This window comes from Rattus rattus, chromosome X (assembly GCF_011064425.1).
Source record: "Rattus rattus isolate New Zealand chromosome X, Rrattus_CSIRO_v1, whole genome shotgun sequence".
In the NCBI taxonomy this organism is placed as follows: Eukaryota; Metazoa; Chordata; class Mammalia; order Rodentia; family Muridae; genus Rattus; species Rattus rattus.
In genome coordinates, this window is record NC_046172.1 from 43,829,814 (window position 1) to 43,973,992 (window position 144,179).

General features: G+C 38.3%; 1 protein-coding gene across 1 annotated transcript; it reads right to left on the reverse strand.

Annotated features, from left to right (window-relative positions):
• Positions 1 to 4,285: 4,285 nt before the first annotated feature.
• On the reverse strand, positions 4,286 to 101,986 carry LOC116888897 (dystrophin-like). Its single transcript, XM_032890158.1, is given in 11 exon segments — positions 4,286 to 4,426; positions 6,501 to 6,612; positions 8,852 to 9,018; positions 40,150 to 40,257; positions 40,260 to 40,285; positions 40,288 to 40,308; positions 42,673 to 42,758; positions 45,152 to 45,353; positions 61,143 to 61,217; positions 96,218 to 96,279; positions 101,816 to 101,986. Coding segments are annotated over 11 exon segments (1,020 nt in total). The 5' UTR covers positions 101,836 to 101,986.
• Positions 101,987 to 144,179: the final 42,193 nt, after the last annotated feature.

The window sequence follows — 144,179 nt, forward strand, 5'->3', positions numbered from 1 at the left end:
CATAAAGGAAGGTATGAACCCCAAATTCAGAAGTAAATAATATACTTGGTGAGAATTCTGGTTTAGTCTAATACCTAAACAGCATTCGACAACAACTCTGTTTGCATGAAGAGAAAATGTTTGATTTTCATATATATATATATATATATATATATATATATATATATATATATATATATATATCTCACACATACAAAGGCTTCCATAGAAAACGTGCTGGAAATTTTTATTTTTCTTTTTTTAACAAAGAAATATTGTAGTAAGATAATCACAACACACTACAACAAACAACCAGAGAACTGAAAGCCTTCCTTGAGCGATAAAGGTCTTACCAAATTGTCTAGGTCAAGTATAAACTATGAGAGCAATGTTGTCTAGGTCAAGTGTAAAATATGTTCACATTTCATGTGAAAACAAAAGAGATGACTATTCAACTCAACCGGCAGATCCAAAGATTCCCCTGTGAGTTTTTATTACATTTATTTTGGAGACTTAATCTGTTCTTTTTATAGAATCTTAGAATAATCAATTACTAGGAAGCTGTGAAGGTTTGTTTTGAAATCATAACTGTAAATAAAGATAATTTAATGCTTGGATTGTTTGGCTTGTAAGTATACTCTGAAATAGAGCAGGCTTTCAATTATAAGAGTCTATAAGCTAAAGCTGACCAGCGAGGAAAATATGTTAGTAATATTTTCCATGATAATAGTTGTTCCAGTGGTAGTGTACATAAAAAGAAAGCAAATACAAGACCCTGGAGCAAAATACACCAGGAAGAATAGGCATGTAAATCCAAAGTAGTTTACTGCAAGCTTACACAAAAGTCTGATTTAATTCTTAACCTCGAGGATAATTTCAAATTATATTTTCTATTAAAGTACATCACACCTAGTGCAGCATGCGTAAATACAAGAACTTGTAATAATTAGAATTCTGGAAAAGCACAAGAGGCACTTGCTACATCAGAAAACAAGCCAAAAGAAAGTGCTGGTTAGAGAAGAAATTCAAAACCAAGAATTAATAAAAATTACTCCAAAAATGAATCTAAGTATAAAGCCTTCAAAAACACTTCCAAATGAAGATAATAATATGACTCCCACTTCTTGCTTTGTAAATACAGAGCAATATACCAATTAGGATCATTTCCAATTATCCATAAGAATCCATTTGGCCAATGCCATCTTACGCACTACCACTTTGTCTCTCTTTTTTCCCCCATCTTTATTAAATTGGGTATTTCTTATTTACATTTCAAATGTTATTCCCTTTCCAGGTTTCCAGGCCAACATCCCTCTAACCCCTCCCCGTCCCCTAGTCTCTTATGGACATTCTGTGAGTAAGTTCTCATGTACTTAGGTTAGAAAGCAGAGGGGCTTCAAGAACACTGCTAGCCTGTCTCACTTGTGAATAAACAAAATGAAAGGCTGATGCTAGATTCAGTTTGAAATAATATGCCAGATAGGAGGAAACAAGGGTTTTGTTTAAGAAAAATACAAAAGATCTGTATCTCTGGAAGCTTTCCAATGCTGTGTTCCATATTAGATTAAATACCACTATTATCATAAGATTTGTTACTCTCAAATAAATCTTTACAAAATAAAGCATGTTAGTACCTAATTCTTCTGCTAGAATAGGACACCTTTATAATAGACTTTTCTGTTAGAAAATTATGAGTAAAAACTAATAAAATTACAGTATTAAAGTACAGACTAGCCTGCTGGGTTTGTTTTCTTCATCCAAATTAGAAGCTCCCACACTTTCTGAATAATCTAGCCAACTTTTCATAAAAAGGCAACCTAGGAGTATGTTGTGGTTGTTAGAAAAGATATTTTAATAAAGAATCACATTGACTTTTAAAGTGCTTCAAAGTTTTAAAGAGACAAACAGCCCCTGCTTAAAAGAAGATACTTTAACTTGACTCTGAAGATAATTTCTCTTTAATTTATATTGTATCTTCTCCATTCCTTTCAAAGTATGATTTACTGTTACTTTTAGTATTGAAAAAGTCTTCTGAGTCCTCGTCCTTCAGACTTTTTCCCTGTTTAAACTCCTTCTAACACAGAGCAATTTAGACACTTGGCCATAGCAGGACTGCAGGAGATCAAATCTCTGAGTTCATGAAGGCTCCCAACTTCTAGAAACAGACTACCCAGGTTGGAGGAAATAATCCCCACCATCATGCAAGAAACATAACTGAATCTAGTAGCTTTTCAAGCTGTTTAAGCCTTAGGAATAAAAAAAGAGGCAATGAACTACTTGTAGGTACAATCTCTCAAAATTAAATGACACAATAATGTGGGGCTAAAAGCAAAAAGATGTCTTCTATTTCCTTTGTATAATAAGGACCTAAAATGTATCTCAATTAATAGCTCATATTTCTCTCTATATCTTTTAAGTTGAATTATATGGAGAGATAAAACAAAACTGAAATAAATTAAATTCTTACATAAGCAACTCTTTCAAGTTATTCTCCACTTGATATAGGCTAGAGCTATCAAACTTTAAATAATTTGATAAGGTTACTGTGAAACATTGAAACTATTATACTAATACTATATAACTTTTATGCAGGCATTTTTTGCTAATGTATATATCAAAGATCTCTAAAAGATCTCATGGATCCTATTCTTGAAAGGTCTCATTATGGTACTCAAGTCTCAAACTCCCAGGCTCGCCCAACCGATCCTCTTGCCTCAGCCTCTTAAATAGCTAGCACTACTTGTGTTCACTACAATACCTAGCTCCAAATTAGTTCTTTACCAATATAAACTGAAACAAACCATTTGTGTACTATTATCTTATATTACTAGTATTAATAAACACTAGTATTGATATCAGACTATAGTATACTTCCGCCTTGCTTAAAATAATAACAGTTTATGAACTGAATGTTTTACAGAGGAGATAACAAGGAGTTTATTTCAAAAGTCAGAACCCTACATTTGGGAAAAGTCAAACAGCACAGTATAACCTAGTTTTTAAAAGCATCCACATTACAGAAATTAGTCTACCAAACTCAGTGTCATACTCTAAAATAGATCTTGTTGATTTTTAGTAGTCTGTGTACAACTGCTTCTGAGGAATACACCATCACCCTTCTGGAGGTCTGCGTGCATTATGTTTCAAGAAATAGGCCTTCAAATGCCATTATCCAATAGCCTCTTTCTTGCCTATATTTGAGGGAATATCTAAAATATAAAGATGTCTTCCAGGAAGACAGCTAAAAGTTGCAAACTTCTTTGCATTTTTATTAGAACTCATGCTAGGATGCTGCTGGCTAGACTTCAGCAATGAGATCTGCACTGTCCAGAGTCTCTGTAGCTCCTAGATGGCACTCTCAAGGCCTTACTGAGAAAGGAAAACACCAACAAAAAATAGGAAATCAAAATGTCTTTAAATAAAACCGAGCAGAATAAACAGTCAAACGAAAAAGATAAATCAAGCAAGTGTGGGCTGGCAGTTGCAGTACCCCTAGCAAAAGTACTCACGCAGAATCTACTGGCCAGAAGTTGATCAGAGTAACGGGACTGCAAAACAAAAGATGAAGTGGTGAAAAGACACACAAGCAAACTCAGTGGCAACAGAAATTATGGAAAGGTCAAAAGGAATAAATAAAATCCAATCAAATTAGGCATGAATCATGGAAAGCAACAGCCAATTAAAAGTAAAAAGTAAATGAAAAGCCAAACAGATAATTGTGAGATTGCCATCAAAGTAGAGGAAAGTATAAGGAGTATGTTTTAAGGAAGGAGTCAAAGATATCGTCCGATCGTCCAGAAGACTCATTTCTACTTACCGTGAAGTCATTTCCTGTGACTGGATATTTCTCTCAAGTGGAAAAGAGTGACTAGGTATGGCCACACAATTAGATACAAAAACACACATGTCCACTGATTTATGAAGGAAGAAAATCAAAATGAAATATTGTCATCACTCATCTGTAAACAGTTCCATAGCTCTTAAAATTCTTAGAAAGCAATTTGTGATGAAGTTCTGTTGTGGGTTTTTATTTTCTTCCTGTAAGGTCAAAATTTGACTTTGGAAACGATAAATTGTCAAGAGCAAATGTAATTGAACATAAATTGTGTGTGTGTGTGTGTGTGTGTGTGTGTGTGTGTGTGTGTGTGTGTGTGTGTGTGTGTGTGTGTGGCTAAAGTAAAAGCAACGAGGAGAGGAGAGGAGCTTAGGGAGACTGTTTGCATTTGAGGAAAGGACGGTTTTGGTTGGGAGGGGTCCAAGGATATAGCAAATGAAAGTTTAAAGTTTGCTTTGCTTCTGCCACTACTCACGTTTCCATGTTGTCCCCCTCTAACACAGTCTGCACTGGCAGGTAGCCCATTCGGGGATGCTTCGCAAAATACCTTTTGGTTCGAAATTTGTTTTTCAGTACCTTGGCAAAGTCACGGACATCTTCTCCAGATGTAGTCTACAATGGAAATGATGAAGAGAGCAGCTTTAGAGAGTGCTATTTCCAAAGGAATGGCTGCCTGATCTTCATCTTCTTCACCAGGAAGAATATGGGAACTATGAACCAAGGCTGTGGATTCAAACACGACTAACTTCAGTGTGTTACTTATGGCTCAGTATCAGTGGTAAAAGAGAGGCATTGAAGGCTGAAATAGCTCGGTTGGTAAAGTGCTTGCCACATAGGCATGAGTTTGGATTCCCTGCAGCTGGAGAAAAGCCAGGCATGATGGTACCTATTAATAACCCTAGCACTAGAGAAGGCAGAGACTGTAGATGTTGTAGATTTGGTTTAATGCTTGCAGTATGGGTTCCCAAATTTGCATGAGAATTTCGCATGAGCGACACTAAAGGTCCCTGTCCCCAGCTGATTCTGATTGGCAAATAAAGTTGCCAGCAGCCAGTGACTGGTGAGGGAGACAGAGGTGAAACTTTAGTTTTCCCAAGCAAGGGAATCCAAGGAAGAAAGATTTAGAACCACCATGCAGGGAAAGCAGAAAGATCAGGCCTGAGAAGGTCAGAACAGAGAGACAGCCAACACATAAGAGTTGGGCTACAGCCCAGGGCAGCCAAGATGGAATATAGGTTTAACATGTAATGATTCAGGAATATCAGAGGGAAAAGTGTGTTAACTATGTGGAGGTATGGGAGTGGTCCCACCATAGAGCTGCTTAGTACATGTTAAAAAATAAGGCTATGTCTGTGTGTGTCTTTCATTGGAGAATCCACAGCATTGGGGTGGTAGCCAGGAATTTCTGCTGCCACCACTGGCTGAGTAGAGCAAATTAACCTACTACAGCGACAGGTAGATCCCTAGATCTCATGTACCTGCCAATGAGGTCAACCTGTGACTTCTGGATTCTGCTAGAGATTGTGCCTCATAAAATAGGGTAGAGAAAAGTCTTTAACCACTGGCCATCACACATAACACTACAAACACATATAAACACACAAAATAAATGAAAAAGGAGAAGGGCAATAGATGAAGTATCAGGCTACTTGATGAATGATAGCTTATATCAGACGTAAGCCTAACTTTTACTTTTCCTCTTCAGAAGGTCTCAAACTACTTAGTTGACATTAATATCAGAGTTCACAAACTGAATATCATGTAATTCATAGCATGGCACACTCTTCAATTTTTATAACAGAAAAAATAGTGAGGAAAACAGTTAAATACTAGAGTGGATAACAATTGATGGATAAACCCATGTTCTAAAGGGGAGCAGAGCCTCTGTAAATCTTGTTAAAACATAGATTTGGGTTTAAAAAACCCAGGTTGAGGCCTGAGTGTATACATTCCGGATAAGCTTCCAGAAGCACACTCATGCAGTAGTTTTGTGTCTCAGTAGAATCTCTGAGTCTATGTTCGTACCATCTCACTATAGCTTTTCCCAAAGCCTAACACCTACTGGTTTTAGTCTGACATGTTTGAAGTTTCTCCATATCTTACTTATAGATCCTTGGACAAATATTTTAACCTCAGGACAACAGAGTCCTCATCTGTCAAAGGAGGAAACAAATAACAATATCTATTGATTACACTATAAGGCAATTGAAAAGGTAAGTGCTTACTGATCATGTAAATGAATTATTAAGTATGGCCGTGTAAAATGTACTTTTCATGTGTCAGTTGACACTATGTCACAGAGTTAAAAGGCAAACAATGGTGACAGAAGGTGGTAGGTTATGTGTTTTGAAGAATACGTATCGTACTCTCTTCCAAGTTCAACATGTCCTATGGTCATGCGCCTTCTTTATATAATTGCTAAGGTTGCAATAAGAGAACTTTAAGATATCCTCCCTAAAATATGGTAAAATGTTAAAATGCATGCAGTCATTCAGAGATATTTATTGAGTGCCTAATACTTCTCTTGTATATCAGGACCTGCCTTTTAGGGGCATTTGGGCGATAGAACTTAAAAAAAGAAAGGAAGGGAGGGAGGGAGGAAAAGAAAATGGGATTAAACACTGCATTTCCAAATCTAAAATTCAACTCGGGTGACAGAACTTATGCCAGGAGGACATTTACTTACCGGAGTGCAGTACTCTACCATGGGGTAGTGCATTTTATGGCCCTTTGCAACTCGGCCAGAAAAAAAGCAGCTTTGGCAGATGTCATAATTAAAGTGTTTCAGGCTTCTGTACCTAATAAAGAACAGAAACAAATGGTTATTTATTTCTTCGAATCATATTCCCAAAGAACGTTCTAGGCAACCCTCTCCCACACTGTTGATTGTGGAAATAGAAAGCAGTGCTCATGTGTTCTCACATAGGAAGCCATTAACTTCTTCCTCCAGACTTCTCAGTACCTCTCCTAGAGGAGCAACACATTTCAGTGGAAAGATTATCTCGTAAACATACATATGGAAGAAAAAGTTTTAAAAAATCAACTCTTATTTAAACTACACCGGAACTCTTAGATTAAATAGAGAGGTGTGGCCAAAATTCCTTGTCTTTTAAAGACAAAATCCTCAAACATGAAAGATATGAAAGACAGACATACTGCACACTGCCTATTTATCACAGGGACAAGAGTTTCTGAGATAATTATTCTCACAAAATTATAAAAAGTAAAGTTACTCATAAGTAATCAAAATTAAAACAGTTCCCCCTAACCCCAGCTTTGCAATTCCTATATTCCTTTAATTATAAATTCTAACAATGGCTGGCATGATTTACCTTCCTGTCAAATGGACAGTCTATTCTTTCTCTTCAGAAATCACTCACCATATTACCCAAAAATGATACCACCACCAGCACCACAAAGAACAACGGCAGCAGCAGCAACAACAACATTGGATTAAAGGGAAGATTTTCTAATTGTTAAATACTGGCTGATACATTTTCCAGCACTCTCAGCCTACTATATATACTTGCTTCATTCCTCCTGATTTTTGCCTTCTCAGATAAGAGCCTCAGCCAATTCAGATAAACATATTCCTGTTGTTACATATGGAAAAGTGGGAAGAAAAGATAGCTACCTTTTTTTTAAGGAGTTCACCCATCATTTGAGAGGGGATAAGGAAGAAAGAGAAGTACTGATTCTTAAAATAATCTAATTTGAAAAAGACAAAAGAATTGAAGGTTAAAGGGGGTAGGGGAGGCTCTCTTAGGTCCTCCGAAGCACTGTACTTTTTTTCCTTTTATAAAATGTTCCTGTGTTGTATACAAATCCCACTGGCTCAGGAAGCTGGCTCAGGAAGATAAGAAATAGAATGCAGTCACCTGCAGCTCCCCCAAACCCCAGCCTTGCAATTCCTATAGCACCCTTCTCATCTGCCCAAAATCACGAAGAAAAGAAGGTATATTTTGTAAGCATCTGTCTAACTAGGTTTTAGAAACATTTATAATGTTTTTTTTTTTTATAAAACCTCTTTGTAAGCTGCATGAAGTACCAAAGGAAACCATCAATAATAAAAGTACTGGAATTTTTAAAAGAAAGTAAATAAAGTAATAAAACAAACTTAAGCACCACTAGAAATGCATATTTACTAATGCTAAGTAAAGTCTGAAGGGGGATAAGTTATATAACCAGGGTATAATCCTGTTGCTTATACATGCTATGGAAAAGCTAATATCCAGGTGTTAAAATGCATCATTTCAAAATTAGGGCATGGGATTATTATTAGGTTAAGTCATTTAAAAATACCCCATTTCTCCAAATGAGTTCATTGTTTCCCACGTTGTTTTAAGGATGCCAAAACAATAGCATGCTGGCTCCTCTCTCACAGACCTCTACACACATGTGGCATACTTTATGGTTTCAGTTGCTTTGTGCGTCTCATTTGTTTACATTTCTTTTATTCCACTAAGATTTCAACAGAATACTATGGAAAGAAGAGAATCAGATTTAAAAAGAAAAGAAAGTTCTAGGATGCCTGGAACAATTCGTGTTCCTTAAGGAGTAAAAAGAAGTGCTGCCAAGTAAGAAAGAGACTGAGCTACCAGGATGCGTCTTCCCAGAATAGAATCAACTCTTCATTTTATAACTGATTCTAGGAGAATTTCTATAAACAGAAAGGCCAGAAAAAAATAAAACAGGGGTAAAAATGTTTTAGTTCCAGGAAGGAGGAGGGACAGTTCATCTGGATGCCCTTGAAAAACAAATATTTCTGTGGAGCTAGGTCCTTGCCCTGGCCTAACCAAAACTGTGATTGTGACGAGCTGAAGAGTGAAGGTGGAAAAAGACATCTGCCTAATGAGTCAGGTCCACGGAAATAACCCTGAGATCTGGGGAACTGACAGCCGTGATCGATGCTTTAGCTCCATCACTTTCTCTCCCACTTTAGAAAGGAACAAACTCACAGCAACTGCCATGGGAGACAGAAAAACCAAGTCACGACAAACGGAGGGACAATGAGGCGATTCTGTTGAAGCTTAATACCTGAATCCAATGATTGGACACTCCTTACAGATGTTACACTTGGCTTGATGCTTGGCTGTTTCAGCAGCAGCCACTCTGTGCAAGACCGGCAGCCACACCATAGACTGGGGTTCCAGACGCATCCAGTCAAGGAAGAGAGCGGCTTCAATCTCGGGTTTATTATTGGCCTGGGAAAACAGAAGGAGAAGAGAAGTGGGGTAAGAGTACGCAAAAAGAGAGGGTGAGAGAGTAAGACAGTAATAATTTAGGTAATAAATGAAAAAAGAAGAATAGCAAGAATCATTTTTTTTTTCTCAGCAAGGACCTCTTTTTGTAGCTTCCCCCTGCCCCGCCTGGTAATACCTCCTTATCTATAAGTTATCAATGAAAACAAAACCAAACCAAGAAATAATTTTAAAGGTAAAGCAAAAAATACACAGCTGAATGAGACTAGTTTTACCTCTCATTTTTAAAGTTAGGTGCAAAGTGTTTACTGATTAAAATTTAAAAGAAAGGGATAAACACCTCAAGGAAGTATTGATTCATTTTTCCCTTTGTAGGAATTCCATTTCCAATGTCTCGGATTTACAGATAAGAAAACAAACACAGATTGTGATAGTAGAGAAGTAGCTTTTCAACAACTATACTACTGACTGTGTCAGGGCTTATACTAGTCCCCAGCCATCTGAGGCTCCGTATTCCACCACAGTGCTCCACTGATGCACTACTTTTCTCTTCTAAAGTCCCAATTTCATATATGGGATTCAATTCAGATAGTACAATCATCTTAGCACACTCAAAACATATTAACCATTAACTGATGGTTAATTAACGTCAATGATGTTAGTACAGTCATTCATTTTAATCATGCCTTGTGTTTTTAACCTTACATAACTATACTATCTATATCATTAGCTAGATTGATAACACATACTGGCTTTTTTCTCTTCATGGCCTCATTAATCTCGCTCATCCAACTGAAGTCAGATCTATCTGAAGGATATCTTTTACAATTTGCTTTTGCAAGATGTCTGATAGTCATGGATTTCCTAGATTCTGTGTCAAAATATCTCCTATTACCTTCTGGTAGGAACCGTGCCCTGAGCAGACCTTGGACACTGGCACTGCACTCAGGGGGACCTGATTCCTAGGTGCTCTGAAATGTCCAGGATCCAGCAGAGGCCGCAACATCTGCCAAAACCCAGAGTAACTGGGTCCCCCAGGATCCAGGGACTCAAGAACCCCCGCCCAGCCAGTAGCATGGGTTCCTTCCAGTTTGAACCTGCACCCAGAGCAGACCTTGGGCACTGGGTCTGCACCTACTCCTACAACACTCAGAGGGAACCTGACTCCTAGGTGCTCTGAAATGCCCAGGATCACATGATCACAGAGAAAGCTCAAATCCCAGGAGATCTGACATAACCAGGAACATTGCAACTCTGACACTCAAGATCACAGTTGAGGACTCAACATCTTTCCCAACACTCATCTTAACTGGGACCCCCGACAGGAACCAGGGAAACACAAACACCCACCCAAATAGAGGGACTGGTTCCTTCCAACTTGCACCTGTGACAAAAAAAAAAAAACAAAAAAAAAAAAAAAACAAAACAAACAAAAAAAAAAAAAAAAAACAACAGGGCTCTGGCTCCCCAACCACTCCTGCAACACCCTGAGAAAGTTGGACTCCAAGGAGCTCTGAGACAACAGGATCTCAGGAGCTTGGTCACACCAGGATTTCAGGATCCCAGAGGCAGTTTGACTCCCAGGAGCTCTGACATACTCAGGATCACAGGATCCCAAATCATAGGATCACAAAGAAGGCTAGGCTCTCAGGAGTTCTGACACAACCAAGATCACAGGAGGGACAAGCTTCAGTCAGAGACAGCAAAGGCAAGTAGCATGAGAGATAACCAGATGGCATGAGGCAGGCACAGGAACATAACCAAGAGAAACGAAAGCTAGTTGGCATTATCAGAGCCCAGTTGCCCCATTAAAGCAAGTCCTGGATATTCCATCACACAGGAAAATCAAGATTTGGATTTAACATCATATCTCATGATAAAGATAGAGGACTTTAGGAAGGACATAAATAACTCAATTAAATAAATATAGGAGAAAACAGGTAAACAGGTAGCAGCCCTTAAAGAGGAAAACCCAAAAATCCCTTAAAGAATTACCAGAAAACAACCAAACAGGTGAAGGAATTATACAAAACCATACAGGATCTAAAAATGGAAAAAGAAACAATAAAGAAATCACAAAGGGAGACAACCCTGGAGATAGGGAACCTAGGAAAGAGATCAGGAGTCACAGTTGCAAGCATCACCAACAGAATGCAAGTGATTGAAGAGAGAATCTCAGGGGCAGAAGATACCATAGAAAACATTGAGACAACAGTCAAAGAAAATACAAAATGCAAAAAGATCCTAACCCAAAACATCCAGGAAATCCAGGACACAATGAGAAGGTCCAACCTAAGGATAATAAGTATAGAAGAGAATGAAGATTCCCAACCTAGAGGGGCAGCAAATATCTTCAAAAAATTATAGAAGAAAACTTCCCTCACCTAAAGAAAGAGATGTGCATGAACATACAAGAAGCCTACAGAACTCCAAATAGACTGGACCTGAAAATAAATTCCTTTGGTCACATAATAATCAAAACACCAGATGCCCAAAACAAAGAAAGAATATTAAAAGCAGTAAGGGAAAAAGGTCAAGTGATATATAAAGGCAGACCTATCAGAATTACACCAGACTTCTCACCAGAGACTATGAAAGCCAGAATATCCTGGACAGATGTCATAAAGGCCCTAAGAGAACACAGATGCCAGCACAAGCTACTATACCCAGCAAAACTCTCAACTAACATAGATGGAGAAGCCTAGATATTCCATAACAAAACCAAATTTACACAATATATTACCACAAATCCAGCCAGCATAAATGGACAGATCATGGAAACAAAAACTAAATAGAGACAGAGAAAAACTAACAGAAGCTATGAACCAAATGGATTTAACAGATATCTATAGAATATTTCATCCTAAAACAAAAGGATATACCTTCTTCTCAGCACCTCATGGTACCTTCTCCAAAACTGACCATATAATCTGTCACGAAACAGTTCTCAACAGATACAAAAAGACTGAAATAATCCCATGCATCCTATCAGATTACCATGCAGAAAGGCTGGTCTTCAATAACGGCAAAAACAACAGAAAGCCCACATACACATGGAAGCAGAACAATGTTCTACTAAATGATAACTTGGTCGGGAAAAAATTAAGAAAGAAATTAAAGACTTTTTAGAATTTAATGACCATGAAGGCACGACATAGTCCAAGTGGATCAAGGACCTCCACATAAAACCAGATACACTGAAACTAAAAGAAGAGAAAGTGGGGAAGAGCCTTGAACACATAGGCATGGGGGAAAATATCATGAACAGAAAGAACACCAATGGCTTATGTTCTATGATCAAGAATCGACAAATGGGACCTCATAAAACTGCAAAGTTTCTGTAAGGCAAAGGACACTGTCATTAGGACAAAACGGCAACCAACAGATTGGGAAAAGATCTTTACCAATCCTACAACTGATAGAGGGCTAATAACCAAAATATACAAAAACTCAAGAAGTTAGACTCCAGAGAGCCAAATCGCCCTATTAAAAATGGGGTACAGAGCTAAACAAAACATTCTCAGATGAGGAATATCGAATGGTCAAAAAGCACCTAAAGAAATGTTCAACATCTTTAGTCATTAGGGAAATGCAAATCAAAACAACCCTGAGATTCCACCTCATACCCATCAGAATTGCTAAGATCAAATACTCAGGTGACAATAGATGCTGGCAAGGATGTGGAGAAAGAGGAACACTCCCTCCGTTTTTGGTGGGATTGCAAACTGGTACAACCATTCTGGAAATCACTCTGGCAGTTTGGATTACCTGAAGACCCTCCTGGGCATATACACAAAAGATGTTCCAATACATAACAAGGACACTTGCTCTATGTTCATAGCAGCCTTATTTATAAGAGCCAGAAGCTGAAAAGAAACCAGATGTCACTGCAGAGGAATGTAAACAGAAAATGTGGTACATCTACACAGTGGTGTACTACTCAGCTATTAAAAACAATGATTTCATGAAATTCTTAGCCAAATGGATGGAACTAGATAGAAAATATCCTAAGTGAGGTGATCCAATCTCAAAAGAATGCACATGGTATGCACATGGTATGCACTCACTGATGTTCGCCCAAAAGCACGGAATACTCAAGATACAATTTACAGACCATATGAAGCTCAAGAAGAAAGAAGACCAAAGTGTGGATGCTTTATTTAGTCCTTCTTAGAAAGGGGAACAAAATACACACAGGGCGAAATACAGAGGCATAGTGTGGAGCAGAGACAGCCCCACCTGGCAATCCATCCCATATACAATCAACAAACCCAGAAACTATTGCATATGCCAAGAAGTGCATTCTGACAGGAGCTTGATATGGATGTTTCCTGAGAGGTTCTGCCAGAGCATGTCAAATACAGTGGCAGATGCTCACAGCTAACCATTGAACTGAGAATGGAGTCCCCAATGGAAGAGTTAGAGAAAGGATTGAAGGAGCTGAAGGGGTTTACAACTCCATAAGAAGAACAATATCAACCAACCAGACCTGTTGGAGCTCCCGGGGACTAAACCACCATCCCAAGAGAACACAGGGAACCTATGTCTTCATCAGCATGTATAGCAGAGGACACCCTTGTTGGGCACCAATGGGAGGAGAAGCCCTTGGTCTTGGCAAGGCCGGACACCCCCAGTGTAGGGAACTGTTAGTGTAGAGAGGAGATAAGGAGTAGGTGGGTAGGGCAGCACACTTATAGCAGCAGGATGGGGATGGGATGGGGATTTCCTAAGGGGTAATCGGGAAAGGGGCTAACATTCAAAATGTAAATAAGGAATATATCCTTAAAAGAAAAGAAAAAAGTATATCCCTTTAAAGCCATACTCTTGTTAGCGGTATTTAGTGGATAGAAAATTTTATATAGACAGTTTCAGGGGATTTTTTTCTCATTTCGTTTTAGCATTTGAAATGCTATTCCACTTTTGTCTCAGTTTCTGTGTTACTACTGAAAAGACTGCCATTCCTATGATGGTTATTGTCCTTTTCCAGCGGGTTCCTGAAACTGTGGCTGAGAGTCTTTAATCTGCTCTAGAATCTTTTCAGTCATGATTTCAACAAGTAACACCTCTTCTGCATTTATTCCTTATTTTGCCTATGGTTATGTCATAACCTAAGTATTAGAAGTCCACATCCTGCATTTTACTGGTCAGGTTGTTCCTGGAATCTCCCGCTTTATAACCCTTCCTTTGTAAACTTCCATGCCTAATAATTTCTTCTGCTCTATTATCAGGGGGAAATACTCATCTATTTCCTTATTAATCTAGCTTGCTATAAAGTTTGACATCTTTTAAAATATAGTTATTTATGAGTATGTCTGAATATCCTGGTATATGTATATTACACGTCATTCATGTAGAAGCCTCTCAGAAAAGTTGGATGTCCTGGAGCTAGATTTGTGGATGGTTGTTAGCCACCCTGTCAGTGTCACGAACTGAACCAATTTACTCTGGAAGCATAGCAAGTTTTCTTAATTGATGAGCCATAACAACCCCCATTTTTTTTTTTTTTTTTGGAGCTGAAGACCAAACCCAGAGCCTTGTGCTTGCTAGGCAAGCAGTCTACCACTGAGCTAAATCCCCAACCCCTAAAATTTCATTTTTAAAATCTTTAAAATTTTAATTATTGTGAATTTCTTTGCAGTACTGGAAATAGGACTTAACATCTTGAAAAGCATTGCTTATATATTTCTTGATATCTAGATACTCAATCTGGCCAGTTTCCCTGAAGATGTTTTCATTGTGGTCCATTATTTTCTAACAGCACAAACATCATTCAAAAAATAATAATCTGCCAACCTGAAGCAGCATGCACAGGACCCTTGTGGATCTACTCCAGATCCAGTGTAGTAATATTTATCGATTCATGAGTGTGTGTGATTCTTGTGCCTTCTCTTGGGCTCTTTTCCTTCTATTGGTTTGTCTTGTCCAACTTCAATGTGATACTTTTTGTTTTATCTGATAATATTTTAAAAGATAATCTATGTAATTTTTCCTTACTCTTGATTTCTGATGTGCTTAAGTGCCTGCTTTTTTCATAATTTCTGAGCGTACTTTGAACTACTGAACCATGTTCTCCACAGCTGGTTTCTTCATTTGGTATAGCTAAAAACAGATGGGCACTACTTACTGTAAGACCATTTTAAATTGAATATATGACATGGCATCCTTTGCCTAATAAGTGGAGCGCCATCCCATTCTGCAACTTTCAGCACAAACTTTGCTAATAAAGGATCTAGCCACATCATGACACAATGACAACTAAATTTGTTTGGAGACACCATTTCCCTGACCACTGCAATAGGACTCTAGTCTTTACTTACTCGTAATGGCAAATGTAACATTAAAACAATGAGCTATTTAGCCTCGCATTTCCTTGTTAAAAAACGATATCAATGCAATCCACTGATCAAAACCATCAGGAAATCCCTTTCTTCTGGGTGGGAGTCGTCACAAACTAGGATTTTTTTTTAAAAGAATCAATGAATGTAAAGATGAAAACAGATCATGCAAGCCAAGTCATTCTTTTCAAAGGACTGACATCATGGAGCTGTACCTCAGAGTCTGAAATCTTAGCCAATGCCAGTGTATTCACTCATATAGCCCTGTCTAAGTATCACCCAGGTGAGAAAAGTATCACCCAGGTGAGAAAGCATCCTGAACATCTGCGTAATGGACCAGTGCCAAATGTTTCATCATGCTGAGCTGAAATCACAAAGCAATCAAGCAAAGGACAGCAAAAGTTTTTTAAGGTTCTAAACTCATAGCCCTGGAATCCAAATCACAGCTTTGCTACTCACTGCCCATGCAACCCTGGGAAAATATTTTTATCTGTATGATTAACCATTCTCTGTTCTGAAACAGAAATTTTTTACATTACCTGCTTTGTTTCAAGATTACATGAGCTATCAAACTGAAAGGCATCCGTGTCAGGGTTTGGCATATAACATGAAGCATGTTTGCAAGAGTTATCCTTGCCAGCATCAGCCACCTGACTGGAAGCCTATATAGAACCCAGGGCTACATACATGCTACCATTAAACAGCCTTTTCAACGTTGATCAGAACTGCTCCCTGTTCCTTTTATTTCTTCTTTATTTGTCATGTCTCAGTTTACCAATGTCCTTCCAAAACACAATTTTCCAAATACGTTCTGCTGGGAATGATACCTCCATTGCTCTGTGTGGGGTAATGAATCACTTTTATTTGATCTAAACTACAATTTCGGCTCAACTCAACTCTGGGTCAGTGTTTCCCAGTCCATTCAGCAAAATGTTTTATGAAAAGAAGGTCAAAGTAATTAAGGATTCATCATCAGGATTTCACCAGAGAAAAACCATGTTAAGCTTCATTTGACCTCGAATTTTCCCAACTTATAGTTCAGCAACCCCCAAGAACTTTTTTCTGTTCGAGTTTACAATGTCTATGAGCACCCCAATCCATAAACTCTCAGCTGAGCATTGTGGTGAATGCCAGTCTCTTCTGTTACCTAGAGTTCTTTCACTGTAATAGGGATTTCTTCCTTTCACATCTGTCAAGAAATTTACTGTTGGTTTAAGCCCATTGTAAACATCTCATTGGTTTAAAATCCTGATAACAGTAAATTAACTATTGCTCCCAACTTTACATGGTTCAAAATATGTGCTCTCCACATTTAAAAGTTACTGGTGAAGCTCAGCACGATTGTTCATGCCTTTAATTCTATCATTCAGAAGGCAGAAGCAGATCACTGTGAGATTAAGGCCATAAGGTCAACATATGATTTCTAGAACAACCAGGGCTACACAGAAAGGTCATGTCACAAAGAGAGCAGCCATTGAGAGTAATAGGAGAAGGCAGGGAGAGAGATGAAGGCAGGAGGGGGGAGAGAGAGAGAGAGAGAGAGAGAGAGAGAGAGAGAGAGAGAGAATTGCTTAAAGCATTGAATAATAGACCACAGACCAAGAACCAACATTAAACACTTTGCAAAAGCCTACAAGTATACTAAAACCAGTGATTCTGTCCTCTCCGGTTGTTGAACTATGACTCTTCCCTATAATATCATCTAGTATCTGTTGTGCACATTTCTCCGTCACACAAAGCCATAGGAGTCTTTATCAAAAGAACTGCCAAATTATCAACTACACAATATGCTCTATAACGTTCTCTTGGCTCTGCTGATCTAGAAACCAACTTTAGCAAAATAACCCTTTCTAGCCAGAAAACAAAGCATTATAGAAAAGCAATACATTGAAAAGCATTACTAATTCCTTACTATTTACAGTATGAATTTACTCATGCTTAATCAGAACCTCTTTCCATAGCATTCCTTCTAGGCTCCATCTCACAGCCAGGTATGCCTGACTCATTATAAAAGGGGCTCCTTGGACCCTCCTCAACCTCTCACCATCTTTTGATCTTACCCTCTTACTCACTCTGTCCCTTCTCTCCCCATTCCCTACTCTCTCCATGTGTTCCTGGCTAGCCTCCCCCTCCTCCTCTCTCTGACTTTCTCTGCCTCAACTCCCCTCCCTGTGCCCTAATTAAACTTGATTCTATACTATATCTGTTATGTGGCTGGTACCTCAGGGGAAAGGATATCTCAGCATGGATCTGCAGAGCCACGCCGTTCCACCTCTCTTTACCATGCCTCTACCAAACATATCCTGGCTCTTTCTTTTTTATAAAACACAATATTCATGCAGAGTGACTTGGATTTAGGAACTCACAGGTTCACATCTCCTGCTGCTGCATGAACTTTGCAACCATTGGATTGCTCTCTGGGCCTATCTACACAAACACTGGTGAATTGGTAAGCCCCCCCCCCCAGTGGTCAGTGTAAATGTCCCCTGGTCCTAAGAGAGGGCTGTTAAGCTCACAGCCACCCTGTGGGGTCCTTGAGGACAGAGGCATTCACAGTCATGACTAGCCTTCTCACTGAACCTTCTTTCTAGGACCTCTACCCCTATGGACCCCTCCTTCTCCTTTCTGGAAGTGGTTTTCTCTGGCTGCCGACAAAATTCTAAGCTTAAGTAAACTATTCTCCCTCTGGCTCTGAGCCCCACAGCTGGCCCAGAGCTTAGCCTCCAGTTCACTGTATGACAACCTAGTGAACTGGCCTGGCTGCAGCCTTAGCTACCACATTTGTCCTCCAGACATGGGAACAAATACTAGCTCATCTCCCTACTCCCCCAGAAAGGAATGTCTTCAGCCACGTTGCTTCCCAGTCTAATTTACAAGCTAAATTTGGCCCCATTATCCACAAACCAATAACTCTGCATGGCCCCTTAAAGACGATTTATAATCCGCCAGCTATAGAGCTATACATAGGCTCTCCCTACACTTCTCTTTTGCCTCTGCTCCCCTCCCCTTCCCCATAAGTTCTCTCCATTGTTCTTGCACCCCCTTCCCTCACCCTCTCCCCCACCCCCTTCCCCACCCCATACCTCCTGCCCCTGCCCACAAACCCGCTGCTACCAGTGCTCCATTGGCTCTCTGGCTTTCCATGTCATTCCTGCAGTCATCACTGCCACCAAACCCACCTACTCCCTCCCTCGCTCAGTGAGCAGGCGCTTGAGCAACCACTGCCCCAGCACCTGGGTCACTGGCCTCTCTGCCTGAACAGAGTTGCTAAGAGAGATAGAACGCTGCTGCTTCAAGCACTGTTCTCTGTTCTGCCACTCTTGCCGATATTGAGCTGCAGGAGAGCTCCTGCAGCCACTGCCCACTGCCAAGCTGAGCCTCAAACCCCTCACACTGAGATGTTGAGATTTATCTGTATGTTTGTCTTTGCCATACTTCTGTTGTTCCATTCTAAGAAAGAGAGCCACATTTCTACAGCTCTATTCTAAGGTATAACACATGACTCTTAGCACCATCTAAACCAGAGGCAGTTTTATTACTATCTGCCATCCTTGTGGGCAGGTAAGGTTTTGCTATGCTATTGCTTCAGCGTCATCTTAGATAAGGGCAGTCACATGACTATGCTGTAGTTTCAATGCCATCTTTGTTATGGGCAGTCCCTAGTTCCCTTTACAGCTTGTCAAAGTCATTTAGCAATTAAGATAAGGTTTTGTTCTTCCTGTCTTCTTAAATAATTTATAAACTGTAAAAGATAAAGATCACTCTAAATATATGTTTAACCTTTTTTTGCTACTGTTATTAATAAAATGTGCTCTCTTCATTTTCTAGATACATTCTAGAATAATTAAAAAATACATGTTGAATAACTCAGATATGATTAACAGACTGGTTCTCAATCTTGTCAGAAATCTGCTAAATGTAATATTGGGTCTGTTGTGGTAAAAGGAGACTCCCAAATCCTAACAGTTTACTCTCCATGGTCTCCTAAGAAGATATGGATACAGCAACAAGATTCAACCTGGATTGTGGTACTGATAAATCCACTGAGCTAAATCACCCCCTGGTATAACTCAATGCTTCATTGCCTTGTCCATGCCTGGTTTTGGTCTACACTGTGGACAAAACAGCCCCAGAGAGTTAAATGACTCATATTGCCTAAATCAATGTGGGTTTTCTCTTTCCCAGTACTTCACAAGGAAAAAGGTTTCAACTTCTGGCCTCATGGCCAGACTGACTCTGCCCAGTTGTGTTGGAGACCACAGGGACCTGGAAACTGTTCAGGTAGAGGACTATAGACCAACCTCTGTCATTTTAATTAATACATGACTCCTTGATTATAATTTATTCTTCCAAGATTGCTGACTACATTGACAGCTAGAAAACAGAGTTCTAGCTCCTTACCCCAAGGTAATCCACCACCTTACTAGCTCATTAGTAAATTTGTTATTTAGTTAAGACTTCCAGATTTCTTATCAAATACAGACAGCTTTGCCTTGCTCACAGACTTGATGATAAAAAGATACACAAGTTCAGATACAACCTTCCACAGATATAACCTTCTGTTACTTCCTTATCTAAACTCAGTTTCCAGTTACTAAATGCTTCACATTTCCTCTCTTGCTATGTCATTGTCCTAACATTAACCAATATAGTTCTTATATTTTAGCCTAACCCTAATAAAACATTCCAATATATGATCCAACATTTATAATCACAAGTTCAAACATTAATTTTGCTTTTGTTGCCTTTTAGCTATGAACTTAAAGTATTTCTCATGCTAAACCTATACTACAGCTATCACAGTTACAAATAAATTTCCTTTGGTTATTTTTTTAACTATAGATTTAAGGTGTTTCCCATGCTAAACTATATGATCAACTATCATATTCACAAAGTCATCAAATATTTGAAGTTTTCTTTGTCTTTTAAATGTAATATATTCAGTCCTAGACAGAAGGAAGCCCTTCTTGCTCCTTCTGCTCCACAAAAAATGTTTTTGTCTTCTCTAAGCTCATCTTAAATACTGTTCATGTTATTAAAAAATGTATCTCTTTTGTAAACTTACAAGCTACAGGAAATCCACTCAGATCTACCTCTCATGGACCAAATAGATTCCATCTATATAAGTACACCTGTCCTGCTTATCAATAGCCTAAGTTCCCACTTGCTACCTATCCCAGACGGTGGGATTCCTCTCCTGTGCCCTAGGATTGGGACTCCCAACACCCACAACCACCAAGACCTAAGGGTTTCAAATATACTTTGAAATGTACACCTAAGAAAAGTATTTTTTCCAAACATAATTTTATGTATTCTCTGCCTCAATATATGTGTGTGTTTCAGCATTTTGCCAAGTCCAGGTATTTACTCAAAATCTACATCCAGGACAGCTCCAGAGGAGCAATCCACAGATGTTCCAATCTACTCTTTCAGACACAGACACTTCTACTGTATCTGCTCCTTCCTATCCACAGATGGTTCCACAGACCCTAGACAGCAAGAAAACAGCCAACTCTCCTAAGACTGGGCCAACATCTCCATACCCATTTTCTGAGGTTTCCCAGAGACATGTTGCCCCCAAATCAGTAGGAAGTGACTAAAGATCACATGATGATCCTATTCCTGCTTCACCATCACCACTTTTCTAGTTTTTCCTGTTTTGAAATTAAGCCGGAGGAATGCCCATTAAACAGTCAAAATGGATTCACTATCAAAGGAGCTGTTTGTCCCCCTCCCCTCTCTCCAACTTTCTTACTCTCTTATACTCTCTGTCCCTTCTCTCTCTATTCCCCTTCCCCCTCTCTCCACATGTTCCTGGTAGCCTCTATTCTCTCTGTCTTTCTCCCTCTATTCATATTCTCTCTCTCTCTCTCTCTCTCTCTCTCTCTCTCTCTCTCTCTCTCTCTCTCTGCCTTTTTCTGCCCCAACTCCTCTCCCCATGCTCTAAATAAACTCTATTCTATACTATATCCATTCTATGGCTGGTATCTCAGAGTGAAGGGATGCCTCAGCATGGGTCCAAAAGGCACCCCTTCCACCTCACCATACTGTGTCTCAACCAAATATATTCTGGTTCTTTTTTTTTGGACCCAATAGAACCTATATATTTAATCTGACTTAAAGGTTGTATTAATGATGCATTAGTAGACATGCCACAGGCTAAGGATTCATACTTAATACAAAGTATAAATAGTAATGTAAAATACAATAAAAGAACAGGAAAAACAATCTGAGTATTAGTCAGCAACAAGCATAAGGAAATACAGGAGGGACCAAGGACTAAGTGGTAGGACACATGCTTAGCAATTAAGATGTCCTGGGTTCAATTTCCAGCAATACAAATAAAGTAAGTAATAAATGAATGGATAAATGATAGATAGATAGATAGATAGATAGATAGATAGATAGATAGAGAGAGAGATAGATAGGGTCTGAGGAGATGGTTCAGTGGATAAGAGAACTCACTGGATAAGCATATAGATTAAAGTTCATATCTTCAGCATCCATATAAAAAGAAGGCCATAACCACACATGCCTGACACTCTGGTGCTGTGATGAAGAGAAGAAAAATTACTGGAGCTTGAAGGACACCAGCCTAGCTCCAGGTTAAGTGAGAGACAATGCCCCCTTGTGGCCTCTACATGTAAAGGAGTACATGCACACCTACCCACATGTGGATACATATACACAAAAATGTATACACACAAAGAAGTGAGAAAACGGAAATACGTAAAAGAAGAAAATACCATGATTATAATGTGGATTTAATAGTAAGGAACAAAGACTAATAATACTACAGAAGCTTCAGGGAGAGGAAATGACCTCATTACTCTCAGACAGTTTAATCCCTTCACAGAAAATAATGTCTACAAAAGGGGAGGGGCTTCTATTCCCCACCTCAAACCAAGATGTTATTGAAAGTTAGTGGCTTCTACTATGGAAATCAATATAGTGAATCTTCAGGAAGTGGAGAATAGATATACATCAAGAGCCAACTAAGCATATCTTGTCATATACTCAAAAGATACTGCATCCTGATATAGAGTCACTTGAGCATCTATGTCATTGCTGCTCTACTCATAAAAGATAGAAACTAGGAGCAATATGTGTCCATCAACAGATGAATAGATAATGAAAGTGTGGAAGATTAACAAAATGGGATATTATTCAGCTATTTAAAAATTATGCAATTTGAAGGTAAATGGATAAAGCTAGAAAAAAAATCATCCAAAGTGAGATTACCATACCCCAAAAGACAAATATTATATGTATTCTCTATGTATGCATGGGTTAGCTTTTAAGACTTTGATAGGCATGCTACAATCTGTTTAACCACAGAGGTTAAGTATAAAGTAAGAGACTGAGGGGTAGGAGAGTTATCTTTTAAAGAAGGAAAAATAGATAATTATGGAGAAACAGGTATGAGACTAGAGTGGGATGATTAAATGAGGAGGGAGACTGAAGAACAGGGTAAAGAGATAGATTATTGAGAGGGACAACTAACACTAAGGGCTAGTTGAGTGGTCATATTCATACCCACTACTGTAGAAGCGTCTTAAAATATATATTTATATGATATTAATATATCTAAGTGGAGTCACCATATAATGGAAGAGTTAAAGCCCCAACTCAATATCTTTTTTTACTATCAAGTGAAACTCCCAGTGCCAAAAATAGGTTATACTTAACTGAGTTGTTGTTCAAAGGGATGTCATGCATACCTCCAAACAACTCAGATTTTTGCCAAGGTTATTGGTTGCTCTTCACAAATTGATGATAAGGTCCTGTAGCTGAGGACTACATCTACACAACGCATTGAAGACAGAAAGGTCAAGCTGATGTCTAACTAGAGCCTTTATCCCTACTGACTAGCATTCATGGTACTGGTACATATTTTGCACACTACCAGAAGAGAAAGGCAGACACAAACCCAGCAGCAAAACCCTCTGCAGGTGACCTGCAGGCAAGATGTGCAAATGCAATAGTGACATAAAACTTAAGGGAGTAACCAACTACTTTCTGATTGGCCTCAAGGCCCAGCCCATGAAATGATGCTGATGCCTGAAACTACTTTGATGACCAAAATCTTAAGCCTAGGTAGGACCTGGACCTATGGGAAAACAGAATGTTACTGTTATGCTAGCTAAGGGACCTTAACAATAAAATGACTCTCTATGACATTCTGCCATTTTCATAAATCAGTGACTTGCCCAGCCATCATCAGAAAAGCTTCCTCCTGTGGTAGAAAGGAACAAATACAACAACTTATAGCTGGGTACTGTGCAGAGAATGAGAAACCTGGAACAAACTGGGATGTCTCCATCAAATCTCTTCACTCGGAGCGGAGCTCAGCAAACTTTGTAGAAGAGAAATCTATAGACTGTAAGAGCCAGTGGGAATGGAAGACACCGAAGAAACAGTGTCTTCAAAACACAAAAGGACCGGCGCACATATGAACTCACAGAGATTGTGGTAGCATGCAGACATCTACAAAGGTCTAAGCCAGATGATGTACCCAGCTCTGAAAGGGTAAATCAACACAAGCCCCCATCACTAACCAAAAGCTATCTCCAATTTTCAACTGCTTGCAAAAAGGAAAAATTAATTTTCTCCAATGAAATATCACTGGGTGTGCAAACCAAATTTAAGGGTAGACTTCATGCATGGCAGTAGATGGCCAATGTGAAATGAACTCAGTAGTATTTTTTTGAACACTCTTTTGTTCCATATTGCGTTGTTTGAGCATTCTTATCTTACTGACTTTTTGCTTGTATATTATGGTCTTGATGCTGTGTTTTTATGGGTTTCTCTCTCTCTCTCTCTCTCTCTCTCTCTCTCTCTCTCTCTCTCTCTCTTCTTTTCCCTCCCCTGTGTGTGTCTCTCTCCCTCTCCCTCTGTGTGTGTGTGTGTGTGTGTGTGTGTTTCTCTTGTGCCTGTTTGTTTTTTAAAGAGAGGGGGAGAGAGAGAGAGAGAGAGAGAGAGAGAGAGAGAGAGAGAGGAGTGGGGGGGGGGGGGGGGGGATAAAGAAAAGATGAGGAAAGGAAATCTCTAATCACAACATATTATATAAAATGTTTTTGTTAAAAAAGTTGGTGGCTTCCAAGGGAGTCAATCAGTTTTAAAGATTTGACTTCTAATAGGTGAACCACGCTCCAGTGGATGGCCCTATACCCAAGGGCAGCACAAAATGGACCTGGCAGGCTACTTTTTAAAGAAGCTCAGTGTGGCTGTTCATCACTTTAAGTCCAACAATAGTGGGTCTGTCTGAAGCCAACCTGGTCTACACAGTGAGTTCAAGGCCAGTTACAGCAAAAAAGGAAATAAGTGGGCTGTTGGAGAGATGAGGGATAGATCTGGAATATGGGGAAGGAGTAAATATGATCAAAAATACATTGTATAAACTTTCTGAATTAATAAACATTAAATTAAAAACAAAATATCTAATTTTGGTGGCTATAACTAACCTAGAACTTAGAGGAGATGTGACATAAAGATACAACAATAATTAAGGGGTTTGAAAGACCTAAGAACAGTTTATGAGAAATGGGATTATTTATCCATGAAAACAGGGAGAAAGGGAAAGAACAGCCAAGAAAGAGTGGCTGAAAGGGCGATGTAATAACAGTTTTCAATTATGTGAATGTCTCTCACACAGGGCCTTGTGACCAGCTGTTCTATTCCTCCACTGGGGACTGAACAAGAAGAAACAGGCTTAAGCAGCATGAAGAATTTAGGCTGTAACTCACACGGAAGAATTTCCTGATGCTGAACGTTGTTAAAGCATTAGTGTGAATTACCAAGGGAAGCCATAGACTGTTCTCTTTCAAAATACTATAGATTCTCTAGTGCTTAAAGGTTGGAAATTCTCAACTTCCTTCCCAGCTTTTAAGACACAAGAGCCATCATTTTGGCTCTTTTAAAGCTCACCAGTGCCAACTGACAGCACTGAAGATAAGATATGGGGTTTCACATTCTGATTCTGTTTCTATCTTTCATTTTTATGACAAAACTACTCTGTATCCCCATGGTATAACCCTCTACTTTTGTCTGGCAACAAAGAAGAAGGAATTAAAAACCTGGCCAGTTTCTACAAAGATATAACAGAAGTAGAGTAAAAATCCAACTGAAACTGCATTCTGATCATTCTCAGGAAATATATACATACACACAGTATATATACACACTATACTATATATACATACATATATTTTCATGGGGAGAGAGAGATATGTATGGATGCATGAGTATGAGCAATGCTAAATTGATGAGGTATCCTAAAAAAACATGATGTCAGTCAACAGATTGAAATAATTCATATGGATTCTTTATATACATAAAACCTCATACATTTTACTTTGTCAATATCAAGGATGACTTTAGCCCCAACCTTTAATGCTACTTTCAAGTCAACTACACAAAAGGGCTTCATGCCTTGGCTCCTTATTGATGGATAGCATTATTTTGTTTTTGCTATACCTCTTTTTTGTCCTCATCTATAGCATATGCATAAGTAAAGGTATTCCAGTTCCTTCCACTGTGATAAGAAGTATCTTGCGAGGCAAGAGAGATGGCTCAGCAGTTAAGAGGACTGACTGCTCTTTCAGAGGTCCTGAGTTCAATTCCCAGCAACCACATGCTGGCCCACAACCATCTGTAATGGACATCGGATGCCCTCTTCTGGTGTGACTGAAGTCAGCAACAGTGTAGTTACATACATGAAATAAATAAATAAATCTTAAAAAAAAAAAAGAAGTATCTTGTTTTTCCTTACCTCTTTGTCCTAATCTATCACGATGTTCAGGGAAGAATAGGGGAATTTTAAGAATACAGCATGGTTGGTGAAGGGCTTGTGTAGTGTAATATGAAGCCTAGATTCAGATCCTATGAGTCACATGAGACTGGATGCTGTGGTATACACCTGCAAAGACCAACTGGGTGCTGGAGTTCAAATTGAATGCTCATGTTTCTCTCAGGATACCAGCATGATTTCATAGCTACAGAACAACTGCAACCGAAAGGTTTCTCAGCCAGCCACACATCTCAGCTACCAAAAAACCATATATTTTATTTTTAAGGGAGGACAAGCAGAATTTCTACTCTGAGGTTTATGAGAACCATGTCAATACTTAACAAATAAAAACAACCCATATTAGGAAGGAAACATTATAGAAGAGTCTGTATCTAATTATTCTCACACAATATAGAGCTACAGACCTAGAATCAAAACTTGTCTATGCATCTAGTATTTCTTCCCTAAATTGAAAGTTATTCAAAGGCAGTAACAGTGCTTCAAAGGCCTTCTATAAAAAAAGTTTGCAGATTTAATTGTTGGCAGAAATTAATTTTCAGTGTGGTCATTATTTTGAAGGGAAAAAAAAAAGGCATGGGGGAGCCGAATAAATTTATAATGAAACCAACAACAGTAAAAATGGCCTAGTGCACAAAATATTCACGTTACAAAGGTTATGTAAGCCAGAGAAAACAGTTCTCAAACTGCCCCTAGTTTCCTTTTAAATAAGTTAGCACAAATATCAGCTGGGTATATACCTTAGTACCAGCTTTTGGGAGGTAGAGGCCAGAGAATCAGCAGTTCGGGGTCAATTTCAGCTACATAGAGTAAGCCAGACTGGGCTACACGAAACCCTAATTCAAAGCACCAAATATATGTCTTTCTGCCAGATTACCTGTCATGGTAATCTCACAAAACAGGTTATAGACTAGCTGTAGACTTTGTAGATATGTTTAAGATGATTTAACTTAAAACATAGAGCACACAGAATTCACATGAAAAGTTTTAGGGAAATCTTCACAGGTGAATAAGACGACTCTAGTTCAGTGGCTCTCAACAAAGGATGATGGTACAGCTTCGATGACATGTGACAAAGCTTGCAGACTTCTTTAGTTATACATGAAGGTGGGAAGAGGCTCTACCAGCATCCATTTACACAGAAGCCAGCATCCTTGAAACATCCCATGATACACAGGCCAATCTCTCACAACAAAGAATTACAATTATTTTTGACCTTAATGTATCATAAGCACCAAGGTTGATAGTCATGATTCACATGTCAGAACCAAGAAATCAACATGGTTCATCAGTAATAACCAAACAGCAGACTTTCCTGGGAGCCCTACAGGGAACCTAGCAGGTAAGCAACTATCTTCTGTAACACAGAAACCAGGGAGCTGTGATGGGCGTGTTTGGATGTTGCCTGGGAGAGAAATGCTATATTGGCTCACATACTGTGCATAGAGAGAATGAAAGGCACTGACAAATAAAATGCCTCAGAACACGCGTTGCATGGAAACCTGCTAAAACTCTAGACCCTGACTTGCTTCACAAACAGGAACTCTATGCCATGTATTAGCGGTGGGAAAAGTAGCAGAAATTAATTTAACCATGAAAAATAGTTGTGTTGAGTCAGACAAGACAGATGAGCTCGTGCAATTATGTGTGTGCATATGTGCTTTGCACACATAAGTGTATGCATGAATAGAGGTTAGAGGAATATACAAATACTGAATGCATGTATGATGACAGAATTCTTATTAAAAGAAAACAACGCATTTAGAGACAACACTGGGGACAAACTACATATTTTTAAAAGCCTACTCTTCCTGGCAACTCCATTTGCTATTTTCCCTAGGAAGATGTTCTTTTCATAAATCCAAATAATCATTTCAACATCACTGCCACTGTGAACAGACAATGACATGAACAGCTAACAGTTCAACTTTTGTGGTCCTGATTTTTCAAAGCCAAACTATCGAGAAAGCTTTATGAAACTGAATTGAACAGGCTGTACACACGGATTTGAAACTGCAGAGTGGCTAGTCAGGGTCAGACAGTATAGAACAAGCAGTTCTGACTGCTCCCTGAGCTGTTATTGCAATGTCTTTAGCAACCTCTAAATCTACCAAGGGCATCAGTGGAATATTTTACATAAGAGCAAAGTCTACACTAGCAGTGAACATAAAAGGCAGAACAAGCACATGTTGTAAAGAATATTAATGACTCTTCTTCCAAACTATCCCAATTTTTATGAAAATCAAATGAGCAATAAAAAAAAATCCCTCTATGAAACCACACAAAACCTGCGTGTAGCAAATAAAACAGAAAGAAAGTGACAGTTTCATCCTCCTAGACACAGATACTTGTGTTTTGCCTTTGAGTTGCTGAGGAAACTAGTGTAGGGACACAAGGGATCATTTATTTGAGGTCCTACACACAATGCTTTTTCATGTTTTGCTCTTACTGTGTGCTACTGCTCTTTAGAGAACCATCTGTTTTCATGTAAAAGGCCACGTTCTATGTACAAGACTGTTTCCTTTGCCCTACATCTTTCTTGCAAGAGTTATTACCCAGATCAGGTAAGACTCTGCTGATAATGCCCAAGCTTTGAAGTGAGTACAGTAATCTATTTTCCTTTCTGCTTTTGGAACACTTAGCATATAATCAAAGAAACCTGGGGATAAGTCACTCTTAAGATAATCTGGTTTAACGTTGTGTTATAGATAAAAAAAGCCAGCCCCAAAGAGGTTAAAGACATAGCTCAAGAGTATTATTTTAATAATAAAACATGGGTGCCTAACGTAGTATTAAAAAGGGAGGACAAAAGTAATGTCCTGTGGGAACATGGAGGTCGATCTCCAAAATTCTTTTTGAAACTTTGGATTCCATAATTTGAAAGCCCTAAGCTGTCATAGCTAAGAAATCCCTTAAGGAAATGTAGAGGTACCTAATTTTATTTTGAATTCTTCGTTTGTCTGTGGAAAAGCATATTGATAATGATTTGGCATGCAAGTGAGTTCTCCAAAACGCTGTGATGAATGCATATTTATATATCTTCTGATCACCTTCCTACGTTTTGTCAATACATGTTCTTCAGAGCATTAGATGCCAAGGCATATATGAGCTGCACAGACTGATAAGTGTGGGTCAGTACATACATTAAAGTAAAAAATAGGTGCCGGACAGAGGGAAGCAGAAATACCTATGACCTTCTCAAACTTCGTGAGTACACCATTTCAGTTATGTGTTTCTCTGCATCAACTTGCTCTTTTTCACAAAAGAATACGTTTACATGGAAATATTTATTCCCCCATGAGGAGAAAGGATTGTTTCTCTGCATTGTCATTTAAAATAATGCTATAGTAAAAATATCCAAAATTAGTTCAAATAGGAGAAACATCATTTGTACCTTCACATTAATGCCCAAGAAAATATGAAGGTAGGAACATGGACGTACTTCTTCATATAAGAAAACCAAGTAGTGCATTCACCAAAACAAGTTAGAATTAGAAAATCATATCATGCCACCACTAAGAGAATAATTGGATTACACAAGGAACATCATAGATGTTAACAACAAAGGTTGCTAAGGATAGTCTCAAGATATCACAACACTTACTTTCTAATAGCAAAGGGAAAAGAGGTACTTGACAGTAGAAATATGTGCCAATACAACTTCAATATTATTATTTACTCATAAAAAGAGAGTTCAAGTTTATTCTGCTATGGTGCAGTGGGAGGTACACAGCAGCAGCAGCTCTACAATCTTCTGGCAAACCAAACCAAACCAAAATTAAAAAATAAAACAACAAAAAACCCTCAAACAAAACAAAACAAAAAACCTTTAAGGGGAATCATGATGGGGAAGAGAAATCCAGAACAGGAGTATTAACAAGAAATATGTCCTGAGAGCTGGAAAGGTAGGCCAGCAGTTCAGAGCACTGGTTGTTCTTCCAGATGACCCAAGTTTGGTTCCCAGCACCCACATGTTGGCTCACAATCATCTATAACAGCCGTTCCAGAGACTGTGACACTGGATTCTGGTCTCCATAGCTAGGTAGTGGATACATGTGGCCACAGACAAGCAAGCATGCAAACCACCCATACACAGAAAATAAAAGGAAACTGGTCTGTACTGTCACGCCCACCTCGGCCGGCAAGGAAGACGCAACATGGTTGGATTCTTCTCAACAGCCTTTACTGCAGGACACCTTCATTGTTGACACAGGGAGGCGGTGGCGGCAGCAGCCAGCCCTAAGTGTTACAGCTCTAAGTGTTACAGCTCCAAGTGTTACAGCTTCAAATGTGACCACGCCGAGCGCAAAGCCGCTCGCCTTATATACACAACAGTATGCTAATATTCTTTCAGGGATTGGTGGGGCACGAGTCACCCCACTGTCATCCCAGCTACTTGTCCTCCAGAGATTGGTGCGGCATGAACTTCCATTAGCATAGTACTGCCCCAGCCAGACTGACCTCAGGTGCAAAACCCCACACATGCGCAGTACTGTTGTTCACCACAGGAGGGCGCCAGATTCACCTCATTATCATACAGCTGCCCTGACAGGGGACAAGCCTGCGCATGCGCGGTAAGTTATTCACCGCTGGCTGTCGGCGCCATCTTTACTTCGCCGCGCCGCTCCCTACACTGTACCAATTCAAAATGTCAATATTATGAAAGAAAACTGAAAAAAAATCAAATAATAAAAGATGTTGAGGAATAGTGATGGTTAATTTTTTTTCTTTTCTTTTTTTCGGAGCTGGGGACTGAACCCAGGGCCTTGTGCTTGCTAGGCAAGCACTCTACCACTGAGCTAAATCCCCAACCCCCTTGATGGCTATTTTTGATCATCAGATTAACTAGATCTGGAACCAACTGGAAAGGATCTTAATTGGATCAGTTAACATGAGAAAAGTCACCCTAAATCTGTGCCACCCTTTCTGGTGGCAGGTCACATTTTTTAAAAAAACCAAAGAAAGGTTTTGGTTTGCCCGCTTGACCTCACTCTTGTTGGCAAATTCATCTATCCTGGTATGAAGGCATTCCTTCACTGGCAAAACAAAGACCAGAAAAACAAACAGACAAAAACCTAGTTTTTCAGGATTCCAAAGTATACTGAAGAACAGCTGATTTTTCAGTTCAGCCTTAGGTACTGAACAACTACTGGATTCTTGACCTTTCCTTGACAGATAGCCTTTATTGGAATAGACTGACCACAGCTTGTAAACCATTCACATATATATATATATATATATATATATATATATATATTACATATTATGAGTATATATTCTAAAGTGTGTGTGTGTGAGAAAAGTGTGTGTGTGAAAAGTATTGATTGGATCTTGAAAAATAGATAATGTAAGGAATTCTCTAAACCAAAAGGGAATTTTCATTGTGGATTTTGTTGGATAAACTACTAAACTCACTTAAATTGTGTAAATGGCAGCAAGCACTACCACGCACATATCCATTAGTAAGCATGGAGAAGCTTAACATTGTTAAGTATCAGACTTGTCCTTTCTTGTGTCCTTGACTTGTGGGCATGTGATTTATAGAAAAGGTGTGTGTAGTCAAATCTTGAGCTCTGTGTTGTGGTGCCTCTTTCCCTTTAAATGGTAGAGGATAAAGAATGTTTATTCATGTGTATGCTCACATAAAGCACACAGAGGGCTCTGAGGGCAATACATATGTATATAGCAAAAACTAATGGTTAGAGACATACATAGGACACATGGTTATTCATTATTCTGTTATGACTCCTAGTGATTGAAGTGTTTCGAATAAAATAATGGCTGGAAACCATCATTTCTCTCAAGTAATTCCTTCATACGGAAGTGTAAGTTAGGAGGATGGGTAAATGAGTCTTTAACAAGTATGGGAGGGCAGTCAAATGGTCTTAACATAAAGGCATAAAATTGGAAAAATCTCCTCAAGTGCTCAGAAGTTAGGAACCTCACACAAAACTCACTCTCTATTCTCTCATCATGGCTCCTATAACACCCTCCTTTACATCATAAAGATGTCCTTTTCTGGGATTCTAAATTGCATTTCCAGTCATGAAAATGAGTTCTTCTACATCTACCAAATTTTTATCTTGTTTGAGGTGGAGATTGAAAGGTCAAGACTTGTCTTGAAATAAGAAGTAAAAGGCTTCCCATAACTGCTGTCTTGGGTAGAAATCAAGTATTTTCTTTAAAGTTGGGAAGATAATGAGCAGGTTGGAGGCCAGCAGTCACTGCTCTAAATATTAATCAGGACTCTAAATCACCCATTAAAGATAAAAATCAGCCCAAACAATAACACATGGTGATTATCCGCTCTTCATTTACATGTTCAAGGACACCTATCCTGACCTCAGGCTGTCCACTCCACCTGGCTAATACAGCAATTAACACCCTGGCCTTAGAGCCCAGGAGCCCAATTTGAAGTCTATGCAAATCCCTTCATATATTCAGTTAGGAATTTATGATAGAGATTTCCTACTTAAAAGGAAGTTTTCTGTATATGGAGAAGTACTCCTCTATCAAGTACAGAGCAGGGTGCTTTATGCAATGGTGGACCTTACAGAGTTAACGCTTCCATTGTTGTCGTCTGTGCTTATTTAGAACCCGGTTGGGGAAAAGGCAAAATCAGAGAAAGAGAAATGCAGAGCTGCAGTCCCCATTGATTGAGAATGAGCACAAAGACAATGAGGCAGAAGTAATTTTAGAACTGCTATTATACTTTATATATTTGTCTAAACTCAGGACTGAGCACCGGACAGTAAATAGTACTCCACCAAATCAAATGTAGCATTAAAAAAAGGAAAAGATGAAAATCACCGTGTGTGATATATACACACAGTGTGCGCAGGAGCTTTGGATGTGTGTGGACAGGCAGAGGAGGACTCCAGGAATCCTGCTCTATCACTTTTTGACCTTCCTCCTCTGGGACAGGGTATTTCATGAACCTGCTGGCTAAATGAATCTGAAGCTTGACTGGTGGTAGCTGGGCAGAAAAGCCTGGCAAGCTCCTATCTCCATAAACCCTCAGCTGACTTTACAGACACAGGCAACAATGGCTACCTTTTACATGGCTGCTTGGGATCCAAACTTAGGTCCTAATGTTTGCACAGCAAGCATCCATAAGTCACTGACCATATCCCCAAGCCCAGAAATCTTTATAAAAAAACCTATCATAAAATATTACTGGCAAGGGGTTGCCTCAATGGCTCACCCGATAAAGGACTTGCTCCGGAGCATCCCGAGGACCTGAGTTTTATTCTCTGAGCTGACAAGACGGAAGCAGATAACGAGCATTTACAAGAGCTAGTGTGTGAGAGTATACATGAGTGTGCTTGCATGAACACACACACACACACACACACACACACACACACACACACCACAAATAAGTAAATGCTTAAAATTTTTTACAAGCTACCCAGAGCTATGTAGTGAAACCTGGTTTGAAAAAATAAAATGTAAGTGCAATAAGAACTTGTAGTTATCAGATGAACAAGTCAAAATATGCTGATGTCATTGGATAAATAGATAAAAATCTTCCAGAAGTTAAGTTTTATACTTTTTCATCTTAAATAATCTTTAGAAAAATAACATTTAAAAAAAAGTTCAATGATTCTGACTCAGACAGAGCCAGACACCCACAGATGAATGGAGCTTGGAGAATTGGAAGGATTGTGAGCTGTGATGGGGATAACTCCATAGGAAGACCAAAAGACCCACAGAGTCAACCTAATTGGACACTTGGGGCTCTCAGAGTCTGAACCACCAACCAAAGAACATACACAGGTTGGACCTAGGACTTCCTGCTCATGTGTAGCAGACATGCAGCTTGGTCTTTATGTGGGTCCTGAACAAGTGGAGCAGGGGCTATCCTGAAAGCTCTACCTGGGCATATGTTCTTCTAGCTGGGCTACCTGGTCTGGCCTTGGTGAGAGAGAAAGCACCTAGCCTCTCAGAGACTTTAAGTGCTAGGGTGGGAGGTGATACCCAGGGGGTCCCCACCTGCTCAGAGGAGAAGGGAAGGGGGAAGGGTTCTGGGAGGGAGAGATCAGAAGGGGGCAGTAAGTGTAATATAAAGTGAATAAGTAAAAAAATCAATGGTTAATACTGGGAGGAAAGCAGTGATAAACGTTGAGCTTATTTGTTAGTTTTCCTGACCATGAAGCATTAATTTTATCATGAATTAGCACAAATATTGAAATGATAAAAAAAACATTAATCCAGGATTCAAAACAGATTTAAAGCAAAAGGAGGGTGCCCTGTTTTTCGAGCATGAGGCTTTGGGTTCAGCCTGTAGTACCACAACAAAAGAAGCAATAGACCTGCACCTTTTTTTTTTCTGTTCCCATTTGTGGAAAAAGAGAGTTTCAAATGCTAATTCATGATAAAACTTATTCTCTACAATAGGCTACCTCAATGGATATGCCCGTGCATCTGTCAGTCCAAAAGGGCTCTAAAGGGAATGTCTATAGCACCCAAAGTAAGCTCTCAAAAAGAGGAATTTTTTAAATAATTTATCTAAGGAATGAAAATATAAAATGTAATCAATTGCCTTGAGAACTGATATCTAATTAGGGAAAATGTCTCCTGGCATGGAATTTTTTATGCCTAGAAACATCTGCATAGAAACAACCTAAGAGCTTCAAATTGAAGCCACAGATACAAAGTTATAGGTATAATGAACTGTTTATATTGACACAGTGTTCTCATATTACAGGACCCTCAAGGTAATCATAGCTAGTGCCCAGCCTAGCACATGCCTACCACAACTAAGTAATCTACCCTTGGTGGCTCATTTAATCCTCATAATACCATCAAGATGTCAGTAGTCAGGGAAGGTAAGAAATGTACCTATACAAGTCTTACCCAGAGTAGTCTTGAGATTTTACATCTAAATGTATGTATAACTCCATTGTTTAAGTATGTATAGTTTGCCACAACTTCAAAGATCCTTGCATGTTTTTTTGTGTCACACACACACACACACACACACACGTTTTCAACAATCGAGACTGTAATTTATTCTCTTTTCTGTATTCATTCTATATTATCCCAACTACACATATGAAATTTATTTTGTCATATGAGTATAAAATTTGAAAGATAGTTGAAACAGCAATGCATTCATTTTGAATGTATGAATACAGCAGGAGGCAGAAAACAGATGTAGAATGAACAGATTTTGACACTCTAGCATTTGTACTTGAAGCATAGTGAATATAAAGTTGGTGTACTCAAGTCTATCTAAATAATAAAGTCATTAAATTGTTTATATAAGAAAATACTACAAAGCCCATCAGAGTGGAGGAGGGAAGTATGTCTCACAGCGGTGCCAAATGCTATTTGCTGACATACGACTCTTTTCGGAAGTCACTGAAGAGTTTCTGTATCTAAAAGCAATCTTTCCTTTTATTTCAAAACAGACAAGGCACAACCAAATGGATTAAAGGCTTTTTTATTTAGTTACTTATATATAGGTGACCGTAGGGATGGGCATGTGAGTGCAGATGTCAGCAGAGTACAAAAGAGAGTGTCAGATTACGCTGGACTTGAGATACAAGCAGTTGTGAGTCACCTCGCATGCGTGCTAGGAACCACATTCAGGTTCTCTGCAAGAATAGTATATACTCTTAATCACTGAGCCATGCATTAGTTAAATGGTGTGTGTGTGTGTGTGTGTGTGTGTGTGTGTGTGTGTGTGTGTGTGGTGTGTGGTGTGTGTGTGTGTGTGTGTGTGAAAGGAGAGATACTCACTATTTTATGTCATCCCACTGCAACCTAAAACTGATGTAAAATATTGTGTCAACACAGTGGTCCTTTATTTATTAGTCCAGACCAGTATTTGAACTGGTTAAACCCACTAGTTGGTATAAGGTTATGGTATAAAATATATTCACCATCTCTCCCTGAGCATCATTTCTTGACCAGAAAAAGATGTAGACAACCGGAATGTTCTTTCAGTCAGTCTGTGACCTGCTGCCACAGTCAGTTTGGCTTTATTGTGGCCTGAAAGATCAATTTCCTGTCTCAATGTCCTTTTTGCAAGGGAATATGAAAGAGGAACAAAGTAATCACACAGTAGTTGAAGCTGTCTCACAAAACGGCCAGGTTTCAAAACGTTTCCCTCACTATCAAAAGGAGGCGACCACCCAGTTGCATTGCCGGTAGTGTGCTGGCAGCTTCACTCAGTATTACTAAGATGCCACAAACTTACCTTGTTTTCGATAGCGACAGACATGGTTTCATTTTCACTAACGTTTCAGTGTGTGAGGGAGGGGGAAGCAGGCATCATGGCATGCAATAAGGACTTCAGAAGACAACTTTGTGGAATGAAATCCCTCCTTCCACCTTTATGTGGGTTCCTAAATTTCAACTCAGGTTGCTAGGTTTTTGTGGTGAGTGCATTTATTCACTGACTCTCTACTTATTTTTTGAGACTGGCCCCCTTGCTGAATCTGGATCTCATCAGTTCAGCAAGGCTGTCTGGCCAGCAAGATCAGGGGCTCTGCCTTTCCTACCTCCCTGATCCTGGGATTACATGTACATGCTGCCACACCCGGACTTCTACATGCACGTAAGGAATCCAAACTCTGTTCTAAGATCCTAACACAGCACAAGTACGTTATCAAGTCTCCCAGACTCCTGTTTGTTCTTTCTAGAAGGTCTTGCTATGTACCCCAGGCTGGCTTCTAACTCACTATGTAGTTTAGGGTAGCCTCAAACTTGTGGTGATTCTTCTGTTTCTGCCTCCTATGTAGTAGGATTCTATGTGTGTGCTAACATACAGGTATTTTTTTTTTTTAGTTTTTAGATCTGATGGGTGACTTCCTTTATATCTTTGTTAGCAGATGTTGGGGATATATACAACTGAGGGAAACTTTTGAAGATCGTCTAGAGAGCTTGGGCCATGGAAATTCACCTTTCTCCCTGCCTCCAGTAGACCATGAACATACCTTTCTAACTAGATTACCACAGGAAAAAGTAAGTTTTCTATGTGGTGAAAAGAGACAAAGGACACAGAAGAACTGTTTCTTTAAATCAACACCTGAAGTGCAAAAAAATGAATCAATAAGAGAAGCAAGCACTTCACTGCCTCCTCATGCTAGCAGAAATAGCAACCTTTGAGCTTGTGGAAGGAGTGAGCCTCCCAATTCCCAAGGTCTTCTACTTCAAACAGAGGGCAGAGGGTGTTTTCACTGTTATCTTTCCCAAAGCAAACATTGTATTTGCATGCCTTTGGCACAATGAAAGGCAAGGTGACCACCAGAGTGCCTTTGAGGAAAAGCAAGCCAGGGCCAGCACAAAGATTCTGAGGGAAACATTCACAATGGAGCCATTCAAAAGGACAGGAAATAAGATTAGCCATGTCTGGGTCCACTCTACCATAAACATTCAGTTCATCAATACTTGACCTTACCATCCCCTCAACAATTCTTGCCTATTCCATTTTGTTATACAACACACCTTATTCTATCCAGGACCTAAGACAAATGTGATGAAATGTTTGTTGTGTGCCCTTGAAAGCACTGGAAAAAAAGGTGTCAGAAAGAATATATTTGGGGAAGATGTGACAAATAAAGATGAGAATCTAACCATTCTACCAGACGAAAATTTTATAAGTAACAATAGTGAGGTGTGGCTGTTCTAAGGTAGCCAAATGCAATGTTTCTAAGCAATGGTTATGGAGCTACCTTAGAAAAGATCTGAGGGCTAAAATAAAGGACTGGAGTTTAACCAGTAGAAAATGGAAGGAAATTGGAGACTTTTAATGATGGTTACCATGTACATAAAGTAAATAAGGACATTCACACGGAAGGAAGGCACTACAGTGCGTGCGCAAGCAATGAGCAGACTGAGAAACAGGATAAGGAAAACGAAGTAAAGGATTCAAAAGAAATGCTTTGTTTGCTTTCTCTCTTTTTTCAAATTATAAATGCTCAAGGAAGGAAATTAAGGGAGAAGAAAAACAAGGAGCAAATAAAAAGTCACTTGTTAATCCCTGGGCATCTATTGGTCAATTTCTTCCCAATGTAACAAAAGTGGTTTCCTGGAGCTTGCCAGCTAGCACAGAGGCATTCAATCAGTATGCAAGATGGACTGAGTTCAAATGCTGATGCTGAGAAGAGAGTGCTGCTATTAACAGAGAAGGCAAGCAATGGAGTAAGAGAGGTGGAGTACTAAAGAAGAGGCAACTAGCAAAAGCAGAGGTGGAACAGACTGGCCTCCTCACCAGGAAAAACAGAACTTCAGTTTAACCCCCTATCCTGACAACTAAAGCCAGGTAGGGACACTACAGTAAGAAAGGTAATAGCTGCCCAATGAGTCAGTACAGTGAGGTGACAGGGAGTCCTAAGCAGAGCTGTCTGCAACAGGGCCATCATACAGTAGAGACAGCTGCCAATACCACTATAATCTGATCTTTACTTTTAACCTAAGATCCAATACATAGACACATACCTGTGAACACTAGTGCATGTGCGTCATAGCTTAAACTAAAAATAAAGTAAGTAGAATCTTACTAAAAGGAAAACAAAGATTAGGGGGCCATTTATAGTACTGCATGTTGTTGTATACCTGATTTTTTTAAAAAAATGAATCTTTATTGTATAAGGCTATTAGAGTTCATTATATGAAAGTTAGTATTGATATTCTAGAATTGATATTACTACAACAACATGTAAAACAGTTTCGTAATGAAAGTGTTTTCATGCTTTGGAATGGTGAAAACTGCATTTATTTCCCATATCTATTTTAAACTATTTTGCTACCATTTTGGCAAAATAATTCAAATATACCCCCCAGTCTATATAATTGGGTTTTTATTTTGTGCATTCAATTTGTATTGTCAAAAATCTTAGAGGCAAACTGCTTTTACCATCCAAATAGTCACAGGTTTCTGCCAGAGTTACCTAGGATTTCTCTTGGTCTGTGGTAAAGACTTTAATTTTATAAATCTTAACATCGTGAATGGGATTAGAATGGATTAAGAAACCTTACACAAGTAAAACAGCTTGTAACATTTTAAAATACATAAGAATACAGTGAATAATGTGGTCTTGCAAATATCTGATTACATTAATTCTAGTGGCATTACAACTAGAAAGAGTTGTTGAAGAAAAGCCATCTGTTAATATGAATCAAAAGCCACAGAAATATTTATAGCCTTGAATCTGATAATTATATTCCTGGAGAATTTATCCAAAGGAATCAACCTCAGAGAAAAGAAATGGGTCCCATTTGGGGAGGCTTGGTGGGTTAAGTGCTTGCTGCAGAAGCATTAAGACTTGATTGAGCTCAGAACTCTAGCTATACAAAGCCAGGCAGCATTGTATGTCTGCCATCTCACTGGTCCTATGACAAAAGAAAAGGCAGAGATAGGAGAACCCCTGAAAGTTGGTGGGCCAGCTTGTCAGGCATATATACTAGCAAAGAGCAAGAGACCCTTTCTGAAACAAGATGGAAAGTTAGTACTGATACTCAAGGTTGTCTTCTGTGGTATACACCTGCCCACATTTCTACCTAGAAAACACACACACACACACACACACACACACACACACACACACACTCACACTCACACACTCACACACACACACACACACACAGACTTTTAAGAAAAGCAACAATCATATGAATATGTTCATTATAGCACTACGTATTGATACTACCTAATTACCAAACATAGAAACCAGTCTACATGGATATCACAGCAGAGTGCTTAGGCATGGAGAAGGAGGAGGATGAGGAAGAGGAGAAGAAGCAGAAAATAAAGGACAGAAAGAATCGATGGAGCAGGAAAAGGCAGAATGAACAAGAGTGGAGGTGTATTGAGCAAATAGACACTAGGAAAAAGTCCAAACCTTAGCTCTTACTGAAGGCTTGTAGGGAGGGCTGAATGTGTGTATGTATATGTGGAATGGGGGTGGGGCAGGGAGTGGACTGGCGGTAGAACATTTGCCCTGTCATACACACAGAAAAACAAAAAGGTGAGTTACTTACAAACTGGAAACAGCTCCTGACACTCGGCTCAATGTTACTGCCCCCAAAGGAGGCAACTTCACCCAACTGTCTTGGGATTTGAATAGAATCATGCAGAAGAAGACCCAAATCTCACATTGGTCACAAAAGCCAGTTAACTTGCCACTTGCTTGAAAAAGGCTCTTAAAAAGAAAGAAGAGAATGATAGGAAATCAAAGCATAAGTGGATGGACGAAACAGAACCCCCAATGTCAGTTCAATGTAGTACTATTTCACAGGAATAGCCAATATGTGCACAAAAGAGGCTCACTGTCTTTCTTTTTTGTCTTACTTTTCTCATTTTTTGGGGTGGGTGTGTGGTCTAATATAGTGCGGCCAGGCCTTAAACTTGCTATATAGTTGAAAATAGCCTTGAACTTCTTATTCTCCTGATTCCACCTCCTGAGTGCTAAGTATAGGTGTATGGCTTTATGTAGTTCTTGGAACCAAACTCAAGGCTTTCTCTATGTTAGGCTGAAAGGGATGAAGGCTAATTTAGGCTAATAAGAACATATTTCTACAAATTAGGTTAATTATCACTACCTACATATGATGTCTGAAAGTTTAAATACACTATAGCCCTGCAAAGAAGGTGAGTTTATATGTATATCTTTTAAATGTCATTTATTTATAGGCAGAATGGGAGTCACATATTATCATGGCCCATGTGTGCAAGTCAAAGGAAGACTTACAGGAGTCAATTCTTTCCTTTCCACCTGTGGGTCTTGAGGACCAAACTTAGATCATCAGCTGTAGTAGCAAGATACTACATAGCCTTTATCTATGGCACCATTGCCCACTCTATATGTACTGTTAAGTCACATTTTTATTGATATAATTTGTATTCATGCATTTAGAGCATGTGAAGTTCAAGGGACAACTTACACGAAGTGGTTTTCACCCCTACCATATGTATTCTGGGAAGGTACCTTAGGTTAACAGGCTTGGCAGCAAGTATCTTTACCCACTGAGCCAGCTCGTCAGCTCCCCAAATACATTCTCACACCTGAATTGTTCAAAGCAAAACACAATCCTCTGGACTGTGTTTCATATATTATGTTAATATATATTATGTATATATGATATGAATCCTACCACTGAACTTTAGAACCAAGAGCCATATAATTAGCCAAAAGCATTTAAGTATATTAAAAGATGCAGCAAGATCAAGTCTTCTTTACATAGTCCTAAGCCTATTAAGCTTTACTGAGATTGACATATATGCTCACATAGGATGCTGTGCCTATGAACTATGTAATTAGTTCATATCAAGTTATACTCTCACTGATTTTTTTTTATGTCAGCCTTACTGTTTCTGTATTTGTTTTCTTGAAGGGTTTTACTAGGTAGTCAAGGATGGCCTTGATCTTGTAAATATTAAGTGGAGACGGGAACACAGGGAGACCCACCCCTACCCATGTTTTTAAAAGGCAACAAGCCCAATTAGAATAATATATTTAAAATATATAATATAATATTTAAAAGAGAAAAGCATCCAACAATATTGTTTAATCTGCAATAATTTTAAAGGCTTAAAAAAAAACCAGTTTGTGTTTGTGCGGTGCTGGTTTTACTTTGTTTTGTTTAGTTCTTAGGAAAGGAAAATTCCCGTGGGAACAAAAGCCACTGCTACAGTGGTTTGTGTACGTGGTGTTTTACTCCACAAAAATGAGCACTATGGCACAGGTAGCTTTGCCATGATTTTCGGTCTCCTGACGATTTTACACCCAGCAAACTGCTTCATCTATGTATGACTAGTTCTTAGGAGGAAGCCAGGATAGGCTAGATTCATTTGATTCCTCCTGCAAATATTTCTTACGAGCATTACAAGGAGAAAAACATAAACAGTCCTCTACAGTAAGGATAGACACAGAGGGTGACTTGGTCATCCCAGCTCTCAATCCTTTCAAATTTGCTTTTTATTTTAGATTTACACTTTTTACGCAGAAGATCCCAATAGCTAATCAAAAGAAAATTCTAGAGGGTGCTATTTACCTTTTAAGAAGTAGCAGGCTAGCCATCCATCAAATAGTAAAATGTTAGTCACGTCACAGAATTGGATGTGTCAGTACGACTTGCAGTAAGATGATTATAAAATAAACAATGTGTTTTGAACACGAATGCTAGATAGTCTTCTTTAAACGAGAATCCAAAGGCATGGGAAATGCACGGATTAAACCTTCACATTTCTTTTCCTGACTTACACAAAGGGGTTAGGAAATCAGACTTTATCCCCTTGGAACATGTGTTTTATTCAGACACAGTCAATGTAACATAAAATAATACTCAGACTGGAGAAGCTAATCCTCATTCTCTATTTAAATACCTTCAATTTAATGTCTGACAGGAAACAGCACAACCCAAATTTTATGACCCTTTAAAAGCAGCTCTACATCTTATGCAAGAAACCTGCTGTCAAATAAGAAAGGAATATCATTTCCCATCTAGAACAAAGGTAATCAGGCAACATCAATAAAGAATGCGGAGTTAATACACATGACTTACATCTGTACTTGTCTTCCAAGTGTGCTTTACACAGAGAAATGATGCCAGTTTTAAAAGACAGGACACGGATCCTCCCTGTTCGTCCCCTATTATGAAGAAGCAAACCAGAAAACAATTACTGGCATACCAATAGAGTGTAGAAATTCCTAGTTAAGGGGCAAAGGGGCCCTAGATACAGGAACTCTATAGGCCATTGTTTGATTAAGGTTGTTAAGAACTTGTCTGAATTCATTATTTGTCTCATGACCTAGAATGCAATGAAAAAGTTTGATGAACCAAGTTAATGAATATTTACCCAATTTTCAACTCTTAAAAGCCCTCTTTTGAATTGCCAGAGTAGCTCTACACAAAATAGGGATAAAATACCTTTCTACACATCTACAGAGAGCCACTTTGAGTCTGAGGAAGAATTATCACTGTGTATCAGCAGTTCTCGTTACTAAAGCCAACTGTCAATTTTGCTTATTGAAGCCGAAAACAATTTCTAGTAACTAACTGTTCTTCTCTGTTCGGCACTCCCAGAATTCCATCAGATCACTGCTTACTAAGAAGATGAGTCATCACTTCGGATCACAAGGCACAAAATGTAAAATATGAATATTTATATCCAATGAACGCATGGCATACTCTACCAGGAAGCATTCAAATGTATGTTCTATATGATATTCATATCAAATAACCTACTCCTAGATCAACATTCTAATACGGTTATGCTTTTTTACAGTAAAAAGTAGAATAAAGTGTTCCACACAAAAGGTTATTAGCATGAAAATTTAACTATGGTATAAAAAAAAGAAAAATTGAATGAACAAACAGGGTTCCGTTTTATTTAAAAAATGGTTTTTGACAACTTTTAAGCTCCTTATTTTATTTTGGAAAGTAATTGAATGTCAGATTTTGGTATGTTTGTTCGTCAATGGGCTAAATTGGCAATCAGTAAAACATATTAGGTCTCTTGGTTAAAGAAAAATCCTAGACCCAAATGCTGTACTAAAATTCCTGTCACTACAAAAATTTATCTTTTTTGCTATGAGGGAAAAAGCAAATCAACATTTAACAGGGAAACTTTATGTAACAATTAAAGTCTTTAAGGAGTTAAAGTTATCCTCAAATATTCAGAATCTATTCACATCTCATCTGCAAAGAAAATAATGCCAAAAATATGAGGGAAACCTGAATATAAACCCTTATTAAAACAAATGTGAAGGGCTGGAGAGATGGCTCAGAGGTTAAGAGCACTGACTGTTCTTCCAGAGGTCCTGAGTTCAATTCCCAGCAACCACATGGTGTCTTACAACCATCTGTAATGGGACCTAATACGCACAACATGTGTCTAAGAAGACAGCAATACTCATATAAATAAAATAAATTTAGCAAAAAGAGCAAATGTAGATGTAATGCACAATTTAAAATCTGAAAGTATGTTTCAGGACCAAGTAGATTAAGTGTGGTATGCATTTAATCAGTCTGTGGTTCTGGAGGCTTAAAAAATTGATAATCTTTACCAAGAGACATGAGGCTTGTGCATGTATCATCAGGGAAAGAGATGGATGCATGCAAGCCAGGGCAGAGAGTGTTTGATGTGTGATTCATGAAAACCGTCCTAGATTTCCAAATGGGAGTATGTACTTGCTGATATGTGAAATGAGGCGTGTAATAATTCTGAGGCCTAGGAGGAAATCAGTGAAAAATCAAGACCAATTCCTTCTGCTTCCTTCCTCAATTGTATCCATTAAACACAAGACAAAAATGAGAACTGGAGCTATGTCCTGCGTGCAATCCAAAAGAAATAAATGACTGTTCTCTAACTAAGAGAGGGTGATGAATGGAGGTGCCAAAGAGCAGCTCTGTAAAGCCATAGGAAAATACAAAACAACAACAACAATATTTCCTTAGTTTCAGGAGCTGAGTTTGCTGTTTTTGAGCTTCTTTTCATTTTGTGTGACTCGTCCATTCACAATCTTCTACGTAACTGTCCTACCTATCTGTTAAGACAATTTTGATCTGATGATAAGTCCACCAGCATTTCCATGAGCACTGTCATTCTTGCCAATGAGAGGCTTCACTCCAAAATGGAAGGAGAAATTCCAAAACTCAAGTGAAAAGAGAACCATGGGAACAGGATAACTCATTCTATTTGGAAAAAAAGATGACTTATGCCAGATTCTGTTTGGATTGTGACCTGAGAGCAGTCTACATTCCAGCTCTTTTTTGTTCTCTGAGATAGAGTGTCACTAAGTGGTTCTGGCTGTCCTGAAACTCATTGTGTAGACCAGGTTGGCCCCAAACTCCCAAAGATCTTCTCCCTATGGGATTAAAGGCTGCATTTCAGCTCTTGCTGCTAGCTTATCAGATATATTTCAAGTCATATGCATAAATGATTTACCCCGGGAAGATGATATTCATAGCTTCTAGGACATTACTGTAATGACAATACTGTCATCACTGTGTAAGCTAGGTCCCCCCTTGCCATACGTACGTATCATAAACATTGAGAAGCCAGTTGAGACACATATCCACACAGAGAGGGACATTGACCAAATTGTTGTGCTCTTGCTCCAGACGATCATAAATAGTAGTCAAACAGTTAATTATCTGCAGGATATCCATGGGCTGATCATTTTGCTTGAGGTTGTGCTGGTCCAAGGCATCACATGCAGCTGACAGGCTCAAGAGATCCACTGCAGCAAAAAAAAAAAACCACACACACACACAAATATGAATGATGCAAAACATCAAGCTTTTCACTCCTTTTTCTTAAAGAACGCTGGTTGTTTCCTATTCTTTAGTAAACACCAAACCCAAATTCCATCTTCTTTTAAAGATCTTCTGTTGTCATCCCTCACCTTCTAAGTTGATCCCATTTTACCAGTATTCACAATCAAAAGTTGTTTTCAGATCTCACTGGCAGTGGATGAACACACAGGCAAAGATACATGACTTCCTTCCCTGGACTATTAGGGAATATTTGAGATTTAAAGGGGGGCTGCCTTCTTAGTCTATAGTCATTCTACCTGGGTAGGAAGAAAGTGATGCAGTAGGGGTTTCACAAGAGAGGCTGATAGCCCTTTCTCATATTAGTGTTAGAGATCAATTAGATGCATCTGGAAGTTTCGGGGTTGTGTAAACTCAATTTCTAGGTATGCATTTATAAATCAGTAAGCATTTTTCTCCTTGAAATAGACAACTCAGCATCCCTTTGTTGCCTTCATACCAACAAAGAAAAAGTAACCAACTTCAGTCCAATTTTCTCTAGGCAAACTGAATAATCTAGGCGGCTTTCAAGCCAAAGGCTCATTTCTTTCTCCCTTCCCCCTCAAATTGCATTTTACCATGTGCTTTTTTTGACACTGAGAAGAACTTTTAAGGCTAAGGGAGATTCCCTCAGTCTGAGGTAATGTTTAGTCATGTGCCAAAAAGAAAACAATTAACAAAGTAAACTTTCATCAGCAAATCACTAGCTTTACTCCCAAGTGTCACGAAACGATGCATTTCTCTAAAGCCAATTTATTAGCCAAATTGAAAATGCAACACTGGTATTTTTCTAACCACATGATACACCTAAGCTCTGCTCTGAAATGTCAATTAGCTGAGACAAGAAGAATCAATGATGAATTAAGTTGCCTCTCTCTAGCATGCCTAAGAATAAGTTATAAATGTAAACTCAAATGAGAATTTGGGCTTCCATTTCTTAAGTGAGCAAACACAATATAAAGAAGTAAAACTTAGAACTTATGATAACCATTTTGCTAATTATTATTGAGCTCTGTTGCGTATCAGTGAAAAATATGAAGGTTAATGTTTATCATCACATACTGTCTCTCTTAAAGGAAAACAGAACACTGTGGAAGGTTTCCTAGAAACAGGAAGATCGATGGCAGAAGCAGAGATAATTTCAAGTATTACTCACTCATGAGCAAACTCTGTCCTCCCATCCATGGATCAGTTGCCCTACATACCTTACTTGCTTCCATATTTATTTTTGCTAAGAAATTGGAACTCACGTCTTATCCCTACTACAGCCTCTTTTACTTTAGATATAACCATAAACTACTTAATGTCAGCGACAATGTTTCAGAAAAACGTCCTTAGGTGATTTAATCATTGAGTGAACAGCACAGAATATAACTCCACAAATTAAGAGGTATACTACATTACTAAACTCTATGTCATGGGATCACTGTCATTGACTGCCCAAACATCTCTATACAATGCTCCACTGTATTCTAAAAAGAAAGATATGGAAGATATGGCTTTTTTGAAAATGAAATCGGAGACTATGTAAACTTGGATGTAGGAAGCTGGCAGACTGCAAGACTTATCTGAGAGTCAGATGGGCAAATAATGAAGAATAAAAAAAAACAATGCAAGCAGGCAGGAGGTTATACAGAAAGGGAGGCTAATTGGGGTCTACATAGGATTTGTAGGGAGGAACAGACATGGTACGAAGATTTTCATCATCGCTTTGTCTGTCTTGACATTCTGAGCACAACGACATTCAGGTAGGTAATGGTACCTAAAATATAGTGCATGCCAGTTTTACATAATTATATAACTATTATATTTCTTTATGTATTGAAGGAAGGTATGAATTTTTTCTATTATTTTCTTTTTTGTTACTATATACTTTGTTATAACTATTTTGCTTTTGATCCAAAGATATAAATGTGAATTTTTACACACACTTTTTATGGAGGGTCTACTTAACCCATGTGATGGTAAGAAAACAGTGAAATTACAGGAATTTCATTTCATTGGACCTAATGCCAACACAAGTGAACATGTAGGAAACACACAACAGAAAATTTATAGAGTATAAATAGCTCCGGAGGGGAGTGAGGCAATTGCTCTGAAATAACAGAAACAGAAGATGACACAGGAGACAAATACAGTATGGTGTTCTCTGCTAAAACTGGATGTGGTTAAATACAGGACCAATGCATCACAGAAGACCATAGAACACATTTCCCCACACAAACATAGTAAGCAGAAAAAGAAAATTTTGTTTTCATGGAGGAATTTTTAAAAGCATTCTACTTAAGCAGACAGAGAACATGCAACAGATCAGCAAAGAGGTGAGGAATGAGTTATGGGCAATTGAAATGTACACACACACACACACACACACACACACACACACACACACACACACACACACACACACACTCTGGCGAGCATGCAAGTGCTCATTGTTCAAACCAAACCTATTAAGAATACATGAGGTTATTTTGGGTGAAAACTTTTAAACAAAATGATGAGCTTTATCTGTAAATCTCAGTAAACAACTAGCAGAGGTTTTGTGAAACTCTTTTTTTTTCTTGAAGTTAACAATTTCCATTATATAAATATATACTATTATATGAAATACATGTACACATGCTCAAATGTGTGTGTATGTGTGTGCATAAGCACACATGAATATAAGAGCTCTTGCTGCTTGTCAAGAGGATATGGGTTCAGTTTCTAGTACCCACATAGATGGGGACTCGAATACAAGTCCAGGGATCTGATGTCGTCTTCTGAATCTTCAAGCACACCAGGCACATATGTGGTACATACACATATACATGCAGACAATCAAATAATAAAATAAATAATTTTAAAATGTTTTCTTTCAAAATTACTTGAAAGAATTTTAAAATTTGGTTTATTTTTAATTATGTATACATGTGTGGGTACGTGTGTGGGTATGAGCATGTGAGTCCAGATGGCCAAACAAGCAACGAGCCAGATCCCCTAGAGCTGGAGTTACATGTGGTTGTAAGCTACCCGATATGGATACTGGAACTCGGGTCCTCTGCAAGAATGCTATGTGCTTTTAACCACTAAGCCACCACCTTCCCATCTCCTCAAAAATACTTGAATGGAAAAAGAAGCTACAGCTTTTTTTTTTTTTTTCCGGAGCTGGGGACCGAACCCAGGGCCTTGCGCTTCCTAGGCAAGCACTCTACCACTGAGGTAAATCCCCAACCCAGAAGCTACAGCTTTGATGCCATTAAAGAATAGAACTACATGGTGGTGTGTTCTTCATGCCTAAAGATTGTGGGACTAAAAGGATGTAGAGAGGGGAAAGAAATGACTCATCTTCCGGTGTCATATTTGCCATACAGATCTGGTTGAGCCAAATCATCCCTTTTAGGTTGAAATATCAATTCCATGGTTTACATCCTGTCATTGGCCAAAGGGGTCCCATAGATTCTCTTCCCTCAAACTTCACAAACTATCTCAATAATATGACGGGTAAGGCCCTATTTCTGAAGACACAACTTTCTCATGTCATCAAACATGGAGAAATTGACATGCTACATAACTAAAAGCTTCACCCCTACTGACTGATGTTTCTTGTGCTAGAAGGTACTTTGCATGCTACCAGAGGAGAAAAGTAAACAATTTCACCTAATTACAAGACTTGCCACTTACAACACAAACTAGCCTGCATGACAGCAGTAGCATAAGTGTTATATGGGATAACCATTTTGTTAGATTTAAGACCCACTCTATAAGATAGCAAACCATACATGACTGCTAAAATGGCCAACAACCCTAGTTTATATAGGGATGGATCTAAGAGAAAATCTACTACTATTATTCTGCTAAAGGACCATATAGAAATAAACCAGTTTCTGATGACATCTTGCTATACTGATAAATCAGTGCCTCATTCAACCCTCATCCCGAGAAAATATGTAGAGGGGAAGAGACCTTGAAGCATTCAGGCCTAACTGGGATGTCTTCATCAAATCCTTCCCTTCGAGGCTTTATATAGAAGAGGTCGAAAGATTGTGAGAGATAGAGCTGGTAGATGACTGTAAGCAAACACTGTCTTCCACACAACAGTATGGACACATAGATTAAACTGACAGAGACTATGGCATTATGTCCAAACCTTGCACAGGTTCCAAACCTGATAAAAAAATCCCAGCACATGAAGATGGACAAAAAGTCCTACCCTTAACCAATAAGCTTATCAAAGGGAAAATCAGTTTTGTTCAGTGGAATGACACTGGGTATATTGACCACACTGCAGAGCAGGCTCCATGCCCAGGGAAAGTTGGCTAGTACAAAACAAACGCCATGGTTGTTTGTGTGCCTTTTGTTTTGTTTTTGTCTTATTAAGTCTTTCTTTCTTTCTTTTATTGTTTGCTTGACTGTTTTGATTTTCATTTTTATTGTTTTTCCAGTTTTCTTTCCTTGAGAAAGAGAAAGAACACAAAGTGGAGTGCGGGGAGGAGCTGAAGGAGATAAAGGAATACAATCAAAAGATTGTATGAAAAAATTAGTAAGAATTAAAAATAAATAAATATACAACTATCAATTGCAGGCCTTTGTTTTAGAAGTCATGAAGAAGAAACCAGAAAGCTGTTTTACTTCCTGTGTCTTTGACAGAATTACAGATGCTTAGAACTAAAAAACACATTTAAATGACATGGAAAGGGAGAATAGTGGTCATTGAAAGGTCTTTACTAACTTTAGAGGAAAGGAAATTGCATCTGAATGCCATAGTAGGAACTGGTGAGAGAAAGGAGAATCACCAGAAGTTGCTGAGAGAGGGAAAAACTCCTACAGTCCCCACAGAAGCCCAAGCTGACAGTCTGAAGACTGTGTGTTGAGAATCAGTACAAGAACTGATGAACCTGCTGACTTTTCTGGCCCAGTGCACGGCAGCAGGAGAATTGCCGAGATAACACCATATATTTCCAAAGTTAACTTCCTGAGTGCATCTAAGATGGTAGCAGAAACCAGCAACCCCAGCACTGGTGAGGTCAGAGCATCAGGAGTTCAAGCTTAGTCAAGTTTATCGGAAGTCAGCGCCAAGCCCTGGCTACATGAAACAATGTCTTGAAGAAACAAACAAAAGTATTCAGGTAGGGAACAGCTTGAAGAAAGACACTCCGGAGCCTGCCGCAGGCAGTGCTGCTATGATGGGTGAATGTGTGATGGAGAGATGGGACACTATACTGTGCAGAAGAGTGAGACTTGGCAATGGTGAGGAACAAGTGAATAGGACGACCCTGTACAACCAACCACCTGAAACCACCATGATGTCCTTGCCTTGACTGGGTCATGTCTGGGTCAGTGGTCCTGCTGCATCTGGGGTCTACGTTGATGTCTAGTGCTCAAGTTACCACTAATGGTCAGATGTCCATGGTCTGGGCTGCTACTGGATACCATATGCGCATGTTGAGGGTCATGCTGCTGTGTGGAGGCATGCTGCTCTGTGTGGCCTGTACTGCCACTTGAGGGATGGGAATATTCGGGCCCATGCTGCTGCCTGGGGGGGCCATGTCTGGGTCCGTGGTCCTACTGCTGCCAGGGCCTGTGTGGATGTCCCAGGACAGTGTCCTGTGCTGATGTCCCAAAGTCATACAGATACTCCTGGACTGGTCTGTAATCTTAGGCACTGTGATGAGTCAGCCCTGCCCTCGCCTGGACAGTACAGAAGGCCTGGTCCTGGTTGCATGGTAGAGGGATAAGCCAGGCCTTCTCTAGGGCCTGAGAGAGAGAGAGAGAGAGAGAGAGAGAGAGAGAGAGAGAGAGAGAGAGAGAGAGAGAGCGCTGGCCCCATGCCTTTCTTTCCAGCTAAGGTATTGTGCAAGCAATTGCCTGGGCAGGCACAGGAGAGCTGGCAAGCTGACCAGCTCAGCTACAACTCAAGCCCAGATCCAGGGCTTTGAGTTGGCTCAACCCAATATCCCTCCCCACCTATGAACTGTTAGCTAGATCATGTGAAAGGGCCTGTCCTGCAGATGCAAAGGTGCAGGATCTCCATGACACAGGGTAACAGGATATCCTAGAGCAGTCCCAGTGAGGATCCAGTATTGATACTGTAGCAGAAGCCAGAGGCCTCAAACCAGACCAATGACTCATTGCAATGACTTGCAAGTAAAGGTATGTGGACAAAAGGGTACATACTGTGGGACATACTGTGACACCACACCACATCTTCCACAAGATTTATTATTATTATTCGCTTATTTATTTTCTTTGGGGGGGAGGAGGTTACAAGTCAGGAGGGCAGATACAAAGGGACTGGGCAATAAGTACGATTGGAGTACATGATGATGTGAAATTCACAAAGAACCAATACATATCTTTTAATTATTCAGTGTATTTTTATGTAGTTACCTGTGGTATAATGGTTTTCTCAGAGGGCCTGAAGCTGGTTTGAGATACTTTACTAAAATATCAATAAAGTTCAATGGTCACAGCAATGAAATAAGTGACCTGTTGATATATAAAAATGGATTATCAATTACCTTATGTTGACTGGTACCATTAACACAGCCCACTTGTCTCAGTAAGACTCATGATTGCTATGGTGTTTGGGGCTAAGTTTGAAGGAAGAGTATACATGGGTTATCAGTTTGCCCTCCTAGTTTGCCAAAGTGCTTGTGTTCACATCAGTGGATCTTGATTAGAGACAAAATATGCCTTGGTGTGGCTTTTGTTAAAAAAAATCACTGTCTCTGGAACAAGCGGTGGTGCACCCAGTTGCTGTGATGCATATCCTATTTTGGTGTAGTTGGTCTATGGTAGCTGGTCCTGAAAAGAACTTTTGATTTGCAAGCAATGCTATTTGGCTCCTGAAGTCTTTTTTAACAACTGACTCTCTAACTGCCACTATCATTGGAGTTGGTGTCAGGAGTGAGAGTGTTTACAAGAGTCATAACCCATTCTTAACTTAAATATTACTAACTAATGCATTAATTAGAAAGAAAGATTGGTTATGCTGGTTGGCAAGCTACCCTTAGCTTATATTAGCTATAAGTAGTAGCTTATAGGCTTTGGATTTCATTATGGATGAAAATTCAATTTTCTAGTGGTGTCTGCAATAAGAACTCAAAGAGAAGAAGTTAACAAAATGGATTAGAATGGATCTGCATGCTGATATTAGGGCAGATGAAAACTGTAATTCTTAGCTGAATTAGCAAAGGCCAAAGGGGGGCCACAATCTCCTTCCACAGATTTTTACTTCCTCCGACCCAGGGATGGAGCAGCAAACAAAGGAATCTGAGCAACTATTAACTCTGAGAAATGGGCTACACCTGCGGGACCAAATTACAATTAAGAGATAACTCAACGAAGGGAATCACTGGTACCTATTCCCTCCAGCACAGTTTTCTTTTCTGATGGATGGCAGACCCAGTAGTTCCGATCTACAATACAGTCTCAATCACTGGCAATATTGCTATAGTGGTTCATTTTTGTGAACTTAACACAAGCTCTCGTCATCTGGGAAGAGGCAACATCACTTGAGAAAATACCTCCATCATATTAGCCTGTGGGCGAGCCTGTGGTGAATTTTCTTTATTAATGTGACATGACCCAGCCAACTGTGGGCAGTGTCATTCCTGGGCAAGTGGTCCTGCGATGTACACAAAAACAAAGTGAACTGAGCAAGGCATTGAGATCAACCCAGTAAGTGATGTTCCTCCATGGCTTCCATTTCAGTTCCTGCCTTAAGGTCATACTCTTAGTTACCTCAGTAATGGACTATGATCTAGGAGTTGAAAGATGAAACAATTAACACCCCCAGTAGCTTTTGGCCATGGTGGTTGTCACAGTAAGAGAAATCAAACTAATACTACTGCAAAAACAAGGAAAGTAAGGATATTGAAACGCAAACACATACATTCCATAGGGATCAATGGAATGGATTATATCTTTCCAGTATCAAGCCTAACTCAAGATATCACAAAGCTTTGGTTGCCTAGAGGGCAGAACAACCCAATCTCTGTTCTCATTAGAGCAAGGGTTATTACCGTTGGTAATGGACTAAAAGGAAGCCCTGAAATATTTTATCTTGCCACCACTATCAACAAGGACCAACACAATGGCTAAGTCCAAAGGAAATACTTGTACAAATGTTGGTGAAAGAGCTAGGATTTGGATGAAAGCCAATGGCAAAGGGAAAGAAAGAGAGACTGATGCTGAGAGGCTAAGGAGGCCACCAAGCATGTCTTTTTCCCGTAAGAGGAAATATAATGCAATGTTGGTATCTATGAGAAAGAATACACTCTTAGCTTTGACTCACATCTTAGGTTGAAAGGCTTCATTACATCCTCACCCTTTTAATAGTGAGGTTGATAGCCAGTGAGTCAAATACCACGAATAAAAGAATGATAGCTCTGCCTGTGACCCACACTTCATGAAACAACATTAAATATGCCTATGTTGTTTGGCTCCTGATTCATAGGATATATTAGTTACTAAGCACATGTACTAGAAAGTATACCATAAGAATATTTATACAGTCAGTTATTGAGAAGAGTGATTTCTCACAATCTGAATGAACAATATGGCTATTAATCATGACAATGAAAATTTAAGAACAGTATTGGGAATACAGTAAAAGGGTTGCATGTTGTGTGTTATCTGCTATAGTATTACATAGCAAAAATGTTTCCTGCTCCTTTACTGTGTGTGAAAATCTGTAAGTGGGCAGAGGGATAATCTGAACACTTGGATCACTGAGACAGCATTATGTTTAATTAGGTGGGACTACCTTCCTAAGAATGAAACCCGGAAGTCTAATGTGAATTCTACACATTTCTATGTCATTCCAAAGCTACATTCCACTTAGGAGTGACTTATGATTTTAGCCTAGTGTCTTATGATTTTAGCCTAGGAGAGAAAAATTTTTTGTGCCTCAATTTTAATTCTTTTTTAAAATATTAGCACATTTATTTAATTTAGTCAAGCAGGGAATGCGTGTGCCATAGTCCATGTGTGGAGATCATAGAACCTGTGGTTCTTTTCTTCCATAAGGATTCCCCTAGGATGAAACTCCAGTCATCAGCTATGGATGGGTACAAGTGCCTTTACTGGCTTGTCCATCTACCTGGCCCTTTCTAGTCCCTTCAATATTTGTCATAACAGCCACAATACATTTGGTAGAGCAGAGTACTGGGAGAGTTGAAATAGAAGACACTTGGAACTTCCAGGTTTTGGGCCTGGATATGCTAGGTGAATACTTTTCTCTTTCTGGGAGACTTACATACACCTTCAGCACTATGAAAGCTATCCAGTAATGGATGAAACTTCTGTCTGCAATTCAGCTTGATTTGATGTTCTATGACTCAAGAATGTGGCCTCACAAAACATGCCCACTGGTGCAATAGTGGTATGAACATCATGGGAGTAATGAGTCACTTTCTGATTGGATTCAAGTCCTAGCTTATATGATAAAAAGCCATACCTTGTACTACTAACAGGTCAAGAAATTATGGCTAAGCAGAACATAGGCCCTAGGAGAGACTCAATTACCATTATGATGTTAAACTAACGTATTAAACTAAATCCTAATGGCTTTAGTTTATACCCATGGATCTGTGCAGCTCTTAACCCTCATCTGAGGGTATTCTGTTTTCTGTAAATAGTAATTAACATAAAGACCCCAAAATGACCAACGTACAGAGAGTAAGAGACTACACAATTCTCAATCCTAAAAGATATATACCCTCCCAAGGCCAGGGATTATTACCAAAATAGAGTACAGAAGATTATCTAGAGTAGGGGGGGTAATGGATGACTGCTCAGAACATATTCTGGGACACAGAAGAGCAGCTGCACATAATGAATTCACAGACATGGTGGCAGCACACACAAAATCTTTACAAGCTTAACCCAGACCCAACCCCAGCATGGAGAAGAGAGTTGGGCACACAATCCCTCCCCTAGCTATGGAATGAGTGGCAAATTGTTAGCTACTGGGAGGAGAGACATTCTTCTCCAGGTCTTCTACAGTCCAGTGAAAGACCATACATTCAAGAATATTTGGGAATCACAAATTACACTTGAGAGTTAAAAAAAAAAAAAGAAGGAAGAATAAAAGATCACACAACACACAATGCTGCATGGGTAGAAAAGGAATGAACAGACTTGGGAAGAAGTGAGGGTAAAATGCCCAAACAAGCAGAAAACCTGAATCCTGAAAGAACTAACATTTAAAAAAAAACTTGTAAAAAATCAGAAGCTGACTAGAAATGCATATAGCTAGCTAGAATTTACTTTAAATAGTAAAGGTTAATTCATGAAAGAGCTGTTCTAGTCCTAGTGTAAGGACAATACTTTGAATGTTTCCAATTCCAGAAAAAAAATGACAAATATGGAAAGGTGCCTAGAATAATGGGCAAATAAAAATAGTCATTACGGGATAATGGAGCCTACAAAGAACTCTTTGATAGCACAACATTAGAAGTGAAGACCAACCAGTTCTTTCACTGTTGTGAAACTCATGGACATCAGAGAGACTTACAAGACCTCAGTCCTCAGAGCTTAAGTTTATTACAAGATATATGGGTGTTATCACAGAACCTCTATCTCTTTGAGGTGAACATCTGTAAAGTAAATATACTTTTTGAAAAGCATTGTTTGCTGTCTCCCAAGTTATTGTAAATTCTTACCTAACTGAGATATGACCTCTACCTTACATGAAAAATTGTGTGTGTTGTGTGTGTGTGTGTGTGTGTGTGTAGATAAGGGGGGAACAGAATCTTGGGAGCCCTTGTTGTGAGGAATTATATGGTTGAGGATTCATATCCTGCATTTAGTGCTATTGTGATGCAGTTTTTTATGGCAATAAATTATACATGTATAAGCCATGATATTATGGGTTCCTGTGAGTCTTCAATACCAATCTAACCCTGCCTAATGCTTTCTATAGCCGTGTTTAGTTTACTATTAGATGGTAAGTTCCATTTACATGGAAGAAAGCACATTTTTCACTTTGTTCGTCTTAGTAAAGGCAAATGCAGAAGTCTCAGCTTTATTAAGACAATTCGATTCTGTACATGACTATAATTTAGGATTTCACTCCTAAACAGAGGCAAATTATCCTCAAATTCTTCTTGCATGGAAAATAGTCACATTTATCAACTCTTACCTATTTAGGCCTGTGGTTCTATTCAAACCCCTACATAAAAATAAACTAAGTATGCTTGCTTCGTTAAGTGCATTTTTTTCTTCCGCTCTTGAGATTTGATTATCTTTTTTAATTAGAGAAAATACACACTTATGGAGTACCATCGGAAACGGGGAAGAAAGGAAAAGCCTATATTATCTTCTTCATACTTGCCCCAAGCTCTCAGCCATATAAACCAGCCCGCAAATCCTTTTTACTAAGATTTCCAATTTATCTTTGTGCTCCTATTGATTCTTTAACTTTTACCAATGCCCAGAAAAGCCCCACAGACCATGCAACATTAATAGTGATTATAAAGTGAGGGTATTAAGCCAATGGCGCGTTCATAATGTAATAAGTAGCATATTCTCTGTCTATAGTAGATAAAATGTGTTATTTGGTTTATTGCAATATTGAAATTTGATAGGAAAGTTTTTTTTTTTAAATCAATCGCTTTATAGAGGTGCCTAAGTATGTTTCGCAAGGCATCTGTAATTCAATCTCTTCACTGGCATCAAGAAATCATTGAGATAACATCACTAATTTCCATTAATGTAAGACATAGTAGAAGCAGGCATTGGTAGGAAAAACTAGCCAGGGCAAGTTTCACTTGCTTTAGACCAAGGACAATAGCCTTTATCAGGCCCTTGCAGGCATAGAAATAAAAAAAAAAAAAAAAAAAAAAAAAAAAAAAAAGAACTAGAAGATAAACCTAAGCAAATACAAATTTTAGAGGAAGTTCTTAAATCACCTATTGAAAACTCACTAAGGAATTGGACCACACATGTTTTTTCAAAAGTAAATGGATTGGCAAAACTTTTCACTCTGTTCTCACTGCACATGGGGCCATAGTCTGCATGGCATTATCCATGCATTCTTAAGAATTCAGTACCTAATTTAGATAAATACACTCTAATTTTGCTATCCTTGATTTTTTTTTTCAAATAAGAGTGAAGTTCTGAAAAGAAATGCTGAGAATTTCAAATCTGCTTAAAAGTGAAATTCAACAAAATCATCCTACATTCAGAGCTTAGGTTTATCACAAGGTTATCACCTCAAATGGCTAACATGTTTTTTTATACAATATCTAACTCCTCCACTTCCCTCGTGTTTATCAAAATTTTTCACATACAGAGAAATAAAAGGCAATGAATAGGACTCTTTCACCATAAAAACTGAATAATGTTCAAATGGTTCTCAGGCACTTATGGAAAGGTATAACAGTCCTAAGAGACATTCGAGACATCTCCACTTAGTCAATTCCTCTGAGTTTTGTTACAGTATAACCTGAACAGCTACCTCCCTTTGAACTTTTGGGATCTTACAGAATATCCCATAGACTTTTTATAATAACTAGTTCATAATTCTTTATCAAAGGAAAGCAGCATTTCTGGATGGGGCAGGGTCAAGAGAAGAAAAAACGACAGAAGACTTTCTCTATTCAGCCCCTTGACTTCACCCTACCCTAAACTCCTTTGTGCCTGCTATGGTTCATTAACCAGGTCCCCAAGGAAATCCTAGGCATGGGGAGCCTTTTATTAACTACTTAAACTTGGCAGCTATACACCTGAAAATGATAACTTCAGGCTATAAGCTCCGTAAGGCAATGGAATCTTCCATTGGCTTTCATCCATGGTATTCATTCTATGAAAAACAGTTTTACTTCCTGCCCAGTTCTGTGTTACATTGGAAATCTCACGAAAAGAAATGAGCCCACCTTGATTCTTTTCTCAATAATTTCATTCTAGGGCATTTTACATCTCTATATACTTACATACTAGTGGTTCCTTTGACTACTGGTCAGTAGTAATTACTTTGAGAACCTCTGTTGACATCTTTGTCCCCAAAGAACTTTAGTGGCCAAGGTTTATGATCATTCAGTGTTTCTCAGTTCTGTTCCCAATTTGGAGTGATTTTAATATTTTCATGGATGACCCATACGTAACCATAGCTTCTCAATATCTTAACTTTCTCTTATACCTCCATGACAATTCACACCTAATTCACCTTGTCACTTATGTAAAAGACCTAATCACTTAGAACAGTTTCACTTTGGAAATATCTTGGTTGTGAGCCTAGCCTTTAACAGCTGAGTCATCTTTTCAGCCCTCCACTCTGGAAATAGTGTTCAGCAATGTCTCCTTCTTGAACACAGCTTCATGGTTTTCAGTTCCTTCACTAACTTTTCCTATCTTACTTTGCTGCTTGATACTTTCCCCCCAACTGCTAAATTCTACTTAAATTCATAGCTTCCCCTACTCAACATAGTCCTGAAATTCAAGATTCTAACCACATTTTTACCCAAGTCCTTAGGCTTCCCCCACCTGGCTGTTATCTGCCTGTTCTAGAACAGGGTGCAGCCTCTTACCTGGGTACTGCTAGAGAAGAGTCACAATTTAGGACTGATGTTACCACGCTTTGAGCTTCCTAATGCTGGTTTTATCTGGCCACCTCTGTTCCCCAAGAAGCACCCTCTTTGAAGAACTCCCTTCAAGAAGAAATACCTTCTTGTTCTGTTAATTAAATACAGGGCTTCTCAAACAATCACATTGTGACAATATTTAATTTGGACAGTTTTCCATTACCTTCTGCTGCTGTGTTTCTTCATTATCAGAATTGCATATCCTTCTCATGAAGATAGCAGGAGGTGTCTAGGCCACCTGCCCAGATCTTCGTCTTCTTTTATCCTTCTAATCCATTAATTTTAATTTCTCAGCTCATCTCTAATTTATTATAACCCCTCTTTCCTCCCCTTTTAACTAAATGTCTGTAAGAATAGGCAGATGCCAGTCATCTATACTTTTGGTTCATTTTTAAACTGCTCAGTGTATTACCTTCACCAAAGTTATTAAGGCTCTCTTTGTTGCTATATATGATGGGTACTGTCACCACCACCATCTGACTTTAATGACAGATCCTGTTTTTCTTCTCATGGCACTACAACATCTTGTACCTTCCTCACTGAACTCCAGCCATGTCTTTATACTCATTTGTCTTGGTTGCTCATCTCTGACTTAGGCCGTGATCTCTCTCTTTCTCTCTTTCTCTCTCTCTCTCTCCCCCCTCTCTCTCTCTCTCTCTCTCTCTCTCTCTCTCCCTCCTCCCACAAGCCACTGAAGTTTAGATCACAAGTCTACCTCCTATATATTGAAATGCGCCTCCATTCCCATTTAGGCTACCATATTGCTGGTTTCAATTCTATAATAGATCTCTTTCCTGTCCGTGGTTTAACCCTTCAATTCATGCTTTCTTTCACAGCCAGAATGGCTTTTCTGAGTGAAAATTCAACCATGACATCCCCTTGCCAAAATCTCTTAAATGGCTCCCACTGACCTCTAAAGTCTTTAACTTACATTTAAAAAAGCTCTTCACAATCTGGTTCTCTCTCCAGCCTAATATTTGATAATAGCCCTCCTTGGGATTCTGCACAGTAGTCATGCTGAAGTAATTTTGGTTCCTGAGTACTTTCTGCTCTCTTTAGGCTCCAGGCCTGAAAATACTGCCTTCTCTCTGAATGACTAGAACATTCTTTCTCGAGTGAGCTCTACCTATGTTTCTGGATCTACACGGCTTAGATAACACCATTTCCCATGAACATTCTCTGAACCTCACTGCACAAAGCCAATGGTCATAGTGTGTCATTGTTCCAGGGCTACCAAACTAAATATGACAATCAAACTATCTATTCACTTGTCCTCAGTGCCTCAGTCTGGAAATGGAGACAGTAATCACTGTTTATATCAGTCGTAATTATAACGCTGATACTCAAGATTTTAACATGTTGATGACTTTCATGTACATTTCTGTGAGTCCCCAGATTTTCATATATACCTTGGGCATTCCTCATTACATCATAAATTCTTTTTAGGTAGTGTGTGTGCCAACCTATTTCATGGGCATATCCTTAATGCATATTGACACTTAAACAATATTATCCATAATTCATTTTGTTGATATAATATCCATGTAACAAAAGTATCCTTGTCACACATCAACATTTTTTACAAACATACATGATTTTTAAAAATAATCTAGTCAAGCATGATGTTGCTGCCTTTAACCCCAAGAGTTTGAGACCATCCTGGCCTACAGAACTAGTTCCAGGATAGCCAGGGCTACACACAGAAACCCGGTCTGGGAAAGTTAAGATCCAATCATCTTTCTTCTATCATAATATCCATTTGAATAATAGCATTAAAAAAGACACACATCTGTGAACTTGGTTCTGATAGCATAGCCATAATCCTCTAATACTAAATGCCCTTTATAAAATGAAGATATAATGGGAAAGAGGGAGGTAATGTAACTTTCACAAAGGTGAATGTGGGTGCAAATGTGACTCATTGCATAAACAAAATTTATTACTATCTTATCAGTTTGACAATGTGTGTTGAACACGTGCAGAGATAGTTCTCATCCAACATAATAGTCCAGGTAGATACTAAGCCAAACACTTTAAAGAATGAATTTTATCTGGCAAAATGACCTTGTGAAAAATCTCCAGGCCCTATTCTTTGAGCAAAGAAAAAAAATGTATCAAAGCCTTCAAATAGTGGCTCATACTTACAGCAAAGGGCCTTCTGGAGTCTTCTGAGCTTCATGGCAGTCCTATAAGCGGAGAACCTGACGTTATTCAGGTCAGCTGAAGAAAAAAAGGAAAACAAAGATCATGTGTCATTTCATCAGAAAGCACAGAGGAAATCCCCGATGACTTGCCAACAACTACAAAAGTCACAATAATAGGCTAGAAAGAAAACCTGTGCTTACGTGACAAGATTTATAAGGCGAAATTCTGTTCATTTAGGGTTAAGGAAAAAAATCTATGTGCCCTTCACCCCTGAGTGAAGCTTGGGTCTGTGAAGGACTGCAGCAGCAGAGCCTGCAGGCCATTCATGCACTGCTAGCTCCCAAGAGTGAAACAGAGGACAAGATCGTGCTCTTTTCAAGATTGTAATCTGGATCTTCTGTAGGAAATGTCTGCTGCACATGAGTAAAGGAAAGGAAGGAATATATTGCTGACATTGCTATGAGAACTGAAAACTCGAGAATCAGTATTACAACTTTGTTCTTATAAAAGGGACATGTGTTTACTGTAGAAAAGAAAGAAATGAAAGAAATTTATAAAACTGAATATATCAAAACAACCCATAGATGCAGGGCACACACTCTTTAGCAATCTAAGCATGTTTATATACTCTGTATTTGTTTGTTTTAATATATTATTTTAAGGAAAACCAATTTCAACATTTGTGAAAAGTTGACCAATAATTGCACATAGTTGCCATGGACAATCTACGTCTGAGGTATAAAAGTACATAAATTATGATTAAATTAGTAATTAACATCTATTCAACATCACTGTTTTGTAGTAAGAAATATTTAGGTATCCATTCAACTTTGCATTTTCAAGAATATAATATACCATTGTTAATTATAGTCACAATACAATAAAAATAATTTCTTTCAATTTTTTGAGAATTCTATGAACACTCGACATCATTTCAATGTCTCCCTTTCTTTCCAAACCTTCCCGTGTTTCCCCAAATTCCTCTCTCAAATATATGATCCTCTTTAATTATTTTTACAAAACATATTTTTTGAACTTCTTCCTGCTAAATGTAATTTTGTAATCTTGGACTAGCAACTAGCTTTATAGTCATTTTATTTTTATTATTTAGAATAGTTTTCAATTTTAACTACATTTTAATCATATTCTTCTCGTCTCCCAATTCCTTCTAGATCTTCTCCTCCTCCTCACCCACCCAACTTTAAGTTCTTTGTCAAAAAGCAAAAACCCAATATAACAAGAACCCCCGTCAAATAAAATGAAGCCGAAAAAAATTAAACCACACACAAAAAAAAGCCACCAAACCATAACCAAATAAAAACACACAAATCAAACTGTGGAGTTCATTATAAGTTTGTCAATTACTCCCAAACATGAGGCCTGCTGGGTAGTTGTTGATATATCCACTGTTACTCTATTGGAGAAGACTGATTTTCTCTCTCTCAGCAGATATAAGTCACGTTTATTAACCTTCATCCTGCTGTCTAGGATTTCATTCATCCATCCATTTATTTTTTAAAATTATAATAAAATCAAATATAGTATCCTGGTGTCCTCCATGCCCTGTGGCTCTTACATTCGTTCTGCCTTCTCCTCTGGAGGTTTTCTGAGCTCCAAGGGTAGGGATTTGACGGGGACATCTCATTTAGAGCTGTGTGTTCCAAGGTGTCTCTGTCTCTCCATCTTTGTCCTCTCTCTCTCTCTCTCTCTCTCTCTCTCTCTCTCTCTCTCTCTCTCTCTCTCTCTCTCTCTCTCCCTTCCCCCTGTATAGTATCTAGTTGTGGGTCCCTGTATTTGTTGCCATTTGCTGTGGGAGAAAGGTTCTCCGACGATTAGCTTTATACTCTAAGGGATAATTCCAATATTCAGCATGGAGTAACAACTTGACAATTTAGCCTACTGTTTTCTACAGCCGCCTGGCTGTAAGTTCCTAAAAGTCATCTAACAGGAGGCTGTATTTGGACAATGCCCTTATTCAAGTCTGCACAAGCCTTATTAGTTATATTTCTTTTTTAGACTTTCTATGTATGTATGTTTCAGAAGCTCAGTTCCAAAAGGCTTCTTGAAGAAAAGAATCCTGCCACCTGTCCTATTTCTTAGCAACTTGATGTACAACTGCTCTCTTAAAAACAGTTCCAGTGCAGCCTGAGAACTGACTGACAGACCAAGGGAGTAAATGAACAAAAGGGAGACAGCATAGCTAACAGTCACAGATAAATACTATCCATAACACTAATTCTAGCGTGAGGAAACAGAAATACTTTAATCTCTATCTAAGTCACCTGGATCAACATTATTAACTCTGTGGTCTCTGCAGAAACAAAACATACAGAAACCAAACCTACATTTAAATTAGAGAGAAGAAAAGAATATCTGTAAGTTATTTTAAATCATTCAGCATATTTAAAAAAACTGCTAATACCAAATAATGACAGGAATGTGGAACAACTAGAGTACTTCCTCTGTTGTTGGTAGGAACACAAAACAGTACAACGTTGGAGGCACCTAGGAACACACTTTACATTAGCAGTTTAATTTTTTCTTTAAAGGTTCATTTATTTTTACTTAATGTGTATGAGTGTTTTGCCTGCATGTATGTCTGTATATCACATGTGTATCTAGAGCCTACAGAGAACAGAATAGGTCAGATCCCTCGGAAGTGCAGTTATGAGCCATCATGCGGTTGCTAAGAACTGAACCTAGGTCCTCATCAAATGCAGTAAGTGCTCTTAACCTCTGAGCCAGCCAGCCAGCCACAATTTTAGGAGTTCATTATGAAATAAAATATACATATATCTTATGATCCATGTTCATAGATATTTACATAAAAATACATGTTCACATAAAGATTGGAACATGAAAGTTTTATTTATGCTTTATTCATCACATCCCCAAACTGGAAACAAAGCAACAAAATTCCAAATAAACAACCTGTGCTGGTCACATAATAGATAGTGACATACAATAAAAGGAAAATAACTACTGAGAATGGAACAGAAACCAATCTGAAATCCATGCAACTGGCTTTACATAATAAATTTACATAATTGGCAACCTACTGTAGCATACAAGTGGAAAATTTTACTCATAGGAACCCATAGATAACATCTAGGTTTTTCCAGTATGCATTTTGGTTGGTGTAGTCTTCATGTGACTGTAAGTTTGCCAAAAATCGTATACTTAGAATGGAAGTATTTTATGGTGTTTAAATTACGCTTTAGTAAGGTCAATTGTAATAGTTTAAAAAAAAACCTTCATGTAGACTGTATAACATGATCTATGAGTGTGTTAGTTTATGCTACACTGTAGAGGTGGTCAGTTGTCTTAATCAGGAATGCATACTCCAGGGGTGGCTGGCCAGCAATTAATCAAATGCCTTACTCAAGAGGTGGCCACTGTAAACTTCTGCAGCTATATTTAGTTCCCATTACTCCAGGGATTCCATTAATTATCATAATTAATGTTAGATGGGCTAATATTCATATTAGTGGTAAGCAAATTATGAACACTGTTGAAGATCATTTAGAAATAGTGCCTGCCTTTATATTAACAGGGTCAGAGACCATTCTAGCAGGTTCTACTTTTTTAGAATGCTACCCTAAGTTAGACTCAACACTAACAGCGTCTGTATGGATTCTTGGTTGCCTGAGAATCCTTTCTTGGAGACCAATGGTTTTTCAAATTTGAATAGACCTGGAGGGCTACTTTTAAAACACAAATTTCCCAGTCTCCCACTCTAGACTCCCTGATTCCATAGGTCTGGGCTAGAGATTAAGACTCTACATTTCTAACAAATTTCTAAGTAATGCTGATGCCCATGGTCCATGGAACACACTGTTCAGGACCATTGTGTAGGACTATGGTCTACCCAGATTCACCAAAAGCATTAAGACAGCACAGCTTTACTTTGGCCATGCTTATGTTACAAGCTGTAAGGGATTTGGTACCTGGTGTCTAATGTCCCTGTGTGGCAGTGCTTCTTTGAGCACCCACCTTCATTATAATCTAGCAGCCAAAACAGAAACAAAAAGGAAACTGTCAGGTGCATTCTTACGATCCTTTATTTTCTCTACCAACATCATTGTGATTTTTGCTCCTTAACCTCTTTTCCCCAGCCATCATTGTTTAACTTTGAAGGTGCTCTGATTGACATCTATATAAGAGTTATCTTGTGGCATTAAATGGATCCCCATCCTCCCTCCAGCAATCTAAGCTTTTTCCTACATTTACCAGTATGGATCTTACACACCTATGATTAAGGCTCTTAACTAATATAAAATTATCTGTGGAAAGACACAGAAACATACTTTGGGTCAAATACAGGCCCTGTTTTCCTTAAGAACAGCCAGTTTATAAGGCATGAACCTCCAATCTTACATTTCCTTTTGTGCATTTATTTATAAAAGTCATGAGAGGTAACCATACATGATGTACATAATTGGTGCCACCCAGTTATCTCAGTAGAAAACACTAGCTTGCCCTACCCCCTTTCTCCTAATCCTCCTTTTCAACAGACTCTCAACTCGGTTTCCTTCTTCACTCTTCCTGATGTACAATCAAAGACTGTCTCTTATGGTTCGAATTCCATTCCCTCTTCCAATTTTCCAGGCTCTGTTCAGAATTCCAAACAAAAGGGCCAAATGAGGTCAGGCACTCCATCCAACTCGTACAACTCCTATCAAGAATTGGCACCTTCCAGAAGCTGGAGCTCCAACAGGGAGAGGCAAGGATGATATGATTTATTTGGGGTGTAGATCACTGTGGGAAAGGATCAAGAGACAAGCATCTGGAACATTCCTGCTCTAGCAGTACTCTCAGCTTCCCTAAAGCAGTTCTTCCAAGTCGTTCTAATTATGACACATCCTGCCTCTAGCTAATCCTTCCTGACACCCTTCCATTGTACCTTCAAGTAACTGCAATGAGAAAGCCTCTTCTGCCATTGCTTTCTAAGCAACATAGACTAAGCCATTCTCAACCAGGGATACAGGAATGCCAGAAGAAAAAAGCAGGGAAAATGGCCAGTTTCCAACACAGTGCTGCAGACTGTCTGAACTTACAGCCAGTAATCATCACGGAATTCAGGAATCATCAGTGAATTCCAACAGAGTTCTGGTGCCTAGAAGTCCAACTGGAGACTTAACTGAGCTGTTTGAGTCTGCATGTGTCGTTGCTAAGACTCTGCAGCACCACTCCCTCTGGCCTACAGCTGGAAGAGATAAGTGTCTGTCTCATGAAAGTGTGTAGGATGCACAAGAAACTTCAAGATGTGACACAGCTGCAAACTATGGGAGGCCGTCCTGGGCTGAAGCTCAGGGATGACTGTCTAGCTAAAATATGTGAAAAGTTTCAGAATGCAAAAAAAGCCCCTCAGTCCCTTGGCCCACAGGAGGCTGTCCGCTGCTTTCCCGTGGGGTTGCCTTTCCACAACTCTGATCCAAATTGTAATGAGGTCACTAGCTCTCCCAGCCGGAACTCAACGGGGCTGAGACTATTCAAGAAGCTGTCCATGTTTCCATGGTAGCTGGTAGAATGCACACTTCAGAAAGATCAAAATGCTCAAGATCAAAACCTTCCTTTTCTTGACTTGGATTATTTTTTATCCATGGGCTGATTCTAGCCTAGGAATATAGAGAGTCTAGAAGCAATGTCTTCAGTTTTTCAAGTTGAAGTGCCAACTCCTGAAATGAGAGCCCCCTCAGAATTGTTGTTGTTGTTGCTGCTGCTGCTGCTGCTGCTGTTGTTGTTTTGGAGACAGAGCCCTGGCTGTCCTGGAACTCACTATGTACACTAGGGAGACCTCAAACTCACAGAGATCCTCTTGCCTCTGCTTCTTGAGTGCTGGAATTAAACTGGGCTCCCATACCCTGCTCACTTTTTAAGGCCGGAAAGCAAGTAATAGCTTGTCTTTTTCCTCTTCCCTCTCTCCCTCCCCCGCCCCTTTACTTAGCATATGTCCTACTCTTGACCCTAGTAAACATCTTGGTTTTTCCTTTACTCTATGGGAGGTGACAGTGCAAAGTGTCAGAAAGGAAAAACAGCTGATCAAGTTGTGCTCAGAATCTGTACGTTACAGATACGTTTTGCAGTAATAGCAGAAAACTGTGTGAGACACAAAAGACATGGTGAAATACAGAAGATAGTACAGAAAGATAGTACAGAAAGAAAGCATTCAGCCCCGTAATTTCCATATTACTGCTTATTTCAGTCTTTTAATAATACTGCCAAAATCCTACTCTTGAAGACTGAACTGAAGTCTAAAATTTCACACAACTTTTATACCAGTCCAGCTTTCCAATGGCTTATGGAAGCTTTCTGGAAAAGTTTAAGTACACTGATCTATTAGTAGAAAGAATAATAACCTCACAAACACAATGAATGGAAAGAGCTCTCTTGTTAAGGATTATTCCAACAGATAACATCAGTAGTGTGGTTTCTGGATATATATATTCTATTTCCCAGGAGAAAGTTAATCTAAATATACCAGCTAATCCTGAATAAAATTAAAACTGAAATGAAGTATAATTAATCAATGCTTGGCAGTTAATGTGCAACCAACTAATACTGTATGTCTCCTTAAATAATCTTCTAAACTTTCAAAACAAGACAAAACAAGGTATTTCTCAACCTTATTATTATAAGCAATGGCAAGTATCATATAATAATAATATACTTCTGATTCCCTCTTTCCCTAGAATTCTAATTGATTCTGTATTATTTTTGCCAGCTCAAAGTTTCTAGAATGAACAAGAATGATAGGTCTTAATGAAGCTTAACATAAACTGAATAATTCAATTTAATTTAAAACAAATATGGCTTGAAAGCAAATCAAGACAGTATGTGTGCTTCAGAAGTTTAGAATTATTGAAAAGTGTGGACATTTTGAAGAACAGATTAGGGATTCTGCAATACTCCTCCCCTTTTTTACTGAGTCTTAGCTTAGACCTAGCCATTCTACTAAGCCCAACCCCTGGCATTTCTTTGAGACAGGGTCTCACTACACTGACTGACTAGCCTATAACTTGCTGTGTGACCCAGACAGGCCTTAAATATGTACTCTTCCTACCTCAGCCTCCTAAATAGATTGAGATTACATGTCTGTGTCCCTACCTGGAACACACTTTTAAAGAATCAGCAAAAAAAAAAGGCAATTAACATATCATCATACCTACTCTATCATTTTTAGGTACATGCTGAGAGGAAGACAGTTTTCTCCTCAGGGATGCGGCCCCTGCTAGGCAGGCTGCCCATGGTTCAAGGGACAGCCCTATAAACCACACACATACTGGTACCCTTAAGTGGACTGAGAGGGTTATACAAAGAGTACTTGCACTTGGGAGGGAAAAGTTTGTTGTGTGGAGAATTTGGAGGGAGGGAGTAGGGAGTGGATATGATCAAAACTTATTATATGCATTTGCAAACAATATATAACATCTGAAGTCTTTAAAACCTCATCACCATAGAGCTTTATTTAAATGGGAATAAGCCAACACATGGATAAATAGGAATCGCATATGCATATTTGCATGAACTGAAGAAAGCCCAGTCAGTGAATTTATTACTGTCAAGTTGTTTCAGATGCAAAATGCCACTGCTCATTTTGCAGCAAGTGGCTTACTAAAGTTCTTCCAGTAAAATATCTACCATGGCCCCAAAGTCTGTAAGAAAAAAATAAGTGCAAATTGCAGCTGTGAAAGAAAAGCTAGAAGGAAATTCTGACTGAGCTGTTCAGGGCCTCTCTGGCTCCCTCTTCTCTTTAGCCTTTCCTCAGCATGATCTTACTGCTTCTTAGGAGCACCAAAACAATGAAAGAGATAGATGTACTTCAGATGAATTTTGCTCATTGTTAGCTGTTCTGGTGAAATCAATTAAGGCAACAAGTATTATTGGAAACAAGTAGCCAACGTAAAGTTTTAGGGGTAACAGCACATCTTAAGGACCATTTTTAGGGCCTGACTAGATAGTGAAAAACTAGTGTCTGTGTGAGTGATGTCTTTGCTCCTTTTACTCAAAAGGCGGGAAATACATGGACAATAATTCCCAGGGGGAAAAAAACAACATATACACATACCCTACAAAAATAATACAAGAAATATAAATATCTTTATTTCTTTTAATTTTTGAAGTTATGATTACATCGTTTCCCTTTTTCCCTTTCCTATCTCCAATCCCTCCCATGTACCACCGCCTTGGTCTCACTCAAATTCATGGTGTCTTTAATCATTGTTACACACACACACACACACACACACACACACCTGTTTTAAAACTACCAAGCATCAGGGCTCGAGAGGTGTAGGTGTTTCTTGCTAACATGTTCATTACAAAGGGTAAAGTTCCTTCCTATAATAAAAGTAAGTTAAGAATGCCTAAAGTTGAGGCTGGAGAGGTGGCTCACTGGTTAAGAACACTTGCTGCTCTTGTAGTGGACACAAGTTCAGTTCTCAGCACCACATGATGCCTCACAACTGTCCGCAACTTCAGATCCAGGGGACCAAATGCCCTCTCCTAGCCTCTGTCAGCACAAGGCACATACAGGCAAAACACATAACCATTTAAAATTAAAAAATAATTAAAAAAAACTACCAATAAGTTCTGCTTAAAACATCTTTCTTAATCATTAGTTATTTTATAACATTTACTTATAAGTTATTTATAGGGTGTCTCCCTATGTGGCCCAAGCCACCCATAACTCAAAGTTCTCTGCTTCACCCTGCCAGTCTTCCTGTCTTCACCCTCTAAGTGCTAGAAACATAAGCTTATGACACAATGCTTGACTCTATTGCCTATTTTAATAAAATATTAAAAATATTTTCAACAATAGTGGCAGTATTATATCAAATGCTTATGTAACACATCTAAAACAGCACTAGCTGTTCTAAAAGTACCCATTAAGTAAAACTGCCTTGTAGCTTTTAATTTGGTGGAGTTATTTGAGACAAACTTTCCCCACGTGGGTTATGCAGGCCTCACATTCTCTGCCTTCCTTCCTCGGCCTACTGAATGCTGGGATTAGAGCAGTGTCTCTATACATGGCTAGTTTACATGTTATGTAATATCTTAGGAGATTTATCCATATTTTTTCCTGTTCTTTCAACACTTAATGACCCCTGTAACCTAGCTATTTCCTCTGGCCTTGGTTGGACCTTTACCTTCTTGAAGCAGAGTGGCCGTGATAACCTACAGAAGACAGTCTGGGCAAGGAAATAAATAGAGATTATATTAGATACCTACGCCTAGTAATGGTAACAACGTTAACATTCCCATTATGAAAACTGATTTAGTCACAAGATCCTCAGGAAACCCTCCCTTAAGATTCCAACTCTTTCCCACTGAACAGCACAAGGTAGAGGTCTTTGAGAAAAAAGCAGACACAATCTGGCTGAAGGTAGATTTCGGTGGTAGAGATTCCCATGAGTTTCCCTTGTTCTTATAAATAACAAAAATAAACCCATTTATTCACTGCGCTAGACTTAGTCTTTCTTTGGTCTGTTGACTTCATCCTTAATTGGGGGTAAATAACTGTTTCTTTTAAAGTTTCCAAAATGAAGGCACAAAATGAGCACACTCTGTATGCCAAGCAGCATGCCAAACAAATGGAAAACTCTAATAACCAATATAGATCACTGCCCCATTTGACTCTGAAGTCTCCTGAAAGAGCAACTCAATATTTAGGTGACTCCAGTGTGTGAAAGGGGGTCACAGGAATTCAAAGGAAGCTGTGAGCCTCTACAAGTGGGGAAACACGCTTTTTCTAAGAAAGTGAAGTTGAAGCAGAGACCTGAAGGATGCTGAGAGGGATGGTGAGGAGTGGGTAAGGCAAGGCAGGGTAATAGTTTAACACATGCAAAAATAGCTCTGAGGGAGAGAAATGTGTGGGCCATAAGGAATCTATGAAAGCTAATACATCTGAATCACAGAGAGTGAGAAGTAGCCTTTTGGGCTCAGGTAAGCTCATAGTTGGACCCCGCACATCTTCAGTAAAGGAGTTACGAACTCAGACCTCTAGTACAACTCAGCCATACGGAAGAGTCATTTGTCTCTCTTAATTTGTGAAACTACTAGGACTGACGGAATAGAAATGAAAGATGGCATTTATGCAAAAGGGAAACAACAAAGCAGGAGAGGAGATAAAGAAAGATTGGAGCTCCTGCACCTTGGAAACCTAAAACAGATCTGAGGGTAAAAAATTTAGGACACTGGAGGAATGTTATGTTCAATTAATGGGGCAGGGACAGCAAAGAGGTTGGAACAGAGAGTGGGCGAGCCTAGCAAGACACATATCAATTTATGTACCCAAGAACTCAGAAATCAAGATATTTCTTTCAGATTCCTTTGGAAGCTGAAAATACATGGCTTGACTATAAATCTCAGAGTCTTAAACACCTATCCTCCAAACCCCTGTAGTCAAGCATCCTGGCCCTTGCTGCTCAACTCTAAGATTGAAGCAGATGTACAGTACCTCCCAGGAGAAATGACATTGAGGGGGGTGAGGGGAGTCAAGGAATTGAAAGCCAAGATGAACACCTGCTAATTCAGCACTATGAAGGAAAGTAAATAATTTCACTTCCTGCCATTTTCCCTTCTGCCATCTCATTAAAAGAAAAGAAAAAGACACCAGTTCGTCATAAGATACCTCTGACTCCACCAGAAGGAACTTCAAGTTCAGCAAACTCTCCAGATATTAAATTGGGTAACTGCCATTCTTGCTTGTCAGCATCTTTCTTTTCATCCCTGGTCTAAGGCTGCATCAAGTCAACTTTGTTTCCTTTCACTTGACAAGGAACTTATAATCACAGAAGCCATGGTCACCAGTGGCAAAAATGACAGACAATGTGCAGCTACTTTGAAATTTAAAAATTTCCGTCACTCTTGTCTTGGTTTTCTCAATGCTAAACAGGGGTAGCTCAGTCACTTATGGGACTCTCAGAACAACATGGTCTTATACATTTTCTTGAATCTGCTTTACCTCCATCTTGAACTTCTTTAATTATCTGTACCATTCTCTTTTCAGAAGCAAGCACAGCCTAGATTCTCCAAGACAGAGCCAGTGTAACTAATTTTTATTCTGCATAGTAAAAACATTGATCAAAAAGACCAGAGGAGATGGACTTAAATCCCAGAACATGTGAGGCAGAAGTGGATCTCTTTGAGTTCAAGGACTGCCTGGTTTACATAGCAAATTCCAAGCCGGCTAGAACTACATAGCAAGATCCTGTCTAAAAAGAAAAAAAAAATAAGTGAATAAAAATAAAAAGGAATGATCAAATATGACTTAGACTTAGTTTGTATACCTTTTTAAATCTTTCTATAACCAAATTTCACACATGATTTTTTTAATGTTGTGCCCTAACTTTTTTAGACTACACGAGCATATGGTTGACACTACCTATTTTGAATTTACCATCCTCTTTCACAGTTGGAGGATTTGCAGAAAACTTGCTTGAAATGATGAAAATAAACAGCAGTAAATTTCCTCATCTGCTTTAATGCTAACATTATCTCGCTGCCTTTCCAGATTTACAATCTCAACTAAATTTTCCAAACTGCTAGTGTTCCTCCCCTGCCCTCACCTTTCCAACTTACTTGTTTCTACACTGTTATCTCCAAAGCTCATCCTTTTCCTGAAACACCAATTTCATTATTTCACAGGTAATCAACAAATAGACCAGAGACTAGAAACTGGTTGTGTCCAACATAGAAAATTCTTTTTTTCCCCTTTCACTAGTGGGCTCATGTTAGATCACCTGCACAACCCTCTTTCAATCACTGAATGATTTACCTAAATATTTAATGAATTTCCATTGTCTATGTCTCTGAATGAACCTGTAAATCTGACAACCAGAGCCCACATTCATGCATGACAATAGTGAGCCTTCAGTTCCCAGAGAAGCTTTTCAGGTTGCCCCAGTTCTCATCTGGCTACCTTCAGTCATTTAAATTTACAGCTTGGCTCAAGGAAGATCTTTTTCTAAACTCTTCTCAGCCAGACTAGTGCTTTGCTCTCTTCAAAGCCTCACACTTTCTCTACCATTAGTTTCTGTACTTTTCAGAAGCCCTCAAAAACTTACTGTAGAGTCCTTCCAATAACTAGCTATTGTCTGGCTTTCGTTCAAACTGCTCTATGAAAACAATCATCAGAGTTTTCCCAAACCTTTTCAGCTATCAGGTTTTTTAGATGCCATCATTTACATTTAGAAGGAAATGGTTGTGTCATCAAAATGATCACCTCTATATAGTTTCCCTGTACAGAGAGCATCCACACTCAGTCTCCAAGTATTTCATTAAGTGGAAATTATACAATTTACAATACTCAATTAACTGATTTTTAAGCACAGCATTTGGGTCTGCATGTTAAGTCCGGAAGTTAAAGATTTTGACTTGAATCCAGAACTCTGGTTGTGATAAGGAAAACTGGACAAAGGAATCAACCAAGCAGTTAAGGGGCAGGGATCACAATTCTTTCCCCCAACCCCCCTCCTTGGTTTTTCAAGACAGATTTTCTCTGTGTAGCCTTGTCTGTTTTGGAGCTTTCTTTGTAGACCAGGCTGACCTCGAACTCAGAGATCTGCCTGTCCCTGCCTCTGCTTCCTGGAGTTCAGCAGTTAAAGGCATGCACTACTACTTCCTGCGTGGTTGGGACCTCAGTTCTTACCCTTGCCAGAAACAGGAAATGTCCTTGGTTCTATCCTGGCCAGATGCTAGAAATTCCAGGACTTTTTGAGGGCTCTAGTTCCTGCTGTGTTTTGTTTGTTTGTTTGTTTGTTTGTTTGTTTGTTTTCTTCACAGCTGTCTGGAAGCTAGTCCTGGAGATATGACTGAAAGTCCAGTCTAGATACTTGGGATGGAGAGAACAAGACACATTGTGGGTAGGCCAACTGCATTGACCAGTTCGTGGCCTTCCCCATCCTCCATACCTCAACCAAGAAAAGTCTTTTTTTTTCCGGAGCTGGGGACCGAACCCAGGGCCTTGTGCTTGCTAGGCAAGCGCTCTACCACTGAGCTAAATCCCCAACCCCCCAAGAAAAGTCTTAATAACTCCTGGACAATGAGGCTTTGTACCAACTGTTCTTGGAACACAGCTTCGTTTTTAAGCTCTTACTTATAAACCTCTAGTAATACACCTTCCCTGTGAAAGTCATTTCAGAGAGTTAGGGAGACAAAGGATTGGAGAAGCACTAATAGGGACAGCCTTGGTGAGCACTGATTTTCTGGGACCCTAAATCCATCCCTTTCCCTGAGCCATAGTCCACTGAGCTGAGAAAAAAACAGCAGTGCTCTCAGAGACCCCATATACATGAGAATGTCAAAGTAAAAATGGAGCTAAACTACAGCAAGAATGGGAAAGAAGAAAGGTTCATCCAAGACTGCTAAAATAAAGAGGGTGGGGAGGGGAAAGGAAAGAGGGAGGAGGAGGGGGGAGTGGGGAAAGAGCTCTAAATATATAACTCAGTTCAATTCTGAATATCAGCAAGGACTTGAAGGAGTTTCCAGCCAAGGAGCACAGTGGGAGGCAGTACTTGGAAATCTTTCAGTAGGAAACATCAGAGATAAGAGATTCCAGCTAACTCTATATAGCGGGAGTCTCACAGAAGTCAGGGACGAGTGACCAGCATACTTAGAAGCATAGAGGAGGATGGCAAACCCTGATCAGATACTGAGCGTGCTAAAATGACACGGCAGGATTCTAGATGTTCTTAGGAAGTACACAGATGGTCTGAAGACAGAAATTTGGTCAAGGCAAAGAATCCAGTTTCACAGAAAGGGAACTTCGAGTGTGAAGTAGGCAGTATTCCAACGACCAGTTTTAAAGTTAATAGAACTGAAAAATTTCCACATAAGCTGTGTTATTTATAAAACAGTGATTAATGTCTAAGCCCACAAGGCTTATTTGAGGCAATACAGAATATATAATAAAAATCTAATCTGAAATACTGATAAAATAACAGTGACTGATACAACCAAACAAAGACACATTTTTCTTTTTCTTTTCTCTTTTTGGGGGACAGAGGGCAGGGAGCAGGGGAAGTGGGGGTCAATTAATACCTGCCTCTGCTTCCAGAGTGTAGTGATGAAAAGGTATGTTCCTTCTTTTGAGATTTTATTTAAATTGTATTTGTATGAATGTCTTGTCTGAATGTATGTCTGTGTACCATGTGTGTTCAGTGCTTCCAGAGGTCCGTAGGGAGCACTGGATCCCTTGAAATTAGAGTTACAGGCAGTTGTTGGTTGTTAGGTGGGTGTTGGGAATTGAACTTAGGTCCTCTGGAAGAGCAGCCAGTTCAATCACAACACTCTCTCTCCAGCCTCATGCTTCATTCTTTTTTTTTTAAAGAAAGATTTATTTATGTATACAGCATTCCACCTGCATGTACACCTGCAGGTCAGAAGAGGGCACCAGATCTCATTACAGAAGGTTGTGATCCACCATGTGGCTGACAGGAATTGAACTCAGGACCTTTGGAAGAGTAGACAATGCTCTTAACCTCTGAGCCATCTCCCTAGCCCTCATTTTTCATTTTTAAAGAAGATAAAGACATACATAGTGGCACACATCTTTAATCCCAGCACTCAGGAGGCAGAGGCAGGAGGATCTCTATGAGTATGAGAGCATCCTGGTTTAGTTTACATAGTGAGTTCTAGGATAGCCAGGGGATACATACATACTCTGTCTCAAACACACACACACACACACACACACACACAGAGAGAGCGAGAGAGAGAGAGGCGAGAGAGAGAGAGAGAGAGAGAGAGAGAGAGAAGGAGAAGAAAAGATTAGTAAAGGAAGATAAGTGAAGGAAACAGAGACTTCTGAAAAGATTGTACTGGTTTAATTTAGCCCTGTCTAGGACAATAAATGTTGGTGCTTGCTAAGGGTTAATAACATTAGATTGTGAAGACCTTCCTTTCTGGATTTTGTGAGGCTAAAGCTGTTGGTGACATCAATTTTATATTTGAGTTTTCTTCGAATAATATCATTTTCCCCTGCTAGGAGTGAATCATCAGAATTCTTCTCTTGTTTATTCCTTACAGCCTGAGCTGAGGCTTCTCTGTAGAAACATGCCCTAGCACAGGTATGAAAACTACCCTCAGGAATCAAAGACTTGAATTAAAGGGAGAAAGAAATAATTAGCTAAGAGAGTGCTTATTAGCAGGAAAGGCTACTCATGTTTAATTGATTGTGACACACACTCTGGCTGGCTGGGTTATCTCGACATCCCTTCCCCAATTCTTTGCTCTAGCCCTTCTCCTCTGCAAAGGCTAAACAGCCTCAATTTACTACTATCGCCAGGGAATGCTGTGCAAACAGCACTGGCCAATGTTTGAGAAGCTATCTGAAGGGAAGCAGTTACCAGTCCAAATTAAAAACAATCTTAGAGATGTAAGCCGTTTCTCATCCCGGGCCACTAGGGATTTATCTCCCTTGAGAACATTTGCCGAGCATGTGCAAGGTTCTACCTACCATCTAGTCCCCCAGTCAGAAAATACACAAGGAAGCCACTGCCTATAAAATGATACAGGAGGATAGCAAGAGGTCCTGGTTCTTAGTAACACCATTCCATGGATGTCTTCTGTCTGTCTCAACACTTCTGTTTAGGCTAAGGAGAGAGGATCACTTACCCTCTTTAATCCTTCCAGAGGTAAAGAAGAGAAATCAACAGTAAGGAGAGTTTAGACCTGTTTTCTAGTCTTCATACTAAATGGCATCACTGAGGCAGGTCAGCATAGCAGTTCAATAATGTTTGAAATTATTTTATGATAAATAGGCAGGGCGCTTCTCGAAAACTAAGTAAATTGTGGGTGGGGCATAGGCTTATACTAAGATTGTGCTTACACAAGGCCTGCACTCTCACCATTGAGCTGTAACTCAAGTCCTTAGCCATCAATTTTGAGTGGAATATTCCCAAGTCTGATTGCCCCCACATTTAAAACAAGTATTCAAAATTTAAAATATACAAGTTATTGCAAAGCCCAATCAATCCCCTTTCTGAAGAAAGCCCATCTTGTGCAAAACCAGGGGCTGAACTCCAATTCCAGGAAGAAAACTAAAAAGTCCACTTGGGCAAACATTCCAAGACAACCCCTCTCCAACAGTCGGTCAGGTTACAATAGCAGGGTCAAGGTTCATATAGATAACTGAAGACATCCTGCAGAGGATAGATAACTTGGCCATCCTGTTTGTCAGATGGTTTTGCCCTTGTGTTCGATTCCTGCAGATTACACCAGAAATGTAGTTTTTAAAATATTAACTTGCTGACCCGTATGGAAATTCCCCAAGCTTGCTGTAACTACCATAAATACCCTGCACCCCTAGACTCGGGGCTCTCACTCTGATCCACTCCGATGGGGACAGTGAGAGACCTTGCTTGAGAGCTCGTAATAAAGACCCTTATGTGTTTACATCAGAATTGGTTCCTCAGGGGTCCCTGGGCATAACTTGGTCATAGCAGTTATTTCTCTAGATACGAATAAAAATTTACAATTAACAAATTTTCAATTGGCTGTTTAGACATATTCATATCCTAATCTCTTCAATGGCACATATGTCCTTGAAATGTAATAGAATTTTACCTTCAGATAATATTATTCCACAAAAATTAATCCAGTGACTTCTATTCATATGTTTCAGTTTTGAAATTTGGATCTATCTATCTATCTATCTATCTATCTATCTATCTATCTATCTATCTATCTATCTATGGAATGAACCCAGAGGTTCATACATGTTAGGCACAGGTTCTATTACTTAACCACAGCCTCAGCTCTACCTGAAGGTGGTAGGACACACCTTTTTAGGGAAGCAGAGGCAAGCGGGTCTCTGAGATTAGGGCAAATCTGATGTGCATAGTGAGTTCTAGGACGGCTAAACCAAATGAGTGAATAAATAAGTAGACAGACAGACAGACAGAACTCTAATATTCTGATCTAATTTTGATCCAATAGTGTACATTTTAGGATCTGATGTACAATCAGCTTGGCCTACCTGCCTCCTGTCCCCTCATCTTCAACATTAACACACCTTCCTCAGTACCCATCCCTTCCAATACTTTCACAAAAAAAAATGGATGCTTACCACAGAAAAAGCAAATTTAAGAATTTTTCTTTTAGAAAAATAACTTTTGCAACATTTCTGCCTTAGGCTAATACTCACACTTTAATCTTATTAAGGAAAATAATTGGTTTGTTGCTGTTATTGTTATAGTTGTAATTGTTGAGAATTCGAAGGAGAAAATCTGTTGCATCTTTAAGCATGCATAATTAGTGTAAGATAATAAACAATATAAGCTAATTACGACATAGGAACATAGTAAACTACTTTCATTCTTGTGTTTTGCATATTCTTCGTGAGGAAGGAAAAGGTGGAGTTCTTCAAATTGCCATATAGCCAAAGGACTAGACATGGTGTGCCATATATAAATAAAACATGTCCCAAACAAAAGGCTTTATGTTAATTTTTCTAAAGACTAAATAGTAAGGTTTAGACCCTGCTAAACACACTAATTTGTAAAATCACAAGTTAAAAAATGACTCATCACTTACCAACTACAGTTATTATGAAATTTAATCAAAATGGCCTGAGTAGTGAAGTATTTGATTACAGAGAGCTGACTAGCACAGCTGGTAATCCAATGAGCACAAGGGTATTGGGCATGAACTTAGAAAGAACATGGAATCAGGGCAGGGCCAAGGATGAGAGGTGGAGTTGAACCATCAAAGAAATCCTTTCAGAGGAAAAGTAAGGACTACAGGAAGAGAAAAGCTGGTCAGTAGAATTGCACAGTGACCCGGAAGGTAGTTGGAGCAATAATGAAGAAATATTTCTATTTTCTTCCTTAGAAATGTCTGCAGTGCATGACTTATTAGAAAAGAAGATTTTGTTCCCACAGAAAGAGGTAGCTGAGTTCTGTCATGTGGTGCATGACTATATCAGACATTCTTATGGTTAAGGAAGGACCTGACTTGGGGACCTATGACCACCATTTATAGCACATTCTATTCCAAGTTGAAAGTAACTAACTTACAAATAAACCCTGGAGCATAGCCCAAGGGTAAGTTCAGAGATCTCAATCTTTTCTCAAGTCAGGAAATGTTCTTACCTGACTGCTCAGGGATTTAAGAGGCAAACAGGAAGTAAATTCTTTATGCGGCTTTAATTTGTTTTAACCTAGTTATGAGTGTTGGGGGGGGCTATAGCATGTTTATAATTGTCAATTTATAATGTATAATTTGCATTAAATAAGAAAATGAAAAGGATGTAGCATCTTGTAACTAAATCTCTAATTTAAATTTTTCATCTTCTAAATGTAACTTGCTCTGGGTTCCCCATTCAGCTAAGAGACAGACGAGAAGCCTTTCCCTTCATATAAAATCCCTTCCCTGACAGAGCCAGGGAACAAAGAACAAAGGCTCATTTCCAAGCCTACTCCTTGGGCTTAAGGGCTTCCAATGCCTCCCAATTTGAACAGAGGAGCCCATGAATTTATTTAACCTTCACAAGCCTCTAATGGTAAACTAATTTTCCTGAAGATAATTGGGTCTAATTTTCCCCTATTACAGTTGTTCTTGGATCCTGGGATCTTAGGATTCAGCTCTTTCTAAACCACCCTGACATATGAGGACATGCATGTCTGAAATGGCTTGTGTTCTAGACTTTACAGAGTGTTGGTATTTTTTTTTTAATATAAAGAATGGCAGCAGTCCCAACGCTGAATTAAAAAATCAAGTACCAGATACCACTGCAATGCATGAGCATATAAAATAATTAATCCTTTCTGTACCTTGGATGATAATATTAATTTCCAATTTACATAATGAGTTGTTTGTGAAGTTCTAAGAATGAGCTCACATTTATAAAACTTTGAATGCTTGTCCATTTTGATTTAAAGGCCATTAGTTGCTGATATTGGCAACCTTACATTTGTTTCTGGGTTTCTGTATTTTAAAGGTCCCAAGATAATTTTTCACAGAATGAAGGCTTACAATGCATCAGTCAGATTCTCTACAAGAAGGGGAAAGAAAAGGCTTCCAGCTTAGTAAAGAGGGTGATGGCATCAATGAACAGAATATTATATCTATTTCATTATTAATACATTAAGAAGGGAACAGTTTTATGTGTTTGTCTATCTATGGACGGAAACAAAAACTATATTACTAAGCATTCAGAAGGCAGAGATAAGGCATTTCAAGGCAGCTTGGCCTACATAGAAAGACCCTGTCTTTAAAAATAAAAACCTCAAAACAATACATTACTAATTAACTCCAAGAAGTGAAACTGGAGGACTGAAATCAGGAGTAAGAGGGACATTAGTTTTTTCACTATCTTCTTTTTTGTCTAAATCTTTAAATTATAGAACTTTTTATTGGATATTTTATTTATTTACATTTCATGAGTGGGTTGGGGAGCACCCTCATAGAAGCAGGGAGAAGAGATGGGATGGGGGGGTTGCTGAGGGGAAACCAGGAAAAGGGTTGTCTTCTATTTTTTTAATCAGTGTATTTTATTTTTGAAATTACTGTTGAACTGTCTTCTTTTAGACATTCTTTTGGTCTTTTAATTTCTTCCAAATTTTTGTTTGATTCTATGTCTTGCAGGAAGATACTGGTACTCCATGGGAAATATGAGTGAGAATCAAAATTGATAGGCTCTAGTTACATCTTTCTGTAACATAACTGTGGTGATGGATATCATTTATTGTAGGCTTATTATATATTAGCAAGAAATATCTGTATCTATACATAGTCATGCCTGATTTTGATATCATTATCTTAATAAAAACTTAAGGATTAAGGATCAAATCCACATGACTCTAAAGCCAGTTTTCCAAGTATACTTAATTATGGCCTAAATTTTCCTAAATTTCAGTTTCTTCATTTGTAATGTAGACAAAAACAAAATAGTACCTATTCTTAGGGCTGCTGCAAAATTAAATAAGATACAGCCGTCTTTAAGTTTTCAAAGACAGGATATACCCATGAGCCAGCCATACCATATTTGCTCCTTAGATGCTAAAAGATATTACTTTAAAATATATAACAAATATCTTATATTATAAAATGAAATAAGAACAAAATAAATCCTTTTGCCACTTAGTGAGTCTGAAGTAATTTTTGACTCCTTTATTCTCATTAAAATACAATTGTCACTTCCAAGGAAGGAGAGTATAGTGCTTGGGTTAGTTGAGTCCATTTAGCTTTTAGCTAAGCCACATGAACAAAGTACGACCCCTCTGCTTTTAGAGACTCCTCTGTGCAATGGAAACAACACTGTACTTCACATGGCTTTGGGGACAACTAATGAGAAATGCATGTGTATGTGGCACATGGCATAGAGACATAGAGACTTCCTCTACCTAGATGAACTGCCAAAAGAATTTGTTTTAAAGATGAATGGTAAGAACCTAGGTCAATAAAACTGACATCTATCTATCCTATAATTTCCCAATTTGAAATTTCCTGTTCTGATAGAATGATTATCACCATTCTTTTTCAATAAAGCTTTCCATTTAGAAGGCATCTTATAACTCTTCCATTTTCTTCTTGAAACACCCACTCTTTTACAAATTTTCAAGCGATTCTATTTTGGTGTGAAAACTTCTGGAGTTATCCTGCCTTGTCTTCCCCTCATTGTTATCATCAGGCCAACTTAATGACTACCAAAAAAATACTTAATAAAATAACCAATCTCTTCTTTTTCATCCAAGGTTAAGCCATTCCATCAAATTCCCATTCTCTAGATAGAGAACACCAACATTTTACCCCTTTATGAAGATTTATCAATTTTCCAATTGTCAATCATATGCAATATAAAATTCCTATCATTATGAATTTAATTTACTCTTGTAGTACTGAATTATATTTTTCTCCAAAATGGTTTTGCAAAGAATGCCCCTCCCAAGCTCCTATAAACAAATCAGTCTTTCTCTCCAATATGATTTTATGTTATTCAACCATTTGGGTGATCCTAACTTTACATTTTATTTTACTTAAGTATTACAAAGTTATTTTCCACATTTGACTGCAATCATAGCTAGAATAGTACTTACTGTTTCATAAATCTAAAATTTGTGTCTTCAGAAGAGACAGTTCAATCTCTCATGACATCAACAAAGGTAAGTAGAAAGATAAGAGAAATAAAGACACATAATAGATGCTAAAGAAAACCAAATAAAATAAATTTCAAAAACTGTTGCTGTCATTTTGGCTCCAAGGACAGAAAAGACTTAAGGTAACCTAAGTATTGGTCACAAGTACAGCTGGAACTGGATCCTCCATTTTCATAGTCAGGAACTTTTCTTACCTCATAAAGTCTACTGTATTCTAAAACCACAACACTTAGGTAATGAAGAAAATGTCTTATGTTTCTTTGTATCTAGCTCTTTAATAACAAGAGCTCTAACATTGTAGGTACTTGTGATTTGTGGCAGAAAATTAATGCCTCACAAGTGACTGTAATGGCAAACTTTCCATACCTCATAACCAAACAGTCTTTTATTGAAGAAATTACAGGTAACTATAGATTAGCACCACCATACTTGTGTGTGTGTGTGTGTGTGTGTGTGTGTGTGTGTGTGTGTGTGAGAGGAGAGAGAGACAGAGAGAGAGACAGACAGAAAGACACACACACACACACACACACAGAGAGAAAGAGAGAGAGAGAGAGAGAGAGAGAGAGAGAGAGAGAGAGAGAGAAAGAGAAAGAGAGAGAGAGAGTGTTCCACTGGGCATGGAATTCAGAACAGAGACTAGGAATGCACTACTAACACTGAGCCATACCCTGGCACCACACACATATTTTAAAATGTGAAGTAATGCGTTGTTATGGGCAGAAGAAAGGTCTGCTGCATATGGATAAAGGAATTAGGCTTATTTAGCTTGGAAAAAAAACAAGGTAAGAATCAGGTTCCTCTCATCATGAAGACCTCAAAGCACAACAAGACAAACCTTGTATTAGATCAGAAAATTTTGAATTTATGTGTCAAAATAGTTTTGCTTTGTCATTATTCAAAGGAAACAAAAACATCCAGGAAGTGTCACAAGGATGACCCTAGGAGTCACTGAAAACATGCAAACAATAAGATTTTTTTCTCTCAATTACAGTAATACACTGTCAAAAACATGGTCTTTGGGCACTTTCAGTTAATTAGTTACTAAGGAAGCAAATTGGTACAGTCTTTTGAGAGAGTTTGAAGCAACATAGACAAACAAGTTTAGAAATATTTCCCTTTGACTCAAGATTGCACTCCCATGAACCAAATATGGAAAGGCTTTTGGATAAGAATCTCAATTAGGTCTGATTTAGAACACTGAAAAAATCGAGCATGACTTCGTATTAGAAATAGTTAGCAGATCCATATATTTTAATTGCATCTTGGCCAGAAAACATAACTGAAGTAAGAGGCTGCAAGCCTTACATACAGGGAAGAATCTTGAAAAGCAAACAGTTAATGTAAACACTAACATTTGGAGAAGGAACTTTTCTCTGCTAAATATTCTCTTTTCAGAAAGTTAAACTGAAAGTAATTGAACAGTTACTTTCCAGTCATTAATTTGGGGGGGGGGCAGGAAGGTGGTGCTTGGGGAGGGGAACACGCTTTTAGAAGAAGGAGAGGAGGATGGGATGGGGGTTTGTGACCAGGAAACCGGGAAAGGGAATAACATTTGAAATGTAAATAAAAAAATATTCAATAAAAAAATACTTGAAATTTATAGCAATCTAGTCTGAATTTGCTCAGGAAAGGAAAAGACTTTGAAAATGTTTATGATAAGCTGGGCATCTTTAATCCTAGCACTTAGGAGGCAGAAGCAGGGGGCGCTCTGTGAGTTCCAGAACAGCCAGAGCTATGTAGTGAGACCCTGTCTCAAAAAAAATATTTGTGGTGGGAAACTGTTCACCTAAATCCATAATTTATATGTGCCATAGGATACGCATACACACACACATACACACACACACACACACACACACACACACACATACACACACACACACTCAGAAGGCAGCCCTTCTGATAATGGGCTATTTTTTAGTTTTCTTCTGTAAATCATTTACTCACAGGTAAGACGGAAACAGAAGGCATCACAACACTTTATCTGGCTTTCTTCTCAGAAGCCTGTCTTTAACAAACTTCCTAAATCTCAAAGATATCTTTACATAAAACAACAGAAGTGTAAGTGTTCTTTGTCACAAATTAGTTTTGAAAATTTGGGCAACATTTTCTACAAAATTGGCAAAGCCAACAGTAAGCAACATAGGAAAAATAGCATGCAGAGTTATTAAGATGCAGTCCTTTAATTTTAGGGCCTAGGAGGCCCAGGCAGGTATATGTTTGTAAGTTTAAAGACAGTTTGATCAATACAGCAACTTCTAAGCCAGCCAACAGTATACAATAGAGACCTGCCTCAAATAAAAAAAAAGGCAAGAAAAGGAGAGAGAAGAGGAGAGGAGGGAGAGGGAGAGGGAAAGGGAGGAAAGTGAGGTTGGGAAAGAGGGTTGGGGAGAGGAGGGGAGAGAAGGGAGGGGAGGGAGGTGAGCCGCCTGACACTGCTACCCTGAACTGTATCCTCTACACCCAGATGATGGAAAGGAAGAACTGACCCTCATGCGTGTGCACTGTGGGCACATGCAGACACACAAATAAATATATATGTTCGAAAGGCAAGAAAAGCAAAGTGTTAATTGTTGAAAAAGAGTTGAAAGCAATACAATAAACACCAACAGCTATATAAAATGTACCAAAGAAAAAGATGAGGAGCAAGGCTTTAAAATGTAAATCATAGTTATTTCTGGTGCTAAGATGTGAGGTGTTTTCATTTTCTGTTTGCACTTAAATGGATCTTGTAATATTTCTGGAATGCAGATATGTATTTTAGGTTTGAGAAAAATAAAATCAGAGAAAATTTCAACACCTTGAAAAGGTCTGCTTTTCCCTAAAGATTTTAGCCTATTGCCTCAGAGCTCAGGATTCACAATAACACACTCCTAAACATTTACTGAAGCAAAGAACCTATGAATAAATGATACTAAGAGCATATCAAATTATGTTCAGCCTACCCTTTCTTTGTCACTTAAATTTTAAAGTCACACCAATACATTTTTCAAGGGCCTTCCCTTCCCTTAATTATGAATTAGTTGTTGCTACTAGACAAAATTGTCAGAATAGCAGGTTTCCCAAAGATATCAAATTGCCCATAAAATCTGTTACTTATTACTATCTCTATTACTAGGAGCTTTAACTTCATTTTGGACTCTCCTATCTCTCCAGCGAGCTCCATTTTTACCAGTTAATAATCAGCCTTAGGGAACCACCATCGATCTCTTTCTATCATCTTTGAATAGTGTGTGTATTCTCCCCTAGCAAAAGCTTTTACCTTTGCTCATTCAAAGAGAACACTTATTTAGAGTCCTGGTAAGCTCCAGGCCTGGGTGACAAATATGAGCAAGGCTTTCTATTTTTTAAAGAACTTTTTGTTGTGTTGTTGCTTTTGTTTTTACTTATTTATTTTTATTCAGTAAGGAGAGTCTTGGACATTAAAGAAACAAGCAACCAAAAAACCCAGAAACATAGATTTGGTTATGGATCTATGAATGATCATTTGTGTCTGAGCTATGCTGTTGACCAGGTTTGTTTTTTATTTGTTTCTTTGTTTTTAAATCCTTTTTCCTTTTGTTTGGTCAATTTCCTTTCAACCCAGGATGCCTTTTGGTAGGACCTTAATTATCTAAGTGAACTCAAACTCAGAAGTCCTACAAATGCTTTTTTATTTTCCCATTCTCTATGTATTGGCATGGATATGGTTGATTAGTTTATCATGCATTGACGGCTCCTGCCCTTCAACTTAATTGTTTGCTCCCTTTTCATCACCCTCTAGCTTTTCCCTGCTCTACTCTTCATTAAGAGAAATTGGCTTCCAGGTAACTTTATTTAACAGGAATCATGGGCTAGCGGAGATAGAGGCTAGTCTATTTATTCTTCCCTTCCTTGCTCCACTTCCGCAAAAGCTATTCAGTAGCTCAGTCTCCTAGCTGTAGCATCCTGAAATAAGCCTCTCCAATAACCCTGGATAAATGGTCCTCATTGTCAAATTCTGATGACACCCCATCTCTTACCACTCACTATACCTCTGTCCCTGTGGCTTTTTGGCTCTAAGATCCTTGAGTAAGTACTTCTTCCTATGAAAATCTCTTTATTAAAAATAACTAGAGTAATTTTCAGTTTTTGAGTGGACCTTGAGTGGACATTGTCCAAGTCAAAACATATCTAGCATCAAAACCCTGAACATCCAAGGCTTCTTTTGGTTTTCTACCTCTGCAGTCGTTCCCCTGTCCACACTAGTGTTTCTATTTGTACCAAGGTGCCCTCTAATGCATGATCCTTCTTGCCTCAGCCACCCAGGTTCTAGGGTTAGAGATGTGAGCTGCTATGCCTGACTTCAATTTTTAAGACCATAAATATAAAGGTAGGAACAAAGAATTACAAAGGCGCAGAAACATACCTATGATATCACCAAGGTCATCTGCATCTGGTTCTACTGCAAATTCTTGTCTGTTCTAAATGTTGTTATTAATAGCAATTATAACTTTTTGAACAGTTCCTACCTCAGACATTTTATCATTCTGTATATATTATATTTAATCTCTGGAATTCTTCCTAAGGTATAAGTTCAGCTAATTGAGTTTCAGAATTATTAGGGGCTTCTTCTTTGGCCATAGAAGACTTGTGGAATGACTGGAATTTAAACACACATTCCCTCCAGATTCAAAGTAAGTGAACTACTTTTCTGCTGCAAAACACTGTACCTCTATCTAAACTGAAAATGTATACAACAGTTTACACAGTAGATAAAAACAAACTCAAAATTTAGATAGACCACATAAAGTTTAATTATAAGGGAGGGAAGAGGCATTAAACTAAGCAGTGGGGTTGCCAATAATTAATCCCTGGCCCTCTTCCTATTAAAGGATGGTTTCTATATTTCCTCTTCTAAAATAATTGTTAAAGAGGACTGGAAATGCCAGGTTCCCTTGTCTGAACTTGACTTAGTTGGCAAAACATGAAAACTCATCAGTAATATTTTCCAGGTATTCTTGTGTGGTTAACAACACTTTCTTGCCTGAAGGTCACATGATTGAGTCTATGTTTATGCTGTCAAAAATTAAATGCTCTTAGAGCGTTGCTACACAAAGTTCAGCTCTTTACAAGGACAGAAATTAAAAGTAAATGATGCATCTTTTCTATCAAGTTTGTATTGTCAATAGGCTCGTCTCATGGAACTAGGTATGTGAGTGATGATATAATTGGGTGGTGAGCTACACATGTCCTAAAGTACTGGCTAGTAAGGTCAGTATAACTACCTTCAAGTACTATGCTGTACTTACATGTTGACAAGAACAAACATAGGCTGGAGAAATGGCTCACCAGGTAAAGCCACTTGGCTCCAAGCCTGATGATCTGAGTTGGATCCGTGGGACCCACATTCTGGGGGAGAAAACCTACTCTCACAAGTTGTTCTTGGCCTGCACTACAGATGCCCAAACACAGAAACACAAAAGAATAAGACATAGCTTAAAATAGTTTTTTTAATGCAACAGATGGGATTGTTACTGACCATTATCAGTTTGATAAGCACTATTTTATACAGGACCAAAAAGTATACAATTGGTTGCCTTTGCATTGAAATCAACACAGTACAAATATGCAAATATGTAAATCTATGAGTACATGTACCTATCAGTTATGCATACAGGCAAACATTCATATACGATATTTTTCCAAGTTTCATAAGCTTCATTTTATTAAGGGGAAAAAGATCTCCCTGGAGTTATCCAAGTCAAGACTGTGGAATGGCAAATTCAGAAACACTGTCACAGACTATCACCAATTCATAAATAAACTAAATGATTCATTCCCTATGTCATAAGAGTCTTTCAGAGTATTTTTAGGTCATTTTATTACCACCATAGAGGGGATGGACTTTAAAACTCAATATCTACTTTATGTGAGTGCTCTGACTGTACTGAATCTCTTTTCAGCAAAATTGCTGCTCCCAAGAGACATAAAGGTAATCAGACTTTTGCCTTAAAAGGAAATTTTGGAAATGTCTGAATAAGAGCAGACACGTTTTTAGATGCCCTTTCTCCATGTGCAAAAAAGTAACCTTCTGCAAACCCAGCTACATACAATTGTCCCCATCTAGCACTTTTCTCCCTGCTGCAGGTGCGACCTTAATGCTCCTCTTCCATGGATCAACAAAATTCGAATCTGGTAGCTCTTTTAAGGTGTAAAACAGTCAAAGTCTAAGAAACACTGTGACTTTTCTTGGGATACAGGCTTTGAGAAATGCAAATTAGAACTATGTTTATGTATATTCCTCAATTAGAAGCTTTAAATCAAGTCATTTGAACAAGAAAAATGCTCCAATAAAAATTTCCATTAAAATGCCATAAATTTTGATTTTGAAGTTACATTTATTTTGCAAATGGAAAAAATCAATTGTTCCCAATTAAAGCTAAAGAGGCTGGTACATTTTCTGTTTTTTTTTTTTTTTCTTTTTAAGCAGGATAGCAGAGGTAAAAGAAGGCCATGTTAATATCGTATATTCCATATTGCAAATCTGAGTAAATCTCCTATGCTAACTATGTCAGCTATGGAATAAAGAGTGTCATTTGGGATTCCATAGCTTAATTATGCTGATAAAGCAGTTTTATAAATCATGCTATGCATAGTGGATATCCCTTTGAGAATAGTGAACTAGAAGCCATAAAATATGTGTTCAGGACTTCATTCTTCAATCCATATGTCACTACAAATATGTCATATCACCTTGAGCTTCTACTTACCCAAGTCTAAATGGAGAAAGGAAACAGTTACCCCATTCTCTGGTGTGAAAACATTATTTTCCAAATCAAAAGCAGCAGTTAGGGACACCCAAGGGCTGATAAGGTATGAGATCTGAAATTGAGGATGATAGAGAACCCAGACCATCTAATTCACAGCTGGATTCACAGGGTGAAACAAGGTTACTTCTGAGGACTCTCTATACACTAAATAGCGCCACACAAATCTAATTGTAATTATTATAAATATGATTAATCTATTCTATCTTCTAAGCTGGTGATGACAAAGTTATTGGACCTGGGGGTATCTTGATGGGGGTATCCACAAGATCAAGCTTAATTCTAGCCAAGAGTTAAAAGGAAAAACAAATATTTCAATACCTGCCTATCATTATGCATTGAAGAGTAGAGCAAGGAAAAGTATAGGAACACTTTGGAGTCATAGCCAAGATGGAATCTAGATCTAGACTTCCTTTCTAGTTTGAGGCGTTAGAGTAGTAGAAAAACTAAAGGTGGGAATAGAGGTCTTGTTTTAAAACTTGAAGTTTCTTGAAGGTAATGGGCATAAAGATAAGGATGAGAATTCCTAAAACATTCATAAAACTATGTTTTAAAAATTTACAACATTTTTATCATTGAAATGAATACCATGCTGGATCATGCATTTCAAAACTTGAACAACAGGAAAGACATGCTAGACCCTTCTAGAATCTCATGAAAGGGAGGGAAAAAACCACTCTTGCTTACAAAGACATTAATGAAGGGTAAAAAATGGAAAATCCTATTAGAACACATACGTAGTCTGTCTACATCTTAATAAAACAGAATAATCAGTTAACTTTCTGAAGTGTTTCTCTCTGCCTATTATACTTTTATCCAAGTCTTCTGCAGAATTGATGGTATCATTAATGAAAAAAACTACTAATTTGGAAAGGAACTATACAGGAGCACATAAAGATTTATTTTTAAATAAAGTACCACAAATAAAGTAGACTAAGATACACATTATTTTAGACATAAGTGTCTCTATGTAACCCTGGCCTTTCTGGAACTCACTTTGTAAACTAGGCTGGCCTCAAACTCAGGGATCAGCCAGCCTTTGCCTCCAGAGTCCTGGGATTAAAGGTTTGTACCACCACACCAGGATTGTTAAAAATATTTTAAAATGACCTACCACAGGGGAATAGGAAGCTTTTTAAATACCTTCTTAAAATTGCAATGATAAACTCAAGTGAAATGCCAACTTTGAGAAAAGGACAGCTCTTTAATCATTTAATTGCACTGCATATAAATCAGTGAAATTATATTTCAAAATAACCTGCAGAGTATATTACCAGTGAACTCCTACTGATTTGTAAATGTGTTTGGGAGTCACACAGAGCTCTGTAACAATCATCCCATTACATTTCTAAAAATGCTGATAGAAACATGAAATTTACTTCATGGATGAAGCATACAATTACTTATAGGAAACCAGGATGAATGTACCATCTCCAAAAAATGAAGCAGATAAGACATTTTTCCTTTTTATATTTCAATAACTCCATATTATCTTTACTATGACTGCATTATTAATGTGGGTACAGATAAAGAAATGCTAAAAAAAAACTTAAAAAAATAACTAATGCCAAGTTGTTCTTCCTAGTGAAAATCTAAGAGAATGTGTTTTCAAAATTATTAATGTTGTATAAATTTTTTTTCTGGAATTCCAAAGTCCTAATCACTACCAAACAGCTACTGTAAACACTACTTTTTTTTTTTATTAACTTGAGTATTTCTTATTTACATTTAAGATGTTATTCCCTTTCCTGGTTTTTTGGCCAACATCCCCTAACCCTCCCTCCCTTCTATATGGGTGTTCCCTCCCCTCCCCCCCCATTGCCTCCCCCCCAACAGTCTAGTTCACTGGGGTTCAGTCTTAACAGGACCAAGGGCTTCCCTTCCCACTGGTGCTCTTACTAGGCTATTCATTGCTACCTATGAATTTGGAGCCCTGGGTCAGTCCATGTATAGTCTTTGGGTAGTGGCTTAGTCCCTGGAAGCTCTGGTTGGTTGGCATTGTTGTTCATATGGGGTCTCAAGTCCCTTCAAGCTCTTTCAGTCCTTTCTCTGATTCCTTCAACGGGGGTCCCGTTCTCAGTTCAGTGGTTTGCTGCTGGCATTCGCCTATGTATTTGCCATATTCTGGCTCTAAACACTACTTTTTAAAAGATTATTTTTATTTTATGTGTAATAATGTCTTCATGTGTGCAATGCCCTCAGAAGCCAGAAGAGGGCGTCATTCCTGGAATTGGAGTTACAGAAAGGTGTAAAGTGCCCTGTGGATCCTGGGAACTGCATCTGGTCCTTAACAAGAGCCACTACTGCTCTTAATTGCTGTGTGATCTCTCTAGTCCGTTAAATTACTTGTTTATTATAACTATTTCAAATGTATGGGAGCCTGGCAATATTTTCCTTTGTGACTTGGAAATTTTTGTTTCTCTACATAAAATCTAAAACCCAGGGAAAATACTCATATTTCTAGCATTTGTTGAAATCCCATGCCAAAAGGCCATTTTATATATGGTAGGAGTAAAATAAAACTAATCTTATATTTCTTTTAAATTAAAGGAAGTTAGGTTTGTGAGGGGATGAGTATATAACTCAACGGGAGAGCGCCTCCCTACCATGTAAAAAGCCTCGGCCCCAACACCTTATAAATAATATTAGTGCTTGTGTGTGTGCGTGTGTGTGTGTGTGTGTGTGTGTGTGTGTGTGTGTGTGTGTGTGTGTGTGTGTGTTAAAACACATGAGCATGCATGCACTGGGAGTACAAAACAGCTCCTCAAGTATGCTAGGAAAGCACTTTACTGATGCACTGCATCTCTTGTCCCTTTATTGCTAAAATGTTTAAGCTTGCTTTTGTGTGTGTGTGTGTGTGTGTGTCTGTGTGTGTGTGTGTGTGAAAGAGAGAGAGAGCGAGAGACTGAATGAGAGAGAGACTGAGTGAGAGAGAGAGAGAGAGAGAGAGAGACTGAATATATTTAGAATAAAATATAAGACATAATCCTAATTCTGCAAGAATTGGAGTGTTACAAATAAACTATCTATATGTCAGGATATATATGTGTTGTGTATGTGTACTGAACATGGGTGTATATGTGTGTATATGTGAATAGCTTCTTCTGTTTTTCTATTATGGATTTTCATTGCTTAAGGTATTATAGCCACAGGGACACTAAAGAATGAGATGGACATATCAATGTTGAAACATATTTGCTAATTGTGTGAATCATATGTTCATTATAGAAAATGAAGAAGGAATACAAAAGGTAATACCTAAAATCTATTGACCAGAGTGTCTAATATTAATATCTGAAATAACATTTTCCTTTCATAATTGAATGCTCATGTGCTAGTTTCCAGTCCTTATAAAATGTGTTTCACTTCTGCTATCACGCTGCTTAGATCCGAAGCAGAGGAAATAACTGAACTCTTAATGGTGACACAGAGAACAAAGATATATGTTGAACAGGTTGCTGGGAACTGGGAACAATTAGAAAATGGAAACTTCCTTAGAAGTGGGTGTATTTAGGAACATGTAACACTGGAAGAGGTTTGGAATGGGTATACAGGGAGGGTAAAGACAACCTTGGTATTTTCAGTATGCTACCATAGATATACTCTACATTCTGGCTCTAACAGGAAAGAAGGCTAGACATGGTCTAAAATGTGATACACCACACACAATCCCTCTTCTTCATGAACTGAGTACATCTGAAGACTTTGAACCATTTTATCCAGTTCAAAGCAACAACTTGGAACTAAAGGAAGAAGGAAAAATAAAACCCAGTAAACAAAAGTTAAAACCAAAGATTTTTCAATGTGCTCTCCTTCTATTTCAAAGACAGAACATTTTAATCTGTGAGAAGGACAAGAACAATGTTGGCATTAATTATATAAGACATCACCAGAGCTGAAGGCATAACAAATGAAGTTGATCATTCCATAGGTAAAAGGAGAACCTACAGCCTAGGAATTTATTCTATCATTTTCAGAAACACTATCATCGGTTCAAAAACTGTCATTCATGTAATAATCAATCTTTAGGTATAACTGTAAAGTGTATTTATTTATTACAGGTATAATATATACATCCAACATGGACGGACTTTACTGAGAGAATAATACCAAGGAGATCAAGGAACTCATCCACCTTGGTCAATTGCTAATGTACTCCAAACATTTGCAAACTCTTAATGACTGCCTCTGTGTACCTGAATTCATGTTTTGAGAAGTGTAAGTGTTAATACCACGCATCATGGGAGGTAAATTACTAGCATGTGATGTGGGTAGGATGGAGACATGTAGACATGTAGTCCCTCAATAAATAGAAGATGTTATTTGATGAGTAAGCATTCAGATAAAAAATACTTTATTGCAACAACAACAACAAAATGACCTTGGACATACTAGCTCTGAAAGCTGAAAAACAAAGGCCAAGCCTTAGTTCCTTGTAGGATGTTTGTTACTAGGCTAAAAAGAAACAAAATTTCTCAGGGATTCAGAATAGAATACAGCTATGTAGTTGCATTTTATTATATGCAAATCACACCTCAATAAAGTTGATTTAATAAAAGAAAGTTTACAATACATACGATGTAAAAATCCCTGCAACTGTAAAATGCCATTGCCTTCCAAAAGTGGAATGATTAGTCCAAGGTTATAAGCTATATGCCAGATTATACAATAAAATAAAACTTATTCAAAGTCCTGAAAAGTGTCTAAAATATTATTACATGTATATATGGTTCTTATAGAAAATGAAAACATCTATGCAAAAAAAATCTATATAATGAGTCTATAAATTAGTTTGTCAATCATATTTGTAATGGATCGTTACAGAATAAAAGTGATAGAAAAGAATATATAATCACATGGAAATATGGTCACAATATGTTACTTTTACATTAAAAGTAGATTCTTAACAGTGAATCACTCATTTAAAAACACAGAAGTGTGTGTGTATCTGTTGATTGATGAGGATCAAACAACAGGTTTCCCAGGAAATATGGAAGTATTCTACCACTAAGCTACATGTCCAGTCTAATAACCTTGTTTTTAGAAGGAAATTTTGAAGGTATTAACTAACTAGCTAATTAAGCAGTTAATTCTAAAAAGCAATTAGTAAGTGATTTGTTTTTTTTAAGTTTATCTGTATTTTTAAACTTTAAAAGGCCAACACGCTAATTCTATAGTTGTTTTTTATTTCAAGTAAATTACAATCATAAAACTAGAGATCATGGCGACTAGAGTTATAAGTGGGCTCTGTAGACTACATGTGACATTCAAGTTTTCTACATGTAGGACAAAAAAAGTCCAAAATTAGAAGCTGAAATCATTTATGTGCCTGAAAAGTAGTGTTTAAAGATTAACTCATCTTAATTGTATTTATTTATTTTAATTTCTACGCGTAGCTACGCTTGAAATGATATATTACTTAGAAATATTTTGGACATGTCTGGCTAGTAAATTACAATGCTTTTTTTTTTTTTTTTTTTTTTTTTTTTTTCGGGCTGGGGACCGAACCCAGGACCTTGCTCTTCCTAGGCAATCGTTTTTCCATTTATTCAATTCCCCATCCCCGACTTTTTTTTTTCTTGTCATGCTTTTTATTTGCATTTTCCAGACTTTCTGGAAGAAATTATTATCATTTATAATTTTTTAAAAAGGTTTTTTTTTTTTTTTTGCACATTCTCATTAAGTAGTTCTGCTGGCCTGGACATCTATGTAGACTAGGGCCAGCTTTTTTTCATTTTTTTTCATTTTTATTTATTTATTTTTTATTTTTTCGGATCTGGGGACCGAACCTAGGGCCTTGCGCTTGCTAGGCTAGCGCTCTACCACTGAGCTAAATCCCCAACCCCCTAGGCCAGCTTTTAATACACAGAAATCTGCCTGCATCTGAGTGCTAGGCTTAAAAGATGTGCTCCACCAAACCCAACAAAATCCTTTTTTAAAGATTGTTTTGTGGTTTTATTTTGTAGCTAATGAGTCCTCCTGCATTTCTTAATGCCTGCAGTTCATCATCCAATGAAAACTGTGTCAGAAAGTTCATGGATATGACTCTCCCCCGCCACACACATACAACCTTGCACGCCTATGCAGAGTTGGAGTGTAACTCCCATGGGCTTTGTCACATTCACATTCACTTCATTTTTATACTTTGTAGGCCTTTTGTTTTTGCTTGATTTGTTTATTAAGACAAGCAGTCTCATGATGTTGCCTTGGCTAGCCTAGAACATACTGTGTAGATCTGGCTGGCCTCCAGCTCAGATCCCTGCTTGTCTGCCTTCCAAGTGCTGGAATAAAAGGGAGGCACCGATCACTCTACCCAATAAATAGCACACATTAGCTTTACACCTTATGGATTATTAGTTTATAATTTCAAATAAATTCAGACATAAAAATTAAAAAATGCATGGTTGTTTAAGTAAAACAATAATTAAAAAGCTAGACACATCACAGAATTCAGATTAATCTCCAAAACAATCCAAATTAGGGCCGAAGAGATGGTTCAGCATATACGAACCCTGCCTGCTCTTTCAGAGGACCCTGATTTATTCCCAGCACCCACAAGGTGGCTCACAAATATCTGTAACTTCAATTTCAGAAGATCAGATGACCTCTTCTGGTCTGTTCTAGTAACATGGTGTACAGAGATATATTAAGGCATACATTCAGAATAAATAGTAGTATTAAATAATATTAAATAAGTAAATAGTAATAGTAACATTCCAAATTATGAAGAGATAAAAACCTGTCTGACTTTCATATAAACACCCGCAAATAATTGTGGAGAAAGCAGTAAGTGATCAGACTGGTGATCTGATAAGCCATCGGCATTCCGAGTACTGGAAAAGGGGTGGAAAATCATTTTCCACAACATCTGTGACTTAGAAAAAGTTATCCCTTGGGTTTCACAAGGAAGAAATCAACAAAATAAACTAGAACAGTTCTCCTTATGGTGCAGCGAATAAAACCATATAGACCTTTGGGTATACTGAATTTTCAAGAAACAGTGAAATTGTCAAGTTACTTTTTTTCAGATGAGAATGTCTGCCTGTCAACTGTGAAGAGAAGAGTGCAACTGCTCACCCTTGAAGAATCTCCTGATATATTTACACAACAAATGTCTGACATACTACAAATCAGACTTCAAGTCAGCTGACATTTAACCCGAAGGAAACAGCCATGTCCTTACCTAAAGACTGGTAGAGCTCTGTCATTTTGGGATGGTCCCAACAAGTTGTTTGGGTCTCGTGGCTAAAAACACACAAAAAAAGAGACAGACTTTAGAACCAACAGTTATCAACACCAAAGATAAATCATTTTATTTTCCATTGCTACTTCTAAGGACTTTCCCAGAGTCCTTCAGACTCTCTTGCAAGCTAAACAGGCTCCTTTGTCTTCCAAAGAAAAACAATAGTATCTCGATTTATTCTAGAATCTCTTTCTTCTTCAGGCCCACGTATTGAATCACTACTGTGTTTGACAAAGTTGACATTGACCTTGTTATAGAGTCAGTAATCAGAGGTCAGGATTGCCTCAGTTCTACACTGTGAAACATAGAGAAAGGAAAATGAGTTGTCATTCAGCTCCGTCAGTTCCATAATAACAAATCACCTAGTTCCTCGTGTGTATCCTTGGCCCCTGTTCACTATTCTTTCTTTTCCATAACCAAACTTACTTTATATTGGTGAGCAGCTTAAGGCATACCCAGAACCCTGGTAATATATACCATCATCCTTCCCCCTTCCCACTGTTAGAATGTCTTTTAAACTCACTTCTCTGTATATCACCCTACTTCTTCATACATTTCCTTAGACCTGAATGAAATATTCACACTTCTCCATTTCTTAAAGTGTGGTGACCTGCTATTAACTCCTTCCACAAAAGGAACAAAACACCTTTGTTCCCCATTCAATTACATGAACAAACCCAGGAGAGATAACTACATATACTTTTCCTTACTTTGGCCCATCTACCTAAATCACCATAGCATCATATTTCCTGTTTTCAGAGATTACATGGTGAGCTTTTATAGAATAAAATGGAGCTTGGAACAATATTTCAGCATTCATATGCTGAACCTATTTATAATCTTTTAACGGGAAATGTGGGGACCCGGGAGGGGAGAAAGAGCTTAAATATGGGCATGTCCCATGCTTAAACATGGGACCAGAAAGTACAGAGAACCCCACACAAAAAAGAGGAATTTAGGGAAGCAATAATGTCAAATGGATTCAGCATAGGTTTTGAATTTTAGGGCTTTCCAGCCCAGAGGTAGTGTAATTTGATACGAGTGTACTCACCTGATAAAAAGGCAAAGGATTAAGTGACATTGAAAACTGATGCACCTGAATTCATAGTCATTTTGCTATCATGTGGCCCCCAAGTTACCATCCATTACAATATAGATGTGGAAGCTTAAAAACGATATTTCCCAAAGAGCACAAACTATACTCACCATGTATTTGGTGAAAAAGAAGTTCAAAGGGGGAAACATTTCAAGTAGTTTACTAAATATAATAATAAATATCAGAGACATATGAAAATTGTCAAAATGGCACCACCTCCAAGACCATCCTCCCTGTGATGTTTACAGTTCAGTAATTGAGCTGGGAAGGCTACTGAAATCAGGTTGCAAGAAAATGTTCACTTGTAAATGACTGTCTCCCTCCCTTCCAATTTCGTTCATTTCTGTGTTGCTTTTCTGCAGAGAAAATTCACATTTGAAGAGTGTCAATCAGGGTCATCAGCTGAGCGACTATCACAAAACGACATGGAAGTCATGGGGAGTAAGAAGAGAAAGCAACGGCAGCCTCTTTAGGAAGGCTTGGGAAAGACCATGACCAAGCTGGTTTATAATGTAGAGAAGGGGTGGGCTGGACTGGTACTTTATATGCACAGCAAAAGGAGGCTGCAGCTTGCAGCTTCATGGGAAAAGTGTTGCTTGTTCTCGAGTGATTTGTAGCTCATAAAGTGACTGTGCCTTCCAACTCTATAGACAAGTGCTTCATCCTGAATTCCAGCTTCCTCCCTTCCAAAGCCTGTCTAGATGTGAGCACCAGAAAGGGGGGTGGGGAGATGGACATGTCCACCCATATGGCCCTTGCTAGACGCACAGTATAATAGCAACATCCCATCTCCAGGACACAGCAGCAACTATAACATCTTTAATGGATCTGCAGGAAACTGTTTGGCTAAGCTGATAAACCTGGCCAGGCAGCAGGGACACACAACCACTCTGAAAAGCATCCATCTGAAACTGATTCAAATAAGAGAGTCAGAGCAATGAAACAAACTTGAAACAGAATTCTAAAAGGAATGAGAAATGTGCATACAATTTCCAGAATTCCACAGAAAGCCGCCAGGAACTTGGTGTAGTTCCCCATGCCCCATGTCCAAAAGACAAAATAAAACACAGGGAGAAAGCCCGTGTTTATCAACATACCTACATTTCGAGCCTTTTAATAGCAGTTATGGAGCAGATTAAAAATTATGACATAGATATTAAAATTATACTTTAGTTCATCAGTCCTCAACAATATCAGCGATTCCATTGTGAGATAACAGAAGAAACTACCAGCCCCCATTGCACCCTTTTCCCTGATTTGTTTGATATGTGTTTTTCTCCCAATTATCTAGGATTCGAGGGTATTTGAATAAAAAAAAATGGGTAAAAGAACTACTCAAATAATTCCCTGAATCAACCTTCTTTCTTTCCCCCCTTCACACACACACACACACACACACACACACACACACACACACACACACACACACCTTCCCTTTCAAGCAATACAAAGTGACTAGAAAAGGAGACTCAGATTTCACCTTTGCAGTCTTAGCTTCACTTCCCTGCAAAGCAGCACGGAGAGAAGGAAGTGGAAAGAAGAGAAGAATAAAGGGTGTGCCTGATCCTCGAAATCAGAAAGATCATCTTTTCATCATTTAACACTAAGATGCTTGGCAACATAGTTGAATGAACATCAAATTGCAGGATAAGAACCAAATAGTCCACTTCACTCCGTGTGGGAATTTTATACCTGGAGTGAAATCAAAGCCCTACAGGAGCACACTAAACCTCTTCTCTGAAAAGACAGGAAGACAGTGAAAAGCACAAATTTACTTAGCTCACATCTATCTAGACTCTCTCTTGAAGGACACACTGATTAGAGAGGGAGAGGTGACCAGTTTGGATTTAATAACTGAATTTGCTCCAAAAAAAAAAAAAAAAAACCTGAAAATTTTCACCTACTTCAATATAAACAGATACTATAGAAAAATATGCTGTGCACTTTACACATCAGGAACATGCTTTCCATAGAGTTCACAAGTTACTGGGTACATCTTTGTTTAGCCTTCCTGAAAACCATGATGTTCAATGTAGACCACAAGTCTTCACGTACATTAACGCTGACACTGACTACACAGACAATCCTGAAAACCTTCAAATCTTTAAAACATGCTATTGATTCTGGCCCCGCAGATTCCAAAGCCTGGCATCAGCCACACCTCTCTGAGTAATCCTCTAACAGAGGTCCACCCCCTCCTTTATGTGTGCAAACCACAAATAATCTTTCTTTTCTTTTTATTCGTTACCCCGATATAAATTAAAATAGTAAATCACTGGCTGTGACAAAAGATCCTAACAACACCTACTTGTCAATAATCAGAAATTAAAGCATTACTATACTGAGCACAGGGGTGACCTAATTTCCTACCGTAGAATTTAAATTTCCTTTCACCTTTTTTAGTTTCAAGTAGTGTGCAAGGTTATTATAACTGCCTCAGAGCTGTCCCTGCTGTCAGTGCTAGAATAATCAGACTTATTGGAATTGCTTTTGTAGTTTCTTAAAAACAAACATTAGGTACATAAAAGTAGCAGATATCTAAAGCATTCACTGAGGAAATGGCAGTTCCCTAATTAAAGGAAGATTTCTTTTGCAACCACTATTATTTGGTACTGAAAATATATATTCTTTCCATTATTTCCCAGGGCTGAAATAATCACTATGTACCAATATAAAAAAAAAGTACCCTTGCGTTTTACAGGGGATTAGGGCTTATTTAGTTTCGTATATGATCTGGAACATATGCACACACACAAATGCATGCACACACAAACAGACAAATTTCCATTTAATCTGGGATCAGACTCTTTCTAGAGGAGCCTTGGCATTTGCATGCTGAATTGTTGAACTTGGCTAGTACTGCTGGAATACTGGCAGGGTGGGGATGGGAAAATATATTTAGAAGTTTCTGCTACTGTGGGGAAGGGACTTCAGTGGCTATGTGTCAATCTAAGCATCAGCAATCCGATTCTGGTTCCCATTTCTTGCTCTCGGAGATAGTTAACATTTCATTCTGTTTGGGTGAACCCAGGGCAAAGATGATGGCCTTGGTGGCTGTTCCAGCTGCTACTTGTCCTCCCAGTTCTATTTGTTTTTCAGGCTTACCTCCCACCCACCCTCAACTTTGGCCAAGGCAATTTCGCTTCAGGGTCATGTCCAATGCATGATCAAACAATGACGACTGAAAGCAATTCTACAGTGCTCAAGGGTCAGAAACCTTTCATACAGCCATGTTGTTTCCTTTGCCCCTCTTGCTTCTTTAAGAACAAGGGTATCCTCCCCAGGTTTGGAACAAGGAAAATAAAAATATCTAGGTGCGTGCATGTGCGCGCGCATGCACGCGCGCGCGTGCGCGCGCGCGCACACACACACACACACACACACACACACACACAAGCACAAGGACAGACTGCGGGAGTTAACTCAGGAATCAGGAAGAACATTTGTTAAAGAAAGAATGTTGATTTCACTTAAAGACTTTACTTTGACTTAAACCAGAAGGTGGATTTTCCCCCTTGGGATTAAAGCATTTTATAATTAATACTATAGCTCCTTTTAGACAATTAAACCCCATTCAATTTATGTTCCAAACTTAACTTCACACTGAACTGAGATAATCAGTGTCTTGCCCTTTCCATTGTGATCAGATTAGGAATCACAAACTTTGCTTAAGGACTAGCAGACACCTGGAGAAGCAGAGAAGACACCCTGAAACGACTTCACACTGAATCTCAAAAGAAGCCCAAGAACCAAAATAATAATAATAATAATAATAATAATAATAATAATAATAATAATAATAATAATAATACCGCAAACCCTCAAGCCCCTCTTTTTTCTCAGTCAATTCCTTGACTTTCTAGGCTTTAAATTGTTCGTGTTTTCTTTATTTCTCCAAGTCCTGCAGCATGGAATAAGCACAGGAGAAAACACAGCGAGGGAAATGTCAGTTGGAATCCTCGGAAGAAATCAGGCAGAAAGTTGACCTTTTGGCACTTAGCAGTGCAATGCAAGGTAGAACCGCGTGCGCCCCTTCTTCCTGCCAGATCCAATGACGGTTTTGGGGAACAACCCGCCTGGTTCGTGTCCACACTGGCAGCCCCGCACAGGAGCAAAAAGCTACCCGGGCCGGATCCCCGCAGGAACCAGCTGTCCCTCTCTGGGCAAAGAGAGAAATCCGCTTTAGCTCTCTGAGCCCGTCCCAGCAGCCAGGAAGGAGCTGGCTGGCAAGCACTGGCGCCAGGGTGGAAGCCCCAGGGACGCACCTGCAGAGGCTCCCAGGACTGGCGGGGAGACCTGCCGGGACGCCCGGGTCTAGCTGTTACCAGCCGCCGCCAGCTACCACTGCCTCTGGTCAAGTTTTGCCTTCCCCTGGCTGCTGCTCATTGCCTAAGTGCACGAATTGCGGGGGATAAGAGGGGTCAGGGCTGCAATCCACTTACCCTTTGAGGTGTTCCCTCATGGTTGTAAGGATTTCAGAGGCAGTCAGGGGAGGGCGCTTAGCTCGGAGGAGTAAGCTTGTCCGAGCCACGGGGCTCCCCGAAAGTCAAGCGCCGCCGCCCAGGCTCTCAGCCAAAGCACTGCGGAGAGGAGCTGCCGCTGGCTGGCGGGCTGGCGGGCAGGCCGGACAGGAGGGGGAGCTGCGTGCAGACAGGGCAGGCTGGGAAGGGCTCCTCCCCACCTAAGGACCTGGGAACCTGGATACTCAGGGACAGGGCAGTGAGCACCTACAAAGCTGAACAGAAATAGAAACAACAACAACAACAACAACAAAAAGCAGCATATAAAGAAAGACCAAACAACAACAACAAAACAGCATATAAAGAAAGACCAAAAGGAGTTGAAGGTAGATCCAGGAACCTGGAAGCCACATCCTCTCTTTCCATCATCGCCTTAAAAACCCTCTGGCAAGGCTACTTGTTGCCAAAATAAATGACCTAGGTGCAAATGACCTCATCGTTGATAATTAGCGTGTGGGCTTGGAGTTTTCTTTTTAGAAAATGAAAGAAAAAAAATAATCACATGAGAAAGTATTCACCTCCCTTCTCCACCCCCTTCTTCCTCAATTGAAAATTAAAGAAGTAGGACAGGAAACCATAAAATCAAACTTATTCTAAGTTACCATGGTTTTTTTTTTTTTTTTTTTTTTTGAGACAGGTTCAGACTGCCCTAGAGCTCAATAAGTAGAGCAGACCAGGCTGGCTTTGAATCAAAGAGATCCACCTGTTTCTTCTTCCCCATTGTTAGGACCAAAGGTGTGTGTACCACAACACCAGGCTACCCTGTATTCTTAAGAGACATCTGTAGATGTTATAGCATTGACTCTTAAAATGTCCTTCTAGAACTAACAGTTTCATCATCACATGAAGACTTCTTAGAAAGGACCCCCCACACACACACAAACACACACAGCCTCAACCTGGATTTATTAAATCAAAAACTGAACACATTAACGTTTGAGTGGCACCGATAAAGACTTCCAGCACGGTCGCCTGGTGGTTTTATCTTGAAGTGTTAGGAAAAATCTGGAAGAATCTCTTTTTCCACTATAGCACTGGATTTGAAAAGTAAGTAGGCCTTGAGGGCCTAGTGTGACTCATATCAGAAGCTGCCATAGGAAGGTAGAGTTCAACTATATGCAACTGTTTTGAACCTGAAGATATTCCCGTTGGAAGGAAACTTTTAATAGCATAAGGATTGTCTACACTCTCCACCTCAAAGTTTAGAATCCAAGGAATTAGTCTTTTTCTTTTATATCTTTCAATCATTTGTTTTTACTCTTCTGGAGGATTCATCCCCTTAAGTCTACACTTTATGTGTTTTCTTTTTCTTAAAATAACGTCTTTTCTCCCCTCAACATTTATTGCTTAGATTGTTTAAGCCTAAAGGACCAGCAAACATCAATTTCCATTTATTGGTATGTAAGAACACAACAAAGAGGCAGACAAGGAGAAAGTAAAAGGGGAATTGGTGGCTTCTTCATTACTTTTGACAAACCAAATAAAAACGTAAACGTTATCACTAAAGATATGTGCCTGTAGGTAAGACTAGTGTTGCTATTTTAAAGCAAATATGTCATTTTTTTTCTTTTTGGCATTTCTCTTCAGCGACTCAGTCTGGTGTTTGCTATGCTTTAGCAAAATTTTGAGCTAGTGAGCTGAAGAGGCAGCTGCTATTGTGGTCTAAGGAGGACACACTCAGACTTATTTTGGGGTGAGGATGTCCATAGGCCTAAAAGTAGATTCAAAATCTGCCTCTCTTTCTCTAGAGTGCAGGCATTAGTGGCCTTTAATGAGAAAGCAGCAGTGTCTACAGTAATCAGTGAGAGTAATCATCTTGTCGATGTTTACTTCAAGAGGAAGATACAAACCCCACAGCATGGACACTTATAAATATTAGAAATCAATTGACTAAGGATCTGCAAGCCCTGTGTGCTGAGACTTGCTATCTTTTGCTTTTCTTTGTTTTCTGTCAGTTGGCTGATAGCTTTGCATTTAAGTGAACTGCCCGAGATTCAGGAGTTCTGTTTCTCTAAACAATAAATGCAGGAGCCTATTTTCCCACTGTCCAATTAGAGAACTCCTAAGAATGATTTGTCAGGGAAAAGACAAAGAATGGAAAACATAGAATCACTACTCAGAATTTCTTTTTAAAATCTGACAGATGGCAATCCTCAAAAATATAGCAGTACGTTCTTTTTTAGACTGGAGTTATAGGCACTTAAACACTTGTTCCAAAATCTTGGTATTATTTTAGAAAATACTGAAAGTATTAAGGAATGACGTGGGCACCACACTGACTACTTTATTATTGATTTCAGCTATCTTCATTATATTGCTTATTTATAGTAGCAGTTTCCTATTATTCTTGATTTGGAATGGTGTGGGGAGTGGAACCTATAATATGCACCAAACTGAGTCACAATTCTCCCCCATTATTATCCCCGTTATTGTTGTTCTGTTTTCATTTGAACCTCAGATGAGAAAATGACCTAGAGTTCTGTCAGGAAAAAAAACTGGACAGCAGACCCTGCCATGGGTGAGCCCTCTACCCCACCATCCTAACTAGAGTATGGCGGCGCAAGAGCTGGAATTAACTTGTTTCTTTAGTTATGCCTTTAGCTACTCTGCTGCACTACCACAGAGAGGGCCTCTCTAGTCATTAACAATAAGTCTGTTTTCTTTAGCATGCTCACAAGCAAGCTCACGGATGGATAGGAACAAAGGAGAGACAAGTTGGTAGAAATAGCAGTAAAAAATGGAATGAGACATGAAAGGGTTAAAGACGGTGATTTGCTGAACTTCCCTGTAGCTAAAACATTAGTCATTGAATCACTTAAACTTTGCCAGCACCTTAGAAAAACTAGTCCTCTAACCTAAGAGACTGGGTTGCATAGCGCCCTCCTTTCTCCTTCCCATGCTTATTCAGTAGGCTCCACTCAGCTCTGTACCCCTAGGAGGCTGAACCTCTGTAGAATCAGGCTTTCTTGCCCTTTGATCTCCTTTCACTTTCAACCAATGGGAAGCAGTGATGAAAGAAAGGTCTAAGGAAGAAGATGAAAAGGAAGAAAGCAAGCGATAGCTAGGTATTTATTTCTCAAGCTCCCTCCTGCTGACCCCAGGCCTGGCTGGACTTGAGTTCTTTGACTTGTAACCACAAGCCTTACTGGGCAATCTTTCCCTTCAGGCTCAGCATTCTGCAGTGCCCCAAAGCCATTCCTTCCTCTTGGTACATTTTCGCAGTTTTACAGTTTCTGGTTTTGCACCTTCCTTCGCCAAATCTTTGAAATAGCTTTTCCCTCATACTGTCTTCAAGTGCCACTATTCAAGTGTCTCCTTGAATGCTGACCAAAACGAGTCCTTTCCAACTTAAGCCACCTTCTAGTGTACTAAATTAGACACTGAGAGGGGACACCGGGTAGACAGCACTCCTTGGGGTAGAAAAGCAGACTAAACAGTCACTGGACAAGTATGTATATAAAGTTCTATTAGGCCCACAAGAAGTCACCTCAAAATAGTATTGTGAATAGGTGCCAAAAAAGCGCAATCTTTTCTTTCCAATAGCCTCGGTGGTCTATTTGCCTTCAGGAGGGAATGTCAACACAGGTTATAGAAAAAATAAGAAAGGACTAGTGTGAAAATCTCAAGTTGATCGGTGTTGATACTTGAAAGGTGTGCGGAACCTTCAGAAAGATGAAGGACTATAGCTACAAATGTAGCTTTATCAGATTTGTCTTCAGAAAAGTCGCTAGAGTAAATGGGGTGATGGCTGGATCAGAAAACAGCCAAGGAATAGACTACCCGCTGCAAGCTTATTGCATTATAACAAGGGTCTGAACAATGATAGTAGCAGAAGAAGTAAGAAATAGTAATCTAGAGTACACTTTAAGGGATTCCTGACTAACTAGACAGGGAAGAAGGAGGATGGTGGTCCTAAACTCACTAGCATCAAATGAGGAATGTTACAATGGCCCAACATACCACATCCCATGCCCAACACTTGCATTCTTACTTTCTAATTGAATTGGTCCCAGGCATTGGGATTTGTAATGCTCTCCAGGAGAGTCTAGCCTACCCCCAAGGATAAGGCCTTCTCTTAGTGTTCTATAGCTGGAAAGAGATACAACCGAGGTAACTCTAATCACAGAAAGTATTTCACTGGAGACTTGTTTACAGTTTCAGAGGTTTAGTCCATTATCAGCATGCAAGAAGCAGACAGGAATGCTAGAACACAGGCAAAAATGTGTTAGAGAAGTCTGTGAAAGCTACATCCTATTCTGCTGGTTGAGACTCTGGCCTTGACCTGGGTTTTTGAAAACTCAAAGCCCAAGCCTAGGGACATACTTTTTCAAACAAGCCTGCCCCTCCTAATTGTTCTATTCCTTCTCAAATAAGCCATTCCCTGATGACTAAGCATTCAAACATATGAGCTTATAGGGGCAATTCTTTTTCAAATGAACACAAGCCTACAATCTCCGGGTGGATCCCAGAACTGAACGATTAACATTTACAAAGCAAGAAATGTCACAACAGGATAAAGAGTAACAGGACAAAATGATGAGTTAAAGGTTGAACACAGAACTCGAGGAGGTAAAGATAGTTGCCTGGTGTAAAGACAGAGGTGCCTAAGAGACAGCTGTTGGTCCTTTCAATCTGGAGCTAGAAAGATAATAGTCTGGATTAGAGTTACAGATTAGAAATGGCAAAATGGCAGTATTGTAGGAATGGTAGGCTTGGATATACCCATTTTGGGAAGAGTATGAAGGGCCAAGCATGGAAGCCAGGCTGCTCTAATCTTCCTCAGACACATCAACCTTTGTAAACTACTTGTGATTTTCAGTATTCTCCCAAGTTAGCAGTGTAAAACTGCTGAATAGAATAAGAAAATGACAAGGAATAGATTTATTGAATTTTCGAGTGGGGATGGGCTGGTAGTGGTGGTGGTAGTGGTGCATGTGTGTGTAGGGGTGGCCCTAAGGAACATCACCATTACCTAGGATCCAGCTTTTCTCTATCTCTAAGAGACTCTGTATGAATTGTTTTATTTAATATAGACAATGTTAAATATAACCTGTACCACTTTGTAAACATTCATTCAGAGGATAGGTGTCACTCCAAAAAAGTAATGCATATTTTATAGTAAATATGCACCTGGATATCCAGTCAGCATATAACATTTGTATGCTTCTCTTTGCATAGTGTAAGCTCTAGCCATGGACCATGAATCAGACTTCTAACAAATGCTTACAATACGGTGAATCACTGCCACTTAGGGCAAATGTGATGGCATACTAATTAAAATACGTATAATAATGCCTCTAGATCATTGTTAAATCATCAACAAGCACATCTGAAAGCAGAGCTTTCCGACCCACAGCACATCACACTCCCACAAAAGCTTATTTTTTCCCATGCCCTTCCTTTGCAGAGAGACAGGATAAGCCAGGCCGGGGAAAGTTTTCTGAGACAAGCTGCCAGCTACACCAGAGATTTCACCAGACAGGTTCCAGATAAAGTCGAACTCTCCTTCAATTGCATGCAGTTTTCATTTAATACGATTTAAAGCCACAGAGCCACTATATCAAGCTGAATATCTAAAAAGATGTGAAGTTTAGCATTCAAAATAAAGGCACACTTAATTAACCCTACAGGCTGGTAGTCGCTTAGAGGGAAAGAATTCACATGCCTATTAGCTTGCCAGCCATAGCACGACTGGCCCTATGAACTACACCACCTCAAAGGGCAAAATGGAGAGAACGGGTTAAGGTGTGCCAAGCACATTTGTTACAAAATTGGTCCACTTTTAACAGCTCAGGGTCTGAATTATTTGTCTGCCTTTTCCTAACCGGATTGTGCCAAACAGGAATTTCAAAATTAGGGCAAAATTCTGGACACTCTGTATAATATTCTTCCTCTTCAACTACAAATAAGGCTTTGTATTCGATTAAACGCACAGCAGGTAAAAACCCCAATTAGTGAATTCATTCTGAGGCCTCTCTACCTTCCTCCCACACACAACCACACTTTAGAAAAAAATAGGGGAAGTCATAGTCTTTTCTCAAATCACAAATTAACCCTTTGATCTACCCAGCGAAGAAGAATTATGACTGGAAATGTGAAAAGGTTATTTTTTCCTTCTCGACTTCACAATTGGGATTACAGATAATTCTGCTTTAGCAAAATTGACTATTTTCTCTACAAATGTGCTCAGATTTTCTGATCAATCCAGAAATTGCAAGGTTTTTTTTCTTCCTAACTGAAAATGTACAGTGCCAAAATTATCTAAAGAATGATTAATGAACAGTCTGCTACAAGAGAGAATTACTTTTAAATTATGTTCTTATTTAGTGTATTTGAGATGAGAAATATTAAATTTCAGTGTAAACAGTATGCGTTGGCCTTAGGAAGTACACAAAGACTATATTTCATACTTTGTAAGTACTGATTTGTCAGAGGAAATCATCATTGAGCAAGAAGAGAGGTTTGAGCATTCAAAAAATTAAGACAGCTTCAGTTTTTAGAGTGATTTACTTATACTTTGTCAATTGCTTTTCTGGAAATAATTCACAACTCAGTTTTATTTATGAGCAGATGATTTTTAACAGAGCAGCTTTGTCTTTTCTAATTGTTTTAGGACTGTCACTGTTCTTGAAACAAGTCTTACAACTTATTATCCACAAGAAAACCGAACAACATCAAATAGTAATACGGCTTTTAGAAATATTATCTGTTACTGTCACTGCCTCTATTTCATTCCCAGTCTTTTAATTAAAATGCAAAGTTCTACATACATGCCTTCCTAAATTACCCTTTTCTGAAATTCTCAAATTTCATAAAAAAAAATGTTACATGACAACCTAAGCATTATTAATACTTATTACTTGGTTCTTGAGATTGGGTAAAGTAAACAAAGGATTTGCCAGTCAATTACAGGAACAAGGAAGTCATTTTAAATTGAAACAGATAAGGAAAATGTAATATTCAAATGCTACAGATGATGACATGAGTTATTTTTTTTCCTTTAAGATGAATATCTTTACCAATCATGTTCTATCTGAAGTAGCCTTCTTCATCTGCAGCAAGTGCAGCCGCTTTTGGTAGCGTATTACATCGAGGTGCAAAGCAGAGAGCAGGCCAAATTTGCCCCTTAAAGTCACCAGCCCCTTTCTAGGTGAGTGATTTAAACACTTAGGGGTATTTGCTAACTCTTCTGTAAAAACATGGACACTACTGAGCAGGTCGAGAGTATGGGTCGAAATCACCCAAAGACTCTGAGAGCCTGGGGAATGCTGTGTAATTGAAATGTCCTGTGAACAGGTGTGACTCTTATAAGCAAGCCTACTATGGTCAAAAACCGATGCTTTAAAAAACAAAAACAAAAACAAAAAAACAAAACAAAAAAAAAAAAAAAAAAACAAAAACAAACAAACAAACAAAAAACCGTTTTGAAGGGCCAAGCATCACTCAGTCATTCCTCCCCAGTAGTTTACAAAGGGAGCCTATATCTTCCTTGCTTGGTTGGCTGTTTGCTTATCATTGTTAGAATACGGCAGAAAACCAGGTGTGGTGGTGCACACTTCTTATAATAATCCTACTTGTTCCAAGGCTGGGTCTACAAAGTTAGACACTGTAACAACATATTCAAGTATCATCACTTAAACTTTTCATTTTAGATTGTTGTAGAAAGAAAAATGGGAAGTCCACCTGTCTCAGGCCTTCATCTTTCAGCTTTTGTCTTGTTTTGAGTGGGAAAGCCACTTCTCAGGAGGCTGAGATGGGATCACTGTGAGTTGAAGCAAACCCTGTACTATTTAGTGAACTCAAGGTCATCCTGGAATACATACTGAGACCTTGTCTGGAAAGCTTACCACCACTACCTCCAAAAAAAGGTAAAGCAAGTAAATAAAAATTTTTTTCAAGATAAATCCATAACCACAGCTTAAGATATGAAGAAACTTTATAATATTTGGTATTCTTCTTTGGTTATAAATGCTAAAATATGATTCTTATTTACACATGTTTTAAGAAACCAGTATATCTTGGTTCATGTTTTCAGACAGCAGACACTGTGAGAGAAATAGTGAATGTTGATTTTGCAGGTTTCAGTGGGAGAAAAAGCAGTCTTTGATGGAGGTCCCTTGGTGGCAGGTTGTGAATGGGCTGCATAAGTTAGGAATTTCACAGAGAGTCAGACATCAATGAAAGAGGAACTGGATAAATTACAGGTTCAGTTCAGCTCAGTAGTAGAGCACCTACCTAGCATGTATGAGGTCCTGTGTCCTTTTCCTGTGTGTGTGTGTGTGTGTGTGTGTGTGTGTGTGTTTCTGTGTGTGTCTCTGTCTGTATGTCTATGTACAAAACAATTTTACCAGTTAATAATATATCAATAGCTAAATATTGTACTCCAGCTATGAGTCATTATTGTCAGAATGAAAAAATAACACTTATTTCTATGTATGTGTGCACACATACAATCGAATACCATAGTAGAAGGATTGTGGTCTAAGTACAACCCATAGGGGTCAGTTTTCTCCTTCCATGTGGATGGAGGATGGAACTCAAGTCATCAGGCTTAGAAACAAGTGACTTTCCCTGTTGAACTATCTTCTGAGTACAGGGAAAAAATTTAAATATGAAAAGAAAATATGGCTGCAATGATTTTTTCCACAACCTCAAAGAAATTACTTAAAGTACTATCCCTCAAAGTAAATTTTTCCATTAAGTATCTCCTACATGAATTTCTTTAAAAGGTAGCAATAATGGTATATTTGTAGAGTACTTTCATATGTCTCTGTTGGTAGTTCAAACTCTTTTTCCTTTATAGTTAGTGAAAGCTGGAGGGTCCTAGGAATCTGGTGTTGAAATATAGCAAAAGATTCCACAATGTTATCCTGTTGTCTGATTTCTCTACTTTAGGGATTCAATGGAAATTGCCTTTAGTGAGTTTTCAATCTACTTGGAGTAAAGGGGTGGGATAAACACACACATGACCGACATAATATGTGCCATTACAAGAATTACAGAAATAAAGAAGAAAATAAACATCAAAGTTAAAGGGGAAAACTATCCGTTTGACCTCTTTTAGTTCAAGAACTAACTAGCTTAGGGTTGGCAGGATGATTCAGTGGATAAAGGCACTCCCTGCCAAACCTGGTGAGTTCAGTTCTCTCCCTGGAACCCATGATAGAACCAGTTTCCAAAAGTTTCCTCTGATACATCTATGTTGTAGTATGCGGGATAGATGCAGTCACATGCACATAATAATAATAAAAACAACAATGATGATGGAAATAGCTGTAACACAGTCTAAGAATAGAGTCACGAGAGAATTCTGAGTGCTCATAAGAGCGCTCCAAGAACACAAGACCAGAGTCTCATGACCTCGGTTTATTCAAAGCACGAATTGTCCTTAGAATGTGTTTTTTTTCTCTGAGATATATCAGATAGGAGTAACTATGCTTCAGATTATTCATTACAATTGGCTATTGTTGTTTGTTTATCTGCTTCTATGGAAAAACATGCTTTTGCCACATGCTGCTTGCCCATCGTGTACAGTTTGACCTGTGATTGGACACTTTATTCATGTGACTCATCAATCCTCAGAGTATATGTTGTCTGATGCTTATGAAAGCTGGCTATTTCATGAATCTTTAGTCCACCTCATTTTTAGGCTCTACTATCCCAGGCCCCACCACCTCTAGAGTGGCAAACAATAACAGCAATAAATGAAAATGTTAAAAAAAGAACTATCCCAGTGTTTTTGTTAGTGTATGAAATTTTGAATGGGTAGGGGAGGCAGTAGAAATGGCTGAGTGGTTAATAGTACATTGCTGCTCTTAGGAAGATCAGGTTCAGTTCCCACACTGACACAATGGCTTTCTCAATAGGTCGTAAATCCAGTTTCAATGGATAGCCTACCCTCCTTCTGGCCCCCTAAGAGGATCAGGATGCACACAATTCACTTACATAAATGAAGGCAAAGCACTCATACATAAGAGAAAATAAATATTTTTCTACACTTAAAACATCTTAAGTGGATCCCATAAACTGCTAAGAACTCACATTAATAATTTGCAAGGCACAAGTTTTGATAACATACTGCTGTGCTATAATATTAGTTTATGCTTTTTAGAAACTCAAAAATTATTGTGAAATATTAAACTTTATGCCTTAAGTGAGCTTTGTGACAGAATATATTAATAGTTCCCCATTTGAATAGCAAATTGGTTGTGTGTGTGTGTGTGTGTGTGTGTGTGTGTGTGAGAGAGAGAGAGAGAGAGAGAGAGAGAGAGAGAGAGAGATGAGGTCTTAATATATCAGTCTTGATTTGTACCTAAAGAATCCTCCTAGGTACTCAGACTACTAGTATGTGCCATTTTACCCAGTTTAAAAGTCATATTCTTGAGTTAATATCAATAACGCCATACTACAAAAGTCTATGCCCTCACGATGTGACCTGACCTAATGATACTCCTTAGAAGGTAGCTGAAAAAGAATGAATGCTTTTTCTTATATGACAGGCATAGAAGAGACTGGCAGCAATGTACTGTTAGGGTATCTTTTTCTTCAAATAGAATTAAAGAAGAAATAGTGGTGAAAAGGAGAGTATGGGCTAGAACTACAACTCAAAACTTTAGAGCACTTGCTGCTCTTCCAGAGGACCTAGGTTCTTTTCCTAGCATATGGTGTTTCACAAATTGTAAATAATTTCAATTTCAGGGATTCTGATAACTTGTTCTGACTTCTGTAGGCACCAGGCATACATGCTGATGGTCATACATACATGCTGGGAAAATATGTATACATGTGGCAGAAAATAAATAAATATAAAAATATGTTTCAAAGAGAAAACAGAGATCAAAATGGGAATGTGTCCAGAATATTCTGTTCTGACCTCTGTGGGGAACAGTCCCATGTATTATTACATATACATATATGCAGGCAAAATATGTACATACATGAAATAATAAAGCTTAAAAAATTTAAAATAAAAACAGATTAAAATGATGTGTGTCCAGGACACTATTCCAACAGTCCAGTTAAAAGAGGATGAAGGGATAGGGTGCTGGAGAGACGGCTCACTAGCTAAGGACACTGGCTGTTCTTGCAGAGGTCTTGGTTCAATTCCCAGCACCTACATGGTGGCCTACAGCCACTCGTAACTTCAGTTCCAAAGGATCTGATGGCCTCTTCTAACCTACACTGGGGCCAGGCACACATGTGATAAGCACAAAATTCATGCAGGCAAAATATTTCCACAATAAATCTAAAGATATTTTGAAGAGGAAAAAACGAGGATGGAGTTCTGAACTAAAGGCGTAACACACAAATATGATGGAAATGTAGCCTTCATAATGAATTATAAAATTAAATGAATGCTACTTTTCAGCTGTTTGGATATGTGATACCGGAAAGGGAAAAGCCTAAGATTTGTGGTTTTGTTTGTTTGGGTTATTTTTGTTGTTTTTCGTTTGGTGATTTGTTTTTGTTTTTGTTTTGAGACCAGGTTTTACTCTGTAATTCAGGCTGCCCTTGAACTAACTACCTAACCTCAACTGGCCTTGAAGCCATAGCAATACTCCAACCTAAGTCTCCCTAGTGCTGGGATTAGAGGTATGAGTTATACTTGACTACATTTAGGATTTATATTATTTATTATTTATTTGTATGTGTGTAGGTGTGTTTGCCTATAGGATTGTCTGTGTACCACATGCATGCTGTCCTTGCAGAGGCCAAAGGAGAACATCACATCCCCAAGGACTGGAGTTATAGAGCTGCTATGTGGCTGCTGGAAATGGATCTTGGGTCCTCTGGAAAAGCAACAAGTGATCTTAACTACTGAGACATCTCTTCCACACCCTGTATTTAGGATTCTTTATAAATAGCATCATTTGTTGTAAATTCTCATATGTAGGTATGAGTGTATATAAAAACATGCATATATAATATGTGATATATAAATATATGTATACTATATGTGCATTTTTATGACACCTTGTTCCTTGCAAACTGTGGGAGTATGGGTAAGAGGTGTACATTTAGCAAGAGTAAAGCCCTGGGTCTGATCTTCAAAGCCACAAAACAACACCCAAGAAACAGATAAAATTCAGAGCTAAAGAAATATAAATAGAAGGAAACCTTAAGAAAGGAGATGTTAGAACACAGATAGTAAGATTATAGGGCTTGACACAGTTATTAAGTGTCACTATGCACACCCACCAAAGTAAGAAAGACAAACAATTCAGGGTGTTAGGACACATGCAGAGCAACTAGAACTCTCAAGCTTTGTTCATAGGAGGGAAAATTGGTATAATTATGCTGGGAACTAAAAGAATGGGTAAAAGATCAACACATATACAACCTATGACCTCAAATCATATTGCTTAATATAGCTTTTATATAAATAAATGTATTCGTGAAACTATGTATTTTTAAATGTTTATATTGTCATTGTGAGTATGGAATGGTCAACTACATAGTATATGGAGCCTATTCATGCAGTGGGACATCCCTCCAACTAACAGGAATAATCTACAACCTCACTTAATGGTAGAGATTAAGTTGTTTAGAGAATCAGACACAGGTAAGTACATGCAGTATTATATATACCTTTTCTTCAGCCAATTTAAAGCATAAATACATTTCAAGGAGAGAGAGAGACAGAGAGAGAAAGAGTGGGAGAGAGGGAGAGAGAGAGAGAGAGACAGAGAGAGACAGAGACAGAGACAGAGACAGAGACAGAGACAGAGAGAGTGTTTATAAAACCTGACCAGAAGAGTTCATGGTTTTCAATGTCAACATAATGAGTACTCGTGGATGGTGAATAATGATTACAAGAGAGTACAAGGATGGTGACTGGTCACACTCAATTTCTTTAACCATGATTATATGTGCATGTCTGTGCACATGACTGTGGGTGCCTATGAAGTCAGATCCCCTAGAATTGGAGTTACAGGCCATTGCAAGCTGCCGAACATTGGTGCTAGAAACTGAAATAAAGATCTCTGAAAGATCAACATACCTCCTAATCACAGAGACATCTCTCTGGATCCAGTACTCTTATTTCTTGTTCTGGGTACTAGTTAAAAGAGTATAATCAGACTCTTGAAATTCATTGAAGTGCACGATTAAGTTTAATATATTTTCTTCTTAAATGTATTTATGCTTTAAATTGGTAGAAGAAAGCTGCATATTCTTTTATATACAAAATGTTTTGAAATATATATATAGTGAAATAGTGAATTACCATAAATAAAAATTATATATAGTATATATTCTGTGATTATAATCATTGATAGTCTATTTTATTAGCAAATTTCAAAACAAGCTCTTCAATATAGTCAGATGGTAAACTTATTGTGCAATAGAATTATTAATTATATTTCTCCTATCTGAAATTTTGTACCCTTTAACCAACAGAGTCCTGTAAGCTCCCCTTTCTATATATTTAACATAGTTCACTGAAAATTTTCTCCTTTAAAGTAATTTTAAATTTATTTTTATTTTATTTATTTTGTGTGTGTAGGTCGGATGACAACTGAATGGAATTGGTTCCCTTATTCCATCTTCGTGTGGGTTCTAGGGATTAAACTCAGGTGGTCAGGCCTAGAGGCCAGTGCCCTTACTTGCTTAGTCATCCCAACAGCCCCAAATGTTTTGAACAGCAATGTATAATTTAGCTATACATTTCCTGGATGCCAAAGTGAAAGCAAAACTATAACTGGAAACTTTATTTTACTTTGATAGTTGGTAAGGGGGAAACTTAATAGTTCAAATTAAGCAAAACAAATTATGATCTCTAGGTAAATTAATAAAACTAGATCATAACGACATCATTGTGTAGCTTATGAGATGGGAGACACTGTATGACATCAAGTTTTAGCAACTCCCCATCAGTGGTAGTTTTTTACAAGATCTTTCTATGTTAGCTGAGACTGTGAAAATAAAGTATATCTAATGTGAGGCAGTTTCATGGGAACCAAAAGAATGATATCCAATAACAATGATTTCTATTGACTCAGGTTCAGAGAGTGATAAAAGTCTGCTACAGTGTTCTTTTCTGACTTGTTTGGCGCTAGAGTGTTACTAATTTAGTCATGGATGACCTTGAGCTCACTATGTAGACTCCACCTGACTCTGCCTCTGTTTCTCAGGTGCTGGGATTAAAGGTCATTATGTCTGGCTTCCCTTTTCCCCCACAATGGTTCTAATTTGATTTTTTTTTCCTGAATAACAAGTCCATTTGGAGAAATGTGTGATCTCAGCATTAGGCATAAGGAAACTGGATGAAGTTGGCATCCAATCTGTGTTTGTTAAATTGTCAGGCTGCAAAGCTATAAAATGTTGTGGTTCATGCACATCAATGTACTGTACTAAAATGTGTTTATGTGTGTGACTGTAATATATTAATATAAGTTTTAATAAGTAGACAGGGATTAACCAATACATATATAGTTATCAGCAGTGCTACTAGGAGTAGCAACAGTTGTAGCTACTATTTATTGACTGTTTGTTAAATTCAGACCAGCCTATGAGGATTTTCAACTTCATTTTAGAACTTACAACACTGAAATACCAAGGAATAAAGAAACTTTCTTAAAGACTTATGACTAGCAATTGTCAGAGATTTACTCTAAAAGTAAAGTACTAAGGACTCAATGTCTTCCTTACTATCACCCTGGTTCGAGGCTTTTCAAGCTGCAGGTCATTGGTACTTAGTAGATTATAAAGTCTATACAGTGAATTATCCTCAGTATTGTTTTTAGGGAAACAAATCCAGATAGAAATATAAGAAGGTTACATAGCAGGAGCAAGCAATCCCTGTGAATCTTTCCATTCAATCACCAAAACAAAGAAATCAAAAATAGAGATATAAAGATATAGAGAGTGTGTGTGTGTGTGTGTGTGTGTGTGTGTATGTGTGTATGTGTGTGTGTTTATTGATCACACACACACACACACACACACACTGTGAAGACACAGAAAGTCTACTTGTGGGGTTTCTTTTTTTGTTTTGTTTTGTTTTTACAGTGGATTGCTATAAAAATTAGAAAAGTTGCTGAGTGTGTCTATTGTCATCTCTCTAGACTAAGGTATGGAATTGGTAGTTAATAGATTGAGGAGAGGAAGGGAGTTGGAGAAAGGTTAACAAGTTTGAAGTTTAGTCACATGGAGAACTACGGGAGTGAAAATATTCTTCATGTTTCAGAGGCATCTCCTCTGCCAGCTGTTTATTTGGGTGACTGTTTATGAGTACACTAGGAATCACGCAGCCATTTTTTTTCCCTTCCAAATGGTGTAGTGATATTGTCACATTACAGAAGGAGGAAAATAAATCAACATTTGTGCTAAAGTATTGTCAAGGGGAGTAACAAGTAGTTCAAAGTACTACATACAAATGCATGTTCTCTGTCTGAGCAACAAACTTCAAAACATAAACTGAGAAATAATCCTTCTGCTCTCCCCTTGCAGAGAGTCCTAATTTGAAGCTCTAGCCCACATGCTCAGGTTTAGGCATTCAAATTGACAAGCGCTTACCTGAAAGGATGGTGGCATTTTAGGGATGGATGACTCCCATTCTTTTTGATAACTATAAATTTACCACACTAAGTACTTCAGAAATTTATGTGAGTACATATTTATAAAAGCTGATAATGATTATGTCTTTTTTAAAAGAAAATACATGGGCTGGAGAGATGGCTCAGCGGTTAAGAGCACTGACTGCTCTTCCAGAGTTCCTGAGTTCAGGTCCCAGCGACCACATGGTGGCTCACAACCATCTGTAATGAGATCTGATGCCCTTTTCTGGTGTGTCCGGACAGCTACAATGTACTTATATATAATAAATAAATCTTAAAAAAAGAAAATACATATTTGATATCATTGCAGACATTTTAGATAATATATATCTCCAAGAATATTAAGTACATTAAAAATAAAAAAAACATCGTTGAGATTAACTTATCTGACTTATGAGGAATCAGGAAGTAAGTTATAATCTTTATTCACATCATTATTCACTAAATTCTCTATAGTAATACGTAGCTAATTGCTACATTTCTAATCAGTATTTCATATATTTTAAAATCCCTGACAAGACTGTGCATATTGTATTTTTACCATTGGTTATGAAGCTACCAACAAATTGTTTAGATCAATAATGTCTACTTACGAAGCAGGAAATTTTACTAGCTCATCCTATTTTACCTGTATCTGAAGTCAATTTTCTCACTAACCAGAAGAATGCCCTATACCTTATTTTTTTCTTCCCCCAAGACATAGAATGTTACAGTCAAGCTCCATCCTCCTTCCAGCCTGCATATACACCTGCAGTCATCAACTGGTGCACTCCACCCCACCTAACTGCTCCTCCATCCTCCCAGGAGATCTGTACTAACCCTGGAGACATAGCTCTACCTGCCTCCCAGGAGGTCTACTACAACCCAGGACACCAAGGCCAGCCAACACCAGAGACAACCAGATGGCAAAAGGCAAGTGCAAGAACATATCAAAAGATGCCAATGATTTGGGCAGCATCAGAACACCGTTCTCCCACCACAGCAAGACCTGAATATCCTTACATACCTGAAGAGCAAGACTTTGACCTTAAAACTCATGAAAATGATAGAGGCATTTAAAGAGGATATAGAGATTTCCCTTAAATAAATACAGGAAAACACGACCAAGCACGTGAAGGAAATGAAGAAAATTGTCTAAGACCTAAAATTAGAAATAGGAGTAATAAAGAAAACACAAGTGGAGGCAACCCTGGAAATGGGAAATCTAGGGAAGAGAACAGGAAGTACAGATGCAAGCATAATCAAAAGAATACAAGAGATGGGAGAGAGACTCTCAAGCATAGCAGAAACCATAAAAGAAATTGAGACACGAGTCAAAGAAAATACCAAATGTAAAATATTCATTATTCAAAACATCCAGAAAATTTGGAACACTATGAAAAGACCAAATCAAAGAGTAATAGGAATAGAAGAGGATGAAGATTCCCAGTACACAGGGCCAGAAAATATTTTCAACAAAGCGATAGGGGAAAAATACCCTTCTCTAATTTAAAACAAACAAACAAACAAAAAACCAAATGGCTATAAACATAAAAAATTACAGAACACCAAATAGATTAGACAAGAAAAGAAAATCCTAAAGCCACATAAGATTCAAAATATTAAATGTACAGAGCAAAGAAACAATAATAAAAGCTGCAAGGGGAAAAGGTCAATTAACATATAAAGGTAGACCTATCAGAATTATATCAGACTTCTCACCGGAGACTATGAAAGCTAGAAGATCCTGGGCAGAAGTCATACGGACCCTAAGAGAACACAAATGCCAGCCCAGGCTACTATACCCAGCAAAACTCTCAATTACCATGGATGGAGAAACCAAGATATTCTATGGCCAAACCAAATTTACACAGTATATTCCCACAAATCCAACCCTACAAAGGATAATTGATGGAAAACTCCAACACAAGGAGGGAAACTACACCCTAGAAAAAGCAAGAAAGAAATCTTCTTTCAACTAACCCAAAAGAAGATAGTCATACAAACACACTTCCACCTCTAACAATAAAAGTAATAGGAAAGAGCAATCATTGGTCCCTAATATTTTTCAACATCAATGGACTCAATTCCCCAATGGAAAAACATAGACTAATAGATGGGATACATAAACAGGACCCAGCACTTCCTTGTATACAAGAAACACACCTCAGTGACAAAGACAAACACTTCATCAGAGTAAAAGGCTGGAAAAAAATTCCAAGCAAATTATCCCAAGAAAAAATCTGGAGTAGCCATTCTAATATCAAATAAAATTGAACTTTAACCAAAAGTTATCAGAAAAGATAAGGATGGCCACTTCATATTCATCAAAGGAAAAATCCACCAAGATGAAATATCCAATGCTAAATATCTATGTTCCAGATGCAAGGGAACCCACATACATAAAAGAAACTTTACTCAAGCTCAAACCACACATTACACCTCACACAATAATAGTGGGAGACTTCAACACCCAGCTCTCATCAATGGACAAATCATGGAAACAGAAACTAAACAGAGATACAGTGAAACTACCAGAAATAATGAACCAAATGGATTTAACAGATATCTACAGAATATTTCATCCTAAAACAAAAGAATATACCTTCTTTTTAGCACCTCTTGGTACCTTTTACAAAATTGACCATATAATTGGTCATAAAACAGGCCTCCTATCAGATAATCATGTACTACAACTGGTCTTCAATAACAACAAAAATGACAGAAAACCCGCATACACATGGAAGCTGAACATTGCTCTACTCAGTGAAAACTTGGACAAGGAAAAAAGAAAGGAAGGAAGGAAGGAAGGAAGGAAGGAAGGAAGGAAGGAAGGAAGGAAGGAAGGAAGGAAAAAAAAGAAAGAAGGAAAGAAAAAATAAAGACTATATAGAATTAAATGAAAATGAAGGCACAGCATACCCAAACTTATGGGACACAATCAAAGCAGAGATAAGAGGAAACTCATAGCTCTGAATGCCTCCAAAAAGAAAAAGGAGAGAGCATACATTAGCAGCTTGACAGCACACCTAAAAGCTCTAGAACAAAAAGAAGCAACTATACCCAAGAGGAGTAGCAGACAGGAAATGATCAAAGTCAGGGCTGAAATCAACCAAGTAGAAAGAAAAAGAACTGTACAAAGTATTAAAAAATCAGGGGGATTGGGATTTAGTGGTAGAGCGCTGCCTAGCAAGCAAGGCCCTGGTTCGGTCCCCAGCCCAAAAAAAAAAAAAAATCAGGAGCTGGTTCATTGAGAAAATCAACAAGATAGATAAACCCTTAGCCAGATGAACCAGAGGGCACAGAAAGTGTATCCCAAGTAACAAAATTAGAAATGAAATGGGAGACATAACAACAGAATCTGAGGAAATTCAAAAAAATCATCAGATCCTATTACAGAAGCCTATATTCAACAAAACTGGACAATCTGAAGGAAATGGACAATTTTCTAGACAGATAAGTTAAGTCAGGATCAGATAAACCATCTAAACTGTCTGATAACTATAACAGAAATAGCAGTCTTGGTTGATATTGTTGTTCTTTCTATGGTGTTGCAAACTCCTTCAGCTACTTCAGTTTTTTTCTATAACTTCTCTATTGGGTCTCCTTGTTCACTGCAATGGTTAGCTGCAACCATCATCATCTGTATCAGTAGGCCTCTGGCAGAGCCTCTCAGGGGACATCCATATCTGTCTCCTGTCAGCAAGCACTTCTTTGGGATCAGCAATAGTGATTGGGTTTGGTAGCTGCATATGGGATGGACCCCCCGGTAGGGCAATCTCTGCTCCACTCTTTGTACCTGTATTGCTTGCTGTGAATATTTTGTTCTCCCTTCTAAGAAGGAATGAAGCATCCACATTTTGTTCTTTGTTCTTCTTGGGCACATATGATCTGTGAATTTTTTTCTTAGATATTACAAGCTTTTGGGCAATATCTACTTATCAGTGAGTGCATAACATGTGTGTTCTTTTTTGACTGATTACCTCACTCCAGGATATTTTTTTAGTTCCATCTATTTGCCTATGAATTTCATAAAGTCATTGTTTTGATAGCTGAGTAATATTCCATTGTGTAGATGTACCACATTTTCTGTATCCTTTCCTCTGTTGAGGGACATCTGGGTTCTTTCTAGCTTCTGGCTATTATAAACAAGGCTTCTATGAACATAGCGGAGCATGTGTCTTTGTTGTATGTTGGAGCATCTTTTGGGTATATGCCCAAGAGTGGTATAGCTGGGTCCTCAAGTAGTACTATGTCCAATTTTCTGAGGAATCTCCAGACTGATTTCCAGAATGGTTGTATCAGCTTACAATCCCACCAACAATGGAGGAGTGTTTCTCTTTCTCCACATCCTCAACAGCATGTACAACACCATACTTTCACAGGGTGTGAAAACTACAGATCATAGATTAAATATGGTCTGTAATCTGTCTTGAACAGCCTTTCAGCTAAATAAAGCTGTCATATGTTTAAAGAGCTGCAAAATAATTTATAAAAAACATGCAGTAGAGACCATAAGATGCTCATAAAATTCACAATATTTATTCTCTAGTCCTGTATATAAGTGTTTTTCTCAATCCTGTGTTAGACCAACAAATTTTGGATGAGTTTTTCTTAGAGCAGAAGCTAGCTGCTGCATACTTAGTTTCAAAAAGAGTGTTAGAAACTAGGGTTTTCTCATGGAATCTAGTTGGTATCTGGCCAGTTTATAATGGTATTTACCCTTTAGTAATTAAGGTTTAGTTGCTTGTTAACTAAGTTAAAACCATAAATGTATAGAAAGTATGACATAATCACACATTCAATAGTTAAATTATTAAAAAATATCTACACTTCAAGTTTAAATTGTAAAAATTTCAACAGAGAAATTGATTTTGTAACATGGCTCTTCTTCTTCTTGTTTTTAGACAGTATCTCTATGTGTTGGCTTAGCTTTCTTGGATGTTACTATGTTGCTTAGGCTGACCTTGAACTCAACAGTGATCTGCTTGCCTCTGCTCTGCTTCCTAGAGTCCTGGAGTTAAAGGAATGTTGTACTACCACACCTGTCTTTAAACATAAAAAAATTAAAATAGGTAGGAAATTATAGAGTTCTTTTGAAGCTTTATTAATAATATCTACAACCTGGAAAGAGCCCAAATATTCATCCATAGGCAAATGTATAAATGAGACGAAATAAATTCATGTAAGAGAAATTACCTAGTCATTAAACAAACTACTACTTCTCAGTCTACTGAGATTTAAAATGATGATGCTGATTATAAAGAAACTAGAACCAATATACTGGCATGGTGCCAGTTATAGAAAATTCAAGAGTGTAAAATGCATATATTGTACAGAAAGAAGTTCGGTGACCACCTCACGTCAAGACTGAAGGGAAAATGGCCTACAGAGAAGCGCTAAAGAAGCTTTGAGCAGGGGATAAGACTGTATTGTACATTGATAGTATGAAGTTTGATAAAAACACATCTGATAAAGATTGGGGAATTCTACACACTAAATGGATGCCATTTATTATGTCTAAATTATTCCATAATGGAGTTGATATCTGAAATTTTTAAAAAGGCATTTACTCTGAAATCAAATATAACATTAAAAATTGCATGTGATTAGGCAGAAAGTGATGTGTGATACAGCAGATATTTATATAAATAAAAGACATATCCAGGTTATGCTGTCAGTTCTCTTTGTATTAATTCAGAAAATATCTTAAACACAAGATTGAGAACTGACCTTAAAGGTTAAAGAATTACATCCTCTCATCTAATAAAAAAAATGCCTGTAGGGAGTGAGACAGTCATTTCAGCCCTGAATATCTCCTGTCTAGGAAGCTTTCTGCATTCAAGGTCATTAATTCTAGTTTCAGAAAGCTCAATTATAAATCATTCTTTAATACTTAGTTAAAATTTACTTTTCTGTATTGTCTAGAAATCCAGCTGAAACTGCTCTCAGTGTAAAATAAAGAAAAACCCAAAGAACAAATAAACAAAAACAAAACGAATGGCAAAACCTAAAACATAACAAATATCCTATGACCTTGCATACCTTTCAGTCTTTCTATTATATTCTTCTTAATTCTAGTCTGTCAAAGCTATATCCTAAACCTTGTCATTCTTTCTGTTTTTCATACAATGCGCCCTACAGAGGCTCCACCTAAGAGCCTTTGACAAACAATATTCAATTTAAAGGTGCTATACAGAACTGAGGAAGTTAGACAATAATGGTGCCTACAACGCTGAAGTTGCTGAGAACATTTGTGTTTCATGGCTATCACATCATATTTTTTGTTCATACTGAATTTGTAGATTTCAAAAATCCAAAGTTTTAAAAATATAATAATCTGACATTAATTTAAAAAAATCTGTACTTTCTTGTGTTCTTTTTGAAGAAGATTCTAGACAGAGTTGTTTTCTAGGTATTCCTGGCTAGACTGGAACCCACTATTTAGACAAGGTTGGCCTCCAACTCACAGAAATCTCCCTTTCTCTGCTTTGAGCTCATGAGTGAATGCTGGGATTAAAAGTATGCACTACAGGCTGGGCTCTCCTGTGTCTTTACTATTGATTATTTGAGGCTAAATGTGAAATTTAAAATTTATTGAAACAGTCTTTCAAATTTCGTATTGTTATAAGAACTCATAAATGACTGGGCATGGTCGCATACATCTTTAATTTCAGCACTTGATAGGCATGGGGCGGGGGTACATCTCTGAATTTGAGGCCAGTCTGGTTTTCACAATTTCAGGCCAGATTGAGCTATATAGAGAGATCCTGTCTCAAAAGTTAAAAAAAAAACATCATTTTTCTATAATAATTGGGATACTAAGTCTGTCATTTTTTAAGATTTATTTTATTTTTAAATTATGTACATGCATTTGTATATTTGTGTGGGTCTGAGGATGTGCACTGCAGGTGCCTGTTGGGGTCAGATGAGGGCATTCCATCCCCTAGAGCTGGAGTTAAAGGTGAGTTGTGAGCCATCTGATAAAAGTTATGGAAACTGAACTTAGGTCCTCTGCAAGATGAAGTGAGCTGATTTAATCAATACCAAATGCTACCTCTTCAGCCCATAGGTTTCTGAATTTAAGCCCATGTTTTTTATTACTAAAACATATAACATTCCCCCAATCCAAGAACTCATTTTTGTAACCTGTTAAATCTATTATAATTTTGATATTATCAATTCATGTATCAACATGTCTAAATATGACAATTTCAAGTGTATTGATTAGAACTTTGTGATTATCATCAACGCATGTGCTAACATGATTAAATATGTCAATTTTAAGTATACTGGTAAGTTTAGTTTGTCTCTCTACCCATTCTATCAGCAATTTAAAATGCACTGTATATTTGGCTATACAATGTAGGAGAAATGGACCCTCAAGAATGCTATTGATTACAGACATAGTAGAATATATATATATATGCAAAGCATTATGCTTTGGTTAGATAAGTGCAAGTGGAAAACTGCTCACTGATCACAGCCAAGAATGATTCATTGAGGTTGTGATATATGGACAAAGCTGACCAAATGAGGTCTCCAGGCAGAAGGCTGAGGTGAGGGTACAGATGACTGAAAAAGAAACAGATGGGTGTCAAGGCAGAGATCTTACACAGGGTTAAAGATACAGGTGCTACTGAATGCTAGTTTAGATCCACCACTTGACATCTTTGTTTAATCAGTTACAAGTTTCCCCTATTATCTGATTGCAATGTTCTAAATCTTTTACCCAGTGTTGCCAAATGTAAACTTGAAATATGGGCTGTAGAATCAGAAGATATACATCTAAACATCACATAGCCATACTAAAAATGGAAATGAGGGATTCAGATGGTATATTCCTTGTCTTGCATGCACAAATCCCTTGGTTCAATCTGAAACACTCCGTAATACCAGGCTCAGTGGTGCATGCCCCTTCCCTTAGCACTTGGGAGAGGTAGGCAATAGATTCAGAGAAATTCAGAGTCATAATCAGCTACACAGTAGTTTTGAGGCCACACTGACCTACATGAAACCCTGTCACAAACAAACAAATAAAATACAGAAATGTGGTGAATGTGCTATGACCAGTTTCCAAAGAGTCACACTGAGTTCCAGAAGCGTGTTTTGTTGTTGTTTGGTTTTCTTTACTTTTGGTACTTACTTAAATCATGTCAAACTATACTTTCTAGAATTTTCTTGCTTATCAACATCAAGCTAATGGGTTTGCAAGTTTAAAACTCTGTTTTTGAATGATAAAATAGTGCTTATTTATTTCATCAGATCTCCAGCCTTGTTTCTATGATTTCTAAGCCTATCAAAAGTGGTTCATATGAGAAGGAATTGTTATTATTAGTGCTGTCTAAGAACTCTTAATGAACAAGAGGATAGTGTATGAACCCAAATGGAAGTTGGATGTATGAATTACATGGGTGTACTTCGAACAAATGCGATCTGTTTTCTGAATTGATTCTATTTACTTTAAATATTATTAAATATTTTTAAATATAATAGCTATTTAAAATTATTTTATGTATGTGGGTGTTTTACCTGCATGCCTGTCATTGTGCCACATTCATGTCTGGTGCTCTCAGCAGCCAGGAAAGATGCCCTGGAACTACAGTTACAAATTGTTGTGAGCACAACAGTTGTGTGGTTCTGGCAATCCGATCCTAGTGGGTCCCATGGAAGAGCAGTTAGTCTTCTTATGTCCTGAGGCATTGCTCCATCCAGTAATATTTCCTTTAGTTGTTGATATTTAGTTTGGAGAGCAAGCAAGATAATATATCTAGTACATTTAAATAATTGGATAAAAATAACATAGTGTTGTCTTAAATCATCTTCAAACTGTGTAAGTCTCCGAAAATGTTACCATCTACAAATCTCCTGTATTTTAGCAGAATTTGATTGGAGTAAATAATTGCCACGTGTATTTTATACTTTATTGCAATAAAATAAGGTTCCATTTATATTAAATGGACTCTGGCTAAAGTGCTCATTATACATGAAATGGGATTGGCAGACTTAGCAATACACATTTCAGTGGGACAAGTGCTTAATCATTTCTTCTTGCTCTATTTTTTTCTACCCAGTGGTGAGACTTGCTATGTTTCTAGATTCTGAATATTACAAATGAACACTTTACTGATGTATCTTTTACCCATGGCAAAATAAAACATATTACTTAATACTAAGAAAAACCATTTTAGAGTTGCAATGAAGAGTATCATGCATGGATGATGACAAAATCCCATTATTTAGAATGAGGAAACCCAATATACTTTTTTGAAAAACTCTTTCACAGAAGTTCTATTTACACTGTGTTTTCCTAAATCTTGTTGCAAAGTAGCAATTCTTTCTAATATATAATCAAAGGAATTTTGTGTTGAGGAGAAAAATTTTCATCTTTTAAAGAACATTTAAAGGACAAGGTAAGAAAACCAAGAAATATCAAACAGAGGACTAAGGGTGAAGGTGTGGGTTGAATAGATTTCAAACATTATTTTTAAAAGCTTATCTAGAAAAAGATGTTATTCAAATGAAAAAGTGGGTTTCTATTTGTAAATTTAGAATATTTCCACACTTAATAATTCTTAATAATAAACTCTTTTTTAAAAAATGAAAAGATAAGGGGTTGGGGATTTAGCTTAGTGGTAGGGCGCTTGCCTAGGAAGCGCAAGGCCCTGGGTTCGGTCCTCAACTCAAAAAAAAAGAACCAAAAAAAAAAAAAAAAAAAGAAAAGATATTCATATGTGTTTTGGATACAAGGGTGTCAGTGTATTCTGTTTGCAAGCTTTGTAACTTTTTACAGGTCTCCATTTCTCAGCTCATGTATTTTAAGTTTTTTTTTTCTTTTTTAATTTTAAAAATTTTTTTTTGTTATGTATTTCTTTACTTACATTTCAAAGGCTATTCCCCTTCCTGGTTTCCTGTCCATAAGCCCCAATCCACCCCCACCACATACGGGTATTCCCCCTATACATTCCCCTTATTGCTCTCTCCCATATTCCCCTGCACTGGGGGTCCAACTGTGGCAAGACCGAGGGCTTTCCCTTCCACTGGTGCCCCAACAAGGCTATTCTCTGCTACACATGCAGTTGGAACCCTGGGTCAGTCCATGTACAGTCTTTCTGTAGTGGTTTAGTCCCTGGAAGCTCTAATTGGTTGGCATTGTTTTTTTTATGGGGTTGCAAGCTCCTTCAACTCTGTCAATCCTTCCTCTAATTCCCCCCAAGGGGGTCCTACTCTCAGTTTGGTGGTTTGCTGCTAGCACTGACCTCTGTATTGGACATGCTCTGGATGTGTCTCTCAGGAGAGATCTACATCCAGTCCCTTTCCACATGCATTTTTTTTTGCTTCATCAATCTTATCTAGTTTTGGTGGCTGTACATATATGGACCGCATGTGGGTCAGGCTCTGAATGCCCATCCCTTGAGTTGCTGCTCTAAACTTTGCTTCCATATCCCCTCCTATGAATATTTTCCCCTTTTTAAGAAGGAATGGGAACATCTGCATTTTTGTCATCCTTCTTCTTGAGCTTCATGTGGTATGTGGATTGCATCTTGGGTAATTTGAGCTTTTTGGCTAATATTCATTTATCAATGAGTGCATAACAAGTGTGTTTTTCTGTGCTTGAGTAACCTCACTCAGAATATTTTCTAGTTCATTCCATTTGCCTATGAATTTCAAAAGTCATTGTTTTGATAGCTGAGCAATATTCATTGTGTAGATGTACCACATTTTCTGGTATCCATTCCTCTATTGAAGGCATCTGGTTCTTTTCAGCTAATGGCTATTAATGAATAAGGCTCCTATGAACATAGTAGAGCATGTGTCTTTGTTGTATGTTGAGCATCTTTTGTTATATGCCCAAGAGAGGTATAGCTGCGTCCTCAGGTGGTTCAATGTCCAATTTTCTGAGGAACCTCCAGACTGATTTCCAGAATGGTTGTACCATTCTGCAATCCCACTAGCAATGAAGGAGTATTCCTCTTTCTCCACATCCTCGACAGCATCTGCTGTCACCTGATTTTTTGATCTTAGCCATTCTCACTGGTGTGAGGTGAAATCTCAGGGTTGTTTTGATTTGCATTTCCCTAATGACTAAAGATGTTGAACATTTCTTTAGGTGCTTTTAGGCCATTCGCTATTCCTCATCTGAGAATGTTTTATTTAGCTCTGTACCCCATTTTTAATAGGGCGATTTGGCTCTCTGGAGTCTAACTTCTTGAGTTCTTTGTATATTTTGGTTATTAGCCCTCTATCAATGGTAGAATTGGTAAAGAACTTTTCCCCTTCTGTTGGTTGCCGTTTTGTCCTAATGACAGTGTCTTTTGCTTTACAAAAGCTTTGCAGTTTTATGAGGTCCCATTTGTCAATTCTTGATCTTAGAGCATAAGCCATTGGTGTTCTGTTCAGGAAATTTTCTCCAGTGCCCATGTGTTCCAGATGCTTCCCTAGTTTTTCTTCTATTAGTTTGAGTGTATCTGGTTTGATGTGGAGGTCCTTGATCCACTTGGACTTAAGCTTTGGACATGGTGATAAGAATGGATCAATTTGCATTCTTCTACATGCTGACCTCCAGTTGAACCACCACCATTTGTTGAAAATGCTATCTTTCTTCCATTGGAGGGTTTTAGCTTCTTTGTCAAAGATCAAATGACCATAGGTGTGTGGGTTCATTTCTGGGTCTTCAATTCTGTTCCACTGATCTGCCTGCCTTTGTGCCAATACCATACAAACTATTGCTCTGTAATACTGCTCTGAAGGCAGGGATGGTGATTCCCCCAGAAGTTCTTTTATTGTTGAGTATAGTTTTCACTATCCTGGTTTTTTGTTATTCCAAATGAATTTGCAAATTGCTCTTTCTATCTCTATAAAGAATTGAGTAGGAATTTTGATGGGTATTGCATTGAATCAGTAGATTGCTTTTGGCAAAATGGTCATCTTTACTATATTAATCCTGCCAATCCATGAGCATGGAAGATCTTTCCATCTTCTGAGATCTTCCTCAATTTAAAGGTCCAATAATCTTTACCAATGAAAAGGTCCACTAAATTTTAGGTCAATTGACTTAAAGAGTCAATTGTCTTTGATTAGGGTACAACTAAAACTTCATTGTTTTTTCATAACAAATATCAAATGCTTATACCAATGAAAATACACTGACGGACTGAAGAGATGGCTTACCTGGTAAGAGCACTGGCTGCTCTTGCACAGGACCCAGGTTCTGTTCTCAGAACATGGCAGCGTGTAACCATCTGTATCTCCAATACCAGAGGATATGACTCCCTCTTCTGGCCTCCACAAGTACTGTATGCATGTGGCACACTGATATACATGATTGTCAAAACACTTATCCACAAAAATTAAAAACAAATCGTTTTACAAAAAGAAAATAGAGAATTAGATAGGTGGCTCAGCCATAAAAGAAACTTAATGCTACTCAAGATGACCTGGGTTCAACTCACTGAACCCATGTGGTAGCTCACAACCATTTATAATTCCAGATATAGGGACTCTAATGTTCTCTTTTAGCCTCAGTGAGCACCAGGCATGCATGTGGTACATAGATATATATTGAGGAAAAACATCCATATACATATAAAATAAAACAATTTTATGTAAAAAAGAAAAATAGTGGAAAAATTCCCATGAAAAAATAAAAATGGCTATGTTTTTAGAGATTAAGTGTATAATTATGTATAAATATATTTATTCAACCCATCACATTTAAATCTAGGTCACAAATTTAGATATTATCTCATACAAAATGGAATCAATTTTTTTCACTTGTTCCACTGAATTAAATTATGATGTTTCAAAGTTATATGTACAGGCAAAGAAAATTTTGTCTTTTCTACATATGGTTCTCTGCAGTAACTGCCACCAACTTGTCCAAATCTCAACTCTGATCTCAGTGAGATACACATACTTGTAACTCTAGCACTGCAACACAGAGGCAAGAAGATGAGGACAAAGGCAAGCATTGGTCAGAGTATTTCTCAAAAATACCAACCACTAACACCTATACACACAAATTACTACAAAAGTTTAATACTGCCACAAATATTGAGAATTATATCTTCTTAAATACCATAACTTCACCTACATTTCTATTTTAATTATGAATTTCCTATGATAGAAATGATGGTTAATTAAAAAATATTATGTTAAGATTTTAAAAAAAAACCATGGTACTGGAGAGATGGAGCAATGGTTAAGAGCACTTGTTATGTTTGCAGGGTTCCTGAATTCAGTTCTCAGAAAACATATCAGGAGGATCACAGTAGCCTATAAAACTTCAGTTCCAAGGAATCCAATGCCTTCTTCTAGTCTCAATGTGTACACAATGCACGAAATACAACAGGCTCAGGCTCTCTCTCTCTCTCTCTCTCTCTCTCTCTCTCTCTCTCTCTCTCTCTCTCACACACACACACACACACACACACACACACACACACACACACACACACACACAATTTAGGGGAAGAAGAAGTAAAAAGACATGTGAGCAAAAAGTGAAAATAAAAAAAGATGTCACAAAAAGTAAACAGTGCTTTGGCCTCATTTAAGAAATGATAGTGTTCTGAATGGCACTGTCATAATGCTTTCCTCTTCGACATAAGGGCAAACTCTGAGATGAATATTCTCAAGTGTGTTGATCTATGGAAGCATAATAAGTCTTCTCCTCTAACCCAGATACTTGATTTACTAGAGAGTTAGAAAAAACTAGATGAAAACAGAGTGGTAGGATATTCAGAGTGAGGAGGAAATGAACGAGAGAGGCTGTGCATGATCAGGAGCTCCAGAAGCTAAGCCTACACATTCAGTATTTGTTGAATCATAAAGAACTCAATGGCACAGCAAATGATCAGAAAGGAATTGTGAGCTCTTTCCCTCAGAATTATAGTTTTAAACAAAAACTTCCGGTCTACATCTGTGCCAGGAGCCAAGGCTGTCCCACAGCCCTCTGGACCCAAAACCTTCCCAGAGAGAGCTGGTCTCCCAGGCACACTCTCAGTCCTAAGCCAACAGATGAGATTCCACTTTTACTCCACTGACTGTCCCAAGAGAGACCTACCAGGAGTGCACAGGGCACAGAAACCTGGGAGAAGCCTGGGACAAGATCCTTCTGTTCTCCATCTACCTAGAATTAAGGCTGTCTCACAGTTCTCTGGACCCAAACCCTGCCAGAAGAGCTGGTCTCCTAGGAGTGCTCTCACTCCTAAGATCACAGGCTCACAGACCCACAGGCCCACAGGCCCACAGGAGGAACAGGCTCCAGTCAAAGACAACAAAACCAACTAACATAAGAGATAATCAGATGGTAGAGGAAAGCACAAGAATCAAAGCAAGGGAAATTAAAACTTCTTGGCATCATAGAGACCATTCTCCCACTACAGCAAGTAATGGGAATTCCAAAACACCAGAAGAGCAAGATTTGGATTTAAAATCACATCTCATGATGATGATAGATGACTTTAAGAAGGGCATAAATAACATCCTTAAAGAAATACAGGACAACACAGGTAAACAAGTAGAAGAACTTAAAGAGGAATCACAAAAATTCCTTAAAGAATTACAGGAAAAGACCACCAAACAGGTGAAGGAATTGAAAAAAAATCCAGGTTCTAAAAATGGAAATAGAAACAATAAAAAAATCACAAAGAGAGACAACCCTGGAGATAGAAAACCTAGGAAAGATATCAGGAGTTATAGATGCAAGCATCACCAATAGAATACAAGAGATTGAAGAGAGAATCTCAGGGGAAGAAGATACCATAGAAAACATTGACACAACTGTCAAAAAAATGCAAGAGACAAAAAGCTCCTAACCCAAACCATCCAGGAAATCCAGGACACAATGAGAAGATCAAACCTAAGGATACTAGATATAGAAGAGAGTGAAGACTCCCAGCTCAAAGGACCAGTAAATATCTTCAACAAAATCATAGAAGAAAACTTCCCTAACCTAAAGAAAGAGATACCCATAAGCATACAAGAAGCCTACAGAACTCCAGATAGATTGGACCAGAAAAGAAATTCTTCCAGTCATGTAATAGTCAAAACCCCAAATGCACAAAACAAATAAAGAATACTAGACGCAATAAGGGGAAAAGGTCAAGTAACATATAAAGTCAGACCTATCAGAATTACACCAGACAGACCCTAAGAGAACACAAATGCCAGTCCAGGCTACTATATCCAGCAAAACTCTCAGTTAACTATAGGTGGAGAAACCAAGATATTTCATGTCAACACAAAATTTACACAATATCTTTCCACAAATCCAGTCCTACAATAATATATGGAAAACTCCAACACAAGGAGGGAAATTACACCCTAGAAAAAAGCAAGAAAGTAATCTTTCAACTAACCCAAAGAAGATAGCCATACAAACATAATTCCACCTCTAAAAACAAAAATAACAGAAAACAACAATCACTATTCCTTAATATCTCTTAACATCAATGGACTCAATTCCCCAATAAAAAGACATAGATTAACAGACTGGATACTTAAAAAAAAACAATGATTTCATGAAATTAATAGGCAAATGGGTGGGACAAGAAAATATCCTGAGTGAGGTAACCAAGTCACAAAAGAACACAGAGGGTATGCACTCATTGATAAGTGGATACTAGCCCAAAAGCTTGGAATACCCAAGAAAAAATTCACAGACCCTATGAAGCTCAAGAAAAGGAAGAACAAAATGTGAATGTTTCATTCCTTTTTAGAAGGGAGAACAAAATATTCATGGGAGGAAATATAGGGAAAAAGAGTGGAGTAGGAACTGAAGAAAAGATCATATGTAGTCACCAAACCCCATCACTATTGCTGATGTCAAAAAGGGCTTGCTGACAGCAGCCTGATATGGTTGTCTCCTGAGAGACTCTGCCAGGGCCTTACTGATACCGATGAGGATGTTTGCAGCTAACCATTGGACTAAGCATGGGGACCCCAATGGAGGAGCTAGAGAATGCAATGAAGGAGTTGAACGGGTTTGAAACCCCATAAGAAAAACAACAATATGAACCAACCAAACCCCTAGAGCTCCCAGGTACTAAACCACCAACCAAAGATTATACATGGAGGGACCCATGGCTCCAGCGTGTATGTAGCAGAGGATGGCATTGTCTAGCACCCATAGGAAGAAAAGCCCTTGGTCCTGTGAAGGCTTGTTTCCCCAGTGTAAGGGAATGCCAGGTTGTTGAGGTGTAAGTGGGTGGGTGGGAATCAGAGCATCTTCATAGAATCAGGGGGAGGGAGAATGGGAGAGGGGAGGAAGAGGATAACATTTGAAATGTAAATACATAAAATATCCAGTAAAAATGCATTATGAAAGGAAAAAAACCTCGTTGGTCAGAGCTATTCATTCTCCAATATCATCAAATATCTTGCTAATGTTTCTAAGCTACACACACACACACACACACACACACACACACACACACACACACACACACACACACACACACAGCTCTCTATTTGCACTTAAAACCCACTGCACAGGAGGGAAATCATGAGTGGTGCTAAAAACCTGACCAACTACCTGGGGTGAAGAAGACATGGACCTGAGAGGAAAACACACAATTCCCACTTTACTAAACCTGCACAATCCCAAACTGCGCATAGTATAAATATTTGTTTTCCAATCGACAGATAGGTATAATTCTGATCCTCATCCAAAAAAAGATAGACCATTATGGAGAACCACAACTGGTCAAAATGCAAAGAACAAACAGTGATTGTGGGGTACCCAGCCCCAGTTGATATATCCACAACACAACTCCTGTACCTAAGACTCAGGGAGCATCATTCAGAGGGTGCAGGAGGACTGTAAGGACAAGAGGGTCAGAATGTCTGCTGTGAGATTGTACCTTCTAGCTATGGCATTGAAGCCTCACGTAGGATATCTCATAAACATGGCTGCCTAAATAAGAGCTGAGCAAGGATGACACTGTACGGTGCTAATATGGAAGGGGAAAATCTCATTGGTGCTCATGGACAGACAAAGAACTATAGGCAAGTATTAAAATCTTAGAGGAAATAGTCTTCCTATTTGGCTATCCAATACTAACTGGTCAGCTATGATATCACAAGTGAGTATGATAGTGTGTGTGTGTGTGTGTGTGTGTGTGTGTGTGTGTTTGTAACACTATAAAAACTAGGTTTTATTTATGTAGTTAGGCATATTTGTGTGCATGTTTGTCACACTAAATAAGCTAAGCAGGTTTTATTTATGTAGGTAGGCCTGTGTGTGCCCACCTGCATGTGTGTGTAACAATAACATTAAGAAGAAGAGAACATGAACATGATTTCCAGGAAAATGCCTAGGAAGGCCTAGAGGAAGGAAAGGGAAAGGTGATGTAATTATACCAAAAATAAAATTTATGGAATATACTATATATATATATATATATATAAAGACAAGTTAACAAATGGAGAAAATACTATAAAATACTCCATTGTGTGAACTTTCTAATACTACCCGTGTATGTACTAAAGCATATATTACCTGCAATATTCATATTGTCCTTGTTTGTAAAAGCTGAATAGTACTATATTGTGTAAATGTACCACATTTTCTGTATCCATTCTTCATTTGAGGAACATCTGGGTTGTTTTTTGTTTCTGGCTATTGCCAATAAAGCTTCTATGAACATACTGGAGCACATGTTCTTGCAGTATGGTGGAGCATCTTTTGGGTACATACTCAGGAGCAGTATAGTGAATCTTTTTTTTTTTCTGGAGCTGGGGACCGAACCCAGGGCCTTGTACTTGCTAGGCAAGCGCTTTACCACTGAGCTAAATCCCCAACCCCTAGTGAGTCTTAAGGTAGAACTATTTCCAAGTTTTTGAGAAACCACCAGTTTGATTTCTACAGTAGCTATACAAGTTTGCAATCCCACCAGCAATGGAAGAGTATTTCCCTTTCTCCACATCCTTGCCAGCATGTGGTATCGCTTGAGTTTTTGATCTTAGCCATTCTCATTGTTGTAAGGTGTAATTTCAGGGTCTTTTTGATTTGCATTTCCCTGAGGACTAGGGATTCTGATCATTTCTTTAAGTGCTTCTCAGTCATTTGAAATTCTGCTGTTGACAACTTTCTTTTTGCTCCTTATCCCCTTTTTAATTACATTATTTGGTTGGGTGGAGTCTAAATCCATGAATGGAAAGAACTAGAAATTATCATCCTGAGTGAGGTAGCACAGACCCAAAAGTGGTATATACTCACTGATATGTGGATATTAACCATAAAGTACAGAATATCTATGACACCCCATAGACCCAAACAAGAAGAAAGGCCCAAGCAAGGACATTTGAATCACACTTAGAAAGGGAAACAAAATAGTCCTGGGAGGCAGAGGGAGTGAGGTAACTGGGTGAGAGAGGGGATGGGGAAGGGAATGGTTGGGCATGATTAGGTGTGGGGAGAGATAGGAGAGAGGCCGAGAGTATCAGAAGAATGAATAGAAATCTGCAGCTGTCAAGGGGGTGGCAGGGCAGAGGCTACCAGGAATTAATGTAGGTGACCTTAACCTAGATGCCTAATAGTGGGGACATGGAACCTGAAGAGGTCACCTCCTGTAGCCAGGAGGGACCCCCAGTGGAGTGACAAGGACACTAACCCACCCACAAAACTTTCAACCCAAAAGTTTTCCTGTCTAAAAGAAATGCAGGGACAAAGATTGAGCAGAGACCAAAGGGATGACCAGCCAACAGCCTGTCCAAGTTGAAATCCAGCCTATGGGCAAACACTAACCCCTGACACTATTAATGTTACTCTGTTATGCTTGCAGACGGGAGCCTAGCATAGCTGTCCTCTGAGAGGTTCCACCCAGAAGCAGTCTGAAACAGAAACAGATAGCCATAGCTAAGAATTTGTTTAGTGGTCAGCGACTCCTATGGAAGCACTAAGGGAAGAATTGAAGGCCTTGAAGGGGATGAGAACCTCACAGGAAGACCAACAGAGTCAACTAACCTGGATCCCTGGGCTGGAATGAGGCCCCAAGCACATATGTAGCTGACATGCAGCTCCCTGGCTGCCTTGTCTGGACTCAGTGGGAGATGTTGCACCTAATCTGGGAGAGACATGATGCTCCAGGGTCGGGGATTAACCAAGGGGTCCCCACCTACTCAGAAAAGATGGTGAGAGGGACTGTGTGTAGGGGGGATGGGAGAGGGACCAACTTTTGGGAGGAAAATAAATAAAGTAATATATATTACTAGTTGAATTGAGTTATTTTTCCATTGTTTTTACCATTTTAATGTTTCTGAATTTTTAATTTATGCACATCACACTCTAAAACGACTGAAAAAGAATAAACTATGGGGCTCACAGTCTTAAAAAGAGGCTTTTAGGTATCGATCTTCATTAATGCTCTCCTCTAAAATGGTTTTAGCCTTTTGTGCTTCTAAAATTAAAATGTTATCCTTAGGTTTTGCAATTTGGATCGTGTAAGGAGATAAAGAGGGAAGAAAAAAAAAGTTTATGATTCAGGGGTGTAATAAACTCCAGCTGGCATATCATGAGCCTGGTTATGTCAAAATAAATAAATGATCAAAAATAATCTTATTAAGAAAAACAAACTCATATTGGAACTTTGGAAAAATAAATGTAGGTAAGACAAGTGAAATGAAAATAGGAAGGATATTAAAATTCAAAACCTAATTGATTATGTATTAGTCAGATCAAAGCCTTTGAGTGATAATGAACCAGTGAGCAGGGATTACCACCTGTCCTATTCAACTAGCAGCTGGACCTACCAAGAACAGCTGGACAAGAACACTTATATAAATTAGCCTTTAGATGCGCAAGCTAAGTTTTTTCACCAGCTTCTCAGTTCTGCATCTTTATCACTCTTGCCAGAAGTAAAAAGCTTTTTATATTTTGATGCTGTTTTTGCCTTAGGGAAAATGGAGCTTTGAACACCAATATTCCCAAGGAACAGAATTTGTCTTCTAAATCTAATAAAGCAAAGATGTCAGATGCACTTGGGTTTTCCTGTCAGTGGCTCATCTTTTGCTTTTACATTTTACACAACTACAAATTCTTTCAAAAGCAAATAGAAATATAAATTCTTTTAAAATCCACATTATTAAAAGCCGTTCATCTTTATACCTAGCACGACAACCCTAAACATGTAGCATCATTTTATGGGGATTTTCTTTGAAGTGACAACACCTATGGACTCCTGGAAATATGTCAAATAATTTCAAGTCGGGATTGTAGTTGAAGCATCCAGCAGTCTTTATTTGGTGGTAAATTATTTTAATGTTAATAGGAGTGTTTATCTTCAAATTATCACGGGCCTGGAGTGGAGCTTCATGGTAGAATGTACGCTTAGTGTACATGATGCTCTATGTTGGTTTTCTAGCATTCCTCTTCCCCTGGAAAGCTATCATGGAACAACAAATTACTAAGCCTATCTGTCTGTCTATCATCAGCCTCATCTATCTCCAACTTAGCAAATTCAGGCCCTCAATTCAATTCCTAGCGCTAAACTCTCCCTTTCCTTTCCCATCCTCCTCTCTCTTGGTGAATTTCTCCTGATGCAATAACACAGTTAAAGACTTCAAGGAGAGTGTTCGATGATATCAGTTAAATATTTTTTAAGAGAGAAAAATCTGTAATAGGAAGTCTGAAAAAGGAAAACCTACCCTTCACCCACCACCTGTTAATTCTTATTTTTTCCTTCAGTTGAGGGCAGAAATAAAGTAGTCAATTAGTTTGGGAGACTGGTAGCTAGCCTTTTTTGAACACTATACTCCAGACTCTGGTTGGCTGTTGTTGTAATTCTTCTGTTTCCCAATTTATGTTTATGTTCGAACCACTATACATCTACTTGTTCTTGAAGAGATATTTGGAAAATGGTCGATGAGAAGGAAAGAAAAGGAGGGAAGAATGAAAATTAATAGGCAGCATGATGTGAAATGCTTAGAACAGGAACATAAGTGAGAGAAGAGAATACCAAGAGAATATATAGGTGCTTTTCTTCTTCTCTAAATAAAGAATCCCATGTACTTTGGATAGCCCCTGGCTTGTTAAGTCTATGGGAATCACCCATGCAGGGCAGGCAGGACAATCAGTATCATCCACCCCTTTTAAACACTTGAAATCTAGGTGCCTCCATGAGTTAGAAAGTCCTTTCCATTGCTACTTGTGAGATAAGACTGTTCAAATGTTGAGCTTCAGTGCAGTGATTCTTGTAATGTAATGTCTGTCAGTTGTCAACAATTTATCAGATAACCAAGTCCAATTCCATTAAGATAACAGTTATACTCTGGAGTTGAAGACATAGAACCATATAGAGGTGGCTTTTGTCTGGAAAGGACAAAAGAATGGAATAAAGTTTTCAGTTCTCCACTACAGACAGAATAAAAGAAACCAAGAGATCATTTCGTGTGCTTTGTTCATTTAATCAGAAATGAAAGGTAATTTTATTACCCTAAATCCCTGTTTTAAATTCTAAGGTTAATAGGCATAGGACAACTTTGGAGGAGTAATCAAATTTGTGCTGCTGTTATATATTCAAAAGGTTTTAACGGGCTTTTTGGGTGCTTGAGTAATATTAACACTTAAAGTCTGTTATTTATTTTTGGTACTAGGTATGAAATCCAGAGCCCCATGCATGCTGAACAAAGTTCTTTATCACTTAGCTATATTCCCAGCCAAGTATATACACTATATGCTTGAAAATTAAACAACTGGCAACTTACTTACCTTATAGTGTACTGATATCTTAAAAAGCCAGTATTAAGTTTGTTTATAGAAAGATAGATTATGAACTATACAACTGTAGATATTGGAGTAAAAATATTTGTATCAGGGCTAGAGATATTTACTGTTCAGTTGTTTTGAGAACCAGCTGTGCACTATTCTTGTTATGTTTTTGAGACAGGGTTCACTGCAGGGTCTACCATGAGGTGACTGATTTGGAACTCTCTATGTAGACTTGGCTGGCCTTGAACTCAAAGAGATCTGCCTGCTTTAGCCTCCCAGAGGACTGAAATTAACCAACCAGAGAACTAGATACTCTTGTCGAGGACCCAGTTTTGGTTCCCATCACCCATATGGTGGCTCATAGCCAGCTCTAAACCAAGTTCTAGAAAATTGAACATTCTTTTCTGCCCTTGGGTATCAGATGTGCATGTGATGCACATACATATATTCATACATATATGCATAAAATTAAAAAATGGATAGTTTAAAAAAGAGTGCTTGTGGTATGTTTTGCTACTATAATATACTTCAAATGGGCTACTAATCAAGAAGAAGTTCATTTACTTCATGATTTTTGAGTTCAAAGTACCCAAACTAACTGCATATGGTGGCTCCCACCTCTAAGCTCAGTACTTAGGGAGGTAGAAGGAAGAGGAGAGAGGGGCAACTTCAGAAGTAGAGTGAATTGAAGAGGTCAGCCTGGGCCCCATGAAATCCCTGCTTAAATAACAAAACAAAACAAAACTTCAAATATTGCTGCACAGGCTTCTACCAAAGGCTACATAGATTCATAATGGATGGTGGAATGTCATTTTCATGCAGGCACGCACATATGCACAGAAATGACCGCATGATAAGCCAGAAAGCAGGGAAAGCTGGGTGGGTCTTTTACAACAACCTCTGTGACAAGTAGCAAAGGGCATTATTTTCTGAGAACTTATTCCATGGGGCTCACAGATCTTCAGCCAAACCTCCAGTTTTCAAAATTTTCATAACTTCTCAATAACTTCACCTTTTCAACTAAATCTTCAATCCCAATGGACACTTGAGAGACACATAAGCCACTCTCAAGCTGAGGAAACACTCAGACTTCTGAAAACTCCAGAACACATGAAGTCAAAATAAGGTTTAGGGGAAAAATGCAAAAACTGGGACATAAATGAAACAAATTTAGCTATTAACAAAATTAGATATTTAAAAATCTACAATTTCATGGGCTCATGGTGCTCATAGAAACTGAACTACCAGCCAAAGAGAAGGCATGGACTGAACCTAGGTCTCTTACACACACACACACACACACACACACACACACACACACACACACACACCACATATATCTACATCTACATCTATATCTATATCTATCTGTCTATCTATCTATCTATCTATCTATCTATCTATCTATCTATCTATCTATCTATGTAGCAGATATGCAACATGGTCCTCATGTGGGTTGCCTACCAACTGGGGTAGGGCCTGTCTCTGACTCTGTTGCCTCCCTTTAGATCCCTTTCCCCTAGATGGGCTGCCTGGTCTGGCCTCAGTGGAAGAGGTTGTGTCTAGCCCTACTGCGATTTGATGTGCCAGGACTAGTTGGTACCCAGGGGACCCTTCCATTCTCAGTAGAAGAGAAGCTAATGGGGGGAGGAGAATGTGAGGGTGAGACTGAGAGGAGGGGGAGCTTTGATCAAGATATAAAATGAATAAATAAATTAAGGAAAACGACAGATTTATATTCAAAACCACAGGTTAAATAAATGTTAATAGAAAGTTATTATTTGTAAACAGAATTATATCTGTTCTACTGTGCTTTTGATTAGTTTAGAATACAAGTTGCAAACCAACAGACTTTGGGCTAAATTGGGATTGTGCACATGTTTTGTTGAGCCTACACAGTTTTTTTTTTTTAAATTTCATATTACTCAACATTTAAATATTCAGATTTTTTCCAGAGTAATTCAAGCTTCTCTCTTAACATTAAATGGGATGATGTGGCCTTGTTCGTCTACCACTCTTCCATGCTAACTACTGGCCTGAACCAATAGCCATCACTCTAGAGACGGACATGCAATGCACGGAGCAGCCCCTGGAACCTCGTATCCCCCACTTGACCATGCTTGCTCATATATATTAGCAGTTACTCGCTATTATATTCTTATTTTATATTCATTTTTTCCATCTGTGGTTCAGAGAAGCAAGGCTTGACTACAGAAATCTAAGACTGTTTTTGTTTGAAGTCAAATAACACTGTCTTAGTGTTTGCATTGTTGTGCGGAGACAGCACAACCACAACTTATACTGGGGTTAGCTTACAGCTTCAGAGGTTCAGTCCATTATTTTCATGACAGGAAGCATGGGAACATACAGGTAGACATTGTGCTGGAAAAGGAGCAAAGAGTTCTCTATTTGGATTGGCAGGTAGCAGGAAGAGGGCCTGCCTTAAGCTTCTGAAACCTCAAGGCCTGCCTCCATCGACATACTTCTTTCAATAAGGCCATACGGACTCCAACGAGGCCACAAATCTTTATCTTTTGAAATAATGCCACTCCCAATGATCCTATGGGGTGGTATTTTCATTCAAACTACTACAAACAACAAAATATAAAAATATAGAAAACGAGGGCAGCCTATCTTATTTATGGAATTGATTCTGTTTTTACAGGTTTTCCTTTAATTTTAACTAATAACTCGGGACCAGATCACACCATTGACAGAAATGCTAATTTTAAACTCTTCAAGAGACTAGAAGAGGCAATCCTTTCCTCCTTCCTTTAATGAAAGCAGATAAATCATGATACCACAGTTTGACAAGAATTACAAACTGTATCAGTAATACACATAGATGATGAAATAATTCTAAAGAAAAGGCTAGCAATTTATTTAAGTCAAATGGTACGTGTCCTGGTGTCCTGATTCATATCTCACAACCAAGTTGGAAGGAATTCAAGAATGGAAAAATGTGCTGGGCAAACTCGATATGTAAATTTTGTTGTGATTTTCTTCTTTTTTCCTTTCCTTCTACTTTGTCTCTTTTCCTGTTTCTCTGTCTTCACTTCTTTCTCCTCCTCTTCACTTCCTCTCCCCCTTTCCTGTTTCTTTAAGTAACTGTCTATAACATTTAAGAAACTTTTATAACATTTATGTTTACTTTTATGGTCTAGGGATGGAAACCATGGTCTTGTACATGCTAATCAAATAGTCTACCCCTGAGCTAGACCTCAATTCAGTTTTATTTTTAACATTTAGATATTTAATCCAGCTGAAAGTGATTTCATGTATCCTCATTCATTTACTGCCTTGCTTCTCTTCCATTTTTTTCTTTCCCTTCCTCTTGCCCCTCTTTCTTGTCTTTCATGCTCAATAATACCTGGGCCACACACATGAAATGTACCCATCAGTGAATAATATTAACAGGTCAAGAGCCCTTTAAGGAGAAAAAGAAAAGAAAAAAAGGAAGAAAGAAAGACCACCACCAACTCAGAGGGTGCACTAGAAAATTAAATTTCAACTAGATTACACAGCTAAATATTAAAAGCAGTTGGGGTTGAGGTCTAAGTCAGTGTTACAGTATTTTTCTAGCATGTGTAAGGTACTGGGTTTCATCCCCAGAACCAAAAGAAATAAATGCATAAATAATTAAAGTTTCTAGGTGATAATTGGAGATAATATAATCATAATTTTGAATATGTCAAGGTTTCTTAAGTAGAACACGATTATCAATATTGATAAAATTATACATTGTACTAACATTAAAGTTAATAACATCCATTGAAAGGTACAGTCAAGTAAGTTAAAATGGAAGAAATATTTATATTCTGAGCTTAATACACATATAACCAACACTCTTTACTGTATACTAAGTGTCTATGTACTTCTGTGCATATATGAGCCAAAATATATATCAAGGGGAATTTTTTGGAAAGTTTATTGGAAATTCCTTAAAACAGGAACAACTGAAAGTATCAACAATACAACAATAAAGCATGGTGTATGTTTACAACAGAATATCATATAGCAAGGAAAAAGACTCATAGACACAAAAATGTGGATCTACCTCATGAACCTTAGTCATAAAAGTTTATGACTAAGCTTATATGTACTGTGCTCTTCAGTTTCTAAAGACTTAAAAACAACAGGGAAGCTAAATCACAGCATTACATAGTAGATTATCAGTTACCTTTAGAGTGAGAAATTGGATAACTATTATTTGGGGAGGAGTAGTCTACTGATAAATTTGTTTATTATCCTAGCATGGGCATGTTCATCTTGTGATAATTGTATTTTTGCTGGATATTATCAACATATCTACTTTCTACATGCGTTTTTCTTTAAGTTAAAAGAAAAATCCGCTTCTCTAAACATTGTTTTTTTCCCCAGAATGTCCATAAAAATAGTGCATTGAATTCAACAGATGCCTGAAATAGTGTCGCCAAATGGTTTTTCTTTTTCTTTTTTTAAATCGTTGTTATTAGAGAAGCTGCGGTATAGTTTTCAGATCCGTCTAATAAACAAAGCTACCATAATACAGTAATGAGAATTAAGTTAAAATTATGTCACAGCCTCACCTGCTGGCTGTTTTTCATAATCATACTCTACACCTGCTTTCATATTACATGGTGAACAGAAATTTCTCCAAGCTTGTTAATGTTAAGATAATGTTTAGAGTGTGATATACTTTAGAACACAGGATAAGGCACAAGTTAGATTTTCAGGGGTTGCTGGCAGTACAGAATGTATATTCTCTGGCGGTATTGATTAAGTGACTGCGAGAAATTTAGTTCTGATTGTTCAACAAATGTTTAAAACAGAAAAGGCAAGCTTCCACCCACAGCTTAGGTGAAAATGAAATTACTGACCTGGAAATGAAAGATAAGCACAATTATAAAAATTTTGCCTTTTGTGTTATAAACAGGAATGAATTAACAATACAGCATAAGGGAACAATCAGTCAGATTAGAGAAAAAAATGACATGTTCTTGTTTTTAGTTCAGGATGCATGATCTTTGGTAAATCAAGCTAAGTTATAGCCTTAGTT